This window comes from Chaetodon auriga, chromosome 2 (assembly GCF_051107435.1).
Source record: "Chaetodon auriga isolate fChaAug3 chromosome 2, fChaAug3.hap1, whole genome shotgun sequence".
NCBI classification, from domain to species: domain Eukaryota; kingdom Metazoa; phylum Chordata; class Actinopteri; order Chaetodontiformes; family Chaetodontidae; genus Chaetodon; species Chaetodon auriga.
Window position 1 is genome coordinate 15,549,913 of NC_135075.1, and position 121,896 is coordinate 15,671,808.

At 42.7% G+C, this 121,896-nt stretch overlaps 3 protein-coding genes across 5 annotated transcripts; all 3 read right to left on the reverse strand.

The window, feature by feature from the left end:
- Window positions 1-15,251: 15,251 nt before the first annotated feature.
- On the reverse strand, window positions 15,252-18,251 carry LOC143331594 (PAK4-inhibitor inka2-like). Its single transcript, XM_076748644.1, has 3 exons — window positions 18,116-18,251; window positions 17,976-18,009; window positions 15,252-16,372 (listed from the first exon to the last, which is right to left on the reverse strand). Exons 2-3 carry the CDS (start codon window positions 17,991-17,993, stop codon window positions 15,383-15,385), a joined length of 1,008 nt encoding a protein of 335 aa, XP_076604759.1. The 5' UTR covers window positions 17,994-18,009; window positions 18,116-18,251; the 3' UTR covers window positions 15,252-15,382.
- Window positions 18,252-22,757: 4,506 nt separating this feature from the next.
- LOC143337608 (guanine nucleotide-binding protein G(i) subunit alpha-2-like) lies at window positions 22,758-82,090 on the reverse strand. Its single transcript, XM_076757244.1, has 9 exons — window positions 81,213-82,090; window positions 40,715-40,757; window positions 34,996-35,137; window positions 30,569-30,729; window positions 27,770-27,898; window positions 25,139-25,268; window positions 24,811-24,964; window positions 23,806-24,020; window positions 22,758-23,698 (listed from the first exon to the last, which is right to left on the reverse strand). Exons 1-8 carry the CDS (start codon window positions 81,328-81,330, stop codon window positions 23,830-23,832), a joined length of 1,068 nt encoding a protein of 355 aa, XP_076613359.1. The 5' UTR covers window positions 81,331-82,090; the 3' UTR covers window positions 22,758-23,698; window positions 23,806-23,829.
- A 1,676-nt stretch (window positions 82,091-83,766) lies between these two features.
- Window positions 83,767-121,613, reverse strand: LOC143337614 (sodium-coupled neutral amino acid transporter 3-like). 3 transcript variants are annotated; one of them, XM_076757268.1, is made up of 17 exons: window positions 121,498-121,613; window positions 105,259-105,487; window positions 103,705-103,737; window positions 103,453-103,546; window positions 103,246-103,361; window positions 97,027-97,100; window positions 95,767-95,859; window positions 95,485-95,566; window positions 91,565-91,647; window positions 90,279-90,337; window positions 89,753-89,899; window positions 88,835-88,914; window positions 88,309-88,409; window positions 87,601-87,725; window positions 87,347-87,491; window positions 86,919-87,022; window positions 83,767-86,589 (listed from the first exon to the last, which is right to left on the reverse strand). In XM_076757268.1, exons 2-17 carry the CDS (start codon window positions 105,393-105,395, stop codon window positions 86,485-86,487), a joined length of 1,578 nt encoding a protein of 525 aa, XP_076613383.1. In that variant the 5' UTR covers window positions 105,396-105,487; window positions 121,498-121,613; the 3' UTR covers window positions 83,767-86,484. The 3 variants fall into 3 exon arrangements, with proteins under 3 accessions (XP_076613383.1, XP_076613375.1, XP_076613391.1); XM_076757260.1 differs by lacking the exon at window positions 121,498-121,613 and adding an exon at window positions 120,913-121,061; XM_076757276.1 differs by lacking the exons at window positions 103,705-103,737; window positions 121,498-121,613 and adding an exon at window positions 120,913-121,061.
- Window positions 121,614-121,896: the final 283 nt, after the last annotated feature.

Consider the following 121,896-nt stretch of genomic DNA (forward strand, 5'->3'; position numbering starts at 1 on the left):
ATCTTTTCTCACAGATGACTAAATTAATCTGAATGAACTTGAGTTTTTAAAAACTTTCATTCCAGCATTTTAAAGTCTTGAAGGAACAGCTGCTGTTTTGGGGAAATGTGCTTATTTGCTTCCTTGCCAAGTGTTAAATGAGAATACTCATATCTGTCCATTAAACATGAAGCCGGAGCCAGTCGCTGTTTCTCTTCACTTAACATAAAGATTGGGGGAACTAGCTAGCTTGGCTCTGTCCCAAAGTAAAATAAAATCTGCCTACCAGCACCTCTAAAGCTCACTAATTCATGCATTATATCTAGTTTGTTTAATCCATATGAAAGCTAAAGTGTAAAAATTTCCATTTTTTCCATGGGCCTATTTCCTTGGCCGATGGCAGTGTCTTCCTGGAGTGCTGTCGTCACTGTGAGGTCGCAACTTCTTGTTTATACACCTTGGTTTTTGAACAGATTAAACAAAGAAGATATGATGTGGTAACTGTTGAGCTTTAGAGGTGCTGATTGGCATATCTTGTTATCTTCTGACAGAGATAGGTTCGCTGTTTTCCCCTGTTTGCCGTCTCTGTGCTAAGCTACAATAAGCTAATCTGCTGGCTCCATGCAGCTACATATTTACTGGACAGATACATGAGTGGTATCAATCTTATCATCGGACTCTCGGGAAGAAAGCAAAAAAGCATATGTCCCAAAGTACTGAGCTAATCCTTTAAGCATAGATACATACAGAGATAGAAGTACACTGTTGCTCTGAGTCGTACATTTGGGTGTAAAGTCTTGTACATTTGTGGCTATGGTAAGATGCTAATAAGTGAATTTTCCACCCTTATGAACAGTAAAACCATATTTTATTTTGTTCTGTTCTAAATTGTGACTTTGAAACTGTGAGCAACCTTCCCCTGAAAGATGGCACGGTGGTATTCAAGGCAAGGCATTCAAGAACAGCTATAGAGCAGATTACAATAAGGCTGAGTAACCATCAATTTCAAAAGAAAAAAAATCAACCCAATCTCTTCTGACCTTACACTAAAATTTTCCATTCTAGTTCATTAGATCACTATGACAGGGTAGTTGCCGTGCAGCCTGTCGTCTGTACTGTATAACACATGGGCGTCAGATATCCCCGCACAGAGAGCAGACCGAAGGGCGCGCATCACCTCAGGGTTCAGGGGTCAAGAGGAGCCACACTTCCTGTAGCCTGCGCCGTGGAACCCCTGCTGACTGCTTTACTGGCTCTCTCATTGTTCAGATTTATCATCCCTGCCATTGATGTGGCCTCTCGCAGAGGCCATTAAAGACCAAAGAGCATCACCCCAAACCAGATGTTTCACCTGACAAAGTCCCCAGCGCAGTCTGTCACTGAAATATACAAAGTGAATGAAAGAGTGATGGGCTCATGAAGGCACAGGCCAGCATGAAGCACTCCAGCTTTGAGATTCCTGCTATGGTTTTAATTTGAACAACCACGTCACCCCAGTATGTGTTCTGTATATTATAAACTGACAGATGATGTGAAAGATGTTTTGTGCGAGAGCGTGAGCTGTTAAAGCTTTCTGTTGAACATTCTTCATTGTTGTCACTGACAAATACACAGTTTGCAGATTTTATATAATAGCAGGGCAGCAGAGAGGATGTTACAGAAATCTGTTATTGTATTAGCGGTTATTACTTTTCGTAAGACAACTGAAACGCTGTCAGCTAATCATAATAATTTGTTGTTTTATAGTGTTAAAAAAGTGCTATAATGGGACCTGGATACAAACATAGAACTTTTTTTTCTTCCCCTACTCTATCTGTACGTGACAGTATGTACAATAGATGAACAAGAGCGTGACATTATACAATGGCATTGCACACACATGGCAATGCAGAATGGATAGAAAGGAGAAAAAAGCATCCAAAACCTCTACATAGCCAAAACCTCTGTCAACAATAATATTTTTTGAGACCTAAAAAGAACCTAAACTTTGTGAGGGTAACGTCCCCACTCTACCACCGACACGCTAAAGACAAGGATAGCATATAACATGCATTTTGCCCATAATTTAGCTGTCAGAATCCAGTATGCACAGCTCATTCTTGAGTTATTTTGGTGCTTGTGTGACGTCCTGTGGGGCAGTTCTGCCTTTGTTGTGGGTGACAGAAAGTCCCCTGAGGTTGGAGGAAAGAGACAGAGAAAGATAAAGAAAGTGAGAGGCAGAAATAGCAATGCGCAGAGAATGTGAGAAAGAGAAAGGAGAGTCTGGTGTGGTCTGACGATGTCACATGAAAGCTCTGCCTCATACCGGAGTCAGGCCTGAAGGATCAGCACCCCGCTGCTGCCTGCTGGGCTGCAGAGGCAGGACGTGGCTGCAAACTCACAGGGGCCTAATGTGATCATATCAACCCTATTAGAAGAGCACATGTGGAGAACAGTGGCTGTGCACAAAGGAGCACAGTATTCACTTCTTTGGTCTGATAGAAGAGTGCTTCAAATACCAGCGCGATAACAGTATTAGCATCTAATCAAAGGCAGCAGGTCAGACTTCTCTCACTGCAGATGATGTGCTTGTGATGATAGTGTGGTTTCTCATTTGCCTAATGGAGGAAGTGGAGCAGCGCAGCAAACAAGCAGCATCCTGTCTGCCTCTTTGACTTTTTGTTCACAGGACTCAGATTATAAAAATGATTTTTGACCCACTCTGGCAACAAAATCTTCTTTGAGAGTGACGTGTCCGATGGAGGAACATTGCGCCGGCTTAATCCTGATTACAATTCCCAAGTTGAATTCCTCATAATTGGATAATTCTCAATTAACACCTCTGGGTTTCACAGCTGTGGTCTGAGGCAGAGTGCGACTGACAAAGCACATACTGACAACAACAAATCTTGTTCCATGATCGTTAACGTGGCCCAAATAAGGAAAGTAAACAACACATTGCATCGCACACTTTGGCAGCAAGCCCTGCAGGTTTGATGTGAATTTCTTTTAATGAGCAACAAGGTTCTTCAAGGATTAATCCTGCATTTATATACGAAAATGAGTTACATGAGAAGATTGATACGGCTCGTCTGTCTGCTTTCTAAATATAAAGCTGCATCTGGTCAGCTTATCTTAGCATAAAGACTCGAAGCAGAGTGAACAAAACCGAGCTAACAGCACGTTATTACACGTTACATCTTGTTTGTTTAGTCAGTCTTTATGCTAAGATAACCAGCTGCTAGTGGTATCTCACTTTATAATCTATCTGCAAGAAAGTGAATAAACGTGAAACAAAGGAGTCATTGCCAAACTGCCGCAGTAATGTTACATCCCACCAATAAAGAAACAAATTATTTTTTGCAGTTTTATTGAAAACTTGAAGAGAAAAACATCACGTAGAACCAGGAAAACCCATTCCTGGCCTAATTCAGCTGAACATGCAGTGAAAACATCAACAGCATGCTTGTGGGTTTACCACTCAGTAGGAATGTGGACATTAATTGCCACTGAGCCAGTATATTTGATCTGCACCGAGTGACATGCATTACTCAGCCTTGCAGAGCGACACATCACTGAAAACCAGCCAAGAGCACAGCCTGAGTTCACTGTGTAAACACAGGCTTTATCTGCGGTTTATTTGCTCTAGTTTGGCTGATGTATGTGTTTGTATTCAAATACAGAAGGTGAAAAGGCAGCTCAGATAACAAAAACGGGACAGAAATTGACTCCTGATTAGATCACACGGTATTTATGTGATTAATAGTGCTGATAAGGTGACGCAGGGGTGAATGAGGGCTGTTATTTGAGCTGATGCTGCACTGAGGAGAAGCCAGTGGGAGACTCAGTTGTCACACATATTGCACCAGCCTGGGATCTTATTATGCAGCATATGGGTAGATGAAAAACAAAAGCTTTTTCTGCCTATTTCATCATGCCTCAGGTCTGAGTCAGAGTGTGAGTTCTCTTCAAATCAAAGGCTTTCACTTTTGTCATATGTTAGGCACTGTGTTTGGGGGAGGGTTGGTGGCTGTGTGTTGGGTGGGTGGTGACAAGTCACAAGGGGCCACAGAGGTGACAGAGCTCAACGGCAGAGTAATTAGCAGCACAGTGGTCAGTCTGTGTTGTCAGACAGAAACGCCGCTGCACTGTTCGGCCCCGCAGCCACACAGACAACCCGGTGCCACAGGTCATCACGGCTGCCACGGTCATAAAGTGGTCGACATCACAAGCTTATTGCTCGTGTGTGTGTGTGTGTGTGTGTGTGTGTGTGTGTGTGTGTGAGTGTGCATGTATGTACCTTTGTGTCGCTGCATCATAGATCACATGCTCGAGACAGAATTATGTGATTCAAAGTTTTGCTGCTTCTTCTCTGCGTTCAACTTCCTTTCTGTCAATGATGAGCCCATGCACTTTGCATAACAAAAAGAGGCTGTAATGATTATTTTCAGGCTGTAATCTGAAGATTCATTTTAATAAATCAAATACTTGCTTTGTTTATAAAATGTGATGAACATGATTCATCACAATTTCCTCAGAAATGAACATGACATATTCAAATTGCAGAAAACTGTCCAAAGATGTTCAGCCTACAGTCATATAAGTAAAGAAAAGCAGCACATTTCTGCTTGTACTTTTGCTTAAACCTAACTCAATTAATTGGATTCATTTTCTGTGGATCTATGAATATTACTTTTATTGATATGATATAGTCAAATAATCTTCTCGCTCTACTACCTCACAGCTAAGTGTGTAAAACAACATTTTAGTGGAAAACTGATTCATTTTGATGCTCCAGTGTGAAAGCATAAAGCACTCGTGTGTATATGTTACAGCTATTACTGTATAAACATTACGAAATATAGCAAGACTACTGTGAGACTGTACTGTAGTATTTTGAGATAAATGCGAACATGCTGATATTTGGCAGGTGTAATGTTAACCATGTCCAGCACCTTAGTGTGCTGCATGCTAACATTTGCTAATTAGCACTAAAGTAGAGCAGAGGCTGATGGGAATGTCATTAATTTTTATAGTAATTAGTCGTAAAACAAAGCACTGAACATATTTAAATGTTGGCCTGATGCCAGTTATTACAGTTCATCCTGAGGGGTGCATGAATGTTTGCACCAAATTTCATGGCAATAGTCGTTGAGACATTTCACTCTGGACCAAAGTGGACTGACCAGCGTGTCATTCCTGAAGCAGGGCCGCTAGCATAGCTGAAACGACCTGTTTCAACATTTAAAGTATCCATCCAGTTTTTATGGAGCGCTGACCTTTCAACTGGCACGCATGAGTGGCAGATACCAGTCATATTTTTCCCACACTGCATCCTGCTTGCCATTTCCCCTCATTACTGGGCTGGTTCAGCCAGTCTAAAGTCTTATTGGAGTTCCCACACTGCTCTGCCTTGGGTGCAATAGTGATCCATCCCGTTTCCTGACTCAGTCTTCTGTTATCCTGCCATTCATATCCTCACAAAGTAGCAAAAGGTGCGGCAGCAGGTAGAAGAGGGACAGCAGGTTATTTTAAGACTGATCTGCAGCTGCAGTTTGGTTGAGAGGCCTCGAGGCCAACGACGATCCGGAGTGTTCCAGATTTTAAATCCAACAGCAACAGGAAGTTTTATTCCCTCACATGACTGCTGGCAAATTCAAATTGTAGCTAAACTAAAGTGTCCACTGCCCTGTAAATTTGCCTCCTGACATTTCTGGAAATGCAGGGTTCACCTCTCCATTAAATTAGTCTGCAGAAGTCAAAAACTGGTGTCTGATGAGACCAATTAGAGGGTCCAAGAACAACAGCTACCACATGACTGCATGCCACTGTGTGACTCTCATTAAAGTAGCTGGTTTGATCTAAGTGATCACTGTTGGGAAGAGTCCAGTCAGAAACCAAAGCTGTTTTGTAAAATTAAAGCAATTGTTCAGTTAGATTAACTGTCACTGCACATAATGACTCATGTGCTTAATTAGAGTAGTGTTTTTGTGACACGCCATCCAACCTGTCGCACCTTCTCGTGCAGCGGCGGCTCAGCTCACTGATTACAATCAAAGTCAAAGGCTGCGCTCAGGCTTGAAAATCAGGTTGGCAACTGTAAACTGTGGGTGTTGACAAAAATTCAAGGTAGTGTTTTTGGTTTCACTCTGACTGTACTCACTCCTAGCTATACTTGTCATTTACGTGGAAACAGAATATTTGTGGGTAATCTAATGATCCTGACGGCTTCACACACTCATGGGTTATTCAAAACTGTATGAATACAGTGATGGGCTGTAGATTCAGTTCACAGGCACAGCGATTTCTACAAGAAAAACTGCTGCTGAACACATTAACCAATTAACAGATGTAATTAACAGCAATTTAGATGATCAATGCATTGTTTCAGTCATTTTTAAGTGAAACATCTGTTGGTTCCAGCTTCTAAAATGAAGCAATTTTGCTGCTTTTCATATCATTGAGCTTTCATTTTGAAGTGACAAAACAAGGAAAGTGAAGATATGATCATGGGCTCTTATGGCCATTTTTCACAATTTAGGACATTCTGTAAAATTAAAAATAATTGATTAATTGAAAAAATACTTGAAAGATTAATCAATACTGATGACAATCTGTTAAGGCCGAGTAAACTCCAAATGCAGGACACAGTTTCGGATGGTTTTTTGAATAAAAGAATTTACTGTGATAGAAAAGGTTGATTGATCACTGGGAGAAGATCCATAGCAGAGCAGGTGAGGTGAGGTGGGTTAGTAGGATTTCAGGTGGAGGACTGGAGCTGGGCAGAACTGGCAGAGGAGAACACAGTTCAATCACCAGATTGCCGAGACATGTTAGCAGGCCAGAGAGTCCAACAATCTGGCAAAGGCTGGTGAGGAGAGGCAGGTTTTTATCCTGTGGCTGTGATTTGCGGATTGACTGCAGCTGTGGTGGTTGATTGGCACAAGGACCAGGTGTAGGTGAGTCGTGATTGAGGAGGAAACCCCCAGTCCAGACACACACACACACACACACACACACACACACACACACACACACACACACACACACAATGATAGATGCAAGGAGAGGACTCACAAGACACAAAAGGACAAATCATTATTTGCAGAATTAAAGAATGAATCAGTGATACCTGAACCGTTCAGCTTACTCAGCATGAGACAATAACAGCAGCAATAACAGCCACAGCTATCAACATTACATTTGTTAAGCATGAAATTAATTCTTGGCTTTAGAAATTTACCTGATAAAACAAATTCCAACTCAAGGTCCTCTTACTAGATTTTTCCAGAGCTTTCCAAAGCTACTGAGCTCACATGTCGACCACATTTCCAAGGACAAGAACCAACTGTATGGGTGAAAGCTCTGGAAAAAAGCTTGTAAGTGGACCAGGAATTGGGACTGTTTTGTGAAACTACATTTGTATTTGATTTGGTGATGCATTGAATGCACAGACAAAGAATTTTAAAGGTTTAAGTTATTAAAAACAGGCGGTGGTGGTGGTTACAGGGGTTCAGCAGCTCACCATGATTTTTTTTTCTAGCTGGTGAACTGGTTACAGTTATTTTCACAGCGATCAGTATGGAATCAATTTAAATGGATGTAAAACTATCGGAACAGTACAATGTGTGCAGTGTGTGTCAGCTGAGAGGGGGTGAGAGGTGAAGGGGGTTTGGGGAGGGGGAGGTCAGCAACTCTAAGTTTAATATTTGACCACATCAGTGATGCTGAGGCAGTCACTCAGTCAGGCGGTCTGCATTAAAACTGACAGCTTTGTTTAAAATCAACAGTAGTCCAGGTGCGGCAGACGGCCATCTGGTGCCTGCAGTAGCCCACCTCCACTGGGCTGTGTGTGTTGACACAGGGGCCACGAGGAGGACATGCCTCTCTGCAGCCAGGAGCCTTTACCTCTGTTCAAAATCTGCTGCACCAGGAGATTTGGGAGAGCTGATACTTTACATTTACGTCAGTTAAAAACATCTGTTAAACAACGTGGCCTCATGATCTACTGCATGTTTCCATGCTCGCTGTGCAGGTAAAAAACATTTCATAGTTGCTTAACAATGACTGCAAATGTGCTCTACAATATTTTGCACCAAATTCAATGAAGTATAAGGGTCAGAGTGATAGTTTCCTGATTTCTCTGCACAAAAGTATAATTTGGCATTTTCAGAAATACACTTATTCACTATCTTAACAAGAATATGGACACCACTCTCGCATTTGTCTGGTAAATGCGAGGCGACTCTCAGCCGGTTAGCTTAGTGGTTTAGCATAAACATTAGAAATAATCCCATAAAACATTTGGATCAAACACGATTGAACATATTACTTAATGAGCTGTAGAGGTGCTGGATGTTGTTACCAGTGCCAGGCTAGCGGTTTCCCTCTGTATCAGGTCTTTATGCTACGCTAAGCTAACCAGCTGTGTAGTGTAGCTTAATACTCAACAAATAGGTGAAAGAGTGGTATCAATCTTCTTATCTAATCAAACTATTCCTTTCAGTGCCAGAAGAAGAAAAGAATACAAGTCTATTGAAGGGGTTGAATGTATTTTGTTTTGAGCCAAAAAGAAAGAGATGAAAGTATGTGTGGAATTTCACCATTTCCTTATTTCCCACATCCAAATAGTGATATTTACGTGTTTGGTTGAGGATGGAGGCATCTGGCCTTTCACATGATCATATAATTCCACCCTCTGAACCTCTCTTTACCCACATGACGACAGCCCTCATCTCCACCATCAACCCAGCTGATCCTCGGTAACACGCAATTTGAACTTTACAGCTTTTTTAACTTCTTGCTCTGCGTCAAATGCCTGCTCCCTGAAGAATGAAAGCACTTGTTATAGGCTTACCATTCGACAGAGGAGCAGTTCCAAAGGAATTAGTGAAGCTTGATCACAGACTGCATGCACATCTGTCTTTAATGGAGATTTCCACATTGAAACCATGTTGGTTAAACTGGTCCAAGATGGCCAACAGTAGGGTTAATATCTGTAGTCACGCTGCAGTTTCTCTTCCTCCAGCATATGAGAAATAAATCTCTGAAAAGGTAAACAAACAACCTGTGGGCTATCATTAAGATTAGAATTTGTGTGTGACTGCACAGCCTCCGTGGACATTTTCCCTCATCTCTCTCAACATGTCTATTTACACTCAGGCTGCTCTGGCATATATCAGCATGAGAGGTCACTAAACAAGTTCAACCGTCATAACAAATTATCCATAGCCAGACACAGTGTGAGAGCAAGTCAGCCATGACCAACTGGTTCGACAGCGCAGTAAGGCAAAGCCCGCACAAACAAACAGCACATCTTGGCTAACAAATACCTGCAGGGGTCTGATGGTTAAATGCAAATAGTTTATTGTTTTAATGGCAGTGAATCGAAGTGAGATCATACGATAGAGAAGATGAGATGGGGGGGTGTCAGCAGGAAGTGAAAATGTCAGAGAAAAAAGGGCTGGAGGAAGCGGGAGACTGAGAGATCTTTGAGACCACACAATGTCTGCTTTCTGTCTGTCTCCTCAGAGTGGCCCATCTCAGACTGAAGAAGGACTCTATTGTGTGGACATCTAGCGAGGGTCTTCTGTCTCAAGCTGCGGAGGGACAGTTAGTGACACAACCATGCTGTGGAGCACCACAGGAAGACAACTTATCAGGGTCAGCCCTCTGACCTCAGTTTCCTGCTCACCAGAATCACCAATTGTGCGACGGAGGAGCTCGCACCGCTTTATGCTCTGATTTCCCACACAGACACTCCACTTTAACTAAACTGTGTTTTTCCTTTGCAATCTGCATGACAAATCTCATCTGGCATTTTATTCCTCTTCAGCATTTGCTCCTTCCCTCTCCTCTCCTCCTCCTCATAATGCAGGATTTATGCGTCTTCACTCTTTTTATCGCTCCACACCTTGAGATGAACTGACGATGAGCCAGGCAAGCCTGCTCTCCCACACCACTGAAGTCTATGATGCTTCCTGTGTCTGCGATATTTGGGCAAAACAGAGCTTAGATTCATCCCCCGTGCCTCGAGTGTCAGTCACATGAGCTGCGTTCACCTGAGAATGATGGAGCAAATATGAGCACAAAAATGATGAACTTTTTATCAGCCATTTAAAGCACAAAGGACGTTTTTTAGCAGGTCACATGCTGGGTGCTCTGAGTAAAAAGATGCCATTAATGCCTTTGGGGCTTTGTATGATTTCTCATGAGCATTTAGACTTTAAGCATCTTCTTTTCAAGGCTCAGGCAAGTTCTTCAGAGGAGAATCTGGTTTATTGACTGTAGGCCTCTGTGTCTATTGTATCAAGGTAAACTATGTGACGTTTGTGTGTCAGAGAGTGTGAATATTTGTGTTTGGCAGCGAAAGTGTGTGTTTGACTTAGGCAGCCTGTTGTAATACATGCCTTGTCTGTCGGACTGTGAGCACACATTGGGCCGTGTGGTTGTGAATGGACTTTAAGACACAGTCACGCTTGCATACTCGAGCAGCACAGGCTTGAAGTTATGGATGGAGTTTGTCACCAAATGTGGCTTTGGCATCTACCATGGCCTTTGTTCGGAAAGTCTTATTTGTGGTATTTATTGTCACCGTTTTTAAACATTTCCACTTGCAGCTCTACAAAGTGAGACAGCTGCATGATGATAAAGTTTAATCTTCATGAAAACAAACACAGATATGACTCTCGGTCCCATTGTCTCAAACAATTGCCTTTTTCCAAGTGGACCTCGTGGGCTCTATCTTTTTTTAGGCAAAGAGGAGGAAGCTGCTGCTTTATGGGAGCGCTGAAACATGAGGCTCTGCAAGAAATAGAAAAGCCATTAATTGCCTCCAGAGAAGCTAATGTTTTTTCCGTTCTCTTTACTGTGGTGTTTTTCCAAGGCAGAGTGCGGAGACGTCACGTTGGCAGCAGGCTGCAGGCGCTGCTCTGCACCATGAACCTGTTGGCTGCGGGCTCTGCAGAGGCCCTGCGGTGGTGTCACTGAGCCGAATGTGTGTGAACTGGGACATGACACGACACAGGCTCAGGCAGGTCCGCGCTCACATGCAGGTACGGCGAATTCACAGTAATGATAGATGGCAAAGAATAGCACTACATTCCAGAGAAGGTGGTTGTTTATTCAAGCTTTAAAAAAATCTGCAAGACAGCAGAGAATGGCTCTTTGTATATCACAGAAACTGAGAAATAGCTTAATCGCAGGAAGAGGCTCATGGAAATGTCATCATGCATATTGTGAATTAGATGCTTATGTATGGAAATGCGTATGTACACAGTGTATCATAGCATGCAGTATTATTATCACAATTATACTTATGATTATTAGTGATTTTCTGCAGTGAAGAAGCAAATTGTTTGTTGTTTTATTTCTCATGTAGGAGCATTTAAAATGTATCCTGATAAATGAAAGAAATAAGGCCCAAGGTTATTTTAACCTCTAATGAGGCAGTTTTATTTATACTGTGGGACTGTGGCTTTGCTTGTAAAGCCGTGTTGAACTGAACAGAGGAAGTAGGGTCTGACCTAAGAGGCCCTGTTTGGCCATGAGAACCAAAGCAAAGTCCTCTGGGATATTTCGCCTGTGTCATCTCGTCTGTTATGATTCCCATGGACCGTTTTAGTATGCAGAAGGAGAAAGCAGCTGTGCGGTTTCTAAATAAAGCTCGTGCGTGATGAACCCCTGATTCCCCTTGTTCAAACGTTCTGTGGTCACAATGAAGAGACTGTCTGAGGACAATTTCAATACTCAAGTGCTTTAATGCCGGGAATTCTATTATAAGGGTCAATTAGTGGAAGTCTCTACTTTATTAAGATGTATAAGAATCACAATAGGAGTGAATTAATGAGTCCGGAAATTATTTTTAAATCCTTGCCAGGTTATAATGGGGGAGTTTTACTCAGCCACAAAAAGAAAGAAGGAAAACAAAAAAGAACATTAATCACATTAATTCTTTGCCAGACTGCAGGCTAAACACCCCCACACTTCACTTCCTGTCGCTCTCTCTGCTTGCTGATGGGGTCGAAGGAACTTTGTGTGTCTCAGCAGTCAGTCAGAGTCTCACTCTTCAGTGAAGGCTACATGAGTTGATTCCCTCTCTATCTGTGATGAAGCACTTTTCTATCTGTGCAGCAGACAGACTTTTAATCGCTGTCAGGCTGTGTGACATATGAAGCCGAACTCCGCCGGGCATCTGCCCAGATAAAGCCTCTCCTTAACATCACTGCACAATTGAACCCTCCTGTTCCTTAAAGGACACAAGTGAACGTGACGTTTTGCTTTCTCTGCAGCATGGAACCCTGCAGTACTGAGTTATGTAAGCAGCCTGGTGAATCAGTCCTCTGGAATCCCTCCAGAAACCAAAATGAATCATCTACATTCATTTTGTTACCTGTCAGCCAATATCTCAAAAACTTTGTGTCATGATTTTTTTGCAACTTAATGTTTGCTAGCTTTTTTTTTTTTTTTTTTTTTTTTTAACAGCCATGCTTTCTTCCACGCACTCCTGCAGTTTACTTTCTCTTGAAACTGTCACATTCAGCTAAACTGCTTCCAGCAAAACGGGCAGATGATGTCATTTATCTGTAACTTCCCTGTGACAGTGTTGGAGTCAGTCACAGATCTACCAGCACGTGTAAAAGCTGGAGAAACTCCACCGTTTGCTGTCATTCATCAGCTTCCGAGCACTTTCTCCCACTTCTTGTCTCCCTGAAGAGCTCATTAACCTCTATACCCCATCGCACTGTTCACACATTTCACCTGTAAGCACTTTTCCCCTTTCCCATATTGATTCGCATGAGTCTCATTGGAGCTCAGAAATACTTAATACTCAACAGCCCTGCATTGAAAAACAGATTAGTGACTGTACTCGGCGGCACAAACATCTGCATCCACTACACGCTGCAGTGTGAGTTCAGGTAAGGACGCTCAAAGTCCACTTCGATGACGTCTGAAACTGTCAAGTAAGATCAGCTTCAGGTCTGCAGTGCAGTAATCCTGAATATGGCTCTAATTAGAGCTTGTTTCTATCAACACATAAGAATCACAGAGATGAGGAGTTTGTCAAACTTGAACACATGGCCCATCTTCTCCCTCTGCTTACTGTTTAATGAACAGGAGATTTGTGGTGGGACTACTGCATTAGCCTGGGCCACCCTGGAAGTGTGCGACGCCTCAGCAGACCTGCTCGAGATCATCCGGTGCACCAAACTCATGCACACTGTTTATGGCAGCTGGTACTCAGACAGTCTCACTCGTTATAAGCAGACTGTGGGTGGCAGCCATTATTCATCCTTTATAGTTTGAAAGCAAAGTTTTTTTTTAAAGGTAGGCTGTATTGGTGGACTTCCTGCAGCTTCCTTCCACTTAAGAGTGTCAGAAAGGTTGTTTGAGACCTGTTAACAAAGAAATGGTGACAGACTCATGGGATCATACAGGTATGAATGCTGACTGCCATTATTCACAGCAGGGCAGTCTCATGCGTAGTGGAGATAATAAAATACAGCTGCTGCCACCACCACGACCACAAGAGAGCAAGAAAGTGAAGTGACAGAAACTGACAAATGATGGTTTGCTTTGCACATGGAACAATATTTGGTTTTTGATTCTCCAGCCTGCATCATTAACTCCAGGCAAGATGTTCACGTTGTTAGCCAAACACCATTTTGTAGCCGTTAGCTCATTTAATGGTTCTTGGCTTCTGGAGCTGAATCTGTCATGTTCTTCTGCAGTTGAAGTCTAAAGGCTTTAAGGTTCAACATGCTGCACGATCAGAATTAAACTATCGTTAGCATGCTTGCTAGCTTAGACACTGCATCTCGCATCTTTGCCTGCTTGTATGGTTGTATGGTTTAGTCTACTTGGGTTCATCATGATATGCATTAGTGTAACTTTAGTTTATGATAGTGAGGAATCAGATTGTAACCTGGGGACTGTGTGCTGTTGAGATGAGTTTGAGTAATGCCTTGGACCCTTCGCTTCCTTTCTCTTCTCCTCTCACCTCCTTTCCCTGAACGACTCTCGGTCAGCTGGGGTAGGTGATGTATTGATGCACTTACCCAGCTGCAGACCGCTGGGAACCAACGTGTGCTGAAAAGGAAAATCAGCACTGGAGCCAGGAAAATCTCAGACAAGGTGAACACTCTTCCAAGTTCTCTTTGCAAAGACTTTGGGTTTTTCCATCACGCCTGGTCACACAAACCTCCACTGCAGCGTGAATGTTAGAGCTGCACCCTTTTAAGAGTTCATTATATCCCTGGTGCATGCTCAGCAGTGTGCCACAGTGATATACCACCAGGAGACCTACATAAACAGGCTAAGACAAACGGCACGCACTAAGAACCATCTCTCTTCTGTAACCTCCCGTGCCCTGATATCAGACATGATTGGTGGGGCTGGCTGCAGCAGGGAGCATGGGAAATCCCTTATGGGAAAATTCTTTATCTTTATAATGTCTGGTGCTATTTCTCCTCTGAATTGATGAACAAAGAGAATATGTAAAGGCGAAGGTGAAGTGATCATTAGCTTATCTAATGCACATATGTCACTCTTTTGTATCAGTGTTCTTTTCTTTCTTTACTTTGCTCAGAACTAATTGTGCCATTAAGCACTGTGTGTGGATGAGTTGGTACCACCTGTGAGGCAAAAGCACAATAAGAGCAGAGACCAAGTTAAATGAGGCAGGGGGCTGTTAGTGAGACGTTATACTTCATAAAGCAAAGGCAAGAGTAAACTTCTGCTGTCTGCAGCCAGCTGCTTCGCCTCTCTTCTGCACGGACACATGGGGAATTACCTCATCGAGCACACGGCGCGCTGTGTTGATACAGCCTCTGTTTCTGGCCTGTAAATAGCTCCGTCGTCCTGTTTAAAGCCTCTCTGAAGGATTCAACTTTTTTTGATCAAGAACAGAACTTTTTTTTTGAGAACACTGAGTCCCTTGGTCTAATGAGTGTGCTCAAAAAAGGAACTCAAATGCCCTTATTAGTCCTGGAACAGCTACAAGTCTGCACATCTGAGACATTATCATCTTTTCAATTTAGCCTTTTTTTTTAACTACACTAAACTATAAACTCCATCATGCACAGCCTGAGTATCATTTCTAATGAAATGAAATTAATACTGCAGAGTAAACGTCTCCTTTGGCTAATCCAGCAGTGAGGAGTCACTGTCCGACTGTAATGAGCTGCAATGAAACTCAGATGACGGGATCTTCATCCAAATACAAACTAAATCAGGCAGTAAGTCAGGCAACCACACATATCCCCTGTCACATGAATAATATAAACGAGGTGTGTAGAGTTTACATTATGAGAACATCTTTATTTTCCATTAGCTTAGTTGAAGCATATAAAAAGTGAAAAACAGTCATATAAAAATAAAGTGACTCTGAGGATTATCCAGTCTGTACATGGCTTTACATGAAAAGTCAGATGTAGCCAATGATGTCTTTGCAGATTATGGGCTGTCGGCTGCCTGATTTCATGAGGGCTGCAAAGCGGTAAAAGTCTGTGTCCAGCTCATTAATGCCCAGGTGAGACTGGTGGAAAAAAGGGACTTTAGCCTGCGAGGCCACAACTGGACAGGACAGCCGTTTTGGAGCGTTAGCAGCTCTGTTAACATGAGCAGAGTCTGAGGGTCTCATCCTCACTCTGTCCTCTACACTCTTAGAAAACCCAACCAATTTCCTCCTCATGTTGACAAAGAAGCCTCTTCCCAGCCTGCGTCTTGAGTTTGGCTTCACCTCAGTAGGCTCGGGACAATCTGGCAAGTCCATCCAGTTCTGTATGAGGTCTGCAAAGCTGTTGTCACCCAGAACCAGAGGCTGCCGGTTGCGTCCTCTGGTTAATAAAGAGTTTGTCCAGTCCTCAGCGTCGCCGACCTCGAATGACGTCCACCTCTCCAGACAGGCGTCAGAGGTGGATTTGGGTCGAATGCGTCCGCTTGGGGCTCTGTTAGTGCGGAGGCAGGCTGAAGATGACACCCGCACATTCCTGGTCCTCCTGAGAACCACCCCTTCATCCTGCCACGATGCCTCAGAGTAGCCTGAATCGAACTCTAGACTTTTCTGACTGCTGGGAGAGCCCAGGCCCAGTCCGAGGCTCAGGCCCAGCCGGCTGCTCGAGTCGTCCTCCTCCTCCTCCAGAGGACTCGCCAGGCAGCAGGCGGAGTCGTAGGTACTGGCCGAGCTGGCGTCAGACATCCGCAGGCGTGCGCGTTGTTCTCGTTGCAGTGCTCGCTGCTGACAAGCACGCGCCATCGCAGAGTGTCGCACTAAAGCTGGGAGTTGGGTGGTGATGGGAGCGAGGGGGCATCTGGCTGCAGGGCAGGCCTTCCGCAGCTGTTTCAGGTCTTGCAGTGACCTCATCATATACCGCATCTGCTCCCGTAAGCAGTCACCTGAGTCGCGTAGGCAGAGCTGAGGAGACAAAAGAGAAGGGGTCAGACAAAAGTTTGACAGACAATCAAAGAGAGAGCAAAAGTGGATTTGGAAAGAAGCTGGACACTTCAAAGCCTTTTCGATGAGCTGTCACAGAATGGCTCAAATAATAACAAGAGCTGAGTAAATGCAGAGTCTCACAGGGACAGATTCATGGGCACGTTCAGGCTTGCACACAGTTTCAACCAATGAAAGGACACCTTTGCTCTTATTGTAATCTTAAAGGCCAGCCAACCTGCTCGTCAAAAGAACACGCTTCATCCATAGACAGATTTCAACACAAAGGAAATCTATCCGTTAATTTCTTCGGCCACACCAACAACGTCAGTGAACGCCCTATTTTCATTGACTCAGCTGTGATTCAACTGAAAACCCAGACAGATGTTATTACAGAGACAGCTGCACTAATGTCCAACCTCAACTATTTATCTACACACTGAGATTACTGCAGGAGCAAAAGTCAAAACATCTGCAGGGAATCAAAGGACTAACTGGGCCCTGGACGATCTTGATTTAGCGACAGGGGTCCTGCCTCTTTAAGGGGGCAGCGTGCCTGCCAATGAAATTCACCACTAACACTGAGCAATATAATACTCCAGTTTCCTCTCTGACTCACTGTGCTGATTGGACAGAATCAGCCAGTGAGCAGCGGTGGCTCACTCTCAAACTCAAACAGGGCATGAGAGATCATGTGACGGTGTGTGTGTGAGAGTTTAAGAGTAGACGTAAAGCAAAGGAACAAAGATGGGGGCCCATATTCTCGATGAACACAGTCTGGCCGGGATACTCTATGAGCTCATGCTCTATGTGCTTCATATAAGCAAGTGCTACTTTCATTTAAATCTTGTTGAAAACAGCACACGAGACCTTCAGAGTCTGACCTGACAGAGGGGTGAGATATGGAAGGAAAAGCAGCAGTGGAGACACACAGGACACAGGTTGACATGTGACCACAGAGGTCACAGCCAACATAACAGCACACTTCTTTCCTCCACTAATGTCAGCAGACTAACCTCTGCTCTGACTCCTCACTGTGCATTTAAGTATCTGACCCTGCCGAAAGACCTTCTGCCCCCCTTTGGTTTTCATCATAACTCTGCGAGATGTTGCAAGAACTCGAGAAAGTATCAGAAGTACAAAGTCATGGAAGGGAAAAAGCAGGAAATACAGACTGCATATAAGAATACACAATATATATAATATAATGCAATCTAATGTTTTGTCATATGGTTAAAATAAGCTGAATCCTTACTCAATAAAACCTATGAATGCCATCAAACTGTTAAATATATCTGCATATGCTGCATAACTTTTAGAAAATAATCATTACTGCAACAACACAGTTCACACTGTGGAGGCATCTGAGCATCACTGGCCGTTCAGCCGTCTGCTGAAGAGCTGCACTGGCAGATGTTTTCTCCATATGAGGGAGGACAACCGGACAGATCTTCTGTTCAGATTTTACTAAATACAGTTTAGGCTATACGTCATTTTATTTGTAATATTCGCTCGAAATGAGTAATATTAACCGCAGCTCGAGATTTTATTATTTTTTAAAGTATAAAATAGATGATCAACTCACCATTTCTTTTCCTCTCATCCGTAAAGCTCAGATCCTGTAAGAAAAATGATGGACCGCTTTTAAAACAAGAGCGCGCGCACACAATCACTCTGAGATCTCACAGCACCGTCTAAAAGTACGCAAATCATACACACACTCACTTTTATGTGGCAGAGGAGCCAAACGTCCCGCTCGGTTCAGAGCTGCTGCGGGCCACAGTGTCACCTGGAGGGATCCGGTCCTGACTCCAGTCCGCTTCAGCGGAGGATGAGGTGCTGAGTGAGACGTTCGGCGCGGCTCCACCGCTTTTCACAGATCGGCGCTCCGCGGCCAGTTACAGCGACTGGTGTCTGAATGAGCCAATCAGAGCGCAGGGAGCTCACTCACACACACACACACACACACACACACACACACACACACACACACACACACACACACACACACACACACACACACACACACACACACACTTCTGTGCGAAAAGGAAAGCGTCTTGATTTGGACTTTAGACCAGTGTTTTGTTCTTTAAAGCAGAGCTTTTTGTCTCAATATGACGGGGGAGGACTTCTTCCACTCAGTTAATGTTGGAAGTATAATTGCAGGAGAGCAGCAGGAAGACTCTGATGTGGTTTCTTTGATTCTCACTTTGACTCCAAGTTCATGTCACTTCATGTTCATTCTGTTGAACTGGCTGAAATTTCACAGTTGAAGATTCACTTTGCATTATGATCTATCTTCATGGCAAATCTATTGTTTACTTCTATTAATTATTTAGTCTACAACATATAGACTGAACAGAAGTCCAGTTTCCCAAAGCCGAAGGCCACATCTTCAAAGCCTGTTTAGCTGACCAATGATCCAAAGACATTCAATTTATTATTACAGAAAACCATCAATAGTGAGATTTGGGGAGCTGAAATTTTTGGCATTTTTCTGGAAAAATTGACTTAATGATTGATCAACTAATTGTGCTGCATCTGTCTGTATAAGTAAACCTTGGAAAGATGCAGGCAAGATATGTTTTTGACTTCCTATTGCAGAAACAATGCAAACTTTTGCTCTGCATCTTTTTTTTTTTTGCTGCTTGTAATTTCAGCAGTGTCACTGAAGCTCGTCCTGCTGGTGGCTCTTTGCAAATCACTGAATCAGACTGTAAACAAAACGCCTAAATGTAAATGTATTAATCTGCAACCTAATTGGGCATTGAGCCTGCAGCCCTGACAGTCATTTGGCACTCGACCTTCCATTCACTCGACTGAATGGATGGAGTACAAGTGAATGGGTGTTTATGCAAATCCAATGGGCTGAGAGGAATGCATCTGTTCATGACTGCTGGGGGGACAGAGCCACATCTGATGGCCGGCTGTTCAGGTGCAGATTTGTCTCCACAGCATGGTCAACATTAGCATACAGGTACCTCCACAGCATGTCCCAACCTGCTTTACTAACTTGACTCTAACACATATGTAAGGCATAATACAGCCTTTAGCATGATGGTAGCATGACTGATCACATTAAAGTCTACCTGTCCTAGGTTCATCTAGATAAATCACATACTCAAACACACTCATTTGACTCTTTCGGGGAGATTTGAAGCACTTTCATACAGAAAAATAGCATTTGTCATTTCCCTGCTGAATTCTCTGTCTAAAGCTGACATCCTTGAACATAAAGCTTCAGCAGACGCAGAGACTTTCATTAGAGAATGAAAATAGTCATTTGGCAGAGTGCAGGTTCCCGAAAACTGCAGGCTTTCACTTATATCAACATTATGCTTCTAAAAACACTCACTCCATTAAGGATGGTGCCTCCAAAAGCCCTCCACTCTACCCACCCCCCCCAGCCCCCAGCCCATACACTCCGCTCTGTGCATTAAGTAATTACAGGGGGCTGCTAATGGAAATGTGATTATTTCAATTTTCAAGACAGGCTGATCTTTAATTCTGAACATCTCTGCTTTTCTGAATGCCTGATGGATATACGTATTAGTATATTATATATTATTATATTATATTAGTTATCGGTGCTTGAACACAGTCGATGCCTGTCAGGGTCACCGATGAATAATTTGCTCTCCTTCTGTATAATACTTGATCATAATCATGCTGATGGTTTGTTAACAGTTTTCTCTTGACAGTTAAGTCATAAATATTGCAGTGGTGATGCCCATTAAGGCTCAGATTGATCAGGTAAACAAACCAGAAGTGCAAAACACAATCGTACATCTCTAAGTCCTGTTTTAGTCCAGCCTTACAGATCCAGAGCTTTGATCCTTGTCGGTCTAACACTGTCAGGATGTTTCAGATGAGAATCGTTCATATCAGATATTCACTGCAGTGGCTCAAAGCTTTAATACAAGCAGCAATAAATTCATTGATCCCAACATTTCAAAATAAAATATCTGCAGTCAGTGTTCACTTTTTTCTTTGACAGTAACACTGAAATGTTTCACTGGTGAGGTCTTAAACCAGAGGCTTTGTGCCTCTGAGAGGCTGGATGGTGGAGCTGGTCTTTCAGATGCAGACTTACAGCGCCCTCTAGAGACAGCTCTGCCAAAGGGTGCAGAAAACTGGATTCAATCAAATCGCAGCAGTTTGCTCATCTTAGTGCATGATGGGGTAGTACTTCTGTGTATTCTTTAATATCACATATTATTCTTCAAAAAACCCTGCATATTTAATATTGCTTTTATTTCTATGGATTGTTGCTGGTCATCGTCAGTGTGTCAGTGTATTCCTGTGGCCTGTGTGCTAACGTCTGCCTGTAAAGCCAAGTTGCCGGTGTGGCCAATGTTAGCAAAGTCAAACTCTGGTGAAAAAGTGGCTGAGAAAGCACCAGTGATCACGGTTGTTCAGTTTTACTCCATACAGTAGCTCCCCGTGATTTTATTTTGCTTTTAATTTGGTAATCAGAGAAAGCTAACCAACAAAGTAAGAAGTGTCTTCTTCTGTGGATAATTATAAATTGCTGTAGACTTTGAGAGGCTCAGCTCCTTCAGTGTTCATTTAGCCGTGTTAACTGTATCTGGTCATGATCGTACATGTGAATGAAGACTTGAATGAACGACCTCGGTGTAAACCTTTGCTCCAGCTGGCCACTAATGAGACATGTCAGCTGATATTGAACTGTGTTTGTCTGCTAGTGATTTTGCATTCCACAGAGTTGTATTTTTACTTTCAGGAGTTAATGACGATGCTCCACAGATCCAGTAATGTTCTCATAATGCTGCGAGTCTCCAGGTCATCTGCCTCTGCAGCTCTCTGTAGTTTGCTGTTACTTGTTCTGAATCTGTCTCAGTGGGTGTATTACTATTCTGGAGGGCATCTGCAGAAGACTGTCAGGGTGAGATTAGGGGAGGGTCAGTGCACTGGGAGCATTAAGCTAATACAAGCATCATTAATTAGTCCTCTTATCTGTGTGCTATGGATTGCACCATGAACAGCCTCTCATTTACTTCATATGACCCAGAAATAAGACAGGTTGGAGCATATTGTAACGACATCTGTAATAGTTTACATCCAGCAGTGAGTCTTGATGTCCACCATTGTTGAGACACATAATGTGAGTAATGAAAATACAATACAAACTAGCTTCAATAATACACTGTCCATCGTCTGTCCTTGTCATTTCTTCTCCTCAGATGGGCTTTTTCTGTCTCTTTAGGTTATAGTCAGAAAGATGTCTGAGACCACTGAGGTGAACATGGAGCTCCAGCTCAGAGACAGATCTGGAAAATCAGTTGGTGAAGAGAGTGTTATGTCCTTGCCACAGTGTTTTTAGTTAACTTCTGATTCGGTTATCATACAAAGCACAATTGTATTGGAGAAAAATCAAGCGCGGAGCATGAATGCTAAACTGAGCTGAATGACATTGACCACTGATGTCTAACTCAGTGGTACTTCAGTACATATGTAGGTATACATTTATAACTGATGGCATGCACATGATGTGTCCACTAGATGGCGCCGTGAACCAGTTTAACGACATGTCTCCAGTAGGAAGGTGTGGTTGGGTTGACCTGTGTGTGCTGACTGCATAAAACTGAGTAATTATTCTACCAAATAAGAAAAGGCCAGGAAAGCCAAAAAATGAGTTTTAAAAGTGAGACCTGAAACATTTAAAGCAGAAATAACACATTCTTCCTCTTACAAATGAAACGTTTAGATATTGCTTTGTAACAAACATTATTGGCTAATTTTACTGACTTCCTGACTGTTCTATAATAGAGCTACTATTTTAGCATTCACCACTAGCCCGTATCAGTCGCGTGTGGTCACTGTTGCTGTGCAGCTCAAGTCACACAGTCTGGTTTCAAACCTAAAGTGAACATAAATGAACGTGGTTCCTGTGCAGTTTTAGGGTTATGTTAACGTTTTCAGTTCAACAAGCAGACAGCATTGCTGGCAGCATTGATTGCTTTAATGGAAAGAAGCTGCTTCATATTACTTACTCCCCTTAGTCACTTGAAGCTGTGTGCACTTGACATGTCAGACTTTTGTTTGTTTTATTCTGGCAACCAAACCAAACACGAGAGCAGCTCATCTCATAAATGTGTTCCTTCCTTCCTGGTGGAGGATGTGATGACTGAAATCATCTTGTCCGGTAAAAACCTGCTCTGGCCTCCATGACTGAAACTGGCCACTGTTATAAAATCAATACAGTTACTTTAATTGTGTAAAAATGTCAACTCATTCTATAGAAAGCCAGGATTACTCTAAACCCCAAAGTACAAACGTGTGTGTGAAGCTCAACAGGTGACACTAAAGGAACAAAACAGAGAGGAAAAACAATGTGCAAGAGTCAGGTGATCTCTACTTTTATTTAAATTAAATCATATAGGACTTTTAAAGCATTTTAATATTTACCAAAAACACTAACCTTTTTCTGAATTAGATTTTCGTCTCTCATTAATAATCACTACGTATTCATAGGTGCTAGGCAGAAAATGGAAGAAAAAAATATAGGCGCACAGTAGGTCAAACAGTACTGAAAGCATATCTAGGAATTGGTTGTAAACAGAAGTCAAGGCACAAACATACTGCAACAGACATGGAAATGGTACTATAAAAGTGAGAGAATGTTAGGTACACACATACTTTAAATACCAGTTAAAATTTTGCCGTCATTTCCCCCTGCATGTGAAGCCTTTTTTTTTTTTTTTTCTTTTCAACGTTTTAATACTTTTTATTTTGATTTTGTAGGAATGTTAGATAATTTGTGCAGATTACAGAGCTAATACTTGCCACGTTGAGTCATGCAGAACAATATACGCGTTGACTACGAATGATGAACTTATGTAAACATTATAAAAAAAAAAGCTCTTTCCTTTATCGATCACGCTCTACGTCCATGCCTGTGCTTCACCTCTTAAAAAATAAGCTTCATGTGATTAAAAGTTTAATAATTTGCACATCAGAATTTCTAAAAGTAAAATGAATGCATTTATATAAAAAAGTTTTCCTTTGCCTCCTCTAGTAATTGAAAATAAAGAAGAAGAAAAAAAACAAAAAAACAAAAATACAATAATAAATGTTGATTTTTGTGGTCATAGCCCAAAGAGTTAACGATACAAGTGACTGGATCAGCAATCCTTGAAATCCCACAAGGCTCGTCGGGTTTTCAGTCTCTTAGGTGTCTTTATAAAAAGCAGATCAAAGCAGAAATCGTGGTTGGCCAGTGCAGTCATTCATGATGTGTGTATATTCCCCTATCTTTATGGTCGCCGGAACGGTTCAAGTAAGCTGATGAAGCAGAAAAAAAAACACACACGAATCAGTCATTACAAACAGGCGTCAGTTTGGGACTTGATAGAAATCTGAATCACTTCCCGACTTTTCTCTGAACTCACCTTGACTCTTCCTCAGACACGGTTTTAGAAGAGGCCACAGTCCTTCAGGTTGTTCTTGATGATGACGTCAGTGACGGCATCGAACACAAACTGCACGTTCTTGGTGTCGGTGGCGCAGGTGAAGTGGGTGTAGATTTCCTTGGTGTCCTTCTTCTTGTTCAGATCCTCAAATTTGGTCTGGATGTAAGCCTGGGCTTCCTCGTACTTGTTTGGGCCTGAGGGACACACAGTGCTGGGGTTAGTAGAGCTGACAGAGGGGATGGGACAGTTTATGATCCGCATGGACTCATTTCATTAAGCCTCATCATGTTCTTCATGATGCTGAATCCATCAGTCCTGGTGCCGCGCTTCCTCTCGTATTACTGTTAAACTCGAGTCACACAGATAAGCATTTGTTTCTCTGAAGATAAACCACCCAGCGATGTTTGAAAAAGCCAGGCAGTCATTTAACAACACTTACTGAATGTATTTCCCAAATCCTCAAAGACTCTTGTAGCCATCTGGATGAAAAGACGATTTCATTCAGCTGATTCTCACCCCAACAAAGATGAGCGCTCAACGACTTCGCTTAATTTATACAATATGAACTAAAGTCTGAACAATTTTATTAGCAGACATGCTTGTCTACAATGGGGTTACTTTGTATTACTTTACATGTTCATGCTAACAGCAGCAAGTGTTGCTGAACAACCTTCTGGGTGTTTCCTGGGTGATCACTATTCAGGCAAACAGCTGCTTCTCTCTGTGACTTGAAAGTAATGGTAATACAAAAGAGGCACAAACCAGGGCTGGATTTTGCCTTTTTTATACTTCTGTTTCAGGAACTAAGAAGTAAAACTGGAGGGAAGTGCCCCCGTCACACCCTACTGACAGAATATTTGACTTGTTTTAAAAAGGTTTAGTTTGAGACTGATGTTTGCTTTCTTGTCAATCATGCAGGTGTAAAAATTGAAAAGAAACCCATTAAGTGAAGCTCTGTCTCTATGTCCTGTGCTCAGACTGTACCAGTGTACTCAGGGAAGCAGATGGTCAGAGGGCTGTGGGCGATCTTCTCCTCGAACAGGTCCTTCTTGTTGAGGAACAGGATGATGGACGTCTCTGTGAACCACTTGTTGTTGCAGATGGAGTCAAACAGCTTCATGCTCTCATGCATCCGGTTCTGGGTGGGACGGGCACAAATGTGGAGATAAAGAGATTATTAGAGAGCACAACTAGGGCACATAAAGGAAATGAGTTCACTGAACACCCAAACCTCCCTCCCCCTTTAAATCACCCTGGGAATGGGCTCTGCTGTGAAATGCATGCAAAGCAAAGGGGCATAAGCTGAGCTCACCATCTCCTCGTCCTCTGCCAGGACCAGGTCGTAAGCGCTCATGGCTACACAGAAGATGATGGCCGTGACTCCCTCGAAGCAGTGGATCCACTTCTTCCTCTCTGACCGCTGGCCGCCAACATCAAACATCCTGCACAGGGACGCAGTGTAAACATGATGGGTTTTTTTTGTTTTTGTTTTTTTTTAGCGGATGGGAGTGAGAGCAGAACAAACAACACTTTTTCACACTGACAGACAAGCCGAGCAGCTTCAAGGTCCCCCTCTGGAAACATGTGCTCGCTCTCTCTCTCTGCCTCTTCCTCTCTTCAGGGCAGGGTGTTTGGCTGCACAGGCTTTGTCATTTTCCTGGCATTTGTTGGCATTTTGGTTCAGTGCAGTTGCTGTGGTAACAGGCGGCCTTAAGACAGGTTGAGCCATTGTCTGCTCCAGTGAAAAACCGGCTCAATCTGCGGGCTTCAGGACTGAGAGTGTCCCGAAGGCGTACTTCAGCAAGTCCCCCGCAAAATATTGAACAACGTTTCCAGAAAAGGGGCAGCCTTCAGACAGGCTGAGGCGCGGCGTGGCAGCAGGTTTCTCACTAACATCCTCCATGACTTATTCATGAAGATGGAGGGAAGCTAGATGGATGAGAGAGGCTGGACAGTGCCAGACATCCCCTATTGATAAGACCTTTTCCACCAAATTTGCTCTGAGTTCTTGAACCGGCTCCATTCAGGATTCTTGGAACCTTGGTGTTAGTGAACCAGTCTGCGCTCCTTCCAGAACCATTGTGATCAAGGACGTTTCATCAAAGGGCCGCGTTGCATAATGTGTTTCTTCATTATAGATATTAATTTTTATCCAAAAAACACGTATGGACCCACTATTAATGATAAGAAGACATAAAAGATGAAGACGAACGGCCTTCTCCAGCCTCTTTCCAGCCAGTAGAACATGACACAGCAAATGTATTTTTGGCTGAAATGCTCTGAATGGTTCAAAATTAGGTGCACGAACCAGACCAGAACCTGTTCCACTGGTGGAAAAGAAGTACGAGAGGGAGCTTTTCATCTGCAGCGTGCCAGGGTGACACACTTTGTAATAATTCTACATTTGTCCTGCTAAGCAGTTTTCACTCTGCAGAATTTGGTTCATTAGAGCAGAACTTTGAGTCTCGCGGACCGCCCAGTTTTAGGCTGAGTAAGCAGAACTCATTATAACAGTGACACACTTTAGACTGTTTACATCAGGACTGCGCTCGTCTCCAGCACTGCTTACATAAGCTAAATATAACACAGCAGCACAGCACAGCGCTGAGGAGCTGCTGCAGGTAAACATGTGCCTGTAGGATTTGATTTGTGTTGTCCAAAAAGACATAAAATAAATCAGGACGTAAATATGAGACTTAAATATTACACACGGACACACAGCAGGCCCAGGAGCGCGCGCACACACACACACACACACGTCTTTTCATCTCCACTGCCTTGATAAAACAGCTGAAGTCTGACTGAAAAAACGTCTTTAGACAGTTAACAAACAATTTCCTCTTTTGTTTCCGAAGCTTTAGTGGTGACTAATGTCTCCATCAGATATAAAGTATAATGTGTTTGTACGTGGTTTGAGGAGTGACTACAATCTTCAGATTTCATTGTCACAGTGAGGAGTATATCATTATCAGAACACATAAACACAGTGACATTTACACTGTGAAAAACAGGCAATTTCTCAGAAATATGGCTGAAGACTGGCATCCAAAAGTACAGACAGTAATAATGACTCTGCGCCATAATGCATTTTTTCATTACTATTATGTGTAATCCTGCCGTGATAACCATGCAGTTATTAAAAACCCACACATATGCATATTGTTTGTGCAGGATTACTTCTTCTGTGTGTGAGTGTACGGAGTCCCCACTGCGACAGCACCGAGTGGGATGAGCTGTTTGGGTTAAAGACGTCTTGAGCTCAGTCGCTGAAATGAGACAGCAACTTCAAAACAACTCCACAAATCAGAAAAACAAATGTTTTCCTCTCTGTGAACTTCATGAAATTTCCAAAAAGGGGAATCACTGTGCGCTGGCAAACACACTCCACACTTACAGTACAAACTTACGCATGACTCATAAGCACAACCGCGGATGAACTGTCCTCAAGTGACGGCTATTATTGTTAAAACACAGTGAAATACTTCATTTTTATGTATTTTTGATAAAGTTTAGTACTATTGCAGTGATGCATTGAGAAAGTTTTGGAGTTCAAAATGGGTGGCACTGCTTTTCTAATGACTGATGTATCAATAAACATGCTTACTGTGCAAATCTACACATGCGAAATGTCTCAACAATTCAAAATGAAATGCGGTGAGACAGTTCAGGTGGTGAGCATAAGCCTCATCAAACAGTTGCTGTCAGTAGTTTATTAGCAGAGACGGCTCTTACTGCAATGAAGATGGCCCACCTGTGCTATTAAGCACAGCACCTGATCAGCTCAAGGGGCGCTTGGGGCCCACCAAGAGAGTAAATCAGAGAGTTATGTCTGTCTGCAAGTGAAATGAAACGCTGAGCTGCATAATACAAACTGCTGTCGTGACTGCACCTTCAACAATGAGCTTCAGCAGTCGAAGAAAAACTTGTCAAAGTGGGATCTTACTTGAAGTGCAGGTCCTTGAAGGTGAAATGTGTTTCCACGATGCCGGTGGTCTTCACTCGGGTCCGCAGCACATCTTGCTGTGTGGGGATGTAATCTGGCTTGGCTATCCTCTCCAGGTCGTTTAGGTAGCTGAGGGGAACGTGGACACAAACCATATATGTCAAATTAACAGCGCTGTCCTTCAGGTCAGCAGAGTGGAAGGATATTAAGCTGTTACGTTGAGGTCAGGTGTAAAGGAAGACTGTCCAGTCCCCTGTGTTCCTTCACACAGACCTGAGAGGAACACAAGGGCCTCACGCTGGCAGCAGCTTCGTTACAGCAGCCTCAGTTACAAATGAACGCAACTTGTGACATGTAACAAATTGTTCTAAGAAGCTTCAGAAAGTCTTTACAAATCGCACTCGAAGCTTCACCTAAAAACCATCCGAATCGTCAGGTCAGCAAAACGGGTGAAGCGTGGTCAAGAACAGCTCTGGTAGCTGCAGTGTTAAATCTCCTTTGGCAACAATCACAAAATGATGTCATGTGGTCAGTGATGAAAAGACTAAACCCTGCCAAGGGACACTGAGATGCTTGTCTTCTCACATCCACACACACACACACACACACACACACACACACACACACACACACACACACACACACACACACACAAAAGACTGACTTGTATTGAAATCCTCTAATATACTACAATAAGAGACATCACAGCACAAACAGCAGCCAAAACATTACTAATAAATAATAAACTCCAGCTTTGACGCACTTCAAGTCAATGTGTCGACATTCTGCTTCTCCATATTTTGTATTGTTTTTAGAAGAAGCAGTGCGTGTGGGTGGGTGTGTATGTGTGTGTGTGCGAACAAGGCCAAATAAAGCAATCCGACTTTTCGGGCCAGCATGCTGAAGCCGTGATAAAAGCCCTAAATAAAAAAACCACAATCAACTTTATCACATATGATGATACCGTGGGAGACACTCAAACGTATTTTCTGTCTATATCTCAGCACACACCCAAAAAAAAGGGTTGTTGTGTAACAAAGTGTTGGTGCGGAGTGTAATCCCATACAAGCCACTGCCCGGGCGTAGATATTAGAGCCTCTGCACCACTACTTCATGCCACATGTTTGACAGTTTAATCATAATCCTTCTCCCCACAGAGGTTTAGGCTGCTTTTGTAGTCCACACATCAGATACTGTAACACTGCTTGATTTGGCCATTGGGTTTATAAGCCTTGAAGATTAATTGAATTTGGGCGGCTCACACTCTACTAAGAAAAGGCACTCAGCTGCAGTGTGGCAGAATCATCGATGGGTCATTTTGTAAGGCTGCACAACCTCACTGTGCAAAATTTCTGTCACTGTGGTGAACGATTATCAGACACCTAGTGTGGAACCATCCAGTCTGAAGCCAGCGTGCATTTTTATACACAGTGACATGTAAAAAGGTCAGCCTTGTTTCCTCAAGTAATGGCAGCTGGATCCATCATTTTCAGAGTGTACAGTACATGTCCCCTTTCTATCAAACCAGAGAGAGAGAGAGAGAGAGAGAGAGAGAGAGAGAGAGAGAGAGAGAGAGAGAGAGAGAGAGAGAGAGAGAGAGAGAGAGAGAGAGAGAGAGAGAGAGGGGTCTCTGTTAATGTGAGCTGGACCATCTCTCCCTCTTTCTTTATCTTCCCCTTCCTTTCTCTGGCTCTCAGCAGGTGCTCAGACATGGATTATGGTCTAGTGCCAGACTCATTTAGTCCTCTCTTATAGCAACCAACTCTCTCAGCACCCCACTAAGCCGCGAGGAAACGTCGTATATTGTCCACTCTCCCAGCTACTAAACACGAGGCCGCGTCCGTCCTGTGCTTCCAGGTTGGCTCTGGCTTTGACGAGAGCAGCAAAGGAGAAAGGACAAGTTATGGTTATGCTGGCCAATACAAACAGGGAACAATATCACTCCCTCTGGAAGTTAAATACTGCCTTCACCGCAACACAATCATTTGTGAAACACTTAACACGCCCCTGACAGTTTATGGCACATTGTGGAGGTGTCACAGTATTATCAAAGGCCTTGTATTGAACAGAAGTCAGTGCAGTTTGTTCCTGCTGCAGCCTGCAGGCAGCTGCTGCTGAACGAAGGCTGAGGCTCTCCATTTTCTCTGGATGCCCATTTCAGAGCAAGAGTACATCCCTGAGGGTCAGAGTGATAGCCACCTCTCACCTCCTACCAGCAGCCTCCCACAATTACCCTCATGCTCCCTCTGTTATTACACTGGAACATTATAACAATGCGGCCAACAAATGGAGCACTCAGAGATGCGGGTAATTTAGGTAATTAAGACCTGAGGAAAGAGGCTTAGGTTGCTGTGTTGTTGCAGAGTAGAGACGCGACTGGTCTTAGAAGTGAAAGCCTCTGGTTAAACAAAACTGTAATGTCTTCATTATTAATAACTGTAGCTGCTCTCTGTGTGGAGCCATATTAACAATATGAGAGACAATAAAACCGAATCCAACACAGAAGAAACTTTTACAACCACTTTGATGATGCTGGATAAAACATATAAATCTGAATGTGATAACTTGTTAATCATTTTTGACATATACTCAATTGAAAACAGTACAGACACAATATATGTAGTGTTCAACCTCATCAACCTCACTGATTTGTGACGGGAAATGTGGCCATTGGCTGCAGTGTTAAGATTTATTTTGAATTGTGACATTTGGTCACCATGGATCCCTGTGCACAATAATGCACATTTTATTTTGGACCAGAGTAACCTTGCTGTCATTTCACGTTCTACGGGCACTCACTAGGCAGCAGAGTCATTGAGCTGGTACTCTCGGGCCCGTGTGAAGCAGCTCTGGACGCCGCCGTCAGCCCACAGTCGCTGGATGACGTTGGACAGATCTTCTGGCAGGATGCCTTGCTCCTCCGCTGCTGCTGACAGGGCAAACAGTTGGCGGGCATCATCCTGACAAAAAAAGACACACACACACAGACACACACACACACACCATTAGATTGATTAGATCTCTTAAAAAAGATATTAAGTTTATTAACGCTCATTATTTTTCTTCACTAGACAGAAGTGATACGCAAAGCGCTGCAGGGCAGCTGTCTTTTCACATAGACAGTAATCTACTTGTCTACTGCAAGGCCCAGTGATGAAGGCCTGAGTGCACTTCATTACTACAAATATCTGAAGTTCAGGATTGCAGTGAACAAACAGAAACACGAAAAATATAATAACATGCCTCACTAAAGTCCTTTTGACATATAAAGTGAATAATCTTCAACTAACTGTTGAATTCCATCTATGACTCTATTTTTTTGCAGATGAGCTTCAAGTCTCACTGCAACAGACACTTCCTTTATATGCAACCATCAGTAACAGGGAAAACAAATCACAAATGGGGCAGAGAGGCACCGGACCAGACATCTTCTGCCTTAACTTGCCTGGACAACATGAACCAGATACGATGAGTGGCCGTCAGCCAGTTGTCAGCCAGCTGCTAACATACAAACTGTAGCTTGCTGTTGTTGTGGGTATCCCGGGTGAGCCTGAAGTAATTGGTGTTTTTAAAAATGCTATCTCATTCTGCTTTACTTAGAAATTGCAGATAAGAGCCTCACTGGAAACTGTTGGTTTCACAATGGAAAGAAAAACAGCATTTTTCTTTCCATGGTTATATAATGGGACATTCCTGCAGTCCTCTGCACTCCACAAGTGTGATTGGACATGTTTTATGGCCAACTCTGAGAAGAAATGCTTTCTCAACCAATCAGATTTCATCAGAGAAACATGACGAAACAGACAAATAAACCAAAGAGCGAGCAACAGTATGACCAGAAGTGATGCATCCATCATTGGCCTGATTGGCCCGGAGCCTTCAGATGCAGAATCCATCTCTGAAGGCGCACTGGCCTGGAAAAACAGTAGATTAATATTTACATTATCGTTTGAAGTATTTACTTTCATGACCCAGAGATACCTGCAGTAAATGTGCAGGGAGGCGGTCTCTGAAATTCTCTAAAAGATTTCTCTTAGTTTTGTCTCTCTGAGCTGTCTTGGTTGCATACTAACATTTTTTTAATGATGGTCAGTGCTCAATGTCTTGTGCAACAACAGTTTAAGATTGTAGGTTGATGTTGACTAACAACTAAACCTGGGAATTTCTGCTTAACTACAAGGATGTTCGATCGATTGTAAGGGGACTGCTATGCAGATACATGCGATCTTGATGTCTGGGTTGGTCGACTGGACAAAAATATCAGATATTGGCCATCGCTGTTTGTTTTTTGGGACAATTTTGGTCATTTTATTTTGCTTATTTAATGGTCGGCCTCTCGAAGAACGATGAGAGGCACTGGTCAGCGACAGGCTCTCAGTCAGCGAGCGAACCCAGCAGCTTAAAGACGGCAACAACGACGGAGAGGCAGCAGGGAAAACATTGTGGTTTAGCTTTCTGAACAGGAGCCGGGACAGTAAGCAACCAAGCACATGGACTACTGATGGTGGTTTTATATGTAAACAATCTCCAGCTATATGCACACAAAGCATGAGAAGGGCATCGTCCACAGCTCACATCACCTTCGTCCCTTCCTGTTTGACGAGGACTTACCTTAACTTTTGATGTTATCTATTGAGAGACTTTCATGTGTTAGTTAACCATTGTCTGGCCCTCCGCCTCAGCTGTAGGTCACAGTAAGTTAGTGGCCCTTTACTGTGTACCGTGGGGTAGTAATTAAAATCCTGTGATACAGCAGCACAAGCTGTTTTCAATGGATGGCAGGAGAACAGATGCAGAAGATCAGGGCTTTCTGATACCTTCTTTTCTCTCCATGAACAACCTCATAACAGAGCTTCAGTCAAGCTGAAGAGCAGTAGTTACAAGATCGAGTTCAAATTGCTGGCTGGGTGTTTCTGACGCTGAAGTGCCCAACTTTGGTCTCTTGGACAAACAAATATCTGTATTAATGTTATCATCCCACAGACAAATGGAATAACCTACACATGTCAAAGCTAGCTAGGCTATAGAGAAAGTTTAGAAAAATGAAGATGCTCAGTTGAGCTCTTTTTCAGTTAAAATGCTCTTAGGATTCAGTCACGAGAATATCTGCAACTTCTGATGTGAAATCAGTTGAGCAGGTCATGGAAGACACGATACTTGTTGGGTAAAACCCCAGTGTGACGTATCTAGACAAGTGCATGGCACTGACATGACAGAGGTAGGCACTGTATAAACTATCTGGGTAAATATGGAGCAGTCGTCATGTTTGTTAAACAACGACGGCGGCTTGTTCCTCATGTTTAAATAAAGAGATTCAGTCACACTGATTTCAGAATATTGCTGAATGCGTTGCTTCTGGCTGGGAGATAAATATTGTCTTTTTAATTAAAATCTGTCAAATGTTCCAGGATGTTGACATGCGGGGTGAGACTCAAATAAAGTCATTACTGAAACGCTGTAATCTGTCCAGCAGAACCTGTTGGCAGAGCCAGTCCTGACATATACCAGGCAGTGAAAAAAGGTTTTTCCACATAAAACTATGTTTATCCGACCGCTCTGGAATTAAATGTCATTCCTGGGAAAGTGAAATATTTTCAGAGCACAAGTATCAAAGATGCACATAAACTGCAAAGTAAGGATTGCTTGTACTATGAAGAAATCTGAATTTAAATGCCCACATTGTAGAATACACACTACACATGACACATCGCTGCTTTATTACTTTTTCCAATTCAGCACCACTGAGGGCCTGTGGTCAGAAACCCTGCTATCATATCTCTAAACTTAGAAAAATGGATTTACGTTAATGGCAAGAGAAACATACGAGTTGAAATATGTCCATTAAGTCGAAGTGTATAAAAGCCACGACAACACAGCCCTCATTTTCTCTGCGTTTTAGCTACTCAAACATAATCCTCTAAAACGTACTCTGATGTAGGAGTAGACAGATTGCTTCACCCTCTATAAGTACATTATTTTTCAAACGATCTGTGAGAATAGAATATATGAATCACACTTATGAGACAATGGGTTCACAGGAAGAGGAATCATCATTGTCTCTTCTCATGAGTAATGCCTGAATTTTATTTCTGTGATCTTATCATCTCCCTGGGTGGTGCCTTGTTGAAAGACAGTCCTTTACTGTTTCTGTTCCCAGCGCACACACACACACACACACACACACACACACAAACAGGGAGAGAAAACACACGGCACTGCAGGAGTCCACCTTCGGCGTCTGCTGCCCAGAGTTGATTTCCATGTAGAGACTGTCATACTGCGCTCAAGAGAAATTCTTGAGCGGCATTAATTCCTGCAGCTTCAAATCCTCAAGGCTAGATACGGGTGGTACGGGTGGAGGCAGAGTGGAGGCTTTGGTGGTGATAAGTAGAGATGATATCACTGCGCTGACTGCAGCTATATTAGACTATACTTTAACAGGTTCCCAGAAGGTTTTTCTTACTAACTTCAATATCTTTATATTATTAAACAGGTTTCAAACAGCATGGGTATGTCTGCTCTGAAAGCATCTGTAATATTTGTTTATGAGGCAAATGCATTGTTAATGAATCTATCTGCAGCATCAGAAAGCAATAACATTTGGTTTGGTTGGAAACGCTCTCTGGTATGAAGTCGGATCAGTCTCAGTATCAATGATTGCACACAGAAGGATTCACAAATGTGTTTTGGGATTTACATGTAAATGACTTTCTCCACGTGAGTATTTTTCAATCCACACAAACATATTTACTGATGTATATAAATGTAAAAAAATAAGGTTCACAAAAGTATTTCTGAGGTACACACACATATTTGATGTTTTGAATAAATGTAGTAGAAATGTATGTATTTAAAAGTATTTGGAATTCTTATCAAAAACATATTCAGTCACATTTATATCCAGACTGTTGAACCTGCAATTACAAACTGCTGGCCATGAATGAAATTCACTGCATTTGTGTGTGTGGGTTTTTTTTTTTTTTTTTTTAAAGACTCATCCAACGTGGCTCGATTCACAAATGCATTGTGGTGCATTCATTAATACAGAAACTGCTCCAAACTCGAGCTGGTTCTTTTTTCAGGTTTCGCAATGGCTTCACACTATCACACTATCCTCCTCCTGCGACATCGCTGCCATCTTTGCTGCATTTCAGACATCATTTCACTGCAGCCTTGCTGCTGCAGGGGGAGATGGCCGGTAAAAAGCTTTGTTGTCAGGTACCTACCGCTCGAGTAGGTTCCTCATAGTCGATCTTCAGGTTGGCCATGGCTTTGATGATGGCCATAATGGACTGGATTGTGTTGCTGTAGACAACTGCTCTGTACTGCTTACACTCATCTTCTGAGTATCCATCCTCATGGATAATCCTGCAAACGGAGACCAGAAGGAGGGAGGGGAAGAAGAAGGGAGAAAAGATGAGTTTGTCACTCAAGCTGAAAACACAATGTGACATAAAACAAAACACTGACTTCATTATATGATCACACATGCACTGATATATCTCCTTCAACATACAGCTGACACAGTGATACTAACAGGCCACAGTGATACTAATGCCAAAGAAAGATCTTCTTACGTATTTCCAACCGTTGTGAAAATGTTGTCCATTATCTATGACAATACACCTGATCTTAGATCATATATATTTTATTGATATTTCATTCGATCCATCAAAGGTGATCCAGTCCTGCATGTGTGTGATCACAAATCACTGCTGGGTTGCAGTACAGGGAAAACTTCGCCGTCTTCGGATCTCTCAGCCAGAGGTCACTTAAACAAATATTTACTTGCGTTTGGAGCAGTGGAAAGAGACGGAGAGAAGGAGGCATGTGGGTGAAAAAGCATGAGGCTGAGACAGAAGCTGCTGGGCTGGAAACCAAACAGAACCATCTCCCCTGGCCTGTCACAGCCCAAAGACCAGAGTCACACAGCCAGCATGCTCATTGGTTGTGTGATGTGCTGAATGGGACTTCATTAAAATGCAAGCGAGCCTGCTGTGAAACACTGAGTCACAGCCAAGAGGACTAAAAGCCCACAGTGTTCTCCCCCTCATCCAAACAATACTTTGGCTAATTTCATAAAAATTGTTTTTGACTGACTTGACTGTGAAGCAAACTTTGTTTTAGAAAGCACTATTTAAATAGTTATTTTATGGTAATCTATGATTAGGCTGGCACATGTGAACACACAAAGAATTACCTTGCTCTTTGCATTTGAGGAAACTGTGCTTTCTACACCTGAACACCTTGTTTAAATGCACAATTTACTTTCTGAATGTATGTAGAGTCTCTTTCAACATATAGCTGAGATCAAGTGTTGACACACCTAGAACTACAGCAGGAATCACCCAGACCTAAAAAAAAACGTAGTAATCATAAACAGTGTTTACTTTACAACGCCTTTAATTTAAAAATAAAAGGCGTTGATGAAGGTGGCCATATGGAAGCAGATAAGAGTCATTAATATTTTGAGCTTGTGAAATGGTATTCACGAGTTATTTCTCAGCCTGCAGCTGTATTATCACCCTTTGTGTGCATGTAAGATTTTGCAGCTGTAGAAATATTCTGCCCATGTGTGAAAAGGGTTTGTGCACACAGATATAATTTCCATGTGTGCAAAAAGAGTTTCGTAGTTGTAGAAATATTTTGTGGATGTGGAATTTCTGCAGGAACATTTTGACTTAGCATGTTGCCCATGACGAGCCAAGCAGCACTGCCCACTGAGCATCCAATAGGAGGAAGCCAAACGGTCCAATCAGGGGGCAAAAGTTTCTAGCGGGTTCGTTCTGATTATGTTTTCCTTCTGGACTACGCTGGAGTGAGCTCAGCCGTAAAAACAGGGTGAAATTCATGCCTGTAACGCTTTTAGCTTTTATACTTCAGTGCCACATACACAGATAAGACATCTGTGCGTCCGTCTCTCAGACTTAGTGAAACCTCACAGTTCATAATATTCCTGCACAAATTTTAATTCCACACCCACAAAATATTTCTACAGCTACGAAAACGTTTTTGTACATGTGCAAATTATATCTGTGTGTACAGAACGTCTTCACACATGCACCAAAATATTTCTACAGCTGCAAAACTTTATTACACATTCACAAACTGTTTTGTTTTTTTTTCTTCACACCTTCTTACATGTGCATGCAATATTTTCACATGAACACCAAAGGTGATATACAACTGCTGGCCGAGAAATTATTTGTGAACACCATTTCACAAGCTCAAAATATTAATGAGCCGACGTGCTCCTGTGTGGCCATGGCCTGTATGACTACACCCTGGACGTGTTATCCACACCTAAAACAAACAACGTCTGTTTTTGGCCTGACTTTCGGTCAGATTGTGCTTCTGAGTTGTACTTTGAACTGAATCACATTAACTGTACTGGAAACATGGCAATGCTTACTATATTGTACGGACTTTGTGAGCTGCTTCTCCTTTAAATATTTCATTACTCTGCTGTTAAAAATATCTTGCACGTCTTATCAACCGGGGGGACATCTTCAATACCACTCTGTCTTAAATTGAAATCCCATCATTAATGCTGTCATACCTTGTGACTGTCACATTTTTGCAAGCAGAATTAGTGTGAACCAGAGGGGACTCTAATTCAAAACTAGACTGAATTAACCCCCGTCGTTAGTAGTTTCACGTGACTCGCAAATGACACTTTCATAACTATGCCTTTGTCAAAATTCTGAATATGAAAATCCCACATGTAGTGTCTCTGAAATCTATTATTTGTCCATCTTCAAGAAAAAAAAAAGTAAACCAGGGAGGAATCTAGAGTCTAGTCTGGGACTGAGAGGTTACATTTGAGTCAGTTGTGCTGGTTCTCTATTTTTAGTTAGCCGAAAGAATTCACTCCTACTCCTCTGAGAGCGAAGACAGTGGTGTTGTTCTCCTTTCACTGCAGTGTCAGTGAAAAGGGCTTTATGGCTTTTTCACATCACTGTAAGTAGACTGAAAACATATTAAAAAGCCAAAAATGTACTTCAAGAAATAATTTGTACAAATGGAGACACTTATATGATGTTTGCTTTTGTTAATGACATATTAAAAGCAAATGCATCAAGCGCGTAGGCATTCACTGATGTGCACATGTGAGAGGGTTTTAGAGCAGAGTGTCTGAGAGATTTGTCAAACTGCTTCAGCCAGTGAACCATCCTCTCCACCCCTGTTTTAAAGACAAGTAGGGCTTCAGAGGGACTGACAGGAGGGAAGTTTCATAGCCAGGACACCCGTGGTTTCATTTCAGCTTCATTACACAGAAATCAGAGCCTCAGCTATACAGAAGACATCTAGTGTTTGTACTCCTCGTCACTCACGTCCTTTGAGTCTCTAAACAAATTCTTGCTAGAATTGTTACTTTGCCAGCTGTCACTGGTCATGCCAGCTTGTTTTACGCTTTTTCTTCAACTGAGAAACTGGAAACTTGATTGATTTTATAGCATCCTCCCAAAGCCAGTAAGTATCTCACTTCATCTTGACGTCGTGAGGCTATTACAGTTTTATGAAATGTTTATTCTAAAAACATCCGTAGAGAATCCGTTAGACCCTACAGCTGGAAGCAGGAACAATTGAACAACAACTGAAATCTTATGTGTTATGGATATGTAGACCAGTATGTGGTACATATTTCAGCGCCATTTGAAATGCAATTTGGTTATCAAAGAATGTGATTCACAGTTTGAAATGGCTCTTATAACATATGCAATACGTTTTGGGCCAATGTTTATATTATAGATTATTTTTGCTCAGTTCTGGCTGTTTTCTGACTGTTTTCTTACCTTAAGACTAGCTGATTAGTCCATTTAAACTTCTATTTAATCATCTGGGAAATTAGTTGTTAAAAACATCCCTAGTCATGTACTTGAGCAGCTGTTCATGCTTTGCACATTGGAAATGTGAAGTAAAGTGAACTGCAATTCAGCAAATGCACAAACAATTTCTTGCCTTAAATTTATTCAGAATACAATCTTGCTGTATAATTAAATACTGTTGTGGTCCATGTGTAGCTAATGAGAGTGCAGTACAGATGTTGAAAGATCATCTGTATTCTGCACAGTGACTGGACTCCCCAATCGATTTGATCAATCACTTAACAACTGTTTCTTTCCCCCATATGGCCGGTGATAAATGCTCATGGTGCATGGCTAGTTAATGGCCTACTTCAAGCCTCTTGGCTCTTAGCCAAGGAGTGGCAAGCTAACTGTGCCAAACTCCATACATTATTGGAGGATGAAGGCAAGGAAGGCTACAGGCCTGGATGGCATCAGCTCCAGACTGCTCAAGGACTGTGCAGCTCAGCACTGCGGGTCATTCAGCACATCTTCAACATGAGCCTGAGCCTGGAGAGAGTTCCAACCAGAGGAAGCAGTGATCTACCTGCTTCACAGATTCCTTTCTCACCTACAGAATACTGGGACCATGGGGAGGGTCATGCTTTTTGACTTCTCCAGCTTTCAGCACAATCCAACCATCACTGCTCAGGAGGAAGCTGGAAGGAGCTGGAGTAGACTGTCACCTGGCTGCTTGCACCATCAACTACCTTACCAACAGACCACAGTGTGAGGCCTCGTGACTGCCTGTCTGACATGGTCGTTTGCAGCATGGGGGTACAGCGCTCTTTCCTCTTCACCTTCTACACATCAGACTTCAGACACAACCCCGACAGCTGTCACATCTAGAAGTTCTCTGATGATACAGCCATCGTTGGATGTGTATCACAGGGGAACGAACTGGAGTACAGGGAGGTCATAACCAACTTTGTCAACTGGTGTGGACTGAACCACCTGCATATAAACGCCAGCAAGACAAAGGAGATGGTGACAGATTTCCACAGGAATGGGTCACGGATTACACTGGTCAGCATCCAGGGTTTGGACATTGAGATTGTGGACGTGTACAAATACTTTGGTGTTCACCTTAACCACAAACTGGATTGGACAAACAACACAGATGTCCTGTACAGGAGGGGCAAAAGTCGTCTCCACCTGCTAAGAAGACTGATGTCCTTTGGAGTATGTAGGACACTGTAAAAAACATTTTAGGACTCTCTGGCTATTTTCTAAGCAGTGGTCTGCTGGGGCTGTGGAAGCTCTGAAAGGGACAGAAAAAAGACTTAACAAACTGGTCAAGAGAGCTGACTCTGTCCTGGACAGCCCTCTGGACACCATCAAGGAGGTGGGTGAGAGGAGGATGATAGCTAAGATAACATTAATCATGGACAACCCCTCTCAACCCCTGCATAGGAAACAACACTACCGCAGATCCTTCATTCAAACAGCTGTCGGACTGTTTAACTGCAGCATCATGTGATGTAGCGCTGTCTTGATGCTGTGTTTCCCATGTCGACATCATAAACCTACTGTTTTTTTGCACGACTCTTATCTATGCAAATGCATGCTCACATTATCCACTACATCTGGTGCAATACCATTACATCTTGTGCAGTTTTTATCTTGATGTACATTTTTTCACCTGTGCAATAGTACAAACACTGTATTTATTATCCATATTGGCAGCAGTATTTTTAGAAACGGTACATATTGTACATATACACAGACCTGTGCAATTCAATGTTCTTTTTATGCAACAGCATTTCTCAAGTGCAATTCAATATGTGGCAAGAATATTGGCAATAGTATTTTTTATGGGCAGTAGTATTTTTATGGCAGTTAGTATTTTTAGAATCTGTACATAAGGATATTTTGTTGCGAGGCGACATTTGTGCTGCACACTTGCTTCAACACCCACAAAATGAACGTCCTGCTACAAGCCTTCAATTCATCTTTACGCAGTACAAACTGATCCTCAAATGAATGTTGGAACAGCATGTACATTTAAATCATCTTAATACATGTGCTTGTGCTGTTAAAACACATTCATCTGCCAGAGATGATGGGAGGAAAAGCAAAACAATGAGTAGTCACTCACTTCATCTGCTTCACAATGGTGCTCTTCCCTGACTCTCCAGCACCTGCAGAGAGAACAAAAACAGGCAGAGGTTAAAAATACACTCCCGTTAGCTGAGAAATGTAAACAGGCAGCCAGCGAGGCCGTCTCACATCTGGACGCTTGTCTTGCACTCCTCCCTTTACCTCCCAGCTTTGGCTTCAGCTCCGCAACAGATCTCAGCTCTCATTTTCATCCTGGACCAGCTCCTGTTCTCCCTCACTGTAGACCTACAGGGATTCTGCCCTTTCAGTTCTAACTCTGTCAGTCCTATCTGCAGTCTGAGACCAAACGGTATTACAGGAATGTCTTTATTCAGGAACAAAGGAACAAAAACCACTGGCCATCCTATTCCCCTCTTTTGACTTGAGACAAGTCACTTTATCATGGTCAACATTTTAATGGAATCGTCTTGCGCTGACAGGATATGGGCTTTTCTTATCCACTGCTATGTTTATTCTAACAGCCTCAGGCAACCAGAGAGAGCTCATCTGCCACAAGGAATCTAACACTACACACACACACACACCCAGGGGTGCCTGTCAGTGCACTTTCCACTCGTACTCGCCCATGGTGAAGTCTTTCTGGGATGACCCTCAAAATACACTACTACGCAGCATGCAGCACGCACATGCACAGTGAAGCCCCCGGGTAGGAATGGGCCAAGATAGTTTCCACAGACAGCTGTCAGCTCCTTCTCCTCTGTGGTATATGAGCTCAGACTGGCTAATAGAGCAGAACGTGCTGTTCGCCTTGAAATAGAGTCAGAGTTTTAACAAATATCAGACATGTTTAGAGAGTCTGAAGGTGTGTCAAAGAGTGTCCAGGGTCTAAAGTGGACACTAGTGTGAAAGTAATTCTCCATTTTACATCCACCTCATGCTTCTGAAATCCCCACTTGCCCACCAAGCAATTTGCAAATCACACTGGGATGAAGCACTCATCCATCTGCCGTACAGTCTGTGGGCCATATTGTTAAGCAGGAGGAAAAGCGAAGAAAGAAACGCTCTCTCTGGCTCACTGCATACCTTGAGCGTGAATTGAAAAACTGTAAACAAATTTCCTGCCGGCAAAAAAGGGAAATAACTAAGAGCCAGACTGCTTCAGTGGAAATGGGCAGCGTGCAGTTATTTTGTCAGAATGCAGATGGAATACTTAGCTGTGAATAAATCACATGTGTCATTACAGGCAAGCTTCAGTCTGCTCAAGCTGGTTAAGACCACAATATTGGTTTAAAGTCTTCTCTTAAACCTCCAAAAACTAACTCTGTATAACTGTATCTCTTAGGAAAACCTGTCTTTACCGCAGCAGATTGGGTTCAATTCCAACCTGGAGCCCTTTTCTGCATGTCATCCAATATTCTGTCTCTCATCAAAAAATACATCTTCAAGATATACACACTAATAAAGAAAACTAATAATTTATAATTTTGCACTAATCTGGAAGAGAGCCACACACTAAGATAGATGTGGCTGAGTTTGTCTCTGAAGCCTCAGTGGCTCAGCCACAGATATGTGTGCCTGGAGCCAAACTGCCAGAACAGACTTTCTAGACCTGTGAGTTCATGAGTCTGACTGACCAGGGCTGAGCTAGCGGGCCTCTCTCTCACCACCCACCCAGCCGCACCCACAGCCACACCCACACAGTCTTGTTTCCATCACTTCAGAGGACATTACATTAACTTGCATTCATTTCCTGGAGACTAACCCTAACCCTAACCATTACTTGCCTAAGCCTAACTGAAGTCTTCACAGTAAAATTTAATGATTTACATTATGGGGACTTGTATTTTGTCCCCACAAACAAGGCAAGTTCCTATAGTGCTATAATGTGACACATTCATCACCCCACAACACAGGAGTGACATGAGAGAGAGAGAGAGAGAGAGAGAGAGAGAGAGAGAGAGAGAGAGAGAGAGAGAGAGAGAGAGAGAGAGAGAGAGAGAGAGCTCTCCTGAAAGTAGTAAACATGCCCTTTGGAGTTTGTCCAGTGGACCTGAAGCTGCTAACAGTTAGAAATGAGCAGTGAAGTTTGGCACTTTGGGTGCCACTGCTGCTTTGATTAACAAATAGGTTACAGCTCTCTGTACTGCACAATACAAATACACTTAACCACCTAGCAGACAAAAGTTCCTAGTTTTTCCTAACATGTTGGTCTAGATTGGTCTGGAGATCAAATCATTTGACTGTAAAATACAGTCTGTTCTCATTACATGACCTGAATGTGACAGAACTGCACTCTAAGAAATACAACTGAAAGCACAACAGAGTATACAGCAGGGTTTTATATACACATAAAAAAAAAAGATAAACAATGGACTGCTACTGCAGTAATTCTTATTAGTGCTTCAGTGACGACAATACACACACATACGCAGAGGCAAGTAAAGTCCTGGACTGCACTGTTTCGTTTTAATATTTCATATTTGCCAGCTGGCAGTAAAAGGCTGCCAACAACTGTACAATCACTTGTGCTTTAATAAGACGGTTTGCAGAATTCCTACAGGGCTGTGCACACATAGTTTCTACTAATAAATCCTTAAGTGAATGAAACACACATTTTGTGGGACATCTGGGACTCCTGAGGGATTGTAGAGGATGCTTTTGTCATGGTTACTGACGTGACATGAGTGGCAATCACTCTCAAGTGTACGTTGCTGGTGGTTCTGTGGGGAAAAGCTCTGGCAGGAACTCAAAGCCTGAAGACAGTTGGACTGACACCACTGATCCTGTCGCTTTTAGGTGACAAACATTGTCTGATCTGTGGATAATGCTGCGTTATCACCATATCTCCCTTTGGAGCATGGAGGCTCAGGATTGCAGCTGCATGAACACACATACGCGCTGACCATTTACCCAGGCTCTGTTGATAATAGTAGTTTCCAAAGATTGTTTGGAAAAACATTTATGACTCAGTGCTGAAGAAGCAGAGTTTCTCTCTACTGTAAGCTGTGACTGGTGGCCTTGGTGACTGAATAGACCATAGTTGGCATCAGATCGAAGAGGATTAAACCAAGTGGAAGACTTTGTTTTTATGTTTTTTCACCATGAACAGGGCTCAATATAATGAGTACTACTAAAACTAAGCTTCAACTTGATCTAACCTAAAACCTCTTCTACAAACAAACTGAAATGACATAAAGGTGAAAAGAAAAGATGCTTTTAACTAAACTATTTGACCAGGACACACAGGAATCAGGCTGCTTGTGCAGAGCAGAGGATGAAGAAAAGTTGAGTTTGCAGGAAAATAAATACAGTCCACTGCCTAGCAACTGGGCAGTATGTACGGTAGTTGTGGTTGCCTTTGACTCATGGTAGAAAATGAGGGGAAAAAAAGGCGGTGGGGGGGGGCGACGCCTGCCAGTTCAATCTCCAATTCTCCAATTTCATTTAAATGAGATTAGTTAGCTTCTATATGTCTGTCACAATTCTTTCAGACTCCCTTATATAATACAAGAAGACGTGGAAACAGTCAAAAATAGGAACAAAGTTAGAGTGTGCGCACGCTTACATCCCATCTGTGTGCATGTGTGATGGGGAAGAAGGGGGTATTACCTTGAAGACATGTAGCACTCCAGTCCTGTAGCAGAAAGCAGCAGGGAATTTGTAAATCTCCCAGCAAGACTCAGGAAGTTGCCTGATTACTGATGGGTTACAATGTGACTGGCAGACAGACAAGAGCCAACACGGGGATGGGTGCCAGGAGAGCCTACGCTCGGGAGCCCACATGATTAACAGGAGTCCAGCCGCCACAGGACGGAGCCTGGGCCTGACCCCATGATGTCACGGGTGGCAGGGGTGTCAATAACGTTTACTGTCATGGTAAGGAGTCAACTCCTTTTTGGATGTATTCCCTACACACATTACATTGGCACATACAAACGGAAACAGCTTTAATCAAGTCCCAGGCGGCTGCAGGCTAAAGAGAACCTCCGCTAATTGCAAAAAAGAAGAGAATACATTGATCCCTTTGGGTCAGGTAAGATATCCAAAACAAAGTGTGTTATGGCCCAAGGGGAACCTGGTTTCACTAATTTAATTGTTAGAGGCTGATAAGGGAAATTGCGCCTGTTTGTATTTACAGACAGTATGAGACCCACTGGCACTTCATTAGGACTCAAATAAGTACACCTGTAATTGGGTACCTGTGTTTGGAGATGAGCAGGTAGATGCTTGGGGCCACCTGGGAACGAAATACAATTATCATTATCATTATACCAGGGGAAATCTGCCTGCTCCCACTGTGCAAACAGGTGGTTTTGGGGTTTAGACATAATTATCCAACATAGGTGATAAGTTGAGAAATCTTAAAGTCCAGCAGTACACCAAATGTGTGTCAACATCAGAGCCATTGACAGCAGTGACAGTTTCAATGGCAGACTGCTGGCTGAACTTCAGACATTTCGAGTGACTTGCTTGACTCACATACACTGATCAGCAGCTTTTTGAGCTAATTAAAGCCTCATTTGTCTCGGTACGGAAGAAATGATCATAATTACATGATGCTCCAAACTGGGCAGCAGACATCAGCAGTAGGAAGCTTTCTTGGTTCCCCAGAGGTCACAAAAGTGAAGCAAAAACCAGTGGCTGGGCACTCAACAAGCCAAGAAACCAGTACTATCTATTCCAATTTACACTGATTTCTTTCTGTGAAAATGACATCGTAATAAGGAATTTCAGTTTTCTTTTGCAGGAATAGGATAGGAGAGAAGAAGTAACAAAGCTTCATCGACTCCCACATTTGACCAGTGATGAAACCCGACGAGAGGAAGAAGCGTGGCAGCCAGCTCCACTGCGAGAATTCCTGGCATGCTCGTGCCGTCTCTAGAGTTTCGTTATTCAGTGAAGCATGATGAAACTGACAAGTCCAGACATAAAAGGAGGAGAGAACGAAGGGCACTTCCCACTGTTCTGTGTCAAGACTGAGGATGAACAGCTTAAAACAATCAACTCATTTCACTCTCTTCCTGCAGTGCCTGTCTGTTGCATCAGCATCCTGCAGCCCCGGCCTCATCAGGCTTAAAAATGTTAACTGCCTCAAAGGTCTGCCTCCCGTGGCACTGAAGCTTTCACTCTGTGTGTGAATAAATGTGCATGTGTTTGGAGCAAGTGTGACTCCATCCTGGTGGGACTGGGAGTTAAGGCACAAAGGCAGCAGTGTGGGCCCCTGTTAGCTGAGAACACAGACCCGCTGTTGATGTTTAGGCTTGGACCTTTCCTATCAGCACTATAGCTCAAGCGAGTTACTCACACTGCTCCACCTCCTTTCACTCAGCGTGACAAATGCCTTCGCCAGCCACAGCAAATAGTTTTACGGCCACTAGCAAGAGAAACGTTGATCCTCACTGCTAAGGAGAGGAACGTACTGTATGTTGAACCGTGAAATGAGCTCAGACAAGAAGCACTTAAAACTGTTTTAGAGGATCATCTTGATAAATGAGAGTGTGGTCCTGTAAGTCAAACACAGGTGCAATACAATAAAATCCAACTAGACATTAAGCTTCATTAAGGCAGTTTTTCCTTGCACGGCAACTGTCCTGCATTAAACTACATAGTGGAGGTGTTCATGATCCTGGGTTGTTTAATACTACAATCCCAGTATTTCCATGCAGCCCTCTTTCAAACATGCTTTTAAAAGCTGTTCAAAATGTCAAACTGTCTTTAAGTAATTACCTAGATGCTTTTGTACTGAACCTTCAGGCATGCAGACAATTTAGTGAAAAATGAAGAAGGCATGAGCTCCACTGTGTGAAAAATGAATGTCACACATTTTAATGAGACAATTATTTGAGTGGTTCTTATGCTGCCACTGTGAATGCAGAGAAAGTCAAGAAATAAATCAAAAGTTGAATAAGACATTGGAAAGAGCATAAGAATATCTTCTTTTAAGTCAGGCTCGTCCGTCCACTAAATCTATAATGGGATGGCCCTCTGGTCCTTCCTGTCCCTCACTTCAGAGTGGATCTGTTGAATAAATCAATATCTGACCCCTCTGAGACAGGCTGACCCATGAATATCAAATATGTGCTGGTTTTAAAACTTAACTCTGAAGACAATAAAGGCAAACATCAGCTGCCCTGTGGCTTCAAATCAATATCCACTCAAAAAAACGCTGATTAGCTCACATTAATGCCATTTTTCCTGCTTCCTTAGCGTGACGAAAAATATTGGTCGCAGTGCAGGCGAGGCTCGATTCACTATCATACATCGCTTCTCACTGACGCGAGACTTCTCACAGTCTCTGCTCTCACTGGCAGGAGCCTGAGGCACATCGAAACTCAAACAAATAACTCAGTGAAACGTTTGAAATCTCACAATCTCCCCACTAATATACAGTACACTAAACAGACAGGGGGAAAGTGATGAGGCAGCTCGTGCTAATGCGAAGATGAGTAAAGTGATAAAGGAAGCTATGGAAATTCAAGGAAACAGAGGTAAGAAAGAAGGGGACAGGGGTTAGAGAGGGGGAAAAAACAACAACAAAAGCGCTGAGTTGGCAATTCTAGCCTGCAGCAGGGCCCAGTGAGACAAGACAGCCTCACCACAGTGAACGCTGTGACACTCGCAGCTATCTCATACACAGCAAAACAGCCTTGATCATTTCTCCACTTCCCCGTGGCCTTATTCTCTCTTTATTCTATATTCTAATTTCAATTTCCATCATTTCTCAAACTCTTCCTCCCACTGTCCTCAGCCGCCTACACACCAGCCGTGAGGCGGCCCCGCTGCCGCCTGTTCTTCTCGGCTATGTGTCGAGAAATGTGCCAATCCAGACTCGAGACCAGGGGGCCTCCGAGAGACACATGTGCCACTTCCTATTCTGGGATCCAATCAAGGAGGAAATGGAAGCAGCTTGCATGAACATGTGTACACTCTAGAACGTAAAAAACATGCTTGCACGCGCACGCAAGCGCACTCACAGACACACATGGGTATATTTGTCTGATTGAAAGACAGGGATGGAGAGATTCAGCCTTCAACAGATGGCTACCATGCCTCGGGCAAAGACCAAGTCTGGACAGCAAACTGACAACTGCTGCCAAAGCAGAGAGGGATGAGAGGCAAAAGGACCACATCTACTTCCTCTATGTATATGGAGTGAATGTGAGGCAAGACTAATGAAGGTGGAAGAAAATTTTATTTGCTTCACATTAAGCGTTTAATGACAATTCTGTGGAACGATGCAAATTACCTCAACCAACCAGCAGCCACAGAAACAATCAATTCAGGGCTTTTCTTGCATAGAGAAATTTTTGGCACCCCCTGAAGAGGTTTAAGCCAGTGCCAAAGGAAAATCACCAGCATGATAATTAGGAATAAATATTGCAATTCAAATTCTCTCCTAATGTGTTTAACAGCAATTTATCAAACAACGGATGAAGAAGAAGAACAGCTTAGCTGGTGCTAATGGGGGCAAAGACTTCCTGTGATTTCTCTTAAAATAAAAGCAGTTTTATTCCTGGGGAAAATCTTGAATTACAACCTCTGCCACATACCTTGCCACATACTGTTTGCTTTGCGTCCTGCCCCCTGCACCCCTCGCCCAGAATCCCTTGATAATGGAGCATGGTGTAAGCGACAGGCAAACAGCTAATCATTTAGAGTTCATCTGTTTTTGAATGCACAATCGACACATCTACGAAGCTGTGACACTACAACAGAAACAGCTTAAAGTGGTGCAGACGAGTGAGGTGAGGAAATTGCTGCAACAATTACCAGTATCAACTGAAATTAACCTTTTCATCAGGATACATTTTTCAGCCATATTGCCACATTAACTGTACTTGGCCTGTCACCTCCCAAAGGCCCATTCTGAGCTAGGAAAAAACCTACAATTATTCATTCAATTATTTAAACCTCCTAAAACACAAAGTGCAATGAAAACTATAAATGCAATGTAATAGTGCTTGCAGCGCTATGTGGTAGTTGTGTGACTCCTCCTCCTGAGGTTATTAGTCACAACAGAACCATATGGATTATGTATCTCCTGAGCAATTAGATGGTGTTCATATTAACCAATGCATATCAGAAAGTCAAGAGTGGAGAAGAGATCTGAACTCCATTGAGTGAGAAATTTGTCAAAAATCAATACAGATTTCAAGAAGGTATCCTCTGTGTGATGTATTGCATAGTCAGAGGTAAGACATACAAAGGCCTACTAGCATAACACTGTGTCATCCCTGAAGAAAAGGATGCTGCACAGACATCCTCCTTCCGTCAATAGATGACTGAACACAGAGGACTGCCGAGTGAGGTACGGCAAATTAAAGAGAGGGTCCTAACACTGAAGTATAATGTGTTAAATGTGCCTGAGAAGTTGATAATGGGAGTAGCAGGAACACGGGATCCTGTCAGCTTCAAAGTGTACAATGTTCTGACAGGTTACTGGGACCTCTGGAACAAAACGCCTTCTGTCTCATTTCTCCTACAAAGGATGTGGAGAGCAAAACACAAAGAAGGAAACAACAGCTGGTTGTGTTACAGACTGACAGCTCACTGCTAGTGATCTCTAGACTTCTAACCCTCTGCAGTACTACTTTTTCCAGACCTTAACAGGTGATCAAACAGCTGATCAGGGCCCACATTACATGACACACATCTAACTGCTCATCTTATTTTTACAGTCAAAGACAGAGAAAAATTCTAATTTGTCCTGACAGTCACTCTGTGGCCAAAATCTCACCACATTATGTTCTTCAGCAAGATAAGATTGCGACGTGAGGATCTTCAGAAGGTGTCAGCAGCTTTGAAGGGACAAAGAAGGCAAGGAAAAATGTGACACAGCAAAAATATCCAGGGTTAGATTTTATCCTCTGAGGTGCTTTGCCCTTGGCGTCTTGCCCTGTTCACCAACATTTCTGTTGAAAAGAAACTTTCTGAACTCCCCTGGCAACAGTTTTGTCCCTCAAAGGCCTTTTCTACACGTACAGCACATAACACACATACACGCACGCGCATGCACGCACAACCACTTTCTATTAAAATAATTAGGAAAATTATATGTTTCACTAATTGGATGGATGGAAAAAGGGATGTGGACGAGGTAATATCTCTAAACCACCTGCTTTCCATCCTACAGGGAGGGGAGGCTGAGGCCTGCTGAGACAGTGGTGTTTCTGCTGGATCTACTTGTGCTGGAGGTGAAGGTGTATGAGCAGACCATCTATAGGAGCAGCAGGAATCCAGCAAGGCTCCCTGAGGTGACACAGGCATGACAGAATCTTACAATCTGAATTGTCTCAAGATAGCTAACAACGCACCTGACCACAACTCATTTATCATGCCAGAGTGCGTGACAGGTGTAAGACATGGCCCTGACATCAAACTGTTAATTGTAGCAGACAGGATCAACTGAGGAGTGACAGAAAAAGAGAGATGGCCCTCAGAGACCCTGATGGGATATTAGAGGGAGGTCCCACTGTGAGGGTGCCCTCAACTGCCAATGATTCAAATGACCTCCAAATCCACACACCCCCCCCGAGGAGCAGACGAGTGCATAAAAATCTGATTCAGAAACATTACATAACAGGGAAGCCTCATTCGACTGGTGGCCAATCTCTGTCAGCAAATAATGATTAAAAATTACTCAACCATGCTCCTTAAATGTGCCAATGAGGAAGAAGTAGGTGAGGTTTCTCCTGCTCTCATTTCTGACTTGGCTTTGGTCCAAGTGTCTCTCCTGCCTCATTTCATCAGCTCTGGATTCGAGCAGTGAAACCATTTGACAGAGCTGCGAGCAGCAGAGGCTATCAGGCCCGCTACAGTGCCAGAAGCAGTAATCACAGCCCCCACCAGATGGAATGAATTCATAATTGATGTTGATTTTCGAACGGTTTGCAGGGATGAAGGAGCGTCGAGCACAAGGGTGCCGAATGTGTGCAGCCCTGTGAGCCTTTTGTTAACATGCCGTAACATCTGGAGCAGGCTTCCTCAGCCACGGCGCTGCTACAAAGCAAATAAACAAACCTATTCCTCAACAGAAGGATGACCTTCACACACATTACTATTAACATGTTCTCCTCTGATCATTTATATACTGTAGCAGCTGGTATTCAGTGATTCAGAAGGTACCAAAGTGATGGTATAACTTCTTCAGCCCGCTGCACTGCAGGACAAACTCAGCTGCTCATCTGACAATGTTCAGTAGTTTTAACTAGCATTTGATATCACTTATGTGTGAGTTGGCTTAGGTTTAGACTTTGAGGTCACCACGTATCTAATTCGACATTTTTACATTTTAGCAGCCATATCATAATGGAAACTAAAATTTAACTGCACAGAGACGCACACAACTTACTTCAATTTAGTACTGATATCAGTCAAGAGATCTGTGGAATCAGTCATTTAATGTAGAAACAGGCCACTTTCAACCCCTCCTTGCTTTTCCAAGTGGTTTGACTGTTGGCGCCACTGTCACAAAAACAACTGGATCACTTTCCTTTTTCCTCAGAGCCTCGCACTACCGAGAGCACAGGACACACTGCATCGGTTTCCAAAACACACGTCAAACACCAAGATTTATTCGATCTTTTCATCCTTTGGAAGCCATGACACTGTGCGTGTCTTTGTTCCAGCATCCTCCCTCCACTTTGACTTTCATATAATTTAATCAGAGCTTACATCTTGCAGGCATCTGGTGAGGTCAGGTTTAGGATTGTGTTTCATGACCTCTGACACGGTTGCTGCCACCCTGGCACCAGACAACGACCTGGGATAGCATCAAGGGTAGTGAAAGACAATCCCTCTGCATCCACAAACACACATGCACACACACAAACGCACGCATCAACTACAGGCATATTATCCTTCATCTAAAGCAGCACTGTGGTCTAGAAGCAGGGTCAGACACTGATTTAATGCCTCGCACAGATCACACAGACACTCAGAAAATAAAACACTCAAACACTTCTTTAGAAGGATAAAGCAGCACACGGCTTTGTTCGCTGCACACAAATACGTCTTTGCCTGCTGCTGAACAAAGTGACATGACTTCCTGGGCTTTTACGTCATTTGGCCTGTGGGTTTTGGTTTATTTCCTTTAATCCTTCTCTTCATTCCTCCTCCTTTTTAGTTTCTCTGTGTGTATGTGTTCAGTGCTTTACCTATGCAAATTTCATTGTATTAAATATTGTAGCTTGCCGTTTAAATTTGATGGTATCATGAGCCACTGAAATATGGTTTCCTTTGTATTTGTAATCTTTTTTCTTATGTTTATATTTAAAAGTATACAAAGGTGCAAATATGTGCAGTGTACAGTCTCCCTGTCCCATGGCCTTTAGAGCAGCAGTTTAACGGGCCACTGTTTCAGTGCAATGCAATAACTTACATTTTCTTAATGTTTTTTTGTTTTTTTTTAATTTGGCTCAAAGCATTGATACACATCAAACGTCTCATGGTAATCCACAGCTGCAAGCTCGCCCTACATGTGTCAAGAGATGATCACAGGGGGACCACTATTAATTTTGGCCTCCCCTGAAAACAGCTGAGCAGCTCTGACAAACATCTTTAATAGCTGGCATATTTCAGGCTCCCTGCCCCCTTTAGTTATTCACCCCTAGAAAAGAGAACCAAATTCACGATGAGTATATCTGCATCTGGAAGACCAGCGCTTCAATTTTGCAATTCAATTTTGGTTTAACATCTCAGACGTTGATGCGTTAAGACAGAACACAATGGAACGGTTCTAAAGCCACAGCGATGTGTCCTGCCTCCACCGTACTGGTTTGTGTCACCCGCAAAGCCACTCCACACTTACACTCCACTACATCACAGGTGCAGCCTTTCCACACAATCAATATTTGAGCTTCACTCTCACTTCCAGCAGCGAAACAAAGCTGGAAGCTTAGCATCTCTCGCTGGCATTAGCAGTCTACAGTCACAACAGCTGCAGAGCTCCCAGTGCTGAGGCTGAACCATGGGAAGGAGTGCTCACATTACAGCTGATGATAAAAAACCTCCCAGCGTGGATATGTTCCACTGATCCTTCACATTGGCACATTTTTTATTCACCATCAACTGGCCAAGATGAAGGCAAACAGGGACACCAAGTGCGGTGGTCACTGGAGGAATCTGCTGCATCATGAGCTACGGGGAACTGGAAATGTACTGCTGATGCATTATACATGCATCCATTACCAGCCCCTCCCGCTGCACTAACCTTTGTACTGAGACATGCACATACACATTCACATGTACAGGCACACAGACAGAGGGATGGAGGAAAGAGGTCCGATGAATTATGGATTGGGGCATCAAAATATAAGCAGTGAGCTGTGGAAGAGGCATGGTATAAACATTTGGATAAGAACATGCTCAGTAACAAAAGCCAGACTGTGTGGCTGCAGTAAAATCAGAAACTTCTTGAATATTTTCCGAATTGAGTGAACTTCTCTTGGGGAAAATACGCATTAAACAGCAATACCATGAGCATGCTCATTTAATTGAACTGTTACCATGCACTGCATTCAGCAGCACACTTTTCCATCACGTATTTTTTCAGCGTCCCCGTTAGATAGGCGTTCAGTAAATTGCTTGCACAGTCCATTCCCCCATCACCTGTGCAGCCCACACTGCTGCTAACACAAAGGACTACAGGCTTTCAATCAAAACCTTATTATTGAAGTGAATACATTTCATATCTTTATGGTATTTCAGTTAACCAAAAATAGTAGCCTGAAGCAAAGTACACAGTTTATTAATCTCTTCTGCTAGCTTTTGCTAGTAGCTTGATTGAGCATGTTAAATGAGGAGTGTTAATTAATCTTTCCACTTCTAAGTTTTCAATTATGTCTTTGTTTTGAAGTGTTATAAGGTTTGTTTGTATCTGCATTCAGCATGGTTTATACAACCTGATCAATTAACCCCTATTTTTTCTGTTATTTCCATAAATTCACGTTAATCCCTTTGATAATTGAATAATTGTATATATAAATACTGACGCACAGTTTTAACTAAAAACTAGGGGGTGACACATCGGCTTAAACTCGCTGGCAGAGTGACCAGGCTCCTTGCCAGGTGCTGCATTTTGTTGTGTGCTGTAAACAGAAAGAGGCATTCATTTGGCATTTCAGTTCGGGCAGTGACCCTTTTGAAAATAATCTTTTACTTTCATCTGCTGTGGATGCAAGTAATTTACACATGTAATCAGAATTCTTGGGTTTTATGTACCTTTGTGCTCGCATGGCAGTCCACAAAGTCACCCGCTTCCCAGTCTGGCCTGGGATAATTACTCCAAACTGAAAGGCCATCGATCAAAGAGCAGACGAGGCGACCAAGGCTGCCTGAGACGACTGGCCTTCTCACAGCCCTAGAAATCAGAGGCTGTCCTGGCCTTGAAGCCTGCAGACATGAAAGGCCCAACCAGACCAATGCACCTGACATGGCCAGAGCAAACATCATCGCTCAGCTTTACGACTCAAGTCACTGTGAATCCAATTTGGACTTTCAGATAAAACCTGGGCTCTTTCAAGATTAACTTTAAAGCTACGTAACAAATAATGCAATTAGAAAAATATCTACATGCTGTGTAATCATCATTCTTATCATACTATACGTGACAGAAGCAAAGCCCAAGAGCCAGACAAGATGTTCCTGTCGCCTGATTTCTAAATACCCAAAATATAAGCTGTTTTTCCTTTGCGTGCTTTTGTTGGCAGCATCAGATCAAGAACTGAACAAAGCCAAATCATCCCATCCTTAAAACTTGAACAAATGTTGTTTTTTTACTCGCACTAATCTGAAAAGCCAGTGCCCATGAAGTAAAGTGCCTAAAGGCTTTAGGGAAGGGAAGAGAAGGTTTTTAGGATTTAACTTATGAACAATGAGAAAAAAAGAACATGTTCTATTTTAACATTAGACCCACAGTGCTGCCACATTTGGTGCATTTCATTAAAGTAGGCTGCATACGTTGTGGCCAACACATACAATTTCTTAAAATACAACAGTTTGTCAGTACATTTGGTGGTGAGAGGTGACTTTTATGAATGACAGCTGGGTAACAAGGCTGCATGAAGATTTGTTTCACAGAGAAGCTGCTCAGTTGTTCCAACAGACAGACATTCAGTTATGAAACACACTCTGTCTTTTCTGCTCCTGCTTTTGGAAAAATCTTACAAGGTTATATTTATAAAACTGAAAATGCAGAACGAAAAACTCTTGACAGATTGATATTTAAAACAACGTTATGAAAACGTGTTTTACTCATCAAGTAAACTGATAATGTACAGTGTATGTTATAATTATCTACACGACTCGATGAATAGTGAGACATCACCGCATCTGAAGTGTGCAAGAGATTGTAAAGAGAGAAAAAAAAAAGAGCCAAAAGAGGCCGCAATTAACAACAGGAAACAGACAGGAAGTTTATTCCATCTCTGTGTCGTTATAGCAACCTCAACTTGCAAGTTGAAAAAAAAAAAAAAAAGCACAGGAAATGAAGAGAGGAGGGGTGAAATGGGAGGTTTCTCAACGGTTCACACATTTTCCTCAGAGCACACAAGCTGAAACTTGCTCTGCTGACACTTTTGACTGAATCAAAGAACTGAAATTGACTCGTCACATCATGACGGCGAAGGCTGACTTCCTGGTCTCACCTTTCACACGGACTGGATTCAAAATTTCCTGGACAAAAAAAAAAACCTCATCAATTCAGATTCCATTACAGTGTTAGCACCCCCCTATTGTAAATCACAAGGGAAGCTCTGCTGAAGAGTGTTACTGCTATTTTAGGTTTTGTTACGGGTGCAGCAAACGATAACGAGGACAACCTTACAACACACTACAGCTACAGTGTAGAGGCTCTCCAACAGGTGAAACAATGCATCGACCCTGAAAGCTCTGCTAATTCTGTCCAGATCTCTGAAAAAAGCAATTCCTCCACGTGCTTTTCTGAAGTGGAAGCCATGGATATAGAAATGCTGCGCAGTCAAAGACGGGCGACAAGCTTGACATGCTGAAAATCCCTTGTTGGCAAACAGCCCCGAGCGTGCCAATGAGCAGCTGCCTCTTGCTTCCCTGGAGGCAACAAAGCTGCAGATGTATGAACAGTGAGAACGGTGGAGTTAATGCAAGGACATGGCAATAGCTTCGAGGGACCTTCCTGCTCACCACCTATGGAGGATGTCAGACCTTCAGCAAATGACAATTCATACCAGGAAAACTCCTGATGTCTTACAACATGCATCACGAGTCCACAGACAACCTTGAGTTGCCCTCACCAGTCAGTGGCCATTACCTGTCAGCTGTCCACTATCAAGACGCTGCATGACACGAGCAGTCATGACATAACAGCAGGGAGGGTTGCTGGTGACACTGTCCATACAGGCCCCCAACCAGTGTCTCGCCTCCGCTCTTCATTAAAAGGTGGTCTGCTCTTTCAGTCATTCAGGCCGAGTGGCTGATAGACAGTTGCACTTTTCTTCTACCAGTTGCCGTTGACAATGTGGTTGTGATTATCTGTTTGAAATGTCAAACAAGACAACTTGCTATCCCTCTATCATCCCATCACACTTTATTCCAATTTCTAGGTAGCCGGAAAGTTGGTTTGGCAACAAACTTTGTAAAAAAAAAAAATGAGCTGTTAAACTTTAAAATAAAAGTGCATTGCTTGTTTTCTGAGGTTCATGCTCGACCGTTTCAGCTGGGCGTCTAGTCAAAGGATTTCTTTGCCAGATCTCTTCACTGGGAGGTTTTTACCATGAAAAGCATGTAGAGAAGTGCTGAACTTGTATTAACACTGAACTTGCATTGCAAAAGGTTGATCTAGCTCACAGTCACACAGTGTTTCCTGTGCAGTTCTTGGGAGTTTTTTTTCCAGGCAATTAAAAAAAAAAAAACTTTGTCAGGACAGCTTAGATATAGATACTGTCGCCAAGGGAAAGACAACAGTGAAGAGACTCATTTCAACTTGAGGACAGCCTCTTTCCAAAACACGCCTCACTTAACTACAACCTTGATTCTTAGCACACTGAGCACTGTGCAAAACCAAAACAGAAACAGAACGCAGTCGTTTGTGAACAAACTGTGTTTACCAACAACCTTTTTAACAAAATGTTCCTCAGCCCACACAGTAACATCCTTTATACAACCACATGTTCACAAAGTGGTGAACCTCTCTCCATCCTCGCTTGTGAATGATTGCTTCTTTCCAGGAAGCCTCTTTCATACCCAATCATGATACTATCACCTGTTACCAATCAACCTGTTTACCTGTGGAATGTTCCAAACAGGTGTTTTTGGAGCATTCCACATCTTTCCCAGTCTTTAGTTGCTCCTGTCCCAACATGTTTGTATAGTGTTAATGCATCAGATTCAGAATAAGCATTTAGATTTACAAAAATCAATGAAGCTGATGAGGTCAGACTTTACATATATTGTCTTTGAACTGTCAATAATTGACTATATGTCAATTAGCAAGTTATTACACTGTGTTTTATTTATGTTTTACACAGCGTCTCAACTTTTTGGGAATCTGGGTTGTAAAAGTTGTCTGCAGTGCTGACTGTGAAGGAGTTCTAGAGACAAAACCATGCAACTTTATTTGCATTCACATTTTTAAGACTGAACCAAAGTAACGTGTACTCTTATCAACACTCACTGTGCTGTGACTGTAAGCCTGTTTCCTCTGCATATACGTTTCTTATCATGCTGTTATTGCTACTCATACACTGCTTTACAATGTCTGGCACTGTGCTGTGACTGACCTTTTCATGCCGTTCCTGACACTAACTCACGCTTCATGCATAACTGTCTCAAGAAAAGAGACGTACAGATATGCATGTATATTCGATGAGATATGCATAGCCCACCATCTGTTATTTGTCTTACACTGTCTTTCTACAAGAGATGTATGGCGTCAACGATTTTTCACAGCACTTTTGTGCACTTTTGATTGCGATATGTTAACTGATACTACACAGTATAACATTAAGCAATAAGAAAACTCTCTCTGCCGTTGCTTCTTCTGCAAATTTATTTTATATCCATGCAGGCATTCCTGATTTTCCATTACTCACATGAGCCACCTTGCAGACCCTTTTGCACTTTCGGCAATAACCCCAACAGACCAGCAGAGAAAAAAAAAGCTGTGAATCCACCCACACTTCATTAAGGGTTGCTGGTACTCATTTCCTTTTTCTTTTCAATTATGCTATAAACAACTGGACACATCAGGAAAAAGATGGCTTGAGGGGGAAAAATGGAAAAGTAAGCAGTAGTTTGCCTCTCTGGTGCAGCAAAAAGTTGGTCAGATTTTAGAAAGTATAGGGTGTGACATGCCATCTATCCAGCACAAACAACTTCGGTAAGTCTCAGCACTACAAACTCCTGGAGCTCAGCATATAATTCAGTCACTTAAACTGCCTCTAAGACTGCAGACAGGTCGTCTGTTAATAACGCTTACGGCAGCCTTATGGTGCATGTACTGACAGAGGCTGCAGCAGACAGATCAAACTCAGATTAGAAACACAAATTAGCTGAAAACACAGTCACAGTCATCTGAGGGTTTAAAGGTTTAATTCTAATACTGTCTGAGCGAACTGTTTATGGAAAATTAAACTCCGACATTGACTTTCCAAGGTATCCATGAGGGTTGGGAATTTCTTTTAATACGTTTGACATTTAAACAACAGTCATGCAACAGTTGACCCAGAGAGAGTGAGCGAAGGCCAGCAAAACAAAATGTCAACAAGCATGCCAATTAAATTGAAATTATGACTAGTAGCCATAAGGAACATACCCAACACTGCTTGTCTCTGGAAAACTAGCATTTATTTATGATGAGCGTATACTGAGCCTGGGAGCCACCGCATATATCTGTTGGCACTTTTCCAGCAAAAAGTTAAAGGATGACTCCATAAAAAAACACATGTGAACTGAAAGATTAACAACAGTATGCTCGAGTCAAGTTCATCTCTTTGTGCTGTGTGTGTGATTGTAATGAGTGTGTGACTGAGCGAGTACTCCTCAGGAATACGGAGCACGACCACCCTCACAGAGAGCTCTTTGTGTGTGCACGCTGCCCCTGAACCAGCATGTCTACCCAAGCCTCGTTGCAGCGTTGTTTGGCTTGCTTCGCTTTTGTTTATGCCACTTCCTTTCAGGTTCCTCTCGCTGCAGCTGACCAGAGGGATGGCCCCGGACTCCGAAAGAGGGAACCAAAGAGACTCATTGAGAGAAAGACAGACAGGCAGACAGACAGAAACAGACGAACGCTCTGTGAAGTCAATCCAGTTTAGAATGGGGGCAGGGAAACTGACAGATTACTAGATGAGATGGCTGACAATTATCAGGTTTATGATCAAAATCAGAAACTCCAACTCTCCTAAGAGTACTTTTAGTGAGCGCTTTATGTTTGTCAGTTTGTGAACAAACAACCGCTGCGGTCCTTTGTCACCGAGAAATTAAACACTGTTGGGAAAGAGGATTTCTCAAGCACAGGTGTGTCCGACCAGCGAAGGCACACAGGTAACCCATGAGTTCTGTGCCAACAAGCACAAACAAGTTTCTTTCTGTCCACTCATTGCTAAACAGCCCATTTTTGCCAACATTTTGCCACAGGGCTTGTAGCCATCAGAGGGATGGCAGCGGCGTGTTCATTTCTTAACTTCAACACCAGGGTGACAATTATTGACAGGACTCTGCAGTGACAGCAGCAGAGCAGAAAAGGTAACTGGGATTGTTAAAATATAAACCATAAAGTTAATGTTTTTTCTCACAGGAATGACAGGGCTCAAAAAACTTCATCTGTTGAGATCGTTCAACGGCTGTACGATACGATGACATACATCATGTGACAACAGAAAAAAGTCTATTGTTTTATATTACGCTCCATCATTTACGACGAATAGGACTGACGGGCACAGCTGGAAAAATAAGACCAAAGTCAGACAGACACACACAGTCACCTTCACTGCTGTCAGTGACATCCTCCCCGCTGGTCATAGAGCCAAAACAGACCTGTTTGCTTTCACAACACACTCTGCTCCAGTGATAATCGCCATAGTAACCAGCGAGCTGAAACCCTAAACTATCCGGCCCTTTCCACACGTTAACAATCACAGTTCACCGAGGCCGACACGGCACAAGACCACCGTCAAACATCGTGTCAAAGATGACCAGACAAAGCAGATTAATTCATTAACACGGTCGCACTGAGAGCAAAGCCTCGCCGTTGACCCTCGACGACAAAAACACTTCCTTGACAGCGCTGCCTGGTGACGGGGCCCTTCGGCATCATCCAGGAGATTGCATAAAGAAAATGGTGGAGATAAGGTCTCTTTACTGAGCGCACGTGGCCGTTGACTTTTTCTCTCCTCCTTTAATTGAGTGTATTCACAGAATGAAACGTCCTGCTGCACGCTCACACAGGAAGCTGCCCACTGCAACCACAGCCTGATCTAATGGCCACCAGTGGAGAATCGGGGGTCTCCACAGTGCTAATAGGTTAAATGCAAGTGCAGCTCTTTCACTTCCATCACCAGATCTATTACAACCATTCAATTGCAAGCTCTCATCTCCTCTCACTGTTAATGAGCATCTGTTTCGCCAGTACACCAAATGCTTTTATATAATTTAAGAGTTCACCGCCCTGAAGGGTGACAAGAAATATGGTGGCTCACTGATGAAGAGGAAGTTGCCATCAAAGGAAAAACAAGAAACAGAAAAAGACATCTTTGCAATGACACGTAAGCTGAACTCCCTCCTCTGCCTGACACGGTCTACAGGAAGTCAGAGCAAGCTGCAGAAGTCGCCATTACGAAGGTCAAGCTGAGGCGCCCAGACACGGTGCTCAGACGTTTTTTATATTCCATTAATTGTTCAAGTAAACATCTCATTTTCCAAGATTAGCTCACAAGGTTTTACCAGATCTAAACATTTTGGTAACCCCCTGTGAGACCCTGCACCAACTTCCTGTCAAAGTGTGTCAATTTGTTTGCTATATCTATGGGGAACTGATGTAGGATACAGAGAATGATGTGAAACCCATTGACTGCAGCTGTGCATCACATGGTAGAAGCTGAAGAACGCAAAGAGCAGCGCTGTTTCATGTCTCAGCTGTCAGATGATCAAAAACGGATTTAAAGGAAGAAACACAATTTGATTGCAAGCATAAAAATAACTGATGTTCAATGTGTTTTTCAATAAACAGGCACAAACTCTGCTCAGAATAAAAGCAACCCCAGTCTTTAAGTGCTGTTATAAATGCCACGATGGACGCAATCCAACAACTGTGAAAGCACACCTGGCAAAGTGTGGGGGAGGAGAGCACTTTGAGCAACGCCAGCAACAAACGATTACAACATGCAATTGACTGTCCTGCATCTGCTGCAGAAATAGTGTACGTAATTACATTTTTTTGTTGCATTTGAATGAATTCAGAAGTCAATCACAAGACTTAAATGGATTTTCTCTTCATTCTGACAATGAAGCAGAAAGATTAATGTGCCAGCAGAAAAAGCAGAGTTTCAATATGGGGTCCATTGCTGACTTCCTAACAGGAATCAGAGCTGATGAGGTGCGCATTAAGACCGAAAGTGGGGCAGTGCACCCAGCTGTCAGTCAGTTTCATGTCCTGATATGAACACTAGGCCAAATAGGGTTCTGCTAGGGTGGAGGAAGGATAATGAAGTGTCTTTTTTTCTGCATATTGTCTGTATGGTACCAACACTGAGTAGCATTTTCATTTCAACTGCATTGAGAAATGACAGAACATATATATATATTGATATGTATAGATGCACTGCATGGCTGCAAATAAATAATTTATGCCACAGAGATGTGTTTCTCTCTGCTGGAAACCAACAGCAGACCTTGCAAAAGAGGAAGGTGATATTTTATCCTCTTTTTCCCCAACAAGTCAATTTTTCACTCCCACTCAGCCCCTCCTTTTCTTACACCGTATAGACCCACGTTATTTTTGTTGATGCGGTGGTTTGTCTGGGGTTAACACTTTCTTAAACTGCTTGCTCCGTTGTGCCACATTTGTTATCACTTTAGGCTGTTTACTCAGTTGTTCTCAGTTTAAAAAAACAAACAAACAAAAACGTGACTCTCTTCTCTCCCAGGATGCACTTAAAAGAAGTATCCAGTCAGTCTATTTGAGACCAGGGTTAAATGTATCCGTCTATTGCCTCCACATTTTAACTTTCAACAGCACTGCAACCCAGAATAAAGCTGGGGTGTGAAAACATCCCTAATATGTGAACAGATTCTCTAATAACAGCACAGTAGTCCACAAGGTCAGTCGTTCATGATCAGTCGAAGCACTCGAGGCTGTGCATCAGTTTGACAAAGACATATTTGCTGCAAAGAGAGTTTGAAAGCAACCAGCTCTATTAGAAATAATACCCCAAGGTTCACTCGTCATGGCTGCGATGCCACATTTTCGTCACTTAAAACCTTAGTGAGAAAACTGCTGCTCGCTATGTGCTTTTGGTAAATTACATAAAGAGCGAAAATAATAAGCAACAAAAATAGATGCATCACATGATGGAAAACAACAGTTATTTGCTTACCCGTGCATCACATCTTCAAAAAGGGAAATGAGACAAAGTTTTGTATAAAAGAACATCACACAAGGCTTTAACAAAGGAGGCTGTTTCGGCCCGTGTTTATAGATGGTGAGCGCCATCTGAACTTTTGTTGTGTATCTCTCTCCACAGCTGATGCAATGCTGGTGATCACGCAGGCAGGTAACTGAGTCAATGACAAACATGAAGTCAGAAACAAACTGTTGCCCAACAGTACGAAGTTTGTTCGTTCAGTACACTTGCATCTTGCCTAATGACTTTGTGTGTGTGTGTGTGTGTGTGTGTGTGTGTGTGTTAATACAAAAAAGGGAGCAGCGAAGCACACATCCAATCCAGTAATTAATTCAGCGTAAACAGACTAGACTCAAACAGCTGAGTCATCCATCTCTCCGCTCCTTTAATTCTCGTCTCTTCTCGTGTGAAAGGTCGCAGTTTGATCCTCAGACGACTATCGGAGCTCCTATCGTCCATCCTGACCCTCATACCACATCACTGATACTAACAGCTATTCTCTAATGCACAGTAACCTTCAGGAAAATTCTGTGGTGACACAGGTGTTCAGGGACCTGTGTGCTTCCTTTGCAAGAATCTGGAAAGGTCAGAATAGCAAAAATAATAATGGAAAAAGAAAGACATAAGAGTTCATGTACACTGTATTGTGAGTCTTTTGTAAAGACCCGGTCTGTCAGTTTCTCCCTACAGCATTATTGCTGACTGGCCAGTAAGACAACACCGAACAGCAGTCCAATCAGAATGGAGTATTAAATCAGAGAGAAGAGTGAGGCACCATTGGATTGTTTATTTTGGATTTTGGCAGCAGCAGCAGCAGCTCAGAGCAATAACTCATAGTGCTTCTGTAGTCTGACCCTGCTCACTTCCTGCCTCACAGGAAACACGCCGCACAGCCCTCGCCCTGCCCTTCCTGTTCCTTATGCCTGTATTCATACACTTACTAACACACACACACATGCACACACGCATGCACGCAGGCATAAAGCATTGTGGTGCGACATGCTTATTTGGTGCAGACCCCAGCTAAAATCACATCATCATTATTTTTTTCAGGAAAAATGAAGTGAAAAATCATGACCCATATCAAAATTGCAATATGTGTGAAACTAATCTCTTTCAAAGGTAATTCAAACACCATCAAACCTTAAAATAAACCCTGAAACTGAAATGTTACGGCTCATAACAAGCACTGGTCTGCCCTGCGCTTCACAGACTGCAGACCCGAATGGCCGACTCTTCGCTCCTGAACCACAACACTAGACTGAGCCAAAGAAAACGCTGAGACACAGAGCTCGGAAAACATCAGGATTACATGTGCGCCTGGGCTGAGCTGGGCTGTAATTGAGAGGTGACAGTGTTAACTAAACAGCTCTCCTGTAAAGACAGGAAAAGCTACATTTGAGGCCCCCTGGAGACGCTGCTGTAGCCCAGATTCCTCCATTGTTTCGACGCCTCATTTCCCCACAGTCTTTAATCAAACTTGAGTGGAAAGGGCAAGCCATTTTTCACCCAAGGCCTCAGCTTACCATTGACATTGCTAAAGAATGGGGGTCTGCTTTAACACCTTATGTGGCAATGTGTGCATCTGAGAAAGCAGAGTCATAATGTGTGATGGCAATTTTGAGGACTGAATTTAACTTCCACTTATCTCTCGCATCTGATCTGATATTTCTGTGCATGTGAATGCATAGAGAGTGCCAGTCTAAATGTGTGCAGTGTTTCACAGCTACCAAAAAAAGGTAGAAAAACAGGAAATCAACCTGCTGCAAATGGCAGCCTTTGCAGGCAGGTCTGAGTCAATGCATGGCCTTCTGCCTTCGACTCAGCCTGCTTTGAAATGCAGACTATGAGAAGACTGATCAATAAGCAGATACACAGAAAGGCTCCGAGTCACTCTCAGCATGTTCGAGTTAAAACTAACAAACTGTGAACAGTATTTTGAAAAGATTTACTGATGAAAACATTAAGCATTCAGCCTTCAAACAAACTCAGGTCAATACAAATCAAATCAAACAAACACTGTATGCTATTTCAGATATGTAGCCTGTAGTAATAGATGTCAGGCACTGCAATTAAAGCGGGCATGCAGGCTTAACACAGCGGAGAGAGGCTTCCAGTGAAGCCGTGCTCCTCCTGCACTGTTTTCAAACTCTTCTCAGTACAGCTGTCTACTCTCTTCAACTTAACAGGCACAACTCAGCCACTGACTGACAAGCAAAACACGCAGCACAGCAACTCAACACTCCCAACACTTTGTTATCACCTCTGCTCTCCGCTCAAGCTCCTTCCTTCACCGTCCTGTCCATCATTCCCTTCATTTCTATTCATGTTTAGTTGGCAGACACCTAAATTTGTGACTTCCCCTCTCTTTTTCATCTTTGTTGGGCTTTTTTTTGTTTGTTTGTTCCACTGTCTGCAGCTCATTTGTCCTTGCTTCCACATTCATATAAAAAGGGATCCTCTGTCGGTCTCCAGAGACTGCCAGGAATAAAGATTCAGGCCTCAATCAGCACACGAAAGCGGAGCCACTCCAGAGCAGACCACCGTCACTCGTGTAAAACATTTGCTGACAGCTTTTCAAACTCCACCAGCTTGTTGCAACCTTACAACAAAAAGACGCCGTGTTAATGAAGATATCTGCATAAAGTCCTGCTACAGTGCAGACAGATGTATGGTTGAAACATCCCAATGAAAACAAGGAAAATCAAGACAAAGTTGGGGGAAATGTTTAACAACACAAGCTGGTTACCACTGTAGGAGATCACACTATCAGTGATTTAACTGTCTATGAAACAACCCACGGTCCTGGCCGAGAAGTTCGGAGTAAAAATGACAAGCAGGTTGTTAATGAAGATTTACAGCTTCACCCATACTTGCTCACCTACCTCTTACAAACACATCAGCCATGGTTTTCAGCTACTAAACAAGGTAGGCGTGCCAATCATTTATATTCAGCGTGTCTCATCATGCACGTTTTTTTCTATTCTTAACTTCTGGCTGCTTTCGCCATGATTATACAAAAGTACAGCTCTCCAGTTCAAACATCTTGACAAACCATGTATTGACCCCACAAAGGAAATGACAAGAAGAGGGAAAGCTATCCTTTTTCCAACAAGTTAAGTCTGCATTTAAATATAAACCTGGCTGTTTCTGAGTCACAGTGTTTTGCACAGCTTCAGTTCAACACCCCGTTGGAGCTCCGGCCCCGTCTGCTCACTCTTGGTTTAACAGAAATAGTTAACAGTGACCCCGGCCCCACCCTCTCTCTCTGTTCTCCTACTCAGTATTCCCTGGCTAAAAAGAGCCTCAGTGTGGGAGCGCACCAAACTGAGGCCCCACAGAAAACCACATAATTACAAATCACAATAAAGCCCTCAGTGCTGTGTCCCTGCCAGAGGCTCAGCTGCACCCTGCTCTGCTCCAACTCCAGGCTTTTTCTTACAGCTACACGGCCCCCCCCTTCTTCACTTTCTTTCAGTCTGCAAACCCATGCCCTCCTTCCCTCCCTCACCCCTCTCTTTCTCTTACCCCTGCTGTAAATCGTACTCTTTCCCCGTCCTCTTTACCCATCTCTTTCTTTGCTTAAAGCCTGCCACTCACCTTAGACAGACCTCAAATGGTATCAACACTTTAGATGTACATCTCACAAGCTAATACAAAAACACCAAGGAAATAAGCTATAGTATCAATGCACAGTACCAGCAACACAAACCCGGGCACAATTTTACTGTCTGGGTGAGACCTGGACAGAAATGCAGAGCTGTGGTTTTATCTGCCGATGATTCATGCCAGAGCAATAAAAACCTTCAGTCTAATACAGTGCTAAAACTCCAGCTTCGAGCTAACAAAAGTAAGCCAATCATTAAGCCGTATTCATGTGTAAGGGGCAAATCTCTCCAGTGAATTAAAAAGGTAATTATAGTTCCATTATTCCTACAGGGCATCAGTGGTGGCCTGACATCAGGGTCACCTTTAACACAGAGTTGCATGCTTAAGACTGCAGAGACTGTTAATGTGAAATGAAGGCATGTGCAGAATGATCATTGCTCCAAATGATTAAGTGTAGCCGACTTCAACTTGTAGTCTTGTAGTCTTGGCACACAGGTACATCAACAAGAGAAGCTGCAGGGACACATACAGGGAAACTATTTGAACACTGTACCAAATAGCTTGAAGCTTCATTCATTATGTTGACTTTCAAATTCTAAGATCATCAATCGAAGCTTGTGGTGTTTCTGCAATGTCAGCATAAAGGGTTGTGACGTTTATAGCAAAAATATTGCATATAAGAGCCATTTAAAGCCACTAAACGCTGTCTTTAATAATCAAATTGCATTTTAAATGCCGCTGACATGTGCAGCACTTTGCACCGTCCACACCCTGGAAGGCTTCAATGTGCAGGACAAACGAGAGAAATAAGTCAAATATTTCCGTGTTTATGGCCTCTTTCATCTGTTGTTTTGGTGTCTAAGTAAGAAATGAGGCCAACAATTTTTGAAACTGGTCCAGTATCGAATGAGAGTGCTGCAGACATGAAATGGGCTGCAATGTAATCCCTCTGGGTGTGTGCAAAACCGTCAATATAAGCCTACCAAAAGTGCCTGTTTGTGCCACTGACAGGCTCAGTTTGTTATTCTAAGTGTCTTACGACATTATGGAAGTATCCCTACAGAGATGGACCTTTCTTGTTTAAGAGTAAAATCCTTCTTGTTTAACCAGAAACAGCTGCTATATCGCTCTCGCCAAAGCCGCCAGACTCCATTTACAGAAATAGTAATTTTATCATTGTAAAACACACTTCATTCAAACTTGACAAAACAAAATAAAACTCACCCTCTTGGTTCCTTTTTCACTGTTCCAACAATCACCAACTACTCTGGTTTGGTCAAAATAAACCCTTAATTCCCCGCATCAGGAGAGGAGCAAGAGAGAGGGCGCACATCAGAGAAGCAGCGTGACAACAAGAATAATTTCACATCCAACTCAGGAACGATCTTCTGCTGATACTATGACTGGAGAGCTTCAAATATGTAGGAGATTTCTTGGTTAAAATAAATTGCAATTACTGGTGAACAGAAACCCTGCCGTGCATTATGAACACATTTTCCTGTGGCTGTAATGTGTGCATTAATAAAATAAGTTTAACCAGCTAACATTTGCGGTGCCAAGCAGTGAGCGTGGCCACGTTTAAGCAACTAGCCAACTAATTTTATGAGCTTATGCATGTAAAATCTTAAACAAAAGTCAATTGAACAATAGTTCCCTCAGACATGTAGTGCTGGTTTATCTAAAATATTAAAGTGAACAGAGTTCGCTTCCTCTGGCAGAGAAAGTTGCAAGGACACAAGAAACTTCAGTGTCTACCTCAGTGAAATCTTTCTCTTTCCACTGTATCCTGTCACCATCCCATAATCAATATCCAGTCGTTCTGTAACTACTGAAGCTGCAGCCTCCAGGGCTTGCCCCAAAGGTTCAAAGGTTAAGTGGAAATAAAGGGTCATAAAAGAGGATAGTTGGGTCGAGTGCTGGCATGATCTTTCTGAGCACGTGCCTCGGGCTGTACCTAGCTTCAGAGTGATCTCTAATATTCCCGATTAGTCAGCCACTGTGATTGTTTGTGTCTGCAGCCGTGAGAAGTAGGACACCAGTGGAAGAACTGCTTCGTCAAACACCTTTTCTGTTGCTCATTTTCTCTCTCTTTCTCATTTCTTTTTCAGGCGTTCACCAAATGATGAGGACAAGCTCACTGATATCTCCTTGGCTGTTGTTATTTTCCCAGTGCCAGAGTGTAATTACTGTGATTACACCAACACAAGCATCATTTGAACCACCACGAACTCCCCTGTCTGCAGGAAGGAATTCTTCATAATGTGGATGAGACCGTCATATGCTCTACTTATTAGTTTTCCTAACCTCCGGCTCACTAACATTCGACAACTGCGCGAGGAATGGAGGGCACACAACTCCTCGAGCCATTGGCACAGTTGTTGCAATTTGAGTTATTTAAGTGGAAAGCACCAAACTAGTGTAATATCCAGAGCTGACATTAAAATGGAATCCAGAAGGAATGATGTGAAAGTGGGGATTGAAGTACACTTTGCCATTTTCAAAGGGATTTTCAGCCCAAAGCATATCTTTTTTCTTTTTTTTTTTTTTAGATTTAAATTCTTCTGCTCCTATGAAAGGAGTCCAAGTGACTTGCTGCATGCTGCTGTAATCAGAGCTGAGGGACAAAAGTCTTGTTTCAGTTGGCATCTTAACACAGTGTTTAACATTATTGGTGAGATCATTTCATGGAAAGTAACCCTGTTTTTACGGGAACCAATAAACTCATTTCCCCGGGGAGTTTCCCACAGTTATGAGCTCCTTACCTCCAAGTCATTGCTAATGTTAGAGCACTGGTCTGCCTGAGCATTGAACAGAATGCTAAAACACAGTTGAACACAATAAACCAGGCCGGTTCTTCGCCTTAGGATGAAGTTATTTTCACTATGAGCACAATAAGGTGCTTTCCTTGCTCTATAAGCACGCACAAATGCCACATATATGTGCACATTATAGGCCTGTACACACACACACACACACACACCCCAGGCAGCAGGAAAGTGAGAGCAGCTCCCAGGTTGCCAGCAGGTCTGATTAAAGCCTTCCTGGAGGACATACTGTAATCCTGAGTCAGCCCCCTCCCCCACCGGCCCCCACCATTTCCTAAAAACAGAAGAACTCCACATCTAACTCTGCCAAAATTAGCCATTAACAGCAAGGCGTTGTGTGTGTATGTGTTAGTTCACGTTACAGTGGAGAGAAATGCTGTTGACAGTTCTTCTGAGAGGCCAAACATCATGCGCAATTACAAATTCCTTGTTCTGGCCCTATTACACCTAGGCCGGTATACGTGGGTTCATTAGATGCTGTGGGCGAGGAAACATCTTGGTGAGTACCATCGTTTGGCTCAAGAGCTGTTCAAGAAGCACTTTCATATGAGCAGGACGCAGTTTGAAGTGTCGCTCTAGTTATCCAGTCCCTCCCCTGTGATTGCACGGCAGGGTAAAAGGTGACAGTGACGAGTGCAGTGTTTTACCCAAAGTTGACCATTTTTCAACTCTTGACAACCAGAAAAAAAAGGCAAACGTTCAGCACCTCGTCAAACTGCTGCCGTTTGTAGCGTGCTGTAATTCTGAGGCTCTCCTACTACAAAAAAAACACGCTGGCCTCAGAAAAAAATGCTTTGGTGGACGGGGACAAATAAATCAATGATCAAATAATCAAATCATAACAGACAAACCAGCAACTGCTCCAGCTGTATACTGTCTCCACATGCAGCCTCTGTGGGAAGGAGCGGCAGCAGCATGCTCCAACACGCAAAACTAATAAATCACCTTATCATCTTTTCATCATGACACTTAATGTGTCACAGCTACAGCAAGAACAATCGAAGACGCTCTGCCATTAAGCACCAGATGGTTCCATTGTTGTTGCCTTGCATTTACAGTGGATTTTAATATGTGCTCTTATTCGAAACTCTCTGCCTACTAATCATGTTTTCCTCATAGGAACCTTTTTTTTTTTTTTTCTTTTAGCTGACTTAAAGTTGAATACTAGTTCGTGTGTTGTATTTGAGGGAACGTCAGCCTGCCTCCCACATGCCAAATTATACACCACACGAAAGCCCTGCATGGCATGGCACACACGCACACACACACACACACACACACACACACACACACACACACACACACACACAAATTACAAGTGGCACAACCCAGACTGTGTTGCCAGGGATTTTTTTTTTTTTTTTTGGTTTGGTATGGGGTCTCACACACATCTCTCCATTGTGCCCTGCTGCTTCAACAGTTGTTGTTTTTTAATGGGGTGGAAAACAAAACAACACACCAAAGTACAAACATATTTTATGGCTCTACCACATTCTTTCCATAAAATCTGTCTTTGTTTCAGGGGTGTGTTCAGACAAATAACAATGGTGACTGAGTAAAAGATGAGTTACTACAGTCCCAAAGTATCACAGCTGACACCTTCTTAAACTTGTTTTAAGCAGATGCGGCATGCTATTGGCCAATGAAGGGGTGTGTAGCGAGCATGCTGTTGTCATGCTTTTCTGTCACATGCATTGTGACATACATTCAGTGACACATGAGTATTGTTAATACTGCTGTCAGTTTCAGAGAAAAAAAAAATGAGAGGAGAAAAGATGGAGGGCGGCTGCCTTCCTGTTTTATAAGTACGGGGTGTTTCATGCAAAAAAAAAGCTTTAAATCACGCTTGTTTGAGGGCTTCATTGTTGTGTCTTAACACAGACTCTGGCAGACTGTGGTGCCTACAGTATGAGGATCCGAACCAGACAACTGACACAGGATGGGTGTGCTGGTTTCCTCAACCAGCCGAACAAAAGGCTCACATCGACTTCTCTTTTACACACTGCCAGCTGAAAAAGGAAGTGACAGACGGGGAGGGGGGATGATGGGCTGAAACAGGAAATGACATCAATCCCATCTGCAACAGAGTGAACAGCCATGATCAAAAATGGTAAAAGAGAGAGAGGAGAGAGACGAGGAGGTCTTGGCCTGGCAGCAGAAAGAAACAACACTGTAGCCTAGTCTATATCAGAAATACAACCCTTATTAACAGATATTTATTTAAAGATCTTCGTGAAGGAAGTGGAATGATGAAGATGAGCTGAAAGCAATGGTTATAGTCTCAGTTTCTTCCCCATGTGTGCCGTTCTTGCTTGATAACCGTGAAATCGCTCGTACTCACTGAGGACGGTAATTTGCAGAATAGATTGGTTTTGGAAGGTGAACACAGCGGGGGGTGTGTGGGGGTGGGGGTGTTATACTAAGACATTTGTCAAGAAGAAATCCTACATTTCCCTCAAAACCCAAGAGTAATTTCTTGGCATAAATCGATTTCACAGCACCAACCTGACCCTTTGGAGGCATTAATATTGTGAAGTCACTGAGCTTTAAGTGTAACTGGAGTAAAAAGAAAAAGTCGTGCACAGAGCAAACCGGGCTCCACAGCACTAACAACTTCAGCTTCAGGTGGTCTGAACAGAGCATGAATGTGCTACAAGTGATAAGTGCTTGTACGGGTGTAATAGTAGGCTGCTTATGATGTGGCTGCAGTGATCCAGTGAACATGACTAATACTGCGACGCTGACACATTGCTCGAATGAGCTCGACGCTGTTTCACAAACCCTAACCACACAGGCGGAGCAACAGTGAGGTTTCATAATGAATGCCTATACTGTTAACCTCATTTAGCTCAGGTTCATTGAGATTTATGGAGAAATTCTGTAAATTTTGCTTTGAATATTGACTGTTTATTTTTGCAAGGTTGTGTCTAAAGTTTAGTTCAGGTTTGATGAGGAGAATATGACTGGAGGAGCTCAGAGCAAGAGAGTTTTTGCAAAGAAAAAGTGTCAGACACACAGATGAAGTTTATGGATTATATCTGTCCAGCTGACAGATAGTGGAGGGCTGAAGACAGGCGAGACCACCGCAACAAACTGGCCTTTCAATTAAAGCCTCGACAGTGCAGCTGTCACAACATTATCACCCCGGGGGAAAAAAAACATACCCTCACCCAGTGTGACATCTAAACTATTCCCACCATCTATCACCTTCACAAGGGCCCCTGCTGCTCGATTTATGTTAGGCACTTCACTCGATGCACTTTCTCCGCAGCTCACAACTCAGCAGAGCAACCAACAGAAGCCAGAAGAAGCAGCTAGAAGACAGCAGTGACAGATCAAGCGAGCTCCAGGGTGAAACTAAATCTGGAGAACTTTAGAGAAGTGAAGGAGGGCACCATGAGGAAAGAGATTACAAGCAGCTCCCCATTGTACACCTCTGGGAGGGTGACACATGGAGCTTTTCGAAGCCGTCTGCTTTCTGACAGCTTCACTACATCACCATTTCAGATCGCAGCAGCGCTCTGTCACTCGGTACAAAACACCTTACCTTACCTCACCTCACCACCTGTTGAAATCATGCAAGATTAAATCTCTGATGTAGCTGGCCCTCTCATCAGCCAGTCTGCTTTTATCCTCTACCACCTAGAAGACATTTGGGAGCAAGGGCAGCAGTGATAGTTGTGGTCAAGTGAAGCTGAGCTGCTGATCCTACAGGCATGCTCAATCTTCCACTTCCACTTAAATATGAACTGAGGCACGCCCTCTGCTATCATGGCCTTTTCTACTATGGCTCTGAAATTAAATTTTCCATTTCTTCCCATTTCTTCTCCAGTGCAGCCCACTTTTCCTCCACAATTGTCAGGGTAGGATGTACTAAAGACTGACAGCCTCCATCAAAAACTGGCTCTGTTTCCTTTCTGTAAGTAACATTTAGCTGTTTAAGTGTACTTAAGCTGGTTTCAACATATATAAAGGCTGAGAGTGCAGGCTGTCCCCCCAGGGAAGGCCCCAGACCTTCCAGTGCAGAAAAATGACAGGATAACCTGATGAGGATGGAGGGGAAGTGAAGTGAGCTCATTTCCTAGAATGGCAAAAATAAGGAAATGGATTGTGGGAGGGGAGAGGGGGGATAATGGTTAGCTGTATGTGTGTTTAATGACATGGTCAGACAAAGAAAGGCCCCAGCCCCGGTCCCCAAAGGCGTGTGGAAATGTAAGCAATATGAAGAGGGGAACTTTGCCATTTCTAGTGATGCTATTGGTGGGGAGGGTCATGAACCTGGGGAATGAATTGTGTTTTTTCAGGACTCTGGCAAAATAAGCAGCATTACAGGGATCACTGTGTGGACTCAACAGAATACTGTCTATCAGGTTTGGGTTGAAACTGGAACATAAAGGGTTTTCTGGGCCTGGGGCCAAATTTGAATGAAAATAAGATGGAGCCAACTGCTCACTGATGTGCATGAGCAGGTCATGCAAAGTATAAAAAAACTGTTTCTCTCTAAGTCGTGGTATCTAGTCATGCAGATAAATGTGGTTTTATGTATTCCAGGTTCTGCGGTCACTCCAATACAACAGAGTTGAATGCAACTTTGTTGACGGGGCTCTCATCGTTGACAAATAACATCACATAAAAAGCTCCTCAGCAGCATGTCTCTCCACAATCAATGTCCCAGTTACTCAGGATAATCCACAGATCTCCTCTCCTCACCACCCTCATCAACAGCTTTCAGCATTTTCTAATCTAGCAGAAAATAGCTCCTATTGAAAAGTGAGGTGTGCCAATTGTCCAAAACAACCAGAATTACATGAATTCTGGCAAAACAAATTGCTGATGTTTCAGTACTTTGAGCGCCACAAAGGAAATGCAATTTGCCTTCATTGCACGAGGCTGACTCTGGAAGTCTCAGAGGAGAAGATCTGAAACAGCACCTTGAGACAAAATTATATCCACATGGCTGGATACCCCTGTGATTAAGTGGGTGAGGTTTTGTGCAATTTGGGTGAACTTTCAAGAAAAAAAAAAGGAGAAGACACACTTGTGCATTCCTTATCTAGGCTTCTGTCTCTCAGTGAGACAGCTTTGCATTTTGCAACAGTTCCTGTATCTGTGCAGGGCCGTCTGCAGGCCTACATGCAGCAGTCTCTACTTCCCCCTCCTACGCACAGTAGCGAAGGTAAAGGGCGTGCACAGAGAGTTAGGCTTGTGATTTGGTCCTGTGTCAAACATCTTCACACCCCGTGGTGATCTGAGGCCCGCACTCACAACAGTTACTACTCATACGCCTCGGGAGACGCGCACTGAAAAGGGCCATGAACTTCCTTTCCTCAGTAAAATTTTCCACTCTGTGCGACTGTCATGTTTTTAATGAAACAGCAGGAATAATGCAGGTAATAAAGCAAAGACATGAGCTGCGTGTAGAGGTGGGGATTGAGGCAGTGGTGAAGGATTTTCTAAACTATCAGTACTTCTAGAGCGGAGAAGATAGTGCAGTCTTGTCCCTATGGACTCGCACTGAGACACACAGTCTGCAGGAGCTGGCTTTATCTTCAGAGCTCTCCCTGTAATTGCAGGATATTCAGCCCCTTCACATACACACTCACAGATCTGCTACCCAGTGCGTCATAGGGCTAATTGGGCAGCACTGTGGTGCAGACTGTTGAGTAAACATGGTCAAGTCACCCTAAAACACAGGGCAGCAGCTCACTTGATGAATCTCATAGAATTGGCACATTTTTAGCCTATAGCACTTGTTGTAAATATCAGTTTTAATGCTGCTGCTGCTGCTGCGGAGCTGATGTTCAGATGAGGTTTCTTGAGAAGCTGTAAAAGTGTCCTCAGCTACCAGAGTAGAAACTGCAGAGCTGCTTATACTTGAGGACCAGGTCAGTATGACTCGCTTTTGCCAGAGAAACCCAAGTCTCTATAATCAGCCAACTGTAATTACACCTGACATCCACTAAAACTCAGACACTGACTTTAATAAGAGGGAGGAACTGCGTGTCTGTGGAGAACTGACCACACGGGCTGACCAGCATTAGAACATGTCACCTTGTGTTGTCATCAAAACATGACCATCTACAGTCAATAGGTGACTGTGCTGGAGACTTGAATCTGGGCTACAATGTGCTGCTGAAACTTTCATTCAGTACAGGATGCACCAAAATGAAGGCATGCAATTGCTGTGTTTTTGGAGAAATAAAAGGTTTGAATCCTGCAATATTTTACTTCTTTCACTGTATTTCTGATCACACCTCTTCAACCTGGAAAGGAAGTGGAAGAGGAATTGGGCTTGAGAGGAGCAGCTTTCCAGAATTTTGTAGACCAGTGGAACACCTCTAATCACCAACTGGCAAAGGTATAATAACGGGATCAGATCAGAGAGAGGCTCACAGCTTCTCTAACCACACTATCGCAGTAGTTATAGCTCAGGTTTCACAGCCCTGCTCTACTTCAGACTGATGGCTTTCACAAATGGTAGCGGTCGCCAGGCTAGTTGATATAGGCCCTCGCTCTCTGATCAATACGGTATCTGCAGTGCTAAGCTTTGAGAAATATACCTAATCAAAGCATTTAATAGAAGTGAGGCTAACTGTGCTCCTGCAACCCACGGGAGCAAAGTGCCTTCGCAGATGTTTGACACTGGTTACAACGTAATAAAATGTGTGTGTTTGGCTGTGCAACACGGAAATAAATACAATATATAGACTCAGCAATACATTAAGTGATGGAAAACTTACAGTAAATAGATTTTAATCTTCTTTAATGAACCTCTGTCAAATGATGGTCTCAAAACACGATTCAAAAATGGGGTGTTTGAATTACATTACTGTCTGTTCAAGCCTGTACAAGACCATGACTGAAAAGATAAGCTCCAATTATTTTCATCCCAGAAGTTTATCTGATGGGTACCATGGTCGAACCTCCAGGTGACGTGACACCAACTGCAAGACAAGATAAACGCTTCCAGGAAAATCCATTTGTGACGTGAATGGATGGGCTCTAATTTCACATCGTGGTTATAGCGTCATACTAAATCAGTCTTGGATAGAATAAGACAAATTGAAAATGGCTGCAGCTCCAATATTAAAAGGTCTACTGTGCAGGATTTAGGGCCAGTGTATATTCACCTGTAAACAAGAATCATTGTGTTTCTGGTACCTTAGAAAGAACTCTTTATATCTACAGAGGGAGCGGCTCCTCCATGCTGTACTGCCATGTTTCTATAGCAGCCCAAAATGGACAATGTTAGAGCTGCACTGTCACTGCCAAAGGCAAGACAGACCTCTCAAAGAGTGATGGCAAGATTGAAAAGTGCCTATTGGTATGCCACTGTTGTTTCTGTGGCATGTACCAGTTCCTTCTGTTACTGTCACCTTGTGCAGCTGTTATGAACCACATACAACACGTGTTTCATCAAGATACCAATGGCAGGTGTTTCAAACTGGTATGCCACAATTACACTGGCAAACTTGTTCTGATCTTTTTGGGATCTGCATGGCACTTCTTTCTTGATTTTCAAAGTATTAGTGTTTAGTGTTTAGTGTGTTAGTGTTTCCCAGCCGAGAAAACACTGAATATCATAATATCTATTCAAGTATACTGAAGAACTGCTTCAAGGCTCACTGGAGGTCCATTTCCATACTTCCTCACCAAGGCTTTAGCAAAGCATGCTGATAAACGAGCATGAGCATCCTCACACACGCTGCAGAGATGTAAAAGAGGAAGAGGACATGACTCGGCTCATGTCATGTGTTTTGTTCTTTTGTCTGCGGTTCAAAAAAAAAAAACCTCAATGCTGGTTCATAATAAATGACCGGTGTTTGGGGAAAAGAAAAAAAAGTCAAGTTGACCACGCTAAAATATTCTCAGCCTGAAAACATTAACAGCACATTTCCAATGCTGTAGCATGAGCGATGTCATGCGACTGCCGCCTTCATTTTAGGTTAACCATTCGATGCTTTGATCGTGAATAAAACCAGCTGCAGGCCAAACAGTATGTCAGCTTTACATTGTTACATGTGGCAGCCTCACTGCAGTGACCACCAGGAGCTATGTAGGGGAATCTGAGCCAACTCAACACTGAAGCAACAGCCAAGTCAGAAACGGAGTATATTATGAGTACTGCAGTGTGTGCCTTGTATATCATGTCACAAAACTACAACACATCTACTGTCCTCAGTGGAAATGAATAAAGGTACTGTCACATCAGTTGGTATAAGACTTAAAATAGACCAAGCTCATCTCTTCTAAGAACATGATGAGCATTTTTTTCACCGTAGCCTGATAAAATCATCTTTATCAGGCTACCGTATTTATCACCTCTATCCTGTCAAGCTGGCTGACAGCTGTGTGTGTGTGTGTGTGTGTGTGTGTGTGTGTGTGTGTGTGTGTGTGTGATGGGGAGAGGGTGTATTTCACTATATGGATGTGCTATGCACTTCTCTAATGCTCACACGTATCAACGATATTTCAACACAATGCCTATACAGTTGTGTCAGAAGTAGATGTCTCTTCCTATCGTGCCCAGAGGCATGCAAGCGTTCAGCATGCTAATGTATTTACATAACCGCAATGCCCATAAAGCCTCTGAACAAATGTGTTTATGTACAATTAAGTGTGTGTGCGTTTGCATTTATGTGCATGCGCTTACAGTGAATCACTCAGAGATACTTCCTACTACCAAGCGGAGCACACAGCCAGAGGGAATATTTTATTTGTGCTGAGCTCAAAGAAAAAATAAGGTTTGTAAGCCAAAGAACAGAGAAAATCGACTGAGGTGAGCAGCGAAAATTTGTTGTGGACGGGGAGGAGATTAAATGTCAATCAATGACCAGAATCAGCAGGCAAGCCTGTGAATGAGTGCTTCCTGTTAATGAAAGCTTAAGCCTCAACGGTGTCAAGTCCTATCTGCTACATTAACTAATGGCTTTCTCTAGGAATCCTAACAAGACAAAATCTAATTCAGGTGAGGCACGATTAGAGAAAAGCAGTTACCATCGAAATTCCTTGTTGCATTTGTTTGTTTACACCAGGTAAAATATTAAGTGCAAACATTACGATTAATCTTTCAGTGAGTTAGACTTCCTGAGCTTGTCGAAGGGAGGCATTGATTCAGAATTGACTCAACAAGAGATCCGTCATTTCCGTCTCTGTCTGTAAGTAGACACTAGGCTCATTCCTTCAAGCTAAACCCCACATCTCACCTCGGAGTCTCTTGAGTTTGCTTTAGGAGGGACGGGGGATCACAATTTACAAGTTAGAAGGCCTTACTGGACAGACGGGGGAGACTGTTTACTGGTGCGGCCACATGGGAAGCCGTGAGCCATTTCTCAGCTTTTCCAACAGATACCATGGCAGCAGATGTGGGTGCTGAAAAGCACACGTGGTGGCATGATGTAGCACCTCTGGAGGGATGTCACACCTCTACCACACACACTGCTACTCAACACACAGATCATGATTTCAGGTACGACCACAAATTGCTACAGAGGAGCCGTCACTTTGGACCCTACGAAATCTGTTTTCATTTCTTCCAGATTCTGGACACTCTGTTTACATTAATCTGAATTCTGTATTTTATGATTTGAGCACAACTCAAAGATATTCAGTTTACTGTCATAGAGGAGAGAAGAAACCAGAAAATATTCACATTTTGGTGAATGGAATAAGGGAATTTTGATGTTTCTTAAAAAAAAAGTACTCAAACTAATCAAGTGATCCAAATAATTGGCAACTAATTTAATAGTTGACAACTAGGCGATTAACTGCTTGATTGTTGCAGCTCTATTAGATTTTATTAAACTGATAAGGCTCCATATGCAGCTCGAACACACCGGGTCAGTGGGTGTGACGGAAGCGACTCTCCGGTTCAGGTTCCTCATTTACAAAGCTTGACCAGAAACACACGAAGGCGTTTCATTTTTTACAACAGAACATCTGACTACGCACACACGGCCACAAAGTCCACAATGAGTTTGTGACTTGCCTCTGCCTCTGTGGTTGCACTTCTGAGAGTCTGATGAAGTGATGAGCTCTTGCTAGGCACTGCCTCTTTGACCTGACTCTGTTCGTGTGTGTGTGTGAGGGGAAACACAGAGGCAAGGTCTTTTCATTCAGGTGCTAAGAAAAAAGCTCATAATTGGAGGGAAAACTCAGATTTTTATAATTGAATACACGTTTGCAATTTCTGCAACGTTCCATGTTTAAGAGTTGATTCTGTTTTTGTGAGCAAATTCTGTGATCCCGTCTGTGTTTTCTGCCTTGTAGACATCATAGGGCCCTTTTTACTCAATGGATGACATCTTCCAAGAACGAAAATGTTATGAAACTGAAACTTGGCCTTTCAGTACAGTCGACCAGCAGGACAGTAGAAAAAGAAAATGAAATGCCCAAATGAACTCTGTTCAACCTGGAGGGCATTAATAATTCAACTCTCCATTTACCCTTCGTACAGCTAGAATGTAAATTTCACTTGTTAGAGAGCACAAATCTTCCACAATCTTCCAGTTTTCTATGCTTCATGTGTTGCGGCATGTTCTTCAAACTGCACATGTGAAGGGAAAACTCTGATTTGCATGACGCGAGTCTTGATGCACAAATTCATGAACCCGCCGTTCAAATACAGACCTCTCCTGTAATTCCTCTCAACCCCCACACACACTGCACCGGATGGTAATTACTGATATGAAACCTGCTGTACAGAGCAGAGCATGTAATTAGCCTTCTAACCAGGGGCACAACTTAACAACCAGCCGTTTCTTCAAAGACCTGGGACAGAAAAACAGTATGTGTTGCCTATCAATTTAAGCAGAATATTCTGTTTTCTGTCAGGAAAGACGATGGCGAATCAATTCAGCGATTCACAGCGTTACAAAATGCATGCACGCACATTATTTCAGATTTAAACAAGCTGTAGAAGAGAGAGGTGCCCAATAATAAGCTTCCAAGTACACCAAAAAACACAGATATTTAGTTAAAGGCTCAAAACAGGAAGCTCACGGATGATGTTCATGAAAACGCTCTGCTGTTTCTGCAATTTTCCACCACATGATATTCTAGACTAATCATTTTAATCCAGAAAACCAACATCATAAAGTGCCTTTCAAGTTGCCTCAAGTTCCTCCGCTCACATGATCAATATCAGCTTGAACCTGAATGCATGTATGTTCAGCAAGTCCTCCATGCAAAGTCAATGCAAAGAAAATCACAGCGACTCCCTCAAGGCCATAACCGGGGTGACTTCTGGAGTGTATATCAATGAGCGTGCGACGAAACATGTCATTGATGCAGGAATTTACCAGTTTCAACGTTCAATTCATACAAATCACTGGTTAAGCAGAACCATGACAATCGCTTCTTTCCGCATCTCTGAGCTGCATATCAAGTGAGGTTTCCAAACTGAGAGGACCCTTGTTCCATAAAAAGTAGGGAAGTAAAACATTTAAAATGGACAAGCATTTGGGAAGTAAAGCCAACAAGCATAATGTCTGGATGGCATCAAAACTGCTGGGGCTTTGCGCACAACAGCAACGTGAAACAGTAAAAGAAATATATTTGGGTTGCGCACAAAACATGTGAGGACGTTACCTTGGGCTTTGGGAAACATGATTGACATGTTTCACCATTTTCTAGACCAACTAAATGAGTAATGGCTGCAATAATGGGCAGATAAGTCAACAATGAAAATGCTCAGTATTTGCAGCCCTCCCATCGAGCAGCTGTGGCATTTTAAAGCTCCCTCAGAGTTAAAAGAGCCAGAGAGGCATTTAAAAGCCTGGGAAAGTGTCATTGTCTCTTTACTACCTGGCAGCACTTTCAATCAGGTGTGTGTGTGTGTGTGTGTGAGAGAGAGAGAGAGAGAGAGAGAGAGAGAGAGAGAGAGCAGTCAGGGGTGTTCCAAACAGCAGCCCACTCATTATGAAGCAGACCCTGCCGTGTCTGACCCCTCAATTCAGGCCTGGTGGGAGGAAACTACTCCAATTTTAAGACTGTTGGATTGCCATGTCCCCCCCAAAAAAAGGAAAAAAAAAAAAACCCTCACACTCTGATCTGATCTCTCACTCAACATCCAGGCTTTTAACACATGTCCTCACGTCCTTGCTGGACAGGGACATGTGCTCCGGGGTGCTGTTTCAACTCCAAACTTTCCCCAAACATCCCCAATAAAGCCCGCATGTTTACATGAAAGCAGAGCCAAGAACGAGGCAAAGCAGACGAGGACATGCTGCTTTCTGACATGTGCACAGAGCTGCACTCACTGCGCCTCTGCTGCCACGTTTGTCTCTTCGGGAGGTGGGTGAACTCTGAGCCCAAACAACCCAAAAAGCCCTCATGACGCGCGAGAAACACCTGGGACGGGGCCACATTTTCCAGGGACCAACATGTAACTAGTCGGACACTTTTGGTCTGTTGCACCCGTGTGCCATATCTGTGCCTTTTGTGATGTTGCACAATTCGTCTGAAGACATTAAATGTGGGGCTTTTGCAACCCAGACAGAGTACTCACCCAGCAGCAGCAGTTTCACTTCTCTCGCCGCCTTCTCTCCATCTTCTCTCAGGTTTTTATCAATCATTTTAGACCTCTCGGCCGCGGCTTTATCTTCCTGACTAACTGTACAACCCATGGTTCCCAGTGCACGCTTCAGGACTGCTGCTTGAGTGGGAAAATATCACCTGGGAAAAAAAATCGAGTCCGAAAGACCCTTATTTTCAAAAACAAGGGCTGAAGTTGAGAAAGGCGACTTCCCTTTTTGATGAGTGGTGACAAACGTGTCGGAGTCCGTTCATCCGCGAGAGGGAGCGAAAATCATTAAAAACAAACGATTTCTCTCAGCGACGTGAACCTGGTTTCTAATGTCGGATATGAAATTCCCAGAGACTCGCTGGTTGCTCAGTCAGTCATTGGCGGTTTCTTCTGAGAGAGGAGAAGTTTTCCAAAAAGAAAAGGGGAAAAAAAGGTGAAAAAAGCTCGAGCTACTTTCTGAGGATGGTTGACTTTTGGCTAACTCGGTGGTTCCTCCAGCAGACCATCAGAGCAGGTTTAGGTGAAACACACGAAAACGGGCCACGAAGTTCAGCCAAAAAAAAAAAAAAAAAAAGTATTCCAGCTGTTGAAAAACCGTGCACACGGATTCCTGCTGCCAGTGAAGCCACCACACACACACAGCGACCACTTTTCAGAGGCTTTTTCTCTTTGCTGCTTTAAATCTTCTTCTTGTTTCAGTCCCTGACGCCGTTACGCATTCTTTCCCCCGTGTTGAGATTTATCACGTTTGAAGCCACACCCGAAGCCGCCGTGAAGTTCCCCTCTGTCCGACAAACAGCGAGACAGCGCCGTCACCTCCCAACTCAGCGGCAGCGGGGCCAACCTCAGCCAGAAAATACGCCCACTCCGAGTGCTTCATGGGAAATGTAGTCAACCGCTGCCTTCAAGCGCTGTCTTAAGTGTGTACCTGCCCTGAGCCGTTGGAGCTCTTGTGCATTACTGCCCCAAGAGGCAAATTGGCGTCGTGTCTTTGAAACAACACCCCCAGTTGACGGAAAGACGGATTTGAGATGTTTTTGTTTTTTTGTTTTTAACAGCCTACATTTCTGGCTAACAGCTAACACCAATAAGCAGCACATGCCTTGTGTGGATTTCAATATTCATTTTAAAATGACAAAACATAACATTGGTGGAAAAAGTATTCATGGTGTTTACTTAGCAGAAATGCTACGTGTACAAATGCCCTAAAAATAGCCCAAATATTACAATTTTATTGATAGAAGTAGCCATAAAAGTAGTAACTGCAAAATGTACTTGAAAGTATTCAAAATAAAAATTCTCACAATGCAAAATGATATATTAATATAGACTTGATATTTAATTGGATTATTATGACTGATGCAATTATATGTGAGCACCATTTTAATATGGTAGCTGGTTTGATCCAGCCTATAGCAAGGCTTCATATTATAAAAGATGTTCATGTCAATGTTCAGTCTTGAACATAATCGTAATTAGCAGCAAGTAATCTGTGAAATCTGAAATGATGGCATGAGTGGTCACTGTGTTTTGAACATTGGTAATCCAAATTGGTTTTTGCAAACAGCTGAGATCTGGGTTGTTATTTAAAGTGCTTGTAAAGGCTACTTTTGACCATAAAGACTGAACTCTATGACACTATGAAGTCAAGACTGAGAATCAAAATGAGTCCGATATGACCTAGATAATTAATAATATTGGTATTTGCTATGTAAAAGCTACATTTGATTGCTACGTTGCAGGATGGTCATGGCTCCACAGCTCCATAGTGCCACCCTGTGGACTGGCCCTGACACTCAAGAGAGGAATATACAACTATCTTTCAGTTTTGTTTTTAACACTTTTTTGGTGTGATAAGATTTTATCAGAATTTTTTTTCCTTGCTAAGGAGAGCTAATGCTAGCTTTTTCATTAGGTGAAATAAAGTAATATGTATTTGTGAAACACCATAAGATTACATATAATCATAATGCTTTTTTATTGCTGAGGAATATTTGCTTAGCAGTTCGTATACTTCTCACAGCTTACACAGTCAGAGTGGTCCACATAAAGCTGTTATTATTCTGTTTGTTCACTCATATAAGACATACAGTAGACTACAACAGATTGAAGGATGTGTTATAGATTCAAGGTCACAGGATCTGAGCATTCCAATGAAATTACCGTAAATGATGATCTACCGCTCACACTTAGATCTATGCAGCATTTCACCGTCTGATAGTCTGAAACAATGTCACATCTGACAGATGATGAAAGATCAAAGTTTTGTTACCTCATTATCTTTATTGCAACATTGTTTACAGTACAGTAACTGCCAGCGACATATTAAAATATATAGAGATACAAGAAAATCGACATGAATTGAAGGACAAAAAGGTTTAAAAGCACTTTGAAAATGATTACATTTATATTTTTAATTGGACTAAAACTTTAATTGCTATTTACATTGTACAAACTAGATATGCATATAGAATATAAAGGGTATACATTTATATACATTATTTATAAATGCTGGCCAATGTCAATATTTAATATGTTACTATTCAATCATACACATTTCAATAAATCACACTGAGAGGGAGACTTGACAACAATGAGATCTAAATAGAGGTCCTCAGAGATCATCTTCTATCAGCCACTAACACAGCGTGCCCCCTCACTGTGCTGCCTGTTTTTTATTTTTTGCATGTTGTGAGGCTTGAAGTTTTTTGTGTGTGCACCATTTTTTGTGACATTTATTGAATGGCTTTATCATACCCACAGCCATAAAATTAGGTCAAACAAGGAACAGGAAGTGGGGGGATAAATATAACCACTGCATTGGTGAAACAACACTAAGCTATGGCCCCCGTGGCTGATTCAGATGCTTCCCTGTACATACAGACACACAAAGACGACAGAATATGTCAAAATAATGAAACAGAAAAGGGATTAAAAGAGGTTTGTTGCGTGACAAACTGACTGGACAATACTAACTTACCCATACAGCACTCACTGTAGTCTGTGACAGATTTTGTCATTTAGAAAATAACGAAATGCAGGCAAGTACACCAGCTCACTAACAGCTCCAAGTTAGTAGGTTACTGTCTGCCAAGAAGCAGCGAGGAAGTCAGAAATAACCCAAACTATACCACTGATGACTATAAAAGACAAATATCAGGAAAAAAACAAAAACAAAACATAATATCAATCATTAACATGTTTTGCATCTTGCATTTCATCACTGAATCAGGTTCAACTGACACACCCGAGCAAACACTGAACATGAACTTCAAAACAACAGTTAATCTATCAATGGCAGAAGACGAAGACTTGAATTCTACTTCTGATCAGAGGATATTTGCAGGTCTAACAACACAAATGCATATAGGTACTATAGTTGTAATACAGTGGAGCCATGTTTCTTTTTTCAAACAGTACGGACACTCAAAAACCTCCAACAGTACATCCACCTAATTAGTTGTTTTATCTACAGAACGGACCAGAGGAGGAAACTAATGACCGCAGGGGTTCACAGGATAGCTAACTTGAATGTTATTTCAAGTAATGTTGGAGAAGACATCCATATTATACCATTGATACATTACTAGTTTTCTCATAATCTACATTAGATTGATTCATTTATCAATGACTTAGTTATACAAAGGGATGTGCCCTTAAATCACATCTATCACTTCTCACAAATCATTTGCTTGAGCTTCAACTTGTTAATGTCTACAGGAAGTTGTGCTTATCAAAGGAAAGTGCTATTGCTAACCACTAACTTTTCAACATTGTTAACGAGACAGTAATCCCATGTCTGTCATTTCTGTCAGGGATCAAGCTTGTGCTGAACACAGAAATATATACAGACACCAAACTGCTCATGAAGTGACCCTGTTGTTGTTTGTTTGTTTGTTTGTTTTTTCCATACACGTTTTGGTTACCTCTGATTACTTCCAGTTAATGTTCAGAAACAACACATCAAATCTTGCATGCGCCTGCTCGGTGATTAAAAAAACAAGGCGATCTTTCATCGCTTGGATCTGTGCACTCCAGCTGCTGAGGTCTCCAGTACCATTGATCACTGTCATTTACACAGTGACGCTGAAAAGAAAACTGTGCAGGCAGTCTGTTGTGTCGCGATGTGGACAGCCATTCAAAAACACTCCCAACCTGAAACCTGCTTTTCTGATTTTCGATCGCCTCAGTGTGCGCTGAGGATCATGTCATCAGTCCATACTGCATCTTGTGAGGTTTTCGTCAATGTAGTGACTAATAATAAAATATACATCTAGATCATACTGTGTAGGAACGTTATGATAAAAGTGCTCACGTCTCTATGCGGCATACTGTCTGTGGTTTTCGCGCTGTCAGAGGTGAGAGTGTTAACACCTCAGAGCTTAAAATACGCAGCAGCAGCAGCAGCAGCACAAGTTAGTGGAGTAGGAGGCTAAAGGCTAAAGGAATAGTTGGACATTTTCCAGTCTTTATGCTAAGCTAAGCTAAGCAGCTGCTGGCTGTGGCTTCAAATTGACAAGAGTGGTGTTGATCTTCTCATTCAACTCTGCAAGAGAGAAAGTAGCTGAAAATGTCCAACTATTCCTTTAACTTGTCGTTCTTTCTGTGCAATAGCTTGTACTGTACTTTCCTCTGCAGTTGCACAGAATGGCAAAGATGTGGTTACTCAAATAACTTAATAATAATAATAATAATAATAGACATAGAAATCATAAAATAAGGGTCTATCATTCAATACATTTCTGTCATTCAGCTGCTAAAAGGGAGGTGTCTCAGATTGTGTATTATAATCCGAGTAGTAGTTTGCAGATCATCTTAGGACAAGACAGGAATAGCAAGGGGTCACACAGCCAACACAGGGTCAGACAGCAGCTTTCTATTTTGTCACTTTTCTCTTTTTTTACATCCGTCTCACAAGGCACAGCCTCCAAATGTCAACATCAATCTGTATGCACCTGACCTATTTTGTAAATTCACGAGCAACTTTCCATGAAAGTCTACTGGCCTGGACCTGCAGTCACTGTTTGGCAGGATGTACAGTACAACGCAACGTCATTAGAGTGAGAGCTTTTCTCAGAGAAACAGAGAGCCATCCCCCACTCTGGACTCCTCCTCTGTGGCCAATATTCTCTAATGGAGAAGATCAACATCAAACATTATTCAAAGTAAAAACAGTAACATTACAACACTGATCTAAATCAACAATATAAAACCTGGAAAAGAAAAAAAAAAAGAAAAAAAAAAAAGGTGGTGCCTAGTGACCACTGCTGGCACTGCTGGTGCCCGATGTCCAATCAATGATGATGAAGCTGAGGCTCATGATCATAAACAGGATGCCTATCCCAGCAAAACAGGCAGCCTAGAAGAGACGAGGGATGGAGTTATCGTTCAGCAAACAAATCTGGCAGTGTTACTTTATTTATGGTGGTAAAAATCCAAACTATTATAGCATTTATACATAAAAAAAGATGCAGAAAAACTGTTTCATGCTTTTAATACAAGGCGACTTGATTAATTACAGTGTCCCCCAAAAAATAAAAAATATCACTAAGAGACTTCAGCTAATTCAAAACTCTGCTGCTCAGGTTTTATTCTCCATCTTATCTGTTTTTATGTTCATTCTATGTCTTATTTATGTGAAGCACCAAAACATTTTTTAATTGTCTCTTAATCTCATGAGATGCTCACCAGGATTTTGGGCACAGAGCGCATTGACTCCTCTTCTTTGGGTACAATACGAATGTAGAAGACAGCAGGGAAGATAAAGATGAGACAAGGGGCAGATGTGGCGCCTGGGGAGCAAACAAAAAACACAGAATTATTCATGAACCTAATCCTCAATGGACTCTCGCTTCCCTTCAGTGCTCATTACGTGCTGCTGCCAGTCTGTCAGCACTGCCGTGAGGACATGGAAATTAGCAGAAAAGGAGGGAAAATAATTGGTTTATATTTATTTTGTTCCACCAAAAAGGAACGCTGTTATTATTAGTTTTTAATTTTATGTTTGAAGAGTTCAGGAGCCTGGTGGCCTCTTGGACCTGCAGGTGATTACATCCGTCTACATGTCGGTGCTTTACGCATCAAACCAGCCTTAACCAAGAGTTGGTAAAACCTACCAATGATCCCAAAGATGCCCAAGATGTTGGGGGCAAAGATGACCAGCAGGTTGATGAAAGTGAGCAGAATGAAGGCAATGGCGATGTGACGGGGCCAGTTGAACGTCTTGTTGGGAAACATCATCTGCTGGATGGCTCTCCGCACCTGGTCATAACAAAAAGGCCATTTTCAATGTCTGACTGTGTTTTGAGTGACCGTATGAGGGAAACAAGTGAGCCAATGTGTAAGCTTAAGGTGCTGAAATTGTACTTACGGGAAAGAGCACAATGGGCACAGTGAGCGTGACAGCAGTGAGCACAGCCACACGCACGCACAAAATCAGCGTGTCATACGGGTCAATACGACTGTAGGTGTGAAGCAGCTCCGCTTCCACTTCACCTGAAAGAGAGCAAAAGAGAGGAAAATAGAGTAGCTACAAGAATGATGAGGGAAGAACAGCTGGCAAAACAGCATTAGTACTGATAATATTAATTAACACATATAGAAAATATTGATATTTACTGACAGGTATCATAAGAAATGGTAATGAGAATGCTTTAATAACATCCCAAATTTAGGTAAAAGTAAAACCCTCAGTATCATGATGCCTTTGTGCCTCAGTGCAGTAGATTACATTGCTGAATGTCAGTATGTAAAGTCAGTACAAATGGTAAATGTGAGCTCTTCACTATGACCACTAGAGGGAGCAGATGCACCATTTTGATTTGCAGCCTACAGATTTATTGTTCTACAGTGACAAAGTGATTCAGACTAATGTGCTGATATGAGAACAAATACATGACATTGCTACAGTTAATTCACTAGAAGCATGAATAAAGAAATAAAGAAGCAAATTAGGCAGTGTAGCAAAAATAACTACACAGATAGATAGATAGATAGATAGATAGATAGATAGATAGATAGATAGATAGATAGATAGATAGATAGATAGATCTGCAGTGGGAGGAGGACAAGGCCTCACCATAGAAAGTTAGGTATCCAAAAAGGGCAGCCAGGAAGTACATGCTGTACATGACTGCAATGGAGATGTTGGCCACATGCTGCATCTTTTTCTTGGTGGGACTGAAATCAGAAAATATTGCCATGTGATGTCACACACACACACAAACATAAACACACACACATAACATCAGGGCATCCACTGTCAAGTTACCGTATATGCCCATACACAAAGCATGTAGCCCCAGTTAGTGTAAAATACCCTCTTCAGCTGCGGGGCTACTTTGGTTGCAAGACTATGCCTCAAAGATTCAATAACACATCACAATTAAAAAGCAACAGTGGTTCAAAGCAGGATGATAAATTTAAACTAATGGCATGCTGCATCATACAAGCAGTGGCAACGCATTTCAAAATAAAGTGAAAGCAGTGCATGTGACTAGGTTATGATCAGCCAAGCACAAGTCCGACACAGCAGCTTTCCTCTTTGTTGTGCAACTGATCTCTTGTCCAAAAGTTAGCAGGAGTTTTCCATCATAAGAACATACTTGCGCAGCTCTGTGTAGATGGGCAGGACCTCGGGGTGGCACACAAAGGCGAATGCCAGGATGGGGATGGTGTAGGCCGTCTGAAAATGAACCCCAACACGTCACCATAGATACAGCAGCACCATCGCAGACGTCTTACCACCAACCTCGCGCTTTACTGCCCATTACTCCCTCAGACACATCACAGTGGGCTAATTGTTTCCCTGTGATTAACTTGGGCCTGGCTGCAGACCAGCTTTAGCCTATTTAAGAATGCCTTACTTATAAGCTGCTAAGCAGCAGGGTTACTAGCCTGGGTTAGAAAAGACTCATACATCTTTAAGGGATGCTAATAAAGACTTGAGAGGATTTCATTAAAGCAACTACTCATCAGTCTTTGCTAATGCTCTGGAAATTGTTTCAATAAAATTGTAATGTATGTATGAATGTGATGTTACATTCATACAAATGAAAAGCATCTAGCTGTGATTAAGAGTCTTTCAGCAGTCGCTCCTGCTGTGAAGGAATGTATTGTGTGTAAAAAATAAGGGCATTGAGAGAAATGTCAAGTCTTTCCCATTTCACTCATTACCTGTCTCTTTGGCCCACAGAGGGCAAGCTTGATGCTCTCACTGCAAGCACCAGAATGCCAACGCAATTTTTATGCTTCTGTTGACAGAGGCAGACAGCTCAGGGGTCTCTGTCCATCTTTGAGCCTTGCATTAATCGCACACCATTGTCTATCATTAACGGCTTGATATGAGCCCTGATTGCCTCTTGAGTGCAACTGAGTGCTTCAAACCGAGTGTGATTCCCATGCTTTCATTGTGTCACTGGCAACATGCTGAAGATGACTATGACATAAGTGGGTGTCTGTCAGTGGCCATGGCAGTGGAGGTGGATCTGCAGTGTGAGACTGAGTGGCATGCATAAACATACCTGTGAGTTGAGGTTGGTGAGTTTGGGAATGCAGGCGGGATTATCCTCCCCGCCGGGATCAGTGGCACTGACATTCAGCCCGCTGGCAGTGACATTGAATGCAAAGTCCACAAATGGACAAGGGACATTGAACTTCTTGTAGATGACCTGTACAGTGCAGAGGAGAGGCGTTCAGCAGAAACAAAGGCTGTGGGACACAGTTAGCACACAGACAGGCGGAAAATATGGCACTGAGAGATCCATAAAGAGAGAGAGAGAGGGAGCAATGCGTGGATTACAGCTCGCACAGCCAAAACTAGGTCAGAGAAAGACAGAGAACCAACACAGCCTGGAACTGCAGCATGCAAACATTAGTCCATGGCAATGAGTGGAGAGAGTAGAGAATACTAAAGAGGTGGTGGGAAGGCAGAAAAAACCCAGACTGATCCCAGTGCATCTGAATATTCTGCCTTGATGCTTCTGCCAACAGAAGAAGCGAGACAACAACGAGTTTACATGTACGTATATCAAGAATCAGAGGACATACCGAAATGAGGAAGAAAACCATGCAGCTCAGGGAGAAGCCACTGGTGTATCCCAGGTATCCTAAAAAAAAGACAAACACTTTGTTAGCACTTTGCTCATCTGGGATTACATGGTCGTGCTTAATCTGGAATATATTATACTAAATGCTCATCTAAGATATGCGTAATATCTCCCCTCTCTGCTTAAGAGTAATAACTAATCACTGGTGAGTTTAAACTGTATTTTCCTGCTGAACTGCATTTTCTGCTGTGTGTTCTTCAAGCCTTGTGGTGGACTGGGATGATTTAATGTGCTGGGAGTTGGAGCTCATTACTCCACAGCACCGACTGGCTCTGTTGTCCTTCATGTCTCGGCAGGAGACCGACTTCTTACAAGAGGTCAGCCAATACGCCTCCTTTTCTCACTTCCAAACTGGCTTCCTTTGCTTTTTTTTTCCTTCTTTCCATCTGTTTTGCTTCACGTACTTGCTCATCTGAAGCGCTGTAATGCAGACAGACCGCACGACACTCGACCAACCTCGCGAAACACATTGGATTTGTGCATGTCATGACAGCAACAAAGACTTATTATTTTAATGTGAGTGAATCAGACATAACTACACGATGAATGCAGGAGCATGAGCCAAGAGGAAGCAAGGAGGGGAGACAGAGTGGGCTCACCTGGCTCTGAAAAATCTCCCCCCTGCCTTCACTTCTAACATGGAAATGAACATGCTTTTAATAAAAACTAAAGCATCCATGTGTGGGTCTCAAATCTTTGCAACACCCCAGTAAAGATATCTTAATACAAAGTAAGGCATCAGGTGAAATTTCAAGGTGAGCAGGAGGCCACATAGGTGAGAAAGGAAGTTAGAGAAATTATCATTCATGCACAAATACCAATGTTCAAGCTTTGATGGTCATGTGTCCTTGAACAAGTCCCTACATAAAACCCTATCAGCTCCATGGCTCCTTTTCTGCCTGCTTAATTCAATACACTCAGAGCTTCACCTGCTACAGTCTGGCATGACCAGCAACTTGTAGTATTTGTGTGTAACACACATTACTGATTCGGTTGGCTGACTTTATTACTCTTCTTTACTTGTGCTGCTGTCACAATAGTTTAGCATTTTAGCTTAATGCGGTGGTTCAGCATTTGACATTATCCCATAATTTGTAGCCGCGGTGGCTGCTGGTCAGCAAACAGGACATAATCTCACTTTAACCTACTCATGCAAAACATGAAGCAACACAGAATAAACACAGACACTAATGAGACTGTTAGAAGGACATGATATTCCATACTCACCAAGCTGTTTCATGAGAGCCAGTGGTAATATTACTGCAATGGATACAATTATGACGAGGTAGTTCCCATTCAGGTACCATTCACTGCAGAGGCAGAAAGACACAGATAATTAAATGCATTGATTTGGAATTACTTGGCTCAAACGCTCCTCGCCGTGTCAGTTCATGATTGATTGGACAAAGGAGAAAGAGTACAAAGGAGAAAGAGTATGAGCAGCAGGAAAATGAGGTGAAACTTTCTCTGTGGAAAAAGCAAACGTACTGATTGAGGATTATTTCGTATCTCCAGCTGAGCACAAACAAACACAACTCAAACTCAACAGGTTCCCTTGAAATCAAATATCTAGAGTGGAAAAAATAAGCCTTTCTGCTCCCTGTCCTACTGGAACTAGGAACTGTACGCCCAGTATGTATAATATCCTGACGACAGCCCTGCTGAGAACTTAATTAAACTTAGTATCACAAAACCCTGCGAGGATATGACTGAATGAATAACTGAGAGGCTGTCAGCCGAATGAAGCATAATTTTATTAATTCCACATCAATACATGACAGTGTGATTAATATATCATTATGTGTTGTGTTGAGTACATTTCCTGGAAATAACCACAATGCCTGTTCATGGCTAAACAAATGAAATACCTGACAAATCAAAGTACTTAATCACACTGATGTACTGTATATAAAAAAGGGACATTGCCACAAATCAGTCCTCACCAGTGATTTGCAGTATTGCCCAGATTGGCCTCACACAACCATCCATTAGGTACACTGTACACCCTGGACAGGTCACCAGTCAATCACAGAGACACGCTCACAGTCACACTTACAATTTAGAGTCGCCAATGAGCCTAACCTGCAGACCTTTGGAACATTACTGGAACCAGAGCACCTGAAGAAAACCCACACAGACAAAGGGACAACATGCAAACTAAACACTGTGCAAAGGCAGCATTTCTACAATCCACTGCCAAACTACAACAAACACCATTTAGACTTAAGGGAAGACATGAATATGAGATGTACAAACATACGTCAAACAGGCTCCACTGACAACAACAACCCACCACGTGTCTCATGCACAGTCATGTCCAGGAAACAAACCTCTATTTTTAGATGGACACAGTGATTAATTTCTTGTCTTCCATCAGGTGGGAGACACGACAGAGATGCAACATCTGCTGGCCACAAACACACACACACGCATGCACACACACACACACATACACACATCTCAGAAAAGAAGCGGCTCATCTATCCTGTTGTCATCCTGCCCTCCGGCCATCTGGACCAGGCACACAATATCTCACCACCACTAATACACACATTCACGCAAACACGCGGTGTTTTACAAACACACAAATGCACAATCACAAATAATCACGAGCAGTGACAGAACCTTGATAAGCAAACATAAATATAACCCTCTCCACAGTGAAACAGCAGTAGCTCTCTGGTAAGTTGCCTGTTTGGGTAAAGACAAGCACGTAGAGACAACCTCAGGTGCTCATTGATTGTACATGTGAGCTGACCAGGGTCACACATCCAGAGACACAAATAGACACACACCAGTGTGTGTACACATGTGGCTGGTGGACAGAACAACAGTAAACAGCCGTGCAACAGGTAGCTTTGTGAGAGTTGTAATTTTCAGTTTTTGTCAACACTGCGCCATTGTCACTGTTAATGAGGGCCTTCTTTTCAGCTTTTACTCATTTTCAAAGAAAAACAGCTTGTTTAAAAGGCGCACATCAGATTCAATGGATTTCATGTCTCTATGCATGCAAAATGCTTGTGTGTCCTACTGTGAGAAGACACCGTGCACCATATACTCAAAATGAGGACAGAATGCAAATCAGCGTCTGATTATACACCACCACAATCCCTCAAATTAATCAAATGAACAGTGACAGTGTTTGCTCTGCAAATGGTATTTTTATTATTTGATGTTCACTCAGAGTTTTCTATTATTGATTATTCTTTTTCATTTGGTTTTAGATTACTTTTTTAAATCTGAACACCCACAAAATTTAAAACAAATAGATAAATTCATGGAGATTAATATATTTTTTAATGATTTCCAAAAATAATCATCCTGAGATGCAGTCCACAAAAATACTATGACTGTAATACATAATTCTAAGCTCTATCATTACAGTATAATCATATTCTATTATAAAGCGGTGCTTGTTGCAGAGCTGTTGTATTGCACTGCATTGGATTGTGAGGTGTCCCTGTTATTTTGTCCAGCCTCCTCTTACAGTTTAACAATATACACAAACACACACATACACCGACTCGATGAAATGCCACTGGAACAATCTAGTCTGTCATTTCAAATTAACAGTGATTGTTGACCGTGGCCAACAGCACCAAGATAAAGAAAGGCGAGGAAAACAGAGCAGACACCAGAAGACAACGTGGACATGTTGTCACGCTGTATAACCTCTACAGTGACAGCATAGAGTGGGACACGTCAGTCTGCACATACGTGAGCTAACGTGATAGCAGTGGTAGTCCTATAGGTTGAAACAAGCAGAGTGCATGCATGTTTCTTTATTTATCTGTTTGTGAGATGCAGCACAGGGACATCAGTCCACTGTGCATTTTAACACGAGGGGACAAACACTCTGAGGCAAAGTGTTCCATGAAACTCTGTTCATTTCATACAGGGTTGTGTAACTGGACATACCACTTCTCACACACTTCTCCCAAGCCTAAAACGTAGGTGAGGGGAGGTTCTAACTGGGGTAAGAGTTAAAGGGTAAGGGGGGAACATCACACTCGAAATCCCATCTGAGGAAGTGAGTGTTGTTTGTCTCTGAGGCCACCTGCACTGCGATATCCCATGGTTTACGTTTTCAGCCGTGGAGTCTAGCTGTGTTTTGATGTGAGTGTTTCTCTGTGGCCGTGCTGCTCTCCTCCTCCAGGGTCACTATCACAGCTGTTCTCACGCCAGCTGCTCGGTACATCCAGAGCAGCACCAGACCCGCCGACTGGCACAGCCCGGCGGAACTCCTCCACAGAGGCTAAGATCTTTGTACACGCAGGACGGCTGCACGAGGCCCCATAAGGAAGAGACGGGGCATCACACTGCATTTTTTTAACCTTTGGGAGTGATGGTAGTGTCTACATGTCACAGTGAACCAGATGCATTTGCAGTATTTGAAATGTGAGGAATTACTTTTATTTCAAAATGTCTTATTTTTACTTTAAGAACAAAATATAGAAAGTATGCAGCATTTCAATACACGTCTAATGGACAAACTCCAGCTAACTGCACGCTTGGAATTCATTTTAAAACGACAATTTGTAGCAAAGCCATAAAAACTTCAAGTGAGAAGATTTTCATTAAATCAAACCCAGAAACCTCGGTGATAGTGCTCCAGGTGTTTAGTGGCAGAGTGCCATTCCTACCCTTCCCAGTATGGCAGGAAGTCATGGAAAAAGAAGGAGCAGAAGAAGAGCTGCAGGTGACTCTTGAGCAAGGTAACCAACTCCTTTAACTCTTCCTGCTCTTCCGACTCCATGGTCGCTCATGGCATGATGGGAAAAAGCCAATTATTGCCTGACTTCTTTATTAAAGCAACACAAGTTTGTTTGGCTGCACTGCAAACGGATACATCAGTCTCTCCTACGCTGTATTTCTGCTAACACTGCTGCTCAAGAAGTGTTTGCTCTAAACTACACTTGCTATCAACACCAGTAACCCGGGGTGTCGCTAATCAGCTAACACTGAAATCTTATGTGTGACAATTTTAATTAATGTTCTTTTGAGTGCAGTTAAGGGATTTTTTTTAACGTCTTACCAGTAATTTTCCCATATCTCTTGAAATAAATGTAGTTTAACATGGACATGGACTCACTCCAGTTACTACATAGTATGAAAGAAAACATTTATGTCCTGCATTGACGACTCACCCTGCAGGTTTATCCACCTTCAGGAAGGCCTGGATGACCAAAGGAAACTCATACTTGACTATGTACAGATAACTGGACATGGCTGTGGAGAGAAGATACAAAAGCACTCATGAGTTAGCACTAAACCACACAGAGGCTTATTCACAGTACGACAGTGAAAGCACCCTCACACGCAAGCATGCACACATTAATCCTGAGCAACAAATCACAGAATACTACGAGCACTATGCCACAAACGCTAGAGGACATTTGTGTGTTTGAAAGACGGCAGTGTGACCTCACCTCCAATGTTCTGCAGCGTGATGGCAATACCTGCCGCCATCTTCCCCGGGGTCCCAAAGGCCCTGTATCCGAGCTGCTCATACGCACGAATACCTGAGGCGCACGTCAGATAAAAGCATCTCATCAATGTGTTAAATCCATACTAACAAGGTCGAGGACGTTAAGGGGAGTTGATTTTGAGATTTTGGACTATTTTGCTTATATAAAAGTCTTCAGTAAAGCTAGTGGAAGGAAACCGTACCGTATTTTCAGTATTTTCTGATATATGGAGTCATAAAAAGAGATATCTAAAATCTGTCAAAACTTTAGACTCTGCCATGTCAAACGTCATGTTCCTCTGGTTCCTGTTTTATTTTGAAAGTTCACTCTTCTCATGTGTGCGTTCTGTTTTACGTCCTGCCTTGATCTTGTTCCCGTCTATTTTTTGCGCCACCTGTGTCTCATTAGTTAATTAGTGGATTTAGTCCATGTGTTTTCTCTCGTTCAGTCGTCAGGTTGTCGGCTCCTCCTGCGTTTGTTGCTCGTGGCTCTTATCAGTTTTCCTGCCTGTGTTCCTCGCGCCACGCTCGTTTGTTCTCACTTCAGTTTTGGTATTTCTCCTTTGTTCTTGGACTTTGCCTCAGCCTGCTCCCTCAGTTTTGGTAGCCTCTCTGTTCTGACAACTGGAATCTTGCCTTCCTGTGCCACGATGCACAGCCGTGACATCAACAACATGAAACAAGAATTCTGAACTTGGTTTTATCTAATATTCAGATTCCTGTTCTGGAAATGTGTGAAAAGTAGTGCACATTTAATGAGATCATGTATCATTTATGTATTTAAACATTAAATTTCAGAAAACTAGGAAGAAACTTAGGAAGTTTCATGGTGACTGTGAGTTAAAATTTAAGTCTAAAAATCTAATTAAGCTTGCTGTGTAGCAGTTCATAGAGTATACATTGAGGTCTTATCATCTAAGGTTCTGCTAATTTGCAGATAACAAGCAATATCGATCTAAATGATTAATAAGCAATATTGCAGCATGAAGATGCACACCAGCTATTTTAAAGACAGCTTTCATCCTCACGCAATGAGATTTTTCAACAGTCTGCAGAGCAAAGGGGCAGATATCCACTCAGCCACTGTGTTTTCTGATCTGTTTATGTAGTACTAATGTACTAAGTTTTCCATTGTATGGAAATGCACTGGTGGCATTTTAATGCATATGACAAATAATTCCTTGAAGATCAGAAGGTGCAGATTGTGAGGATACATGCATACCTACAATACCAGATGACTTCAGCAGTAAATGTATGGAATATGATGAGAGGACTGCCACCACTGTTAGAAGCACCCTGAAACACAGAGACATGGACAGAATTACACTTCTTTTACCAGCAGAAACACCATTTTAATCACTGTTACACCAAGTGTTAATTCGTTCATAACACCTGAAAATCTCAGTTTTCTGTGTTACATTCTTACACTGTATATTACCCTGCAGGCTATTTATACAGCTGCAGCATCGGCACTCATTTTCTGGATGTCTGTGCGTAGATTGTGTCGTAAGAACAGAGTCCCTGTGGCTCTTCTTTACGCTGGAATGTTACTCAAGCTAAGCCAAGGAGGCTGCCCCGTCAGCCCCTCTGCCCTCTGAATAATCCCACACACACGTGCACACCACACACACACACACACACACACACATATATATATACCAGATGGACAGTTTCACAAGAAATGTTTCCAATGCGATGCTGAGATTGACGGGATGAGGAAAATCCTTTTGTAAACATCAATCTTCTCCCCTTTGTTCCTCGGTGGTGGAATAACCTACTTGAGGCACAACAACAGTCACTCCTTCCATTTTTAGTCATAGACGCGTCTCTTCCAGAGGAACGGCACTTCTCTCTCCACTGACTCATAATCTCAGTTTTTACATGTTCCTCTGCAAGCGTCTGTGCTTTCTATTTGATGACTGGATTTCTTAGTTAGGATTTTTAGTTCCTGGAATAATTGCAAACCACTCCAATATTCTACTGATTCATATTCTGCTGTTGGTCTCATTAAAAGGTATTCCAAATGATGTGATATGACAAAGGATGATAAGACCTAATTTTTCAAACATGCCCAACCATCCAGAGCCTGAGCTGAGGAACATGGGGCCAAATTCACAAAAAATCTGAAAATACACTTGGAGAGTTTATATTTTGGCCTAAAATCTGCTTTTGTCTTTCTGATTCATGCACATGACACACCAGAAAAACACATCACAGGCGACTGAGAAGCTTAATCTGCATATGCAATGGGTGGGGCTCACTTGGGGCAGATACTGATACTGTGGAACAACTTCTGAATGAGTACATTTATCCTTGCAGCTCACCCAGTTTAGCGTGTTTAGAACTGTAATGACTCTTGAGATTGGATTCTCGTCACTGCGAGTATGTCCCCACAAACTAACGTGCACACACATGTTGGCCTTGCACTTCATTCATTCATTCATTCATTCATTCATTCAACTTCTATACCCGCGCATCCCATTTCGGGGTTGCGGGGGGCTGGAGCCTATCCCAGCTAGCAATGGGCGAGAGACAGGATACACCCTGAACCGGTCGCCAGCCGATCGCAGGGCAACATAGACAGACACACAGACAGACAACCATTCACATTCACACTCACACTCACACTCACACTCACACCTATGGACAATTTAGAGTCACCAATTAACCTAATGAGCATGTTTTTGGTTTGTGGGAGGAAGCCGGAGTGCCTGGAGAGAACCCACGAATGCACGGGAAGAACATGCAACCTGGGGATCGAACCAGCGACTTCCTTGCTGTGAGGCACTACCTGCTGCGCCACCGTGCCGCCCTCCTTTCACTTCAACAACAACAAAAAAAATCTTTTGTCCATTTCTCTTGGAAAGTGCTACATTCTGCATCTACTTACACTGTGATGATAGGCACCATGACGCACTGACGAAAGCTGGCATTAAATATCTGCTCTTTTCATAAACTCACGGTTCATTTCCTGCTTTATCAAAATCAAAATTTTGACATTCTATTCAAGCAAAGTGCGTGTATGGCCTCTTGTGTTAACATTTAACATTTTGGAACATTTTGCCAAAAATGTTTATTTCTTTTAGATTTATTTAATTTATAATTGAATGGATCATGTTGGCACTAGTATTGAAAAATTCAACACACTGATTAATTAACTGATCACTGATGATGATGCTGAAATTCCTTATATCAATGACCAAACAACAAGTCTTTAAAAAGCTGCTACATCCATCAATGGTGTTTCATTGGCTTACATCTTTTACTACATAGAGCTAAGATTTATTTTTCAGGGAGAAGTTTAAGAAACATCGGAGGACTTGTTAGGATCCTCAGCACAAGGAGGTTTGTGAATGGGCCCCTGATCTACTGACTTTCCCTGACCCAGTACACCCCATTCCAACTACTTTCTATTTTCTAACCTCTTTTGTTGGTACCGTTGGCGACATTAACTTTCGTCTCTCTGACACAACCACACACACACACACACACACACACACACACACACACACACACACACACACACACTCCATTTCTCTTTGCTTTAGGAAAGCCAGACAGCACGTCTTTCATCTCAACTTCAACTCTTGGCCAGTTAACAGGTTTTTTTTTTTTCTTTTTTGTGCTTTTTTTTCTCAGACTGTTGGAAGAATGCTGGGTTGACTTGCGGTGGAGGATTTAGTCAGTCAAGTGGCAGTGGGAGGACAGATCTGCTGACAGTCAGACAGACTGACACACTTGGGTCACTGTAGCTCTGCTCACAGCCTTCCACCCCGCTGCATTCCTGCCCGAGCCGGGGCCACTGACCCTCTGGAGCCTCGGCACCCAGCAACAAAAATCTGTGTGATGTGAAACATCGGGCCACAAGGGAAACAGAAACAAAGGACATTCCCAAGCAGCTATAAGACAGAATAAATTGTCTAACACATTCATTACGTTTAAGAGTGTGAATGAAATCGTGGCTCTCACTGCGGTCCAAAAACTGTTCTTACTTCACCAACGCCTCACTACAGTCTGCAAGTACCGCAGCTTCAAATACGGTCCAGGATGTACTCAGCACCATATAAACCATAAGCATGCCTATTGTTCACCTAATCCATAACAATAGGCCAACAACACTGTTGATTTTCTTCCTTTTGAGAATAAATTCATAGTGTTGTTATCAATCAACAGACATATATATAAGGTGAACTGATGCATCTTGCCTCACATGAGTGGGCAGGTTGAAGCAGATGAATGAATGGCTTCAGCAAAGCATGTCTGCAGCAGCCAACCCAGTCAGTGGAGGAAGTGAAAACAACAATATAACACAAATACTCAGCCACGAGCCAATTTTTTGCTGTCGGCATTTATTTTGCCTTTGTTTACCTCCCCGTCTTTGAGCAAACATGGTCGCCTCATTTTCAGGCCTCCTGTCCCCTTTCAGAGTAGGACCTAAGGTTCAGAATGACGGAGCACACTGCGAGGAAAAAGATTAAATGTTTGTTGAGGCAATCACCAGACTGGAGTCCAATGTGAAACACTGAAAAACAGCCAGTATTCCTTCGCCAAATATGTCACTGACCCTGCCTGTGTTTCTAAGCAGCTACTCTATCGTTTGACACAAGATCATGCAGATATGCACACAAAGACACAGCCTTTCATCTATAACAGGGTGGATAAATACACCCTCTCTGTTGCATTCAGTCACGTACTATAAATTTGCACGCGATTACATGTATTCATCAGGGTAAAATGTAGACTAATCAGGTAGAGTTCACTTCCGCTCCTGTGTGGCCGAGGGTCAAATACATTCAGTGACACAGGGTTCAGCCCAGTTCAGACAGCAGACGGCTTGAAAAACTACAGTCACACAACTCAGCTCAAAATAAGAAGCTTTCTCGAACACGAGGGGAAATCCTCCAGACATGACTGCTTTGGCAAAGAACCCAAATAACGTCCTTGAATAATATTTTCGGGCGCCAAAACCGACAACATTAAGAACTAACATTAAAACTAACGCTCGCACTTTATTCTAAGGTACAGTCTTAGAATAAACCTGGAAGAAAGTCTAATAAGGGTCAGTGGGACAGTGGGAAATAAAGAAGCAGCTTCCACAGCCTGATGTTACTGAGGCTCTGGGAATAGAGCGTCAAGTAAGGATGTATTATGCTATGTATTAGCACAAAATGCACGGGTCTCCAGAAAACATCCAGGCTACGAGAGACATGTGAAGTAGCGACCAGATGTGACGTGACTTTACGCTACAGTTCTCCTCTGATGAACAACAAATGAACCTGTAAGAAAGTGAAACTATGTTGAGTAAAAGCCAAATATATATACTGTCCCGAGAGCTCTCAGTGTTTTGTCTGAAGGCTGTGTCTGAAACAATATAGCACAACATACATCTAATTACAGGCTGTATTGTTTAATTAAGCTATCACACTGTAGGCACACGTTGGTAGCATTGAATGTGGTGTCTAATTCCATTGTAATAGTGTATAACTGTAGCTACTGTATTTGTAATTAAGACATCTTGCAAAATGGTTACCAATGGTGCATTAGAATCTCCAGATTGGTTTCTAATTAGAGTATAATTTGGTATAAAAGTGTCTAAGTATATTTTTGATCTAATATGGCATCGTATGTGGTTTCTAATTACAGAGTAGTCCACGAGTATGGTGTCTAATTAGGGTATAACTGTGTTTTTTTACTGTCTAATAAAGAACATATTCTTTCTGGTTTCTGTTTCATCTGACAAAAAGCATGGCTTGTTACTTTTCTGTTGTCGAGCTTGCTGTGAACTGAACAACGTGGCCCTGCTGCCAGTGTTTCACCACAGCTCCAAATCCACTTGAAACAAGCCAAGAGTTATACAAACATCCAAGACATTGCTTCACCTCTCTCTGGAGCACCGCATTGTAATTTCAGTCAGGGACGCTTAGTTAAATAAACAGCACTGCCCGAATTTTCTAAGAAATGTAATACTGGGGAGCTTACAGCAGCCAGCCTCAGCACCAGCCACCTCACAACCTAGCACCGCCAGGAAGAGGTGTTAAAACAGCACGAGGAGGTGAAAGTGTGGACGTCACCAGTGCTATCTGTTGAGATCAGGAAACAGCAGCCTGAGTATTTTTGAGAGACTTGCAGAAACAGATGATCAGGGGAATTTCAGCATGATCACCTAGAAGAAGGTGTAAAGCTTTGACAGCCCACTGGTCTAATATTATACTGAAATTTTGCGAGGGAACACGAGTAAGATCTGGCAGACTGGAGCTGCTCCCCCTGACAGCAGGAGATTCAGCAGGTCTGAGACAGATTGGACGGTCGACAAAAATGCTGATGATGAAGCCACTGCAGTGCATAACACAGGTGCAGTGACATGGTAATGACAGTGAAACGTGGACAAGCTGTTTAGTCAGTGTACAGCTTTAAAGGACAAGGCTGGAGGTATTCTGTATGTTTTCTTATTGTCAACAAAGACCATAAAAAGACTAAAACCAACAATGAACAACGAAACCAACGACAAATACAAGGTCAGTGGAACTAAAACCTGATACAGCTTATTTCTAAGTGCCATAGAGCCCCATCAGTGCACTCCAAAACTATGTAAATCAATCAGTGAGCTACACTGTTACAGTGGCTGACATCTAATAATGGTCATTACTGGCACTGGTTTATTTTGATTCTACATGTACCATCCTAATACCACAATACTGTGGTAACGAAATACTTCTGGAGAAACTTTGTTGGGACAGAACTGGCTCTGTTGAACAGCTAAACAAGACTTGTAGCCCATCTTAAGCTGGTCTGAAAAAAGATTTGGAAAAACCCTGTTAGGGAGGGGCAGCACCAGAAACAAGGCGACCATATCTTTCCCTCCATGTGAAGTTATTCAACATGCTGTTTGACTGGTCCGCTCCTCCTCACTGTCATCAATTAATTCCTGCATAGTCAATGTGTGAGAGGTCACTGCAACTCAGAGGTTAGAGGACCTCCAGTGCATCTAAAGCACATAGAAGAAACATCTCCATAAAAATATAAATAATGAACCTGGAATCTGCAGCAGACTGTGACGTCCTCGTCCTGACAGACGACGCTGCTACAGCAAACACCCACTGATTCAAGCAGTGAGTCAACCACGCAGAAAAGTTATTTTCTGTATCTGCGATTGCAATTGCATTCATTTATAGCACAAGTAAATGATTTCCAGTGTGCTATTACTCTGAGCCTTTGTTTATCAGAAAAATGTGCCATCTGTCATCAGGATGCGTGTCATAAACAGGGGCCGCTGCCTGCTTAATACAAGACAATTAGAGCACAACTAGGTGCTAGTTATGTGTGACGCAGACCTCCACTGGAAGAAAATGAGTCAGACAATATCTGTGAGCTGTAATTCGTTCATTCTACTGCTTCCAATCTGTAGTCATGGAATTGGGTCAGACGCATAGGAAAGACTTACAAAAACAGGACGATCCCTGTGTTGGCCATGGCGTACGCCAGTCCTAGGATTCCACTGCCCATGATTGCATTGCCCAGGTTGAAGACGGACATCCCAAACGAGGTTTTCCCTTCAAACTACGACCGATGCAAAACAGAGGAGAGGAATTAACAAAGATACAGTGTGTGATGTCAGTGGGAAAAGCCAATCGGCTGTGTTTGAGCTTACATCTGTGAAGCGTGTGGTCTTCTTGTCATCCATGCCTGATAGGAACTCCTGGCTCTCTGGGAGGTTGGCCTCTGTATTGTCAGTTCTGTGGGGACTAAATAAAGAGGAATACTGTCAAAGCACTTAAATCGACACCACAATAAAACACAAAGCTCACATTCATCACAAACTATGTAACTTCTTATCTTCATTTTTGGTTTTAGCACAGAGAATCGGAAAGACATTCTCAGTTTATCATTGTAACATACATACCTAGCATTCTGGGCACTATTTGGTACAGTTTCCCTACAAGCAGTGTGGAGAGAGGCCATCCATCACCCAACGAGTGCACAAAGTGGAAAAACAACACCCTCAGTCATAATATAATCAGGCAAATAATACAGTGAAGGGACAATCTATGAATTATCATCTGTGTCCCAGAGAGAGACATTTTAATTAAACCATTTATTACACAGAAGGAGGACACAAAAAGTACTGCTAGACAACCAGTGACATGATAATCAGGCATTTAGCTCACTCTATTATGCAGTGCAAATTGTGGTACAGTGACTGAGAAGGCAGGAGGTTAACGTCTTGCTCAAAGGCACATCACCAGGCAGTTAATGGAGACACAGTGTTTGCTGTTACAGGGAATGTGCTGGGACTTTTGGGACTGTCTGCTGCAGTGTTCTCGCTCAATAGCGGACCAGTTTCCAAAATTGTTGACTCCATCAGTCACTTAGACACAAAACATGAGAAAATAGAGTCCATAATCAGATAATATGTGACTCAAATTCGTCCCATTTGTCAACGACATTGGAATCTTCCAGGACCCACACTGAAACCCTGATGGACGGAGCAAAGTGCTACACGTATGAGCAGCATTTAAAATGCTATTTTGGTTATTGAAGAATGCGATTAATGACTTAAAATGGCTCTTATACTCAATATTTTTGCAATAAACATCACAAATTACTCTGATGCGACAAAAGCACCACAACCTTGTGATCTATCCAATGCTGATTTTAGACTTTGAATGTCAACATTGTGAATGACACCGACGGCACCAACTAGAAATTTAAAATCACTTTTGTCCAACCAACAGCCCAAAAGTCTTCATTTACTGTCATAAATGACAAAGAAAACTGACATTTAAGAAGCTGGAACTAGCAAATTTTTGACATTTTTGCTTTAACTTAAACAATTAATCAATTATCCAATTAATTGGCAACCAATTTTCTTTCGATGAAATTACTGATTAATGGACTAATTGCTGAAGGCTGAACTGCCATCCCAGACAGCTGGGTGACATTATCAGTGTCAAAACAACACACTGAATGAGCTGCTATTTAATATCTCTCTCTGATGTATTTTGAGCGTCAAGGCCTTCCATTCAGATAATATCTTCATAATTAATCCCTGATGAATGCAGAACTCCAGTCAAATATGGCTCATCATATGTTGCCTCTCGGGTCTGGTCCTTCTTGTGCTTATGGAGAAAAAGGTACAGGCTTCACATAACACCTATTTCGCTTGATGCTCTGTCAGCACACAGCATGTAATGTGATGTGTTGCATGATCTTCAGTAAGTGGCACGTTAAGACGACAACTAAAAGGACCCAGTGAATCAAATCACCTCGCTTGAACAGTGGAAACGAACCTAGGAGAGAGGACGGGATGTTCAAAGAAAAGAGATTCTCAAGCTGACAGTAATTATTCATGTTTTGTAAGAATGAGACAGTGACAACATCTGTGTGCCATAATGAATTACACAAAACGTATTCCTATCAGATCAACATGGACTCTGGTAAGTGGGATTATACTCACTTTTCGCCGTCCCCCGCAGGTGGTGTTTTGGCCGATGCTGTGATCTCCTCCCCAGCCTCATGGCCTTTTCCATTAGGAATAGCATTCACCTCAGCAGGGGCAGTTTCCACACTGTCGGCCGGTTTATCCTCGCTCATATCTGCTCTGGAGCCTTGGTGTGTATGTAGTAATCAGTCTGTCGAAATGTGTAGATGCTGTGTCAATGTGGTTTTTATTTTCCTCCTGGGATCTGCGGAAGGATGCGGGCAAATTAACATATTTTGCAATGACATGGCATTTTCTTTGTTAACAAAGTGACGGGGAAGACCATTTTTAATGCATTTCCCTCAGCGCAGGTAAGACAGGTATAACAACAATCACACTCTTGTCAACCACAGCCATCTCATTTCATAACTCATGTAATGATGACTGCATTTTCTAAAAACAGAACTGTGAAGCTCATTGATGGCTGCAAATTTGAAGTGATTCATTTCACCATCTGTCATATTATCATTAGTTTGTGAAAAGTTGTCCAACTCCAGCATAAAATGACAGATAAGTGTGATAGAAATGCTTTAATTCATAGTTTCCACCAAGAACAGGCACATTTCAGATGAAGGAGGTCACCGTGAGGGCATTGAAGGGAGCCTGCAACAGGTACAGGACTGGACTCCAAATCACTTTATGTATGCTGACAGAGAGGATGACAACAGAGGAGTCAAGATGGAGTGACAACACTACATTCCTTGCACACCTATTAAAGTAATTAAGAGACTAGATTACATGCAGCCGTTGTGGTTTAATTGAGGCTATTGTGAAATCTGAACAAACTGTCCCCGTTTCGGACATGTCACAAGAATTTGGGGCTTGAGATTAAAAGTCTGAGTCATTCTTTTGTGAAGCTCTGATACTGGAAATAGACGAAAAGAAGAAGCTCAGAGACCAACAAACACTTTAACTTCTAAACTAAAGCAATAACAACAACTCCTGCTATATTAGTCCAAATGTAGAATTGGCAATAAACGGACATTTTGGCAGAAGCCATGAAGAAGCCATGACACAGGAACTGACAGGTTTACGCTCAGAGGAAACACAGCTCTCAGTTGACTGTGACACACTGGGCTTTGTGTCAGGCCTGTTTTTCCTGGGTATACTGTTGTTAGGTGGCCATGCTGGCTTGTGGGGCCCAGAAAGGCCCCGTGTGACATGTATCTCCTGGATGCTGTTGACCAAAGCCCCCTATCTGGCTGGCCCTGAATGATCTCCTTTGCTCTGCTGCATAAACAGCACTGGAGGCTATAATGGAGAGCACGTTGGGGGCCATAGAGGAGGAACACACACACCCAGCTTTGAGATAAATAGAGAAGAACCAGCTAGGACCAGCTACGAACCAGTTCTAGCCGTCTTTGTGGCCCCATTTTTCTGCTTGTCACTTTTCTCTTGGTTTCCTCTCTTATTGAGGAGGGTTCAACATAGCAACAAAGCTCAAGGTTTTCTGTACTACCATTCCTGGCAACCACTCAGCTGCCCTGTTCCCTCAGGCTTCTTCCGCTTCACAGCCCGCCCTTTTAAAATGTGGCTTTTTTTGTAATATTATTTTAACACATCAAACGCAGTGTGAGGTGAATAAACCCCAGTCTTCATCTCGCAGTCCTCTGAACCTGTCTTACCAACCAAGCTGCTGTGAGCTTCACTGCACAGCCAAGCCTGTCGGTGTCTCTGGCTAAAGCCAGGCAACGTGGTTGGGCAGCAAAGCACAGTGCACAATGGCACATGTTGTGCGGTTTCCTGGGAACGGGTTGGAGAACAGTGGCACTATTGTGCCAGGCATCATTATACTGCCGAGGCCCCCTTTGGCTGTAGTTCGCCAGGCCACTCGAGAGGCTGAAAAGGTATTTCACTGGGCTCTAATTGAAAAGACGCCACCTTGAATTCAGCAAATGCCAGTATCCTGTATTCATGCACAGTTGTAGCAGAGTTGCTGACGGTAGCGATGGCAGAGGCAGGGCCCCTCTCGAGGGACAAATCACTGCACAGAACCACACTGCCACTCAGATAGTCTACAAATCACAAGGAGGTTGGGGGGAGCCATTCGAGGACAATACACGATGGGCTGTCCGGCTACAAGGGCGCCTCTTCAATGGCCTCAAGCAGTGGAGCTTGAAACAGCAGATCTAGTTGGACAGAGTTGTGGCCCCTGCGATCATCAACAAAGGCAATACACGACATCCTCGGAAATAGTTGAGTGAAAGCACACTCCTTCAGCCAGAAACAACTATTTCTAGCAAGCTTGTTCTCTGGTCCTGCTCAACTTTGAAGCAAATGAAGGTCCAACAGAGGTAACTGAAACACTGTGGGGGAAACACTCCTTTAAAAGTAGGACAAACTTTTGGCAGCAGAGATACTAATTCAGACATCAGGTATCATTTGCTCGATAAAAGTATTTGTACTGAAATGATGCAGATTCAGTTGAAGGTGTAAACGCTGTGGACAGGGATCAGTCTGGGACAAATCCTGCATGGAGACCTATTCACTGCATTCTTTGTCCTAACATGACATGCACACTTATTTATGTATTAATATTGTAAAAATGGTTTGCACAGACATACTATCATGAAATGTATTTACATTAACTCAAACTCCATAATTGGCCAACATCTTAATACCACTAGGGATCCAGTTTGTTAAGAGAAAAGCTGCCACCAATAATTACAACCAAGAAAATGAAGGAAAATGAGAACAAGCACGAAAACAATTGAGTTCATCCCCACAGGCTTGAACAGCAGTTACCGTCGCACCATTGTGGTATGAAACAGAGGAAGAGTTGTGTGTCCGTAAGGAAATGCTCAGCATCACTGAAACGCTCTGTAGTCTGCAGACACTATGTCATCCAGAAAAACACCACAACTACAGAATCCAAAAGAAAGACACTGTTATGAGAGCAGACCTGAACCACAAGAATGTTCAAGATCTCCATCAGTAACGTGGGTTTATTTGGTGTGTGTATTTTCCTAATTGCACCATGCGACATTACAGATCATAGAGAGCGTTTACATGCTCATTAGCATCCCGTTTTCAAGCAACATGTTGGTTTTGATCATATTTGGAATATTATGAGACACCCGGTCATTCATACCGCTGTAGACGCGATTCTGACAGTATCCAGGTTTCTGATCGCTCTCAACTGTGTTGAGTTCTCAGCCTCTCAGGCACGATGTTCTCTGCCAACAAAGAACATTCACAACCCTGGATAAGGTGTTTACATGCCACAGTGTCCCAGTTTCTGGCAGAATACCCCAGGTAGCATATCCAGGTTTCTAAAAACCGTGATAAGGGCTTATCCAGGTTTCTGAAACCAGGATGTGATGTTTACATCCGCAGCACATAACCAGGCTGACAGGGTGATAATCAATCTTCCTCTGCAGTCTGACTGTGTCAGCAGTGTCGTCTGTTAGAGATTTTTTAGAAGCACAGTTTTACAAAGCTTTATAAGAAAAATAATAAAATTAAAATAGCTGTAGAGGAGAAAAGAAAATACAAATAAACAACAGCAAGACCAGGAGGAAAAAAGATCTTCACTACAAATCCAACATTTCCCCACTGACGCCCAAACTTCCAAAATCCTATGCAAGAGTTAATGCTACATTGTGATGTTCTTGGTGGGAGTAAATGAGTCTTTTCACAGCAACAGCAGTGGCTATGTTTATTCAAGCCCTCATCCAAAACATCACTTCAGTTTGCCAACACACAGCGAGTGCATGCGCCTCAGTTCACCGGCTCTGACGCAAGCAACTCTGCTGAGAGACGTCATCCCACAAGGAGGCAAGCGGAGCCAGGCCGTTCACTGATTGTTATTCCTCAACGGATACCTGAAACGAACATCGCCGTGCATGCTGATTCATCCTCACTTGCTGCTATGCATGTGGGCATTTGCGATTTAATGTGTGGCTTTGTGTGTGTGTGTGTGTGTGTGTGTGTGTGTGTGTGTGTGTGTGTGTGTGCAGTAATCTTAACGTGTAATACTGCCTCCTCTGTCACATATAAGCTTTCTTAATTGAGTCTCCACTGTAATTTCTCTTAATCTGCTGGAGTGCGTGTGGACAATCGCGACTGTTTTCCACTCTTTTTTCCCCACACCCAGGTCTGCGTGTGCAGTAAAAGCAGAGTTAAAATGTTTTAAATGCCATCAAGAGGCCTGAATATCCTTCCTCTGCAGCATCGTCTCGTCTATGCAGGTCATTTGAAAGACAACAAACCTATCTCGCCACAGCAGTGCTGGAAAAACGAAAACTACTATTGGAATTTTTATTGTACTAACGCTGCCGCGCCTGTTTTTTAGGAGTTGCTGCACCGGAAAAATGACAGACAGCGTTTAAAGCAAATTCCTCATCCTCCCTTTATGTCCGTGAACAGGAAGAGATTTCCTGCAGATTAAGAGATTACACATGGCCACAATTCCACTGATGAGCAGCTAATAGATCTATCAGAGATCATTTTATCATAAAGAAGTTGAGACACGGGACCTCTGACAGTCGGGATGATAGAATGAATCAGATTACGGTCCATCTCGCTCAAGCAGGAAATCAGGATCAAACAGCCCAGGTCACTCCATACACTCTTGCTCCTGTATAAAAATAGCTGCAGAGGAGTGAACGGCCTTGTTGTAACGCCACAACGTGTCACACACAAAGCTGTGTTTAAGTGCTGCTGCATGTGCCACTGAACACAGCAGCTGCCTGAAATAAGCAGTAAACACCCAGCGAACACATCCGACAACCATCTGTCTGTATTCTGGTTCTTCACACAAGGGTGAACATGCACATAAATACACATGATGGCACACACACAAAGACATATGCAGTGTAATTATGTGAAAACTGTCGTGCTGTTGTTGAAAGAATTAAACATCTCAAACAGCTACAGGCAGAAAATAAAGCTATCATCATTTTCAAACTGAGACTGATGGACAACTACACTGATGCTTTTTGCAAAATGTGAGATCTTCTGTGTTTCTATGACATCAAGAGATAAAGGAGATAATATGCAATTTAAAAAATGCACTGGGAAGCAGTAATGGATGCAGCCCAGGATGAGTTTCTGAGGATATTATAACAGCCAGGATGTGACATGTTTAGCATAATTTTATGTTAAAGTCCACTGAGTCAGGAGCTGCACGGCTCCTGAAGTAAAAGTCTCGTTATTTTTACAGTTGAGAAGATTATTTCACAACAAATCTTACTCGACCCGAAGCTTTCTCTGCTCGGCTTTTATCCAGAGAAACATAGTCAGAGTAAAAACGAATGAGTACTTCAGCTCGATTTGCACCAAAAAATATATTGTACTGTGATGGAAACAGAATGACTAATTTCTGAGGACAATATAGTTTCCAAGCCTGTAGAAGTTTTCACATTTCTTCTTAATACTTCCAAATACAGTATATTTTGCATCCACTGGGATTCATTTACATAATTACAATAATATAATTGTGCAAATTGTTGTTGGAGCATTGTTGTTAGAAGTTTTTTTTTGTGTTATGTATTATAGGAATGTAAATGCCTGTTTTTCATGGTGTTAAAAAAAACAGCAATGGCGGCTGAGGCTCCTGGGCAGTGTAGCATTTAGAGTTGAAATAATTCAAAATGATGGATAACACAAACCTTTAGCTATATCTGAATTATCCAGGAGGTGTTTTTTTGTTGAGGAGCTTGGAAGATATAATTTAAGGCTCCGTGAAGCCACACAGGTGTTTTCAATCATTCTTGCTAATTACACCTCTGCTCAGGTGGGCAGAGCTATGGTGGGAATTAGCCGAGGTCACTGAACTATGCAACAAATAACTATGAACCATCCAGCCGAGGATCTTTGTTGCCTGTCGTTCCCCATCACTCTCATTTTCTTTCCTCATTTCCTGAATTATTTACTGCCTTGTTAATGTGTGTGAGAGAGGTTGGTATACAGTAAATAGTCATATTCAACGACTATATTATGGTAACAGCGACTCAAGTCCATCAGTACTTTAAGACATGAAGGTCAGTCAATCTGGAAAAGTTCAAGTGGTATCTGCAAGTGCCGTCACAAAACCATCAAATATTATGATGAAACCAGGACAGGACCCGCCTCAGAAACCGCCAATTAACAGCACCTCAGATTAGAGGCCACATCGGTGCTCCACAGAGTTCAAGCAGCAGACACATCTCAGCATCAAGTGTTCAGAGGAGAAGACGTGAATCAGGCCTTCATGGTCAAACTGCTGCACAGAAACCACGACTGAGGGCGACCAACAAGAAGAGGAGAACCGCTTAGGCCCAGAAAATCAATGAATGGACATTAGACCAGTGGAACTGTACTTTAGTTTGTTGGCTCCAAATTTGAGATTCAGTCTTTGTGAGATGCAGAGAAGGTGAACGGACGGTATCTGCATGTGTGGTTCCCACCGTGAAGCCTGGAGGAGGAGGTGTTATGGTGTGGGGGGGTTTGCTGGTGACACTGTTGGTGATTTTAGCAAAATTCAAGGCATATTTAAGCAGCACGGCCACCACAGCATTCTGCAGCACCGTGCATTCAGTCTGGTTTGTGCTTTGTGGGACCATCATTTGTCTTTCAACAGGACAAGGACCCAAAACACACCTCTGGGCTTTGTGAGGGCTGTCTGACCAAGGAGGAGAGTGATGGAGTGCAACAGATCACCTGGGAGTCCACGTTCAACTGACCTGAACTTGACTGAGATGGGTTTTGGACGAGTTGGACTGCAGAGTGAAGAAACAACAAGTGCTCAGCGTATACAGGAACTCATTCAACTCTCTCTCTCCCCCTCCCTCCCTGCTGCAGGCTCTGAGTACCACTGTGATTAGCCAGCAGGGAGAATAAGAGATTAACTTCTGACTAAGAGATTTGTATGTCAGCTTCAGAGACGCTCCTCATCTCCAGGGTTCCTATAAGCTGCTGTGAGATGCATACGTCTGAGGCTAGAAAATGGTGCAGGATGTGGTCTCCACTTGGCAGCGCATGTAAATATCCACGATTAGGAGGAAGGTATCATCACAGCAAGTCCAGTGTTTCAGACAGAGTGTCTAATCGGGATTATTCTGTTTGTTCAAAGCAGGAAGCTCCAGTCTCCTTTGATGATGCATTTCTTGATCAATGGATAGATGTTGACATGTACGAGTACTGTAGACAGCTGAACTGCATGGCACACTGTCAGTGAAACAGTTATCTGGATTAACATGCACACAAACATCACCACACACGCATATCTTCTCATGGCTCAAATATTTGAACATAAAAACGCACAGGTTTACGTATCCCCATTTGAAACTACTACATAGATCTTCTTTTGTGGAATTGGTGTGACAACTCTATACCATGTGTGACATTTGTTCCACCAAAGCTTGCACAGTTTTACCAAATCTTATTTGTTCTCCTGCTCCACATCCTGCTCTAATGAATCCGGCTTGCTGGTTTTTTTTTTTTGTTCGTTTTTTTGGCATTTTTTCAGACCTAATGAAGCTTTCAGCACAAGTTCATGCAGGAAGACAACTGTCAGCACATTTCAGCATCACACTGAAATGGACTCACACTATTCTCCACTGATCTGAGTTCAGTGCGCTGGCTTTCCTCACATCCACATCTTTATGGCTGAAGAACACTGAAACCATCTTTACCTTTTTCGTCTCTCTCTGCTGTCAGCGCAGCCGCCCCTCCACCATCACCACCAGCAGTGTCAAGTCTCCCTCGAGGGATCTCTGATTGGCTGCTATTTATAGGGCTCTATCCTTATACATCTATATAATGGATGGGGTCACAGACAATGTCTTTCTCAAAGAAAGCTTCTGTACTCATGTTAACGTGTGTCTTTCTGATTGAACTGCTCTGATTAGCTCACAGTGTTAGTCCACCTGCACCTACAGGTTGTCACATCACACTGGAGGTCGGTTTAAGATGATTTACAACATCTCATAAACATCTTATAATCTTGTAATGTCCCTGGCTTGAATCCAGCTGGTTTTGCTGCATGTCACATCCCTCTCTGTCTCCCCTAATTTCCTGTCTGTCTCTATACAATCAACTGTCAAATAAGGCAAAAATGTCACGGAAAATCATTTTAAAGAAGCTGGTAATCCCAAAAGCTATTTTTACTCTATTTTATCCACTTGTCAGTCTTTCCCTCTTCCCACTGATTGTTGCGTATCTACTTGCAACACACAAGGACACAGAAGATAAGCGTCGTCAGAGAGAAAGAGACATTTATTTATAAATTCTTCATCATTTGGAAATTACCAAACATTTTTACACAAGCAAATACTTTGTTGTGACCTGTTGAGTTCGGGGCAGGTAGCAGATCTCCACTCAAACACCTTGTTTTCCATAATTCCTCTTCAATACTACATTTGCTGATTTTGGGGAGTCGTTTGTTTGGTGACTCAAATTTGTGCAAATCCTCTGTGAGACTCTGAGAGGCCAAAAGTCTACTGTTTTGTCTCCTGGCCCGACTGGCGTGCTGTAGCTGGAGGACGATGGGAAAGAGTGAGGCAGCGTGGATTGTCTTTAGTGTCGTGACACGCCGGAGTGGGAGCACCAGCCTGGTGACGCACTAAAAATATGATTTATTTATAGAATAATAAGACAGGAAGGGTCAGGAGAGCAGCAACGTGACCACACAGAAGTCCAGAGACTGGGCTTTAAGGTAAGACAGGCAGGACGGGGAACAGGTACAAACAGCCACAGGGATGGGCTTCAGGACAGAGGTGAAGTCTGAAGAGACAGAACAAGAGGGGAGTGGAAAGATGTAGGACTAAAGCAGTCAATACGATACTAAGGGTCAGATTTATATACATGAAAGTGCAGGGTGCTGAGCTTTGCTTAAATTTGTGCTTGGAAAGTAATTAGCATCTGATTCACTGAATGAGACCAAGCTGTTAGTCACTAATTACACAGTAAGAGACTGGGGCTGCTTTAATAGAAGATCTTTAGAGGGAAATGAGAAAGAGATGGAATAACGCAGTAAAAGACACCAAATGCACACTGCAAATGTCTAATCAATAGAGTTAGACTGCTACACTGGATTTGCCAAGTTTACATTCCATAAAACCAAAACTTCCCATCCTATATGTTTAGCGCTATAAAATAGTAAAATATAGTGTTCAGATATTATTACTGCTTTTTTTCTATTTATGCATTTATTTATTCATTCATTTTAAATTTCTAATCCAGTGCAGTTTGTACCACAATCGTCTGGAGCTACTTTCATTTAAAAGTGGCCCTTATAGATTGTGTGGGTTATTTAAGGTTACTTAAGGTTATTAAATCCAGTCAAATTGGTAATCAAGCAAACTTCCTCCATTTATTTGCACAAGTCTCCATGAAACGCACCTGTGTTTGCCTGAGATGACTTGTGACTCCTGGCTGCTGTGCACGTTTGATCAGTGCTACAACACAGACACTTCTCCAGGTGCAGAAAACACTGGAAATCTGGCAATGAAACACTCAGAAATTTAAATTACTCATTGATTTAACTCAGGTATTATGAAGGGATTGCAGAGAAAACCTAAAAGCAGGACAGTATGTCAAAACAGAAACAGCCAAACAAAATTGAGAAATGCAAAAAAAGGGCCCCAGTATCACCAGTGCCGACATAAATACTGTGTACAGCACAGACGAAGTGATGAGCTTGAAATATTTGACAGGTTATTAAGATTACGTGCAGTCCCACATCTGTTTCGCTGACATACTGTGATTCACTTGATTTGGATGTGATCTCAGCCCTGTGGTTCCCTGGCTCACGAGCTGCCATCATCACCTCTGCACAACACACTAACAACGTGCAAAACTTCGAATGAACTATCGACAGCTGACAGTACACTGACCACTTTTCAGATTGTGTGTTGTCTAAAATGTTGGGTTATTCGCAACTTTACACCATCGTGCTGCCTAAATTCATACAAATAAATCAGTAAAGATTATAGAAGAGCATCATCCACAATATTACATTATAGTGTAGACGTCATTTGCAGAAGGGAATCATGGAGGTAGAGAGAAAAGTCAGAGCATATAGTTCAAATTAGATATTCATACATATAACATACTTCTACTCATGTCAGTACTATTATTAGAGAAACAGGACGAATTTATGGAAAAGTGCTAATAGAGAAGAATTATTGTTTTAGCCCAATTGCATGATCAGATTAAGGCTTCTTGCCAAAGCACTGAGTTACTGGCATGGATGTAACATCCTTTGACAAAGAGGCCATGGATTTCCACATGCCACATGTGCTCCACTCATTTTATCTGAATGAATACAGTTAGGATGATAAGTACTGCCCTGGACAGTAACACAATGCTGACATGATAATGCCAAATCAAATTTGGTCTGTTGTCAGGCTGCCATCAATTTCAGCACTGGAAGTTGAATGCCAGCATACTCAGAGCCAGATGAAGAAGCATGCAAGTCATGGTGAGAGCAAACATGATTTGCACACTCTCCAAGACAAGATGAGTGTAGTACAGCTGTAAACCAAAAACACCTGACAAACTACTTATCACAGGATGCTGCCGACACACTGCAGGTGAGGACACCGAATGATGTGCGCAAACATTTCAGCAAATTCGGCTAGCTAGCACATCCACGAGGCCATCAAAGCCTCATTAAATCCTGGATGAACAACCAAATTCAGTTTGATTTGGAATATCTTACCAGCTTTACAATGATGGCAATGGAGACATTCACATGTACACACAAATTTCTCCGAAAGAGCTGAACTTTACACAACTCATAACATACGCAAACATTTTTCATAAAAGCTTCCTTAAATTTGTTTACAACCAAGAAATGTACTGGGCAGGACACTTTACAGTAAAAAAAAATTAACTTGTCAATCTAGTGGACAAACCATATGGCACACAGTGTTGACTCCAGAAGACATTTCTGTACTGGATTTCTTGTCATTTATTGGCTGGCATATAAGCAGGCATTGATATATCTGGAATGAGTTAAGATCCATCAATGTAAGTCGGCCTAGCCATGTATCCTCCTGATTCGTCCACTTCTCTGCCACTTATCTGTATGTTTGGTATATTTCAAACAATCACTGCTTCTCCAGTACACTTTTGTATTTAGCAGTATTTATTGTGTATTTGGCTCTGTTATGGAGAAACTATGAATGTTTGGAACATGCTGAACACACAAATCAAAGTATTCATTTATCATCTGTGCAAGAGAAACCTGGTTTTTACTTACACAATGAAGCAAAACCTCCCAGCTCATGTTTCGTCTCATTTTCAGGCTGTCTAATAATGCAAATCCATTCAAATCAAATCGACTAAGAGGTCGCACAAGTCTTTTCCTGCATATTATGTTGATGACAATTTGAGTACCTTGAATCATCAAATGTTTGCTTTATAAATGACTTTAATTAAGTTTCACAATAGTTGCATAATAATTTCCTTTTGACTGATCAATCGATGCAGCCTTACCTGTTCACCTAACAGGTCTTACTTGATATAAAAGAGACAGCATTTGACTTCTTGTCTCCTCCACATGGTCACCTGTGCTTATTTTGCACCATGGCTCCAAAAGCAGAATGTCCTGGGACCAAACATAAAGGACAGCCGTGACACAGTCAAGGACACAGGCTCCATAAGGAGATTGTATGCCAGTTGTACATTAGTTCAAAGAACAGGACAGAATACAATCAGCTAACCGTCCTCCCTCAACACCACACTGTTCAATGCCAGCTCTGTCTTCTCTCAATCATGTGCCTTCAAACAAAGTACCATCCTCTCCTGGCATCTGCCACCCGTCTCCCTCCAGCTTCCTCCTAATCACATGGGAGAAGAGCAAAAGAAAGAGAGGTGGAAGTACAACTCGTGCAGTGTGTGACCACCATGGTGGATGTCGCGCTGCTGACTCTGTCACATGCTGCAGCGCCATGAAAGTTCAAATCCCAGTCGACTGACGGAGAACTCCTGAGCACAGCAGGCACCAACTGTAAGCAGATCAATATAAGGCTTAAGTATCAAAGCCCTTATAGAACTAAGAGCTGCACAATAGGCCAATAATAATGAGCTAAAACACAGCTCGAACTGAAGCTCAGAAGATTGTATTCAGAGTTTGGGTTGTGGAGGAGCAATGGTAAAACTTCTGTGTGTCCTTTAGAAGAGTCTTTGGTCATTCAATCAAGAACTACAAGGACAAAGACAGACTCACATAAACCAATCCTTTACTCTGACTCCTTATTGGGTTGGCCGATTGGATGGATATTTGGGCTGTTGGCAATTGCCTGAGTCCATCGCTGGTTGTTTTTCCTGTGGGGTGATTTTTGTCATTTTGATTTGCTAATTTAATGGTCTGCCTACAAGCAATGAGTGAGAGCTTCACTTTGTGAACTGAAGGTTTACTCCAACCAAACCGGAGTTTGTGACTGTTGGAACAGTGGAGAGACTAACTAAGACGGCTTTGATGACTTGCTGCAGAGTTTCAATGAAGCGTGTTTTATGATGAGTTAACAAGGCAATGAAGACAGTCTTCAGTGAGAGAGAGAAGCTTGAATTCAGAAGGTGTAAAGTTCTATTGTTCAGAAATTGTTAGGAAAATTGGTGTAAGAACATTTCGTTTCTTGACACTTTGTGAGTTTATTTCGTTTATTTATTAGACTGAAAAAAGCTAAGAGAGCTTGTGGAGCAGAGCGAACTCGCCATTCACACACAAACAGGCAAATAAACTACACCTTGCTTCACAAGATGAAGTTTAATTTAAAACATTTTGGTATTCTTTGCATTTCTTGCTCATGATTGTGTAGTTTTATTGAGTCAGGCTTAATCAATCTATCTTTGAGGTACCACTGTAATCCTGGGATCACTCTGATAAAAGCATGCATGTTTTCAGCCAATATGAAGCTTCATTTACATTAGGCAGCCAGTCCCATAAGACATGTTTTTGAGACTCTTCTCAATCTGCTGCTGATTAGTATACAGCAAAGCGTTGAGGGTAAATTTGACAGCTCTTCTAACCAATGGGCTGGCATTTATCTTTAGTGATATGACCTTATGCAAGCAGCAATTGAACTACGATAACCCTCAGTATGTCCTTGGATACCACACGTGTTTCATAAACCAGCCCGCACTTGGAAAATGTAGAAATACTGTGATATGACAAGGCATTAGTACATATGTGTGCTTGCCCTCAAGGCGATAGATATACCTTATTTCCACAAAATATCAGCTTGAAACTGATACAGAACCTCACTCAAAACACACCATCATCATTCAGGTCCTGGATGTTTTATCCCGTCTTTTTCAGTCTTTATAAAACACAAAGTAGATCATCTATAAAACTGACTAAATTAATTTCGACTGTGCTAATACAACACTGCCTTTTTGTACTCAGAGACAGGAAAGGGTTAAGACAATAATTGTGTTTGCTTTTTAAAGACCAAAATCAAATCCCTGCAAAACCTCAAGGCCAGACAGAAGCTCATGTCCTTTCATAGTTTAATACAGTCAACAAAGTCCCAGCAGGGTGTTCCTCCTTCTCACAGTGAACTACATTGCTCTCTAAGACTGAACAATCCCTTCATGTTTTCTTTTCATTCCTGCAGAGGTAAAGCATACTGCTGCAGGATACAAATATATTTCACATGGACACAAAGCTCTGATCAAATTAAACAGCAAGGTTGTGAATCTCTGTGTCCGTGTCTCATCTAATAGTGAAGGAAAGAAGAGGCAGGAGAAGGAGCGTAAACATTTCTCATTCACTAACTTTTTTTAAAGACAATCATTGAATATTATTAGACATGCCTCTTTTCTGCAGGCTAAATGTGATGGCTACACACTGAAAGGAGATGTGATTTTAATCATTTTTACCTAGTGTAGTAAAAAAACATTTCTAGTGGTGAATGACAGCCGTGACCTTTGCCGCAGAGCACGTCCCCTTCTTTGCCCCTTTTCCTCTTAATCTATACATTTTGTAATCAACCCGAGAGTCAATGACATTTATATCACCAAATCTCTTCAATCTCCATTCCAATATTCAGCAGCGTTCACACATGCATGTACATGACCACACACGTGCACACATGCTTTCACTCCCATACATGCACACAAATGCAATCTGAAACACAGGCTTTAATCACACACCAGATCAAAAGCTCAGCACGCCCGATGCCGGCGGAGGTTGGATCAGTCTGTTCACACTGTGATTTCATTGTGGGATGGGGCAGCACATGGGCATGACATGACAAGCCAGAGAGCAGAGTCAGTCAATTATAACAGCAGAGGCCGGGCGGGCCAGACAGGAGCTCTCGTCAGCTCTGGGCAGTAAAGTCCAGCAGTCGCGCTCTCACCTGCTGCCCACAAGCCTGCGAGGTGAGTCATCCTGGAGGAGTGAATGACTGGCGACTTTGCCAGCTGAAGGTGACTCCAGAACCCATGCTGCTGTTCAGAGTTTTATCCAGTCTATGCAATGTTTTGCACCTAGCCTTAGCTGGATGAATAAATACATTTGCTAAGTGTTATTCTATGCATGCATTCTGCCTTTATGAGAAGTCTGGTTAACTGTGTGGATGTTACCTCACCTGGCAGAGTGCGTACCGTGTATCAAGGCTGAGTCCTTTCAGCAGCAGCTCCGGCCCTTTGCTGCATATCATCCCCTCTCTCTCCCCTGCCTTTCCTGTCTCAGCTGTCACCATCAAATATAGCAGAAAAAATCATAAAAGCTATGTGCATCTTAGGAAAGTCAGTACCTGTTGCCTTCAATATATCATTATTTGAGCTGCTTTGACACCTTATAGTTAGATTTGGCATTCTGCCAAAAGCCTGGGTATGTCCCTCAGACTGGACAAGATCACCAAACATGAGGACCAGATGGCACCTGTGGAAAGGCTGTGACGTGGTGTGAGCCAGCTGTGGATGCTTCGCCAGCACGACTTAAAAATATGACAGGCAATCCAAAAATGAAGCTTTAAACTGCACTGATGCATTTGCAGGAGTCTAGCTTTGTGGCAACTCAGTCACTGAATGCCTCAAACATGCATTACTGAAACAATGTCATTCCTGGTACTGAGTGCCACACACACAGTAAAAGTAGAGATGTGTGTTTGGAGTTTGTTTGGGTAAAAAGGATGAAGTTAAAAATGAAAATCCGACTAAGTAACAGCAGCTCACAGGGTCCTGGAGGTTCATCCACTGCCCAAGTTTGATCCTACTAAGCCACGCCACTTGATCATGGTAGTAAGAGGCTGACACTGTTTTAATCAGAGGTTTCACTCTCAACAGTAAGGCCTGTCCTCTGGCAGACAGAGTCAAGATTTATCCAGATTCTCACATAAGCCCCAAGAAAGAAAGCACTCCCAAAAGACGTCTGTGTAGTCAGAATCTCAACAGTACATCACCCAGCTCTACACACGAAGATGAAGAGCAGCACACTAATGTCACCTCTCTCTACGGCGACATCGTATGTCTTCACTTTTACTTTGCATTTAACTCTCGTTTAGTAAATGTCACACATGGCAAGCAGATGGATGCCGACATACATGCACAAAGAGTGTTGTTTTGTCCTCACAATGGACTCTAATGTTTAAGTCCCCATATGTGCGTGAAAAAGCACGTCCAAGGTTTAGTTTATCTGCGTTATGAGGACTACACATCAACCTTAAAGCGCACTCCAGCCTTTCGGAGCCTTACCAGAGAAGTACCAGCGTCCTCTCAGACTCCAAATATCTCCACACGGATGTGATGCCTCCGCTCGCTGCTCGGCTCTGCCTCGACCCGTGGCGCGTCGTCCTGCCTCCGTCGTCCGTCCGCCTTCCCCTCAAACAGCGCTCATGTCATGTGTCTCCCGGCAAATTGTCCTCGTAATCTTCTAAAAAGTGGGATGTGAAGAGTGTCAGGGTTCCGCCTACCGCACGCACAGCGACTCCAATCAAATTATTGTTGTGTGTATGTTGCGAAGCCAGCGCGCGCGCGCGGTGACACGAGAGTCCCCCTATTTGGCACGCGCCTTTTTAATCGCCTAGAAATGGTGACCCGCGGTAGATTGATACCGTCGCTTTAAAGGCCGTGCTTTTTATGCGCCGGACAGAGCTGTCATTTCACACGATGGTGGCGTGGTGCGTTTACGTGTTCGTGGATTTATCGTCGTGCTTGAGCGCGCATCATGACACAATGAGACTGAATGACCGCGAGGAGACCACACACACAGACACACCATGCATTTATTTCATCTACTCCATTGCTTCCCCTTTAAGTATTTCTAAAAATAAAACTCACGTGGGTCTTTAAGGAAAATCGATCCAATTGCAATGTCTTTTTTGATACGCAACCAGCAACGTAAACAGCTGCCTGAGCCATGTGCCACAAAAGCCCACTGTTGCTTACGCACATAGGATACGCACGCTCCATTTCTAGGTCATCTGCGGTAGCGCGTTTTGATGTCACACCGCTCCGGGGATCGTCTCTTTTTTCTCTCCACTGGCTCATGTTCACCGAGGAGGACACACACCTGCAGACCTGTTACACCAGCCTCCCTCATCCTGTGAACCTGTATCTGTATTCATGGCGGATGGGGGGCAGATAAAGCCAAACATTTTCCATTATAAAGCGTCTCATTTATTAGGCATTATACCCAACCCAGCTACAAACACGCAGTTGTCTTTTCACCCAGTGCAT

What these genes read in the sequence shown, in the direction of transcription:
- LOC143337608 (XM_076757244.1), bottom strand. Translation starts at nt 81,330, where the DNA reads ATGGGTTGTACAGTTAGTCAGGAAGATAAAGCCGCGGCCGAGAGGTCT. An exon ending in ATGAGGAACCTACTCGAGCG is followed by an intron (nt 30,730 to 34,995) that starts GTAGGTACCTGA and finishes TTTTTTTGTCAG; the next exon opens with GATGATGCCCGCCAACTGTT. An exon ending in CTGCTTCCCTGAGTACACTG is followed by an intron (nt 24,021 to 24,810) that starts GTACAGTCTGAG and finishes TGTGTCCCTCAG; the next exon opens with GCCCAAACAAGTACGAGGAA.
- LOC143337614 (XM_076757268.1), bottom strand. Translation starts at nt 105,395, where the DNA reads ATGAGCGAGGATAAACCGGCCGACAGTGTGGAAACTGCCCCTGCTGAG. An exon ending in TGGTTTTCTTCCTCATTTCG is followed by an intron (nt 89,900 to 90,278) that starts GTATGTCCTCTG and finishes TGCACTGTACAG; the next exon opens with GTCATCTACAAGAAGTTCAA. An exon ending in TGGATACCTAACTTTCTATG is followed by an intron (nt 87,726 to 88,308) that starts GTGAGGCCTTGT and finishes GCTCTCTTTCAG; the next exon opens with GTGAAGTGGAAGCGGAGCTG.